A 121,176-nucleotide genomic window follows, 5' to 3' on the forward strand; every position below is an offset into this window, starting at 1 on the left:
AAGTCCTTGGGCCTTCTGCTCTGCTTTCCCAGGAGCGTTAGCAGGGAGCTGGATTGGAAGCAGAGCAGCCAGGACTGGAACCAGCGCTCCTGTATGGGACGCTGGCATGGCAAGGGCTGACGTAACCCACTGAGCCACAATGCTGGCTCCAATTTAAAAATTATAAAACTTCTCTGCAAAAATTCTTCTTAAATTAAAAAATGGCATGATGGTTGCTTCTGGAGAGAACAGGGAGGAAGTGATTTTCTTTTCTTTTTTATTTATTTATTTTTTGGCAGGCAGAGTGGACAGTGAGAGAGAGACAGACAGAAAGGTCTTCCTTTGCCGTTGGTTCACCCTCCAATGGCCGCCGCTGCAGCCGGCGCACCGCGCTGATCCGATGGCAGGAGCCAGGAGCCAGGTGCTTTTCCTGGTCTCCCATGGGGTGCAGGGCCCAAGCACCTGGGCCATCCTCCACTGCACTCCCTGGCCATAGCAGAGAGCTGGCCTGGAAGAGGGGCAACCGGGACAGAATCCGGAGCCCCGACCGGGACTAGAACCCGGTGTGCCGGCGCCGCAAGGCGGAGGATTAGCCTATTGAGCCGCAGCGCCGGCTGTGATTTTCATTTCTTATATTTCTTTATTGACAGAATGTTATACCGGGAGTTGTTATTCCTTTTATAATTTGGGGAGGAGAGAATTTTCACTGTAGATGTTTCCTGAAACAGTTATAAAAGTCAGATTGCCCAGCGAAAATGCTCCTCAATGTTCTCCATTTTCACAGGACATCTTCCATTTTCAGTGCCTCTGAGATTTATGGCTTGAGAATAATTTCAGCACAAGGATAAGTTTATGAATCGAAACTGCTATTTCTGCTACTCTGCTAAATAAAAGTAAACGACGTGGTATTAAAACTGGATCTCACCAGTGCACTTCCCCGAGGGCGCCAGGCTTTTCATAAAAGACTAGATGGCTATTGCGATTCCATTAAAGTATCATTTTTGTGTTTTTAAGATCAAATATATCACTCTGTAGCCACGGGCAAGTCATAGACTCTAAATAATACTCTCTTCCCAGTGTGTCCTCTCCTGGGAAATACTGGGAGAGAATACCCCGTCTGCAAGTGAGACTGCATTTTCCAAACCGGCTCTGCCATGGCAGACCGTATTGAGGAGCAACTCCTGACCTTGCACTCCTGACCTGGGGTCTCTCCTGACCTTGAACTTTCCCTGGCTGTGGGTCATAATCGCTCCCTTTGTTGATTTCCTCTGACCAGTTTCTGCTTCTTATCACCCCATCAGATGTCAGGATTTTTTTAGTTAATTCACCTTTGCTTTTCCACCACTCTGGGGGCCAACTGTGGGTCAGCTACCAGGCTCAGGCACAGTCAGTATCTGGAATGGAATCATTAGGGCCAGGCATGATCAATACATCTCAATGGGAAATACCAGTTCTTCAGGGCCCGATGTTAATCCTTCCTGAGCAGCGGCCATGTGTCAGACCCTGGCCTGGGCATGCCAGAGAGAGATGAAAAGAGACAAGGGGCGTGGACATGTGGCTCAAGGGGCTGAGCCGCCACCAATGGCATGGGCTTCCCACAGGAGTGCTGGTTCGAGTCCCGGCTGCTCCGTTTCCCACTGAGCTTCCTACTAACACATCCTGGGAGACAGCGGATGATGGCTCAAGTGCCACCCATGTGGGAGATCCGGATGGAGAGCTTGGCCCAGCCCTGGCTGTTGGGGGCATTTGGGACGTGAACCAGCAGAAAGAAATCTTTCTATCTGTGTGTCTTTCAGGTTGATGAAGAATAAATAGACAAATAAACAGACATTTTTTTAAAAAGAGGGGGAGACATGGCTTTCCTTCCCTGGGGAACCCACAACCCCAGGAGGGAGACACCAGACCCAGAGAGCCTGCAGGAGCATGAGGGCAGCTGGGTAATTTATCCCCCAAACGGGACATCTGGGGAGTCAGAAGGAACGCCATTAGAATGACGCCTAGACGAGACAAGCTAATTCAGACTATCCCTGGCTGGAGCGGAAGTTTGTGCAATGCATTAAGGAAACAAACAGGTAGCAGCTGGCTTCCCCAAGATGAAAGTTGCTGTCCTCCATTTCAGATCCCTAGGACTTTAAAAAGTGTGTGTGACTAAGTCCTTTAGCTTGCGAAGGGCCTTTATTCAACCAACCGTTGCATGAAAGTCACTTTTCAAAGCAAGGCTGCCCAGTGTGATTTCTGGAAGTTGGATGGGTGCTTGCGTACCTGGAGAAGGTTAAAGATAATTTATTCCCAGAGTAAGGATGGCATCGATATATTCACTTAATATCAAACGTTAATAAACCAGCTCTAATAGAGTAATTATTTGAAATCTTCCATGCAAATCTTTCTTTTTTCTTTTTTCTTTTTTTTTTCTTTTTTTTTTTTTTTTTGACAGGCAGAGTGGACAGTGAGAGAGAGAGACAGAGAGAAAGGTCTTCCTTTGCCGTTGGTTCACCCTCCAATGGCCGCCGCGGCCAGCGCGCTGCGGCCGGCGCACCACGCTGATCCGATGGCAGGAGCCAGGAGCCAGGTGCTTTTCCTGGTCTCCCATGGGGTGCAGGGCCCAAGCACCTGGGCCATCCTCCACTGCACTCCTTGGCCACAGCAGAGGGCTGGCCTGGAAGAGGGGCAACCGGGACAGAATCCGGCGCCCCGACCGGGACTAGAACCCGGTGTGCCGGCGCCGCTAGGCGGAGGATTAGCCTAGTGAGCCGCGGCGCCGGCCAAATCTTTCTTTTTTCATCTACTGCTTTTCCTAAGATTTCAATCCCAGCCACAGCAGATAATTAGATATGCTTGTCTGGCTTAAGGAGTAAATTGATTTTGCACATAATTCCCCAAAGATCTATACGACGGGCAATTCCATTTCATGCCCCCCCCCCCCCCCCGAATGGCATTAAATAGCACAAGATGTATCTGAAACCACGGGCCGCTAGGGTTTAAAGGAGAAACTTCTAGAAACTCACTTGCTTCACTATCTCCAGCCCCCAACGGCAAACATTTTCTAGACAGACTTGGCAAGAAAGCTGTTGCGTGCGCCTCTCTCGGCGGTGCCTGTCGACACCAAGCCAGCGGCGTGGGCTCAGGCGGGCACCCCGTTCTGTGCACAGAGGCAGCGGGAGGGAGCCCGGGCTGCTTCTCATCCCAGCAAGCCAGTGCACAGGGAGCATGCGCACATCCTTGCATGTGCGACGCGGATGTCCGAGCGGCAGGAGCTTTGAGAGAAGCGCCTGAACACACGTGACGTGATATCTTCATCAACAGGGGCCAGCCCGGATGCCAGATTCAGGCTCTACAGGAAAGGAGGGCTGGGTCAGGCGCTAACTCTGAGCATCCACCCGGGTCTCTAAGCCCCTCCCCACCAGAAGAGCCCGAGTCCCGTCCACAGCCTGGAAGGAATGTGCCACTGGGAGCAGCTGATGCAATTTTCTTTTGCAATGAGCTTCCGGTGCCAATGGATGTGCCCACAGGGCAGTGGGAGGCTGCAAAGGACGAAATGCTATAATCCCTATTTGGATATCCAGGGCTCCACCCTGGCCTGTGACTCCATCCCACATGGGCACCGGTTTGAATCCTGGCTGCTTCTCTTCCGATCCAGCTCTCTGCTATGGCCTGGGAAAGCAGTAGAAGATGGCCCAAGTCCTTGGGCCCCTGCACACGCATGGGAGACCTGGAAGGAGCTCCAGGTTCCTGGCTTCAGATCAGCACGGCTCTGGCCGTTGCAGCCAATTGGGGAGTGAACCAACGGATGGAAGACCTCTCTCTCTCTCTCTCTCTCTGCCTCTCCTTCTCTCTGTGTGTAACTCTGACTTTCAAATAAATCTTAAAAAAAAAAAGGCATAAAACTTCAGGGTAATACCATAAGACCCCAGGGGTCACCTACATCACCTCACTTCCTAACAAATAATGATTATTTCCACCCCCAAAATAATGATTACTACTATTAATATGCATTAAGAAGGTAGACTCAGGTTTGCTGAGGTCAGAGGTGTCATTTTTAGGGCCCTCTTTAAGAAAAGGAACACACAATTATGATGACGAAATGAAATGAAGCGGCCACTGTGACGGCATCCTGAGGGCCCTCAGTGTTGGTTTTTTTTGTTTGTTTGTTTGTTTTTTGTTTTTTTGTTTTTTTTTTGACAGGCAGAGTGGACAGTGAGAGAGAGAGAGAGACAGAGAGAAAGGTCTTCCTTTGCCGTTGGTTCACCCTCCAATGGCCGCCGCGGCCGGTGTGCTGTGGCCGGCACACCGCACTGATCCGAAGCCAGGAGCCAGGTGCTTCTCCTGGTCTCCCATGGGGTGCAGGGCCCAAGCACTTGGGCCATCCTCCACTGCACTCCCTGGCCACAGCAGAGAGCTGGACTGGAGGAGGGGCAACCGGGACAGAATCCGGCGCCCTGATCGGGACTAGAACCCGGTGTGCCGGCGCCTAGTGAGCCACGGTGTCGGCCCCTCAGTGGGTTTTGCAAGGGCCTGTGCAACTGAGTGGCTTGTAGCTTAAGTGCCATTAGCTTTAAGGAAAGTCCACTCTTAGAAAAAAAAAAAAACCTTTATTTTTATATATCTGAAAAGCAGAGAGCAACATAGAGAGAGTGAGAGAGAGATTTCACATCTGCTGGTTCACTCCCCAAGGGCTGGGCCAGGCTGAAGCCCGGAGCCAGGATCTCCACGTGGGCTTCCACTGCCTTCCCAGGCGCATCAGCAGGGAGCTGGATCCGGAGAGGAGCAGCCGGCACTCATGAAATATGAGGCAAGGAAACGCTGAGTTGAAATCACACTGGAACCCTGTTGGAGGGACTGAGCCTTTAGCCTAGTGGTTAAGACACCAGCTGGGGCGCGCATGTCCCAGACTGGAGGACCTGGGTTCTATGCCCAGCTCTGGGTCCTCTCTCCAGCTACCTGCTGATGCAGACCCTGGGAGGCAGTGGTGATGGCTCGGTGGCTGAGTTCTTGCCATCCACGTGGGAGACCTGGACTGGGTGCCCGGCTCCTAGTCTGGCCCCTTGCCCAGCCAGGGGCTGCTACAGGCACTTGCAAAAGGAACCAGTAGGCCGGCGCCGTGGCTCACTAGGCTAATCCTCCACCTGCGGCGCCAGCACCCCAGATTCTAGTCCTGGTCAGGGCGCCGGTTCTGTCCCGATTGCTCCTCTTCCAGTCCAGCTCTCTGCTGTGGCTGGGGAAGGCAGTGGAGGATGGCCCAAGTGCTTGGGCCCTGCACCCCCTGGGAGACCAGGAGGAAACACCTGGCTCCTGGCTTCGGATCGGCACAGCGCCGGCCCTTTCTCTCTGTCTCTCTCTCTCTCTCTCTCTAACTCTGCCTGTCAAAAAAAAAAAAAAAAAAAAAGAACCAGCGAATGGCAGCTCAGTTCCCTGCTTCTCCCTCCCTCTCTCTCTCCCCCTCCCTCTCAAATAAATACATTTGTAGAAAGAGAAAACCTACTTGTGAAAGGGCAAGCAGTAATGGATGCATTTCCACTAGGAAGACGTGGTTTCTGGGGTTCACAGGGAGTTGACCACTATCTCACCTCCCTGCTCTGCCCCAGGCCTGCCCTAGTGAGAGACACTTCCTCGCAGTGAGGCCACTGGACACAACTGTAATCTAAAAAGAGATAAAAATAGTGTCTGTCCCACTCCCTCCACCGCCACATCTAAAAAATAAGTCTTGCTCTGATGATAACAAGGACCTTGGATCCAAAGATGTATTGATAAGGAGAATGACAGGGCCATCCCCCCAGGAGACGGGATCAGTGGTCCATTTCCTTATGTCATCCGGGAAGTGTTTATTAAGTCAGGATAATGACCCTGGGCTGTCTTCGCTCTACCCTCTCCCATTCTGCTCTGGGTACCAGGCCTCCCTGGACAGACTGCCAGGGGCTGCCCGCATCAGCCAGGGGGTGCAGGCTGGGGGGTTGGTTCTCCCAGCCTCTGCCTTGCAAGGCTGGCTGCCTCTGCTTCCGTGACTTGTCCCTGTCACCAGCACCTCCACACAGCCTCTCTGTGCAAGGACAGCTCCCTCCCGGGAATAACTCTGGGCCACTGCACACACACACACACACACACACACACACCCCGTGTGGTTTCTCCCCATTCTCACAACCTCCCACATGCAAGGGGACTTCAAAAAGTTTATAGAAGGGGCTGGCGCTGTGGTGTAGCAGGTAAAACCGCCACCTGAGATGCCAGCATCCGATATGGGCGCCGGTTCGAGTCCCGGCAGCTCCGCTTCCCATCCAGCTCTCTGCTGTGGCCTGGGAAAGCAGTAGAAGATGGCCCAAGTCCTTGGGTCCCTGCACCTGTGTAGGAGACCCAGAAGAAGCTCCTGGCTCCTGACTTCAGATCAGCCCAGCTCCGGCCATTGCAGCCATTTGGGGAGTGAACCGGCAGATGGAAGACCTCTCTGTCTCTCCCTCTCTCTGTAACTCTATCTTTCAAATAAATAAAAATAAATCTTTTTTTTTAAGAAAGATTCCACGCAAAAGCCAGCAGCATCAGGTGTCAGAAGGCCCTGCAGGCCCGCAGGGCTTGAGCACAGATAAGGGCGAGAGTCCAGGAGTCCTGGGCTTTTACTATGTGCAGGCACCAGTCTCTAACTTGCTCAATGCTCACAAAAACCCAGGTAGGCACTGGGGGCTATTCTCAGCCCCATTTTTCAGATGCTCTAGTTGAAAAAGCTAAGAGTAGCTGTTTTGGGTACCTGTCGCTTTGTAGAAAATCGCCCCCAAACTTGTAAAACTAACCAGGATTTGATTGCACATAGGGACACTAAGGACCAGGAGTTCGGCCAGTGCGGGCCTGTCTTTGCTCTGTAAGGTTGGAGAATCATCGGGAAAGACTCACTAGCCGGGGGCTAGAATAACCCGAAGGCCTTCTCAGGTCACATGGTTGGCCCTGGCCCTCGGGCGAGATGGCCTGATCAGCAGACTCAGCCAGCACAGCCACACAGCCCGGAGGCCTCGGGATAGTCAGATTCCAACTCAGCAGCTCAGGGCTTCCAGCGTGAGTGGTCTAGGGTTAAGCTCCCACTTAGGAGACTCCTATCCCGCATTGGAGCGCTGTTCCACTTCCAATCCAGCCTTCTGCTGGTGCGCCTGGGAAGGCAACAGATGATGGCCAAGTGCTTGCCATCCTGTGAAAGTCCCAGATGGAAGTCCCAACTCCTGCTTCATCTGGCCCAGCCCAGGATGTCGTGGCTACTAGGGGCATGAACCAGGGGGTGGAAGATCTCTCTCTTTGTCTCTCTCTCTCTCTCTCTCTCTGTCAAATAAGAAACTAAAACAAGAAAGAAGATCAAGTGAACAGCCAGTGGGCAAGGCTAAAGCTGCCTCTCTTTTTATGAGCTTGCATCAGAAGGAACACGGTGTCACATCCCCCACGGTCAACATTCAAGGGCGTGCGAGAGAACACAGATCTCACATCCTGGTGGGAGGGTCAAGGACCTTGCAGACGGAACATGAAGGGGACCCCAGCTGATGTCTGAGCTTAGCCACTGCTTCACTGGGAGTGACCTGCAAAATTCAATCCCACACCTGGGCTTCGTGTAGTCCTGTAGACTTCACGAATCAGTGCCTCATTGGCGATGATTAAGCAGGTGTTTCTATCTCTGTCCCACAACTTAAGAACCCAAGGTAGCTCGGAGACTTAAGGAACTTCCCCAAAGTGAACTCTGAGCTCCTGACCCAAGCTTTCCAGCCGTCTCCAGGAAAGGCTTTGCCCGGTAGCCTGGGCTGTGGTGTGCAGGCGCCGGGCCCGTCACCTTTCACTTCTCCCAGGGGCAGGCATTTGGTGTAGCAGTGAAAGTTGGGATGCCCTGGGCCCCATCAGAGTGCCTGTGTGAGTGCAGGCTCCTTCCGGTCTGAGCTGCCTTCTAACGAATGTTCGAGAAACAGTGGCGAGGACTGAAGTCGCTGGGTCCCTGCCACCCGTACAGGAGACCCACATTGAGCTTCAGACTCCTCACCCAGGCCCCGCCCTCGCTGTTGTAGACAACTGGGGAGTGAACCAGCAGGTGGGAGCATGCTCTGTCTCTCTGCTTTTTAAATAAATGAATGAATAAAAATTTGCATTGGAGCTTGATTCCTTTGGGCTTGAAGGCGTTTGGTCCCGTGCACACTAGGTGGTAGATCCTCTGTGGAAATCGCACACAGTGAGCGGGAACCGTTGTTACTGGGGCAGCGCTGTAGCACAGCGGGCTAAGTTCCGGCCTACAGTGCGGGTATCCCATATGGACATCAGATCCCAGCTGCTCCACCTCCGATCCAGCTCCTTCTAATGTGCCTGGGAAAGCAGCAGAAGACGGTCCAAGTCCCCAAGTCCCTGCACCCACGTGGGAGACCCGGAAGAAGCTCCTGGCTCCTGGTTTCAGCCTGGCCTAGCCCTGGCTATTGTGGCCATTTGGGGAGTGAACCAGCGAATGGAAGACCTCTCTCTCTCTCTCTCTCTCTGTCTCTTTCTCTCTGTCTCTCCACTCTCTGTAACTATGCCTTTCAAATAAATAAATAAATCTTTAAAAAAAAAAAAAAAAACTGTTGTTACCTGTTCCTGCTCAAAGGGTGTGGCTTAGGCAGAGCCCTGCCTGGAGGCAGGAGGGGCTTACAGGGCACAGGGAGAAGGTCAAGGGCACAGAAACAGCATCAGTGAAAGGCAGACGGAGCCAAGGCTATGCACACACCTCGCTGCATGCAAGGCTCTCGCGGTGTTACCTCCCATCCCAGGGCTCGTCTAGAGCTTGACGTTGGCACTCCTTCCAGAAGAGGTGGGGACCGGTACCCCTTTTCCTCACTCTGACCTGATCTATGGCTGACAACCAGAAGAAGGTAAAGAAAGCAACCCCTTGTGCCCTCCCAGGCCAGGTCAGAAAGATCACCTGGCTCTACCTGGTTCTCCTGGGATGCTCGCAGGTGCATGGAGGAAGCCCAACTTCCCGAAGATGGCCAGGAAGGCTCTCTACTCGACAGTCCCAGCAGGGCCCCCTCCCTGCCTTCTCCACCAAGACGCAGGCGTGAGTGATACTGTGTGGGATCCTCCAGACCCACCCATCCACCTGCTGAGCAGCCTCAACGGACAGGATCACACTGACCCAGCGAACCTGAGCTATCGTAAAATGCGGGGTGTTTCACACACCGCACTGCATGTTGGGTAGTTTAGTAAACAGCATTAATGATGTGACACACAGCTTGACATCCGGTACCATATGGTAACCATTATTATTTCCGGATTAGGAAGCCGGGGGAGGGGTAGTTCAACAACTCGCCTGGCCCTGCCCTGCCGCCAATAGCTGGGACCATAACCCAGTGCTCCAAGGCTGGCGGTCTCCGCCCCCGGCTGATCCTAGAGAGTGAGGGGAGCCTGGCCCCAGCCTGCACGATGCCAAGGAGAAGCACTGTGTCCCTTAGGCTTTGTGGGGGCCAGGCTGTTCCCGCGTCGCTAATTATGAAAGCAAGAGCTCTCCCTCGGGTCCAAGGCCCAGAATCCAGCACCTGCCACTGTGGCTTTGGCCTCCAAAGACTTGAGGAAAACCATTTGTTTGCACGTTTGTCCCTTGTGCCTCTCGGTTTCACAAAAGACGGGAGAGAGTCAGAGGTTCAAGGCGGCTTCCGTCCCCCAAGACTGACAATTCCATCCTTTCTGATGTGTGTGCCCTATGGCTTGGACACACTATCCACTCTGTCTTCCGCAGGCCACCCAGCCCCGCAGCAAATCCTACTGACTGCGTGTTGAAATAGATCCAGCATCTAACCCCTGCCACCTTCTCCCAGGCGATGACGGAGCCACCACACCACTCTCCTGCAGGATTGCAGTCGCCTCCCCACCAGGCTCCCACTTCCTGCCCCCCTTGACCAGAGACCCCTAACGAGACCGTGTCTGGGTGAGCGTTCAGCTGAGGCGCTCATGGACTCACCTGGGTCCCATGCCCTGCTCTGCTCTGGCTCCAACTTCCTGTCAGTGCAAACCCGGAGAGGCCGTGCTGATGGCTCAAGTAGTTGAGTCCCCGGCCACCTACAAGGGAGGCCTGAATTCCCAGCTTCTAGCTTCAGCGTTTGGGTAGCAAAACAGCGCACGGGTCCTTCCCTGTCTCTCTCCCTCCCTCTCCCCGCCCCCACCCCATCCTGCCTCTCAAACAGATAAAGACAGGCCCATGTCTGAATGTGTGTCTCCTCCGCTCACCCCCGTCTGTCCTTGCCTGCACTGGCTTGCTCCCCTCCCGCCACCGGCACCATGGCTTCCTCCCCCCCAACCCGGGAGGCCTCTCCTTGGGGCCTCTGCTCTCCCGTTCCCTACGCCCCGGGAGACTCTGTCCCAGAGCTCCCCAGGGCGAGCTTCACGGCTCCTCCTCGCAGGCTTTGTGGAGCTGATGCCACTCCCCAGGGGCTTCCTCCAGGCCATCCCAGGTGCACCCCCCCCCCCCCCCGTGCCAGGGGGTCTTCAAGAAATTCATGAAAATGTGGATCAAGGAAGCCTGCATGGATTTCAATTGCTCTGCGCTAAATAATAAGATAAAGTAGAAGATAAACTTCTTTTTTACTCCCATGTCCCCCAAATTTTTGAAGACCTCTGGCGCTCCCTACACAGCTCTGTGTCTCTGCAGCGGACTTATTCCCGCCTCTGACTGATTCTGGCCTCCCTCCCTGGGAGGGACGGGACGCTGGCTGTGTTTACCCACTCTGCAGCTAGCACGCACTTTACTGTGAAATGGACACTCGGCGCAGTTACTTCCCGAATGGTCCTGGACAGATTCAGTCTCGGAGTCTCTCGAACGTCAGGAGAACTTCTGCTCTGATGAACGCGGTTCGGGTATGACCTTGCAGACAATCTCGGTGGGGCGGAGAGGCGAGGAGGGGGTCCCAGGTCGCCAGGCTCCGAGCAAGGTAAGGCCTTTTGCTTTGGGCGGCCAGAGTGGAAAACCAGGACCTCCAACCTCCGACAGCTGGAGCTGGACGCCCATCTCAAGCTACACGCTTGTAACACTGTAGCCATTATTCAAGTCCCACCAACGCACCAACACGCCTGCCCTCCGCCCTGCATTGAGAGCCAGCTGCTTGCCAAGCGCTGTCCTAGTGAAACAGAATATCCTGAAGACCCTCCGTGCAGAGGAAAGAGCACCGGGTAAGTGCTGACTCTAACAAGGTCATTTCAGAACCAGGGTGCGAGCCATCGCCGCGGCTCACTGGGCTAATCCTCTGTCTGCGGCGCCGGCACACCGGGTTCTAGTCCCTGTCAGGGCACCGGATTCTGTCCTGGTTGCTCCTCTTCCAGGCCAGCTCTCTGCTGTGGCCCGGGAGTGCAGTGGAGGATGGCCCAAGTGCTTGGGCCCTGCACCCCATGGGAGACCAGGATAAGTGCCTGGCTCCTGGCTTCAGATCGGCGCGGTGCGCCAGCTGTAACAGCCATCTGGGGGGTGAACCAATGGAAGGAAGACCTTTCTCTCTCTCACTCCACCTGTTAAGGTGTAGTGTGACGGGTGTTGTGGTGCAGCAGGTTAAGCCACCACTAGTGACACCAGCACACCATAACAGAGGGTTCCTTTGAGTCCATCTGGTCTACCTCCAGCTAATGTGCCTGGGAAAGCAGTGGATGGTGGCCCATGGACATGGGACTCTGCTACACAGGTGGGAGATCTCATGGAATTCCTGGCTCCTGGTCCAGCTCTGGACATTGAGGAATGGACCAATGGATGAAAGATCTGTGTCTCTCCCTTTCTCTATATCACTCTGCCTTTCAAATAATTTTATAAAATTACAGTGTTGTGCCTCGCCCAATGGTGACCTAAGGATTGCTATGAGTATCTCTTAGGTGGGTCTAGAAAGAACTCAGAGAGCACAGGTTTGCATGGCGCCATTTGTTTTAAAGGATTCATTTTATTTATTTGAAAGGCAAGGTGTTAGAGAGAGAGAATCTTCCATCTGCTGGTTCATTCCCCACGTGACAGGATGGCCAAGGTTGGGCAGGCTGAAGCCAGGAGCCAGGAGCTTCCTGCAGGTCTCCCACATGGGTGCAGGGGTCCAAGCACTTGGGCCATCCTCTGCTGCTTTCCCGGGCACATTAGCAGGGAGCTGGATCAGAAGTAGTGCAGCCAGGAGTCGAACTGGAGCCCACATGAGATGGTGGCACTATAGGCCCCAGCTTAACCCACTGTGCCCCAGCACCACCCCCGTTACAACAGTTTACACTCACTGTATGTGATTTCCATAGAGGATCCTACCACCTAGCATGCCCAGGACCAAAAGCCTTCAAACCCAAAGGAATCAAACTCCAATGTAAATTTTTATTCATTCATATGAATAATCCATATGCAATGCTATGTGGCAGGCGGCAGTTTAACCCACTAACCAACAATGCCTGCCCCTTGAATTGGGTCTTGAAGCATGCATAGGAGTTCATCGGGCAGAGACAGGCAGGCAGAGTGATCCCGACAAATACCACCACATCTGCAAAGAGAAAGCCACCCCTGGTCTAAAAATTCAAAGTGAACAAACTGGTCTTAGTTCAGACTTTCCCTGGAAGCAGATCCGAGAGAAAGATTTGAACCAGAGTAGTTTATTTTGGACTCTGAAGGGAACACGGGGAGAGAACTGGGAAGTGGCAACAGGAAGAGAAAGTGGCAATAAAGCGAGCATTGTGAGGTTAGCCAGCGCGTGGGCACCCGGCGCTCAGTGTGCACACTCCCACCCCACGGTGGGGGCGGGGGGAAGCTGCTGAGAGCTGTGTCCTGGCTGGGACAGGCGTCCCTTCCCCCGCTTCCCACCAACCAGGATGGCAAAGGGAGGCGGCTTTCCTGAGCCAATCCAGGCCCACTGCGGAGCTGCGGGGCGGGGTACAGCCTCAGAGCCAGCCCTCCCTGCGCCAACTCAACCTTCAGCTTGGAGGAAGAGCTGAGGTCTGTGGCTGCCGGATCGGGGGAGGTGACCAAGGTCTCCGTCCATCCGCTCAGTCTTCTATCTCCGACTCTGCCCTCGTTCCCCAGTCACTGAGCTGGAGACACCTGCCTCCCTCGGATTGAAGTCCTCTCCTTTTGAGTTTCGTCATCTGCCTCAGCCCGTTGTAGGAAATGTGATTCTGCTCGGCGAGAAGAAGCAGGAGGGCGCGGGGCAGACTGCAGGTGACATGGAGCAGCCCAGGACGAGGGTGCGGGGATGGGTCCCAGGAGAGGCTGATTAAAGCAAAGGGCCCCTCCCCCGGGAGGTCTCCCTTGCCATCAAAGGAGGATTGTTCCCAGCCCTGTGGTCCTAGCACGTGAACGTGAACATGGGCAGATCGATTGGGCTTCAGTTTCCGCAGCTCATAGCAGGGCAGGGCAGAAACTGACGAGTAGCCCGGAGGCGAAGACCTTAAGAGAATAGGAAATCTTTTTCCCCCAGGCAGAGACAGCAAATCAGTAGCAAAGCAACACACGAAGGAGAGGACCCGGACACCTTCAAAAGGCGGCGTGGGAGAGGAAGGGAAGCCCAGGTGACACCCAGAGAAAGGGCAGGCACTGGGGCTATTTACCGTCCTTAAGCCTACATCAAACACCCAACAGGATAATCGCTTGCTTGGAATTTGCTGTCCTAATAGCGGAGTGTGGGGGAAGGGAGGACCCTGTGGCCCCGGCTGTCTCCGATTTGGCTGTCCACTACAGTCACCCAGGCAGCTCTTTAGCAGCCCAGGACCGGAAATATACTTTGGACCCATTACATCGGGACCCCTGGATAGGAGACCCGGCCTCCGCATTTGCAAATCTCCCCAGCTGACCCCACAGTGCACCCAAGTTCAAGAACAGGGTCTTCAAGGAGACTTTGCTGCTCCACTTCTGCAGCGCACAAAGCACCCAGGGATCTGCTGAAGATGCAGCTCGGACTGGTGCTGCTGGCCTGGCGCGATGCGCAGGTGGTGCTGAGGCCTTGGTCTGTGGCCCGGCTCTTCGCGGAGCAGGCCTGCCGGTGTGTCTCCAACACCACAGGGAACGGGGCCATTGGGCAGCCAGAGAGTGGAGGGGCAGCTGTTCGGGACACTCGGCTCCCTGCTCCCAACCTTGCCCAAAGGGCTGCCTCCGCAGCTGAGCCACACTGCCAGCGTCTGACCACGGCTGACCAATCCTCACCAGGACCACTCTGCAAAATGCTGAAGAAGCAGGCACTCTGGGGTGGGGCTTGGACTGGGATGTCCCCCAGGTGAGGCCGTTCTGTGGGAGTGGCCTCGCCCTGAATCCCCAGGGTTCCAGCACTGGCCACGGTTGATTTGCCGGGGGTGGGGCATGGGCGTACGCTATCCGCCTGGACGCTTTTCCTGGAGGATGGGGTGTGAGATGCAGAATCCAGCTTTGGCTGCCCCTGTTACTGCAGGAAACAGTAGAGACTGTTATTCCTGGTCTCCTGCAGAAAACGGGCAGGGCGGCACCACAGTGCCTGGGGCCCAAGAGGTCTCCAGGTAGTGCTGGTGTAGGCAGACAGTGAGGTACCCGGCGGGCACAGGTGGGGCACAGACCTCCCTGGAGCCCCAAGGACTTCGCATATCTGAACAACCACCGGGTTGGAAAGGAGCCTCATTGTCAGCCATGTTGTCCCTGCCTTGTGAAATCACCGTAACAGATCCAAACGGGCTTTGTTAGAAGAGACGTGGAAACCCCACCTCATTCCCAGAACTCGCCTCCCTAGCTCATGAATATTCCACCCCTCATTATAAGGTAAAAGAAAACCTCCTCTGACCCTCCAGGCAGACCCCCCCCACACGCACACATCTGCACACTGCCCTGTCTCGTGAGTGTTCTTTCTCTCTTTTTAAAAGATTTTATTTATTTGAGAGAGTTACAGAGAGGGAGAGGGAGAGACAGAGAGAAAAGTCTTCCATCCGCTGGTTCCCTCCCCAAATGGTCACAATAGCCAGGGCTGTGCTGATCCGAAGCCAGGAGCCACGTGCTTCTTCCTGGTCTCCCATGTGGGTGCAGGGGCCCAAGGACTTGGGCCATCCTCCACTGCCTTCCCAGGCAGAGAGCTGGATCAGAAGAGGAGCAGCCGGGACTCGAACCGGCGCCCGCATGGGACACTGGCGCTTCAGGCCAGGGCTTTAACCTGCTGCGCCACAGCGTTGGCCCCCACCTTTGTGTCTCGAAGAGGGCCAGCTTCCCAGCTAGGGGCTTCACACGACTGCCCTGCAACCTGGAAGGTCCCACGTGCCCAGCCAGCAGCCAGCGCGCCCTCCACCTTCGACCCTCCTCTTTTAAAATCCATGCAAACCGAGAAGGTATTTTGCAAGTTTCAAGAAGAAGGGCTTCTGGGGTCTCAGTCGGTGCTATTTGTAGAGGAACCATCGCCTTGAGCTTCTGCAGCTGTGCCTTCTAAATCCGGCCATCTGTTGATGTTAGGGGTAAAATTGCTTGTCTGGCCCGTTTTCTCAACTATCAAATGGAACTCAGCGTACGATCAAACGATCAAACGGCTTTGGAGAGGAACTAATAAAAGGTTATGAATCACCACGCGGATGCCGCAGCAGTGCTGCTGTGGGTGAGTCACCTCCTGGAGGCATTGCTGCAGGGGAGTGAACGGAGGTGTTTGGAGAAGAACGCCTTTGGAAATCCCGGGCTGGCCACCTGTGTCATCCTAGGCAAAGGGCTGAGCCACACTGGCCGCGGACGCTGGCGGCGCTGCTCTGCAGAACTCTCGTGGGGGACAGAATGAAGACACTGGACGAACAGCAGGTGCTCCGAGACTTGCTTCCCTTCCCACTGTCACCGCTCTCTTCCCATAAGGTAGATTTGTCAGGACAGAGTCTACTACAGCATTGCCGTGCCAAAGACTATACCTGTCCTCTCCAAATACAACGGCTGACGTCAGAGAAAGGTTGCTCTGTTTCTCATGTAACAATCTGAGCACGAGGCATCCAGGCTGACAGTTCTGCAGCGCTGGGCACCCGGGCTCTGCACGCGACTTCCCTCTGCAGTTTGAGATGGTGACCACCAGCTGGCAGGAAGGGGCAGTGGAGAGGAAGCCCCTCCCCCTTCGAGCTCTACTACATCCATGGGCTAAACGAGAGCTAGAATGCAAACCTGGGAGCCAGGCTTTTGTGGACGAAATCCAAGCTCTATCACCTACTACCCATGTGGCCTTGGGCCTTAGTTTCCTAATCCTTGATGATGCTATTGTGACAATTCAATAGGTTAATAGAGCTAAGCGTTTAAGAGAGTTACCTGGGACTGGCATTGTGGGGTAACAGGTTAGGTAGCTACCTGCAATGCCAGGACCCCATGTGGGCGTCAGTTCAAGTCCTGGCTGCTCCACTTCCAATCCAGCTCTCTGCTAATGCACCTGGGAGAGCAGCAGAAGATGGCCCAAGTCCTTGGGCCCCTGCACCTGCGTGGGAGACCTGGAGTAAGCTCCTGGCTTCGGATTAGCTCAGCTCTGTCCATTGTGGTCATTTGGGGAGTGAACCAGTGGGTGGAAGACCTCTCTCTCTCTCTACCTCTCTTTCAAATAAATAAAATAAATCTTAAAAACAAATACAGAAGAGAAGTGATTGTGATCTCTTATATGGGCCTGGAAACACCTACACAGGGACAGCTTTCTGGTGCTAATGTGCACCCTGGGGGGCATCAGATGATGGCTCGAGTGCTTGGGTCCCTGTCACCTGTGTCAGACACCTCGATGGAGTTCCTGGTTCCTGGCTTTGGCCTGGCCCAGCCCTGGCTCTTTGAAGCATTTGAGGAGTGGACCAGTGAATGGAAGACCTCCCTGTGTATATTTCTCTGTGTCTTTCAAATAAGGTTAGACATAAACCAGATGCCGGCACGTGGACCGTGTATTTGAGTAAATCAAACTTGAAGCAATTCATTGTAATGAAAAATGCTACTGGGGTGAATGGGAGCAGTGCCTAGAGGTGGAGACAATGTAACAGTGAGTGGGGAGGGAGCTCTGTCTGGGTTGTCAGGGATGGCCGGCTGGGAGGCCCACAATCCTCTGGTTTTGGGCAAAGTGCCATTTTTTTCCTGCCCCATCCTCTTCCCAGATCTTCCCAAATGCTTAGCATCTTCCAGGCGCCCCGGACGGACGCAGGTAGGGTGTCCCCCGTGAATTCTACTTTCTCATGGGAAAGGCGCCCAGGATGCCTCCAGGGGTCTCCCTGCTCTGCCCCGACCCCCACACTGTGAGTGTGCCAGGAGATCTAACTGGCTTTTCCGGTTACAGATTCAGCGGGTGAAAGGGAGGGAGGGGCTTGAATGCAGCCTGCCATCCAATGGGAAGCCCGATGCCCCAGCCAGGCCCAGAGCCCCTCCCCCAACTCCCAAAGCAAGCACCTGCTGGGGCTTCCCTCCCAGCCAAGTGGATTTGCACAAGGGAATTAAAACCAAGGGAGAAGCAGGTGAGGGCATTTCTTGACCAACTTCAGAATACTCAGGCCATGCTTTACCTGCCAGCAACTCTACAAGGATGCGTCGTAAATACATCTTGTACTACAAATGCGATGTTTCTAAGCCCAAGGCCCAGCCATCGCAGCTCCCTGTCTCTCTGCAACTAGGAAATTGTCCAGAAACAAACACTTAACTGTCTGTTGGCCCCTCGGGTGCCAAAGAACCCTCCAGTTAATTCTTTCTGAAGCCAAAGGCCGGGGCGAGTCAATAACCACCCCCTAAATTGCCTGCTTAGCGGGGTTCCTTTCGCAAGCCTTCTGGGGAGCACACAGGAACAGTAATTACTCCCCCCTTCCGAGTGCCCTTCTGATGGCCTGTGGAGGTCCTGGCGCTTCCTTGGGAGGAGCTGGCTTTGGAAGGGCAGGTCCTTGCTCATCCAGCACCTGCGGCAGAGGCTTGTGCATGTGGGCGCCTAATTAACCCCAAAGAATGAAAGGAGTGGGCACCTCTGTCTCAAGTCCTCTTAAAAGAGCACAGAGCTCTTCCAGTCTCCTAACAAAGCCTGTAGGTCTGGGCCCAGGGCACCTCCGCACACAGCATTTCCCACCGTTCTGTGGGGCTTGGAGGCGGCTCTTCCCGACTCAGCTGAGCTCACGGGAACCTCGCCCTGGATGGTCACTTGTGGGCTTTGTGTGCCCGTGAAGGTCGTTGCCCTATCTCTGTTGCAATGTGACACCGGAGCCTTGCTCCCAAGGTGTGCCTCAGGGCTCTGGCCCTTCCGGCAACAAATCTCAGCTAGGTTTTTCTCTGTAGCCTGGCGCCATGGCCCCACCCCACCTCCAGGTACCTCACTGAGCCTTGTTTTTATAATAATAATAATAATAATAAAAACATATGCATATGTATAATCCATCTGATTCTCTATTGACTTGCCAAATTGCTGGATAAAGTAAAAAGTCTGTAGACCAACAGGACAGTGTTTTAGCCCTGGAAGGTGATACACGGGGACTCTGGGTGCCTGGGTCCCTCACCCCTGGGTGCAGCTAACCTCCCATCAAAAATATTGAGGGAAAAACTGCCTCTGTACCAAACCTGTGCAAACTTTCTTTCCTTGTCATTGTTCCTTAAAAAGAAATCCATATAACTACTTACATTGCAGTTGCATTGTATTTGTTATTACCTAGAAGTAATGTAAAGAACACCGGCAAGGTGGACATTGTGGCACAGTGGGTTAAGCTTCCGCTTGGGACATCCATATCCCCTTTCAAAGCACCTGGTTTGAGCCCCAGTTGCTCCACTTCTCATGGGCTTGGAAGGCAGCGGAGGATGGTTCAAGTATTTGAATTCCTGTCACCTCTGTGGGAGACCCGGATGGAGTCCCAGCTCCTGACTTCAGCCTGGCCCAGCCCCAGCCGTTGTGGCCATTTGCGGAGTGAACTAGTAGGGGGGGATCTTTCTCTTTCTGACATGTATGAATGTTTTAAAAAGTTTTAAAAATTGAATCCAGGGGCTGGCACTGTAGCGCAGAGGGTTAACGCCCTGGCCTGAAGTGCCGGCATCCCATATGGGGGACGGTTCGAGACCCAGCTGCTCCACTTTCGATCCAGCTCTCTGCTATGGCCTGGGAAAGAAGTGGAGGATGGCCCAAGTGCTTGGGCCCCTGCACCCACGTGGGAGACCCGGAAGAAGCTCCTGGCTCCTGGCTTCGGATCAGCGCAGCTCCAGCCTTTGCAGCCATCTGGGGGGAAACAGCAGATGGAAGACCTCTCTCTCTCTTTCTCTCTCTTTTTCTCTCTCTTTCTCTCTGCTTCTCCTCTCTCTGTGTAACTCTTTCAAGTAAAATTAACAAAAAAAAAATTGAATCCAGGGGCTCTGGCGCTGTGGTGTAGAGGGTAAAGCTGCCACCTGCAGTGCTGGCATCCTATACGGGCGCCGGTTTAAGCCCCGGCTGCTCCACTTCTGATCCAGCTCTCTGCTGTGGCCTGGAAAAGCAGTGGAAGATGGCGCAAGTCCTTGGGCCCCTGCACCCGTGTGGGAGACCCAGAAGAAGCTCCTGGCTTCGGCCGTTGAGGCCAGTTGGGGAGTGAACCAGCGGATGGAAGACCTCTCTCTGCCTCTCCTCTCTCTGTGTAACTCCGACTTTCAAATAAATCCAGAAGAAAGTGCACAGGTTATCTGTAGATGCTACACCATCATATTATGCTGCAAAGCCGAGGTCACATCATGCCCCTCGCCAGGTCCCTCCAGCCACTCTGAGTGTGGGACATTCCCTCGGCGTCTGCCTTCACAAAACTGACAACAGAAAGCCTCTTGAGGCCGGCGCCACGGCTCACTAGGCTAATCCTCTGCCTAGCGGCGCCGGTACACGGGGTTCTAGTCCCGGTCGGGGCGCCAGATTCTGTTCCGGTTGCCCTTCTTCCAGTCCAGCTCTCTGCTATAGCCCGGGAGTGCAGTGGAGGATGGCCCAAGTGCTTGGGCCCTGCACCCCATGGGAGACCAGGAGAAGCACCTGGCTCCTGCCTTCGGATTAGCCCGGTGCGCTGGCCGCAGTGCACCGGCCGCGGCGGCCATTGGAGGGTGAACCAACGGCAAAGGAAGACCTTTCTCTCTGTCTATCTCTCTTACTGTCCACTCTGCCTGTAAAAAAAAAAAAAAAAAAAAAAAAAAAAGCCTCTCGCTGTTGGTCCGTCTGCGCTCCTCCCGAGTCAGCCTGGGCTGTGCGGATCGGTCAGAATCGTAAGGAAGCGACGTGGGATCTTCCCCCGATGCGGCACCTGACACCTGGTGATGCCTACCTCGCTGCCTGGTGAAGCTGACCCCCATTCAAAGGGAAAATAGTGCTTTCTGGGCGCAGACTTTGAGAGGGTGTAAAACATTCTTTTTCTCATCATGCTTTTGTCTGCTAATTTTTTCTTAAAGATTTATTGAGTTATTTGAAAGGCAGAGTTACAGAGAGGCAGAGACAGGGAGAGGTCTTCCATCTGCTGGTTCACTCCCCAGTTGGCCAGAATGGCCAGAGATGTGCTGATCCGAAGCCAGGAGCCAGGAGCTTCTTCTGGGTCTCCCATGCGGTGCAGGGGCCCAAGGACTTGGGCCATCTTCCACTGCTTTCCCAGGCCGTAACAGAGAGCTGCATCAGAAGTGGAACAGCAGGGACTCGAACCAGTGCCCATATGGGATGCCGGCACTGCAGGTGGTGGCTTTACCCACTATGCCACAGCACATAGACCAGCCCTCCTTGTCCTTGGCTTTGACCAACAGAATGTCCCACAAACTCCCTTCCTGGAAAGTTCCCTCTGGTAGCTGGTTGCCATGCAGAGCTTCGGAAAGGCCACGCTTCAGGGAGACAGTGAGCGAAGCTGGATGAACACTGAAGCGCCTGCCTGTGAGTGAAGTCTCTGTGGACTCTCTAGCCCTGCCCAGTGGCCTGCCGGAAGCTGCTGAGGGAATGACTTCAAGCAATGCAGCACAGAGCAGAAGAGCCTGCCAGCCAAGCCCTGCCCCATTCCCTACCCGCAGATCCCTGAGCAAGTTACCGATTGATTCATTTGAGAGGCACAGTTACAGAGAGAATCAGAGACAGAGAGAACTCTTCCATCCACTGGTTCACTTACCAAATGCCCACTACAGCTGGCGCTGGGCCAATCTGAAGCCAGGAGCCAGGAGCTTCTTCTGGGTCTCCCATGTGGGTGCAGGGTCCCAAGCACTTGGGCCATCTTCCACTGCTTTCCCAGGCCATAGCAGAGAGCTGGATCGGAAGTGGAGCAGCCGGGACTCAAACCAGTGCCTATACGGGATGCGGGCACCATGGGCAGAGGCTTAACCTACTAGGCCACAGCACAGGCCCCGAGATGGTTATTTTAAGTCACTAAAGTTTGGGAACATTTATTTCATAGCAATAGATAACCCAGGACTGGCGCTGTGGCTCACTTGGTTAATCCTCTGCCTGCGGCACCAGCATCCCATATGGGCGCCAGGTTCTAGTCCCGGCTGCTCCTCTTCCAGTCCAGCTCTCTGCTGTGGCCAGGGAGTGCAGTGGAGGATGGCCCAAGTGCTTGGGCCCTGCACCCGCATGGGAGACCAGGAAGAAGCACCTGGCTCCTGGCTTTGGATCGGTGCAGCGCTAGCTGTGGTGGCCATTTGGGGGGGGGGGTGAACCAATGGAAGGAAGACCTTTCTCTCTGTCTCTCTGTCTAACTCTGTCTGTCAAAAAAAAAAAAAAAAAAAAAAACAAGATAACCCAAACATACATGTCTGTTATATCTTTATTACAGGAAATTAAGTGTATTTGATTACAGTGCCACTCTATCACTAGGGTGTTAAATAATATACAGCATATGCATAATTTACCTTTCTAAATTATAAAAAAAAAAAAAAACAACCTCTGAGTCCTGAAATCCCTTGGGCCCCAGGGTTTTGAGGATTGTCCTTTGTATTACAGAAATAGAGTTGTGTAGACTTCCTTCCTGTCTTAGGAATTCATTAATGTCACGCGCGGCGCCTTGGGTGCCCCCGCCATTGCCCATGTCTCTCACCTGCCCAGTCTAACCCGCGGCTCTCACACTAGGGCTGGCCTCAGTGTCTTTGGGGGGCTCCTGAGCCCGCCCTCATTTTCTGACGCAGTGGCCGTGGGGCGTTCTGGAGAACTTTGACAAGTTCCCAGTGGATGGGGAGGCCACTGGTCCTCGGGACACATTCTGACAACCACTGTGCTAGGGAGAGTGGCATCTCGCTGAGTTCTGATGCGTTTACCCACCGACCAGCCCAAGCTGCCAAGCACATGGCCGGGCGCAGGACTTCCCCAAATCTTCACCTTGCCCACGCCTTTGAAGTCTCGGCGTCCTGGGCCCCAGACTGGGAGAAGCCAATGTCTTGTTTCATTCTCGTCACTGCTTCGTAGTTTTTGCATTCTTCTCTGCACATTTGTGGAAGATGAAATGTCCCTTCTCACCTTTTTTTTTTTTTTCCCAACCTGGCTTGGAATAGCTCAGGGGGAACGGGACGCCTACTCTGCAGACCCAAAGCTACCCTGTGTTTGGGCCCAAGGGGCTCACCTCTTCCCGGACGTGGGTGCCGGAGACAATGTTCCTTTAGCGAAACAGGAGGGACTCGACCGAGGATGGGCCGGAAGCCCCGTGCCAGAGCCTGCACAGTACAGACCTATGACCAAGGCCCGGGAAAGCAGGGCCACACGCGGTGACCCCACGGCCGCCCCGTGCAAGCGCGCAGGTCCCGGTGCGGGTCTCCCAAGGGGCCTCCCTCACCAGGGCGCGTGGCTGCTCGCCTGCCCCAGGGTGTGTCACAAGCGCCACTCGACCCAGTGTTCCAGGGGCAACGGGGGGCGATACGTCCCGACCAGCGACCCCGCACCTCTGCCCCCTGCCACCCACTCCGGGCTCCTCCGTCTCGCGCCACGGAGCCGCGGGGAGCGCCTGGACGCGTCTCGCCCTCCGAGCGCAGAGATTAAGTGGGTTCCTCGAATTGTTCCCAACAGGAGGGGCAGGAAATAGCGCCGGGACTCGGTGGCGGCCGCGGGGGCCCCGCCCAAGTCACCACCCCGGCCCCGGCCCCGGCCAGGTGGAAGCACACAGGTCAGCGGCCGCAGCGGCCCCAGGGGGCGGAGCCTTTCGGACGCGCGGGCCGGCGGCTGCGACCCCCCACCTCCACCCCCCCCCCCAGCTTTCCCCTCCGCGCCCCCAGCCCCTCGGAGACCTCGGGCGCGACCCCCGGGCGCCCTTTCCGCCGCGGGTCTCCAGCAACAGGTGAGGCGGCCGCCAGCCCGCGGCGCCTCCGCGGGGCGGTCCCTGCGCCGCCCGCCTCGCGCCCGCCCCTCTCCACGCCCCCTCCCCTCCTCCCGGCCTCCGCCGCCCGCCGCGCCCGGCGGCCTCCCCTCGCTCGCTCGCTCGCTCGCTCGCTCTCCGCCTTTTCCCTCGGGCCCCCGCGCAGCCCCCGAGCCACGCGCCCAGCAGCGGGGGTGGCGCCGCGCGCTCGCGGGACACGCGCGGCGCCTGGACGGGCCCGGGCGGGCGACCCCCGGCGCGCTCCCCTCCCCCTCGCCGGTGTCCCCCCCCACCCCCCACCCGGGGGCGCAGGGCCGCGTGCGCAGCCCCGGCCGCGCCGGGGGTCGCCGGGGCGCGAAGATGGAGGAGCCGCCGCGCGGGCGCTCGCACACGGTCACCACCACCGCCAGCTCTTTCGCCGAGAACTTCTCCACCAGCAGCAGCAGCTTCGCCTACGACCGGGAGTTCCTCCGCACCGCGCCGGGGCTCCTCATCGTGGCGGAGATCGTGAGTGTCCGGCGGGCCGGGGCGGGAGGCTCGCGCGCAGGTGGGCCCCCGTGCGCGCACCCGCCCGCCGTGCTGCTCGGGACGGAGTGTGCGTGGTCCCATAGGTGGGCTTGAGGTGCAGCCCGCCTGGGCTCTTTTGCTGGGAGAGACGGTCGTGACCCCCGGGACGTGGGTGGGCAGTGGCCGATGCTGGTTGCGGGATGCTTAGTGGGCACTGGGTGACGGGGACACCTGGTGCCTCCCTCACCTGATCTCCACGCGGATGGGCTCCGCTCTGAAAGCGAAGCGTTCTGAGCATGGGGGGTGGGGGAAGGAGACAGCTTCCTGCTTTTCCTCATTATCTCCCCGGTGGGAACATTGAGGAGAACCAGGACAAATTGCTGAGCGCGTCAACTCCAAATCTGCCTGGTGCTGTGCACATCCCGAGTGGGTGCAGAGCGTGCGAGAAAGGAGGCAGAGGGGTGCCTCCCCCTCTCCCCTGGAGGTGTCCCCAGAAGCCCCCCCTCCCTTGCTGGGATAGAAAGGTCTGGAGCCCTGTCGGCAGCTGGTAGGGGTCACCCTCTGTAGACTCTGCACCCGGCCTGGCCAGCCCGTTCCTTGCCCTCCTGCGCTTGTGCAATGCCTACAGGAGCCATCCCCTGTGGATGGTGGCGCTAGGGTCCAAGCCCCACCTTGCTCTCCCAGGCCCTGCTCTTAACGCTCCGGGGGCGTCCCTTCTGCTCTGTGTCCCAGAGTCTGCTTTCGGCAGGCGTGCGGCTGAAGGTCAGCTTGTGCGGGAGCTGTCGCGGTGCGGAAGTGACCGAAGGCTGCCCTCCCGGCCCTTTGAGAATCTTTCAGGCAAACGTGTCCAGCAGGCCGCTCGCTTGCCCCTGCAGCCCCAGAGCGCGGTCCACACCCGCTCCATCCGTGCACCCAGAGTGGGACCCCAGGGGTCCCCTCGGCTGGGCTGAACCCGGCAGGGGGCCCAATCAGAAGCTGCAGGCCTTGGAGCCACCTTCCAGCGCCTGGATTTCAGGAGTTCCACAAATATTTGCTGTGTGCATAGGGGAGTTGGCAGGCTGTGTTTGGGCAGGGCAAACAACCTGACATGACACGGCGGGCTTTCTACCCTGGGCTACGTGTGGAGCAGGCATCAAGTACAATGCCTCTTGCTTTCTGATTTATCTTCAGAATGCACCGTGTTCCAGACTTTCTCGGAAGACGTGCAGGGAAGACATATTGGCAGCCCATGCTGCCATCCCTAGAAAGAAGCGCATGTGGGCGTGTGTCCTTTGAGATTTTAGGAACTTTCTGGAAGCGCAGACGGGCACATAAGCAAAGCTGCCCTCATGACGGCTTGGGCCGAGTCTTTGTCCGCATTCATTCGGCACAGGTTGGAGTCCGGCCGTGCTGCTGCAGATGTCCGCCTCCCTCCCTCGCTGTCGCCACACCTCGGGGGCTCCCCAGTTGTACGCATGCGCCGTTGCCTTCCTGCCTGACGGTGGGGCTTGTTGGCTCTCCTGGGTCGCCTTCCCCCACCTTTTACGTCAAGGGGTCTTCAAAGCCTCCTGGACAATGCATGTTGTGAGCGAACCCTGTGTCCAGGCGTTCTTTCCACCAGAATAACTTTGTATTTCAATTCCATTTTCCCATGAGCTCTTGGAAGTGCCCGCGTATGCCTTACTCATCTCCCACCATGGCCATCAGGTGGTTTGGGTTAGAACAACAGCTCACCTATGGCACCCAAGACACTGTGCACCCCTGGGCCACCCGGCAGCCTGGGGGAGCTTCCCCTTGTTCTTCCTGATGTCATTCTCTCCTTCTGAGTCATAGTTCTCCAGGTAGTAAATGCTGGTTCAGCCCTGGATGTCCAACCCTCCTCCCAGTTAGCTGAGCAACCCCTCCCCTGTCGCTCCCCCTCTTCGTGGAGGAACGACACAGGACCCTGCGCTGTTCTTTCGTCTGCTCGGCCCTCCCCGGGTTTGCTGCTGGTTCTTCCCGGGTTGGCTACTGTCCCTTCCACCTCCGTGGAAGGGCAGTTCCCCCTGGCCACATTCCCCACTTCCACAGGGGAGCGGCACACCGCCGGCCGGCTCTCTCGGGGGCTGCACAGGTGTTCCTTCAGCTAGATGTTCCCCTTAGATGTTCCTGGTGCATGCCGTCTCTCTCCTCCTTTATAGTCCTCCTCCGCCAATCCCAACTCGGCTGCCCACACGCCGAGTACGCTGCTCTCCTCCAATCAGGAGCAAGTCCTACAGTTTATTGGTTGAACTGGAGGCAGCTGTGCGGAAGCTGTTTCTCCTCTCCCAGCGCCATATTGTGGGAGAGCAGATGCATAGAATAAGTCTTAATTCCAGTAACTTAGTCTAGTCCGAGTTGCTCCCCACAGATCCCCCTTTCTTTTTATTTTTTGGCGTTGATATGCGCCTGTCTTCGGTGCCCCGCGGCACACACTCTGCTCTGCTTGCTAGAGTTGCCACAGGTTCTTACAAGTCCTATCAATCAGGCAAACCGAATCCGGGTCCTCTCTTTGCCATGTTGTGAGGAGGTTTTTAGGCGCTGATGCGTGCCTGTGTTCGGTGCCCCGCAGCGCATGCTCTGCTCTGCCTGCAGGTGCTTACAAGCCCTATTAGGCAAACCGAATCCAAGCCTTCTCATTGCCATATTGTGGGGAGGCTTATTGGTGTTGATTCATGCCTATCTTCGGTGACCTGCAGCTCATACTCTGGTCGAGCTGCCTGCTGGTGCTTATCGCCTTAATCAGGCAGACCGAATCCAAGCCTTCTCATTGCGGTATTGTGGGGAGGCCTTATTGATGTTAATTCATGCCTGTCTTCGGTGACCTGCGGCGCATAAGCTGCTAGCCGCCCGCAGGTGCTCACCACCTCCCTAATCAGGCAGACCGAATCCAAGCTCTCTCATTGCCATGTTGAGGGGAGGCCTCACCTCTCTCCATTTCTCTATCTCCAGGCATTCCTATCTCTCCTATTTTACTTCTATCTGCCAGCATTCCTATTTCTCTCATTTTACTTCTAAACCTCTGTTTCTCTTATCCCTGCGGCTTCCCGGTGCCCGCCCCGAGGCTGCTTCTCGGCGGCTTTCCGGCTCCGAGCCGCTTCAGCCAGCTTCTCTCATCTGCGCGGCTTCCCGGCTTCGTGCCTGCACCACGGCCTCGCACTAGCCCAGCGTTCCCTATCTACTTGTGCCCCGCACGCTCTCTCTGCGCGCGGCAGCCTCCACGAGTCACACAGCGTAGCTTACGTCTCCGCCACTAGCATTCAATCCAAGTTCCCCAGACTAACCTGGCGAATTCCAACCTGGCGGCCCACGTCTCTGCCTCTGGTTCCAGATCTTCGCCTCTTGCTCCCCGGGGTGACTTGAAGAATTCCAAGGTGGCTTACGTCTCTGCCTCGGCCTGCACTCGCGGCTTCATCCTCCCTAACATTTTTCTCTACCCGGTATGTTTCCCTAAGTTTTCTTCCAACAATATTCCTCCCTCATTTCTCCTGGCCTCTCCCCACAGTCCGTATCCAAGTCTAAGTTTCTTATAGGTTTCACTTTCACTTTCAACCTGCAGTCCGTATCTGAGTCTAAGTTTCTTCTTGCTTTCACTTTAAATCCTAACTTCTTTCTCACAGTCCATATCCGAGCCTCTGCCTAGGCTTTCAATAGCTTCTTCCGGCACCTAGGCTCTTTGCTAGTCTCTCTCTCCGGTATTTTCCTGCTTCTTCCCTCCTAGGTTTCCTATCCGTCCTAGGTTTCCTATCCGAGTCACGGCACCATTATGTCGCTCCCCGTCTTCATGGGGGAACGACACTAAGCCCTGCCTAGGCTTCATATCCGAGTCACGGCACCATTATGTCGCTCCCCCTCTTCGTGGAGGAACGACACAGGACCCTGCGCTGTTCTTTCGTCTGCTCGGCCCTCCCCGGGTTTGCTGCTGGTTCTTCCCGGGTTGGCTACTATCCCTTCCACCTCCGTGGAAGGGCAGTTCCCCCTGGCCACATTCCCCACTTCCACAGGGGAGCGGCACACCGCCGGCCGGCTCTCTCGGGGGCTGCACAGGTGTTCCTTCAGCTAGATGTTCCCCTTAGATGTTCCTGGTGCATGCCGTCTCTCTCCTCCTTTATAGTCCTCCTCCGCCAATCCCAACTCGGCTGCCCACACGCCGAGTACGCTGCTCTCCTCCAATCAGGAGCAAGTCCTACAGTTTATTGGTTGAACTGGAGGCAGCTGTGCGGAAGCTGTTTCTCCTCTCCCAGCGCCATATTGTGGGAGAGCAGATGCATAGAATAAGTCTTAATTCCAGTAACTTAGTCTAGTCCGAGTTGCTCCCCACACTCCCCCACCTGCCTGGTGGCCTGTGCCCGCTTGGGTCTCTCTGAAGGCTGTCATGTCCAGAGCTCTCCTCTGCCACCTGGAGTGACACACAGGTTTCTAGTGGGCTCATGGAAATTGAGACTTGGATTTTTTTTTTAAAGATTTATTTGTTTATTTGAAAGGAAGAGTTACAGAGAGGCAGAGAGAGAGAGGTCTTCCATCTGCTGGTTCACTCCCAAAATGGCCACAACAGCCAGGGCTGGGCTGATCCGAAGCCAGGAGCCAGGAGCTTCTTCCGGATCTCCCGCGTGGGTGCAGGGGCCTTTGAGTCATCTGCTGCTGCTTTCCCAGGCACAGTAGCAGGGAGCTGGATCAGAAGTGGAGCAGCCAGGACTCGAACCAGCACCCACGTAGGAGGCAGGCGCTGCAGGCAGAGGCTTTACCCTCTCCGCCGCCGCGGCGGCGGCCCCCAGACTTGCACGTAATGAATAGACTGATGGTTGGTTGGAAATTCTTGTTCTTCGGAATGTTGGAAGTATCCATCTGCCGTCCTTTAGCGATCCTCAGTTTTATTCGAGTCTTCGCTCCCCCCACCTCTCCCTGGAAGCCCACAGAACCTGCTTTCTCCCCAGAGACTGGAAATACCACAGGGACCAGTGTGTGTTCCTCCCTAGCACCGGCGCCTGGTGTGTTCTCTCCAGGAGGGAAACACGTTCACCTCGAGGAGAGGGACTTTCTTTTTGCTTTGTCTCTCTCCATTTTCTCAGTTCTAAAACTTTGTATTTTCCCCTACGCATGTATATGCCTGTGATTCTTTTTTTCATGCTGATTTGCGGCCTGCTTCTTGTATTCTGTGCCATGGGCGCTTCTCGGGGTGTGTGTCTCCTGAGTGGTTACAGTTTCTGCCGACAGTAAGGACATCCCTTGCTGGCCTTCCTCAGTCCTGCTCCTGCAGTAGAGTGTACAGTACGTGCTGTTTCTCGTATAATCAGTGCTGTCACGGCCTCCTTTGTCTTTCCACATTTGCGCAGCGGTTTTTCTCGAGGGAAAGCTTCTTAGAGTGGAATTGTTGGGCCCATGGGTGTGCACATTTTAAGATTTTGTGACGTGTTATCAGGTCGTTTTCCCCAAACTTTTTTTTTTTTAAGATAACCTTTATTTTTCTTTTTAAAGATTTATTTATTTGAAAGTCAAAGTTACACAGAGAAAGAAGGAGAGGCAGAGAGAGAGGTCCTCCATCCGCTGATTCACTCCCCAATTGGCTGGAACGGCCAGAGCTGTGCCAATCTGAAGCCAGGAGCCAGGAGCTTCCTTCTGGTCTCCCACATGTGTACAGGGGCCCAAGCACTTGGGCCATCTTCTACTGCTTTCCCAGGCCACAGCAGAGAGCTGGATCAGAAGTGGAGCAGGGCTGGCGCCGTGGCTCAATAGGCTAATCCTCCACCTGTGGTGCCGGCACCCTGGGTTCTAGTCCCAGTCGGGGTGCTGGATTCTGTCCCGGTTGCCCCTCTTCCAGTCCAGCTCTCTGCTGTGGCCAGGGAGTGCAGTGGAGGATGGCCCAAGTGCTTGGGCCCTGCACCCGCATGAGAGACCAGGATAAGCACCTGGCTCCTGCCATCGGATCAGCGCGGTGCGCCGGCCGCAGCTGCCATTGGAGGGTGAACCAACGGCAAAAAGGAAGACCTTTCTCTCTGTCTCTCTCTCTCTCTCACTATCCACTCTGCCTGTCAAATAGATAAATAAAAAAAAAAGAAGTGGAGCAGCCGGGACTCGGACAGGCGCCCATATGGGATGCCAGCACTGCAGGCGGTGGCTTTACCCGCTACACTATGGCACCGGTTCTAAGTTCTACTGGTTTAAATTGTCATCAGTAGTAGCACAAATCTATTAGGTTAAACACATAAGGATACTTTTGAAAGTTCACGGAACAGTGGAATAGAAAGATAAGTGTGTTTTGGTGCAAAACAATTTGCTGTCTATGCATAGTTTTTTCATAATATTCATTTTCCACAAACTTTTAAGAAAACTATTTACTTGAAAGGCAAAGAAACATAGAGAGAGAGACTGATACAGATCTTCCAGCTGCTGTTTATTTCCTAAATGCCCACATCAGCCTGGGTGGGGCCAGCTTGAAATCACAGGTGGGGAGATCCACGTAGGTGTCAGGAATTCAATTACCTGAGCCACCCCTGCTGGGTGTACATTAGCCAGAGCTGGGGCTTGAACCCGGGGACTCTGGTACAGGGTGTGGGTGTCCCAGGCAGTGGTTCACCTGCTGTCCCACATGCCCCCCTGTCCCCCCAGACTTTCAAGACTGCCTGTTTGTATGGATTTCATTTTTTTTGTGCTAAAATGAAATTATGTTTTAATTTAATTTTCCATAAAGTTTTCTTTCACAATTTAAATTTGTTTATTTATTTGAGAGGCAGAGGAGAATGATGGCGCTCACATCTGCTGGTTCACTCTCCAAATACGCCCAGCAAGCGGGGTGAAGCCGGGAGCCGGGAACTCCATCCGGGTCTCGCGTGTGGGTGAGCTGTCACCCCTGCCCCCCAGGTGTGTGCTTTAGCAGGAAGCTGGGAAAGGGAGTGGGGCCAGGATGTGCCCAGGCACCCAGGCACCCAGGCACCCAGGCACCCAGGCACCCAGGCACTCCAGACACCCAGGCACCCAGGCACCCAGGCACCCAGGCACCCAGGCACCCAGGCACTCCAGGCACTCAGGCACCCAGGCACCCAGGCACCCAGGCACCCAGGCACTCCAGGCACCCAGGCACCCAGGCACCCAGGCACTTAGGCACCCAGGCACCCAGGCACTCAGACACCCAGGCACCCAGGCCCTCAGGCACCCAGGCACCCAGGCACCCAGGCACCCAGGCACCCAGGCCCTCAGGCACTCCAGGCATCCAGGCACCCAGGCACCCAGGCACCCAGGCACTCAGGCACTCAGGCACCCAGGCACCCAGGCACTCCAGGCATCCAGGCACTCAGGCACTCAGGCACCCAGGCACCGAGGCACCCAGGCACCCAGGCACTCCAGCGGCTGTCTTACCTGCTGCACCACAAACTTTTGGAAGCACTTTGTACTTTTTTTAAATTGGATAAATTCTTAAAATTAAAAATGAGATACCGTGAAATTTTTTTAAAGATTTATTTATTTATTTGAAAGTCAGAGTACACAGAGAGAAGGAGAGACAGAGAGAGAGAGGGAGAGAGAGAGAGAGAGAGAGGTCTTCCATCTGCTGGTTCACTCCCCAACGGGCTGCAATGACTGGAGCTACACTGATCCGAAGCCAGGAGCCAGGAGCTTCTTCCGGGTCTCCCATGCAGGTGCAGGGACCCAAGGACTTGGGCCATCCTCCATTGCTTTCCCAGGCCATAGCAGGGAGCTGGATTGGAAGTGGAACAGCTGGGACTTGAACTGGCATCCAATCCATATGGGATGCCAGCACCACAGGCAGTGGTCTTACTCGCTACGCCACAGCACCGGCCCCGAGATAACCTGTTTTGATTCTAAGATACTCTTTGTTCATGTTTTAATCTCTAAATCAGGATGTAGTTTATAATAGATGACTTCTTGGATGTCAGGAAATATACTTTTTTTAAAAAAAGATATATTTATTTGAAAGAGTTACAAAGAAAGAGAGAGAGAGAGAGAGAGAATTTTCCATTTGCTGGTTCATTCCCCAAATGGCCGCAGTGGCCAGGGGTGGTTCAGGCCGAAGCAGGAACCTGAAACTCCATCCAGGTCTCTCTTGCAGGTGCAGGGGCCCTGCTCTTTGGGACCATCCTCTGCTGCTTTCCTGGGCCATTAGCGGGGAGCTGGATTGAAGTGAGAGCAAATGGGATTAAACTGGCACCCATATGGGATGCCGGCCTCGTGTCGTAGCCTGGAATATGACACTTGCGTGGAGTGGGGACTCCCAGTAGATTTATTCCAAGTTCTTGTCTCTGCCTAAGAGATGACTTCAAAGCAGGGATGGAGATAAGGTGGGAGAATGGCGGGAGGGGTATTTCAAGAGGTTAAGGGACAGGTGGATGCGGGTGACCTCGTGGGGAGGCCTCACTGGGCAGGGCGTGGTGTCTTACTTGTGTGTCCAAGTGGGTAGAGTTTGGGTGGGGTCAGTGCGTTTGATGATCTCTGGGAAGTTGTCATGGAGTCTCCATGTGGAGCTCATTCCACACCTACTCGTGTGGTGCCTCGTGCATAACGGAGGCGGCTCAGGTGCATCGTGGGAAGTCGGTGTGCAGAATTGGCGTGGAAGGGGGTGGGGTTTTAGCGGTAGAGGGCTGCGGCAGGGCCTGCTGGATGCCTGTTACCCTTTGTTCAGCAACTCCCTGCCTCGCCCATATCAGTTCCACTCGTTCTTTATATGGTGTGTGTATGGGGGGGGGTTCGTGTGTGTATTTTGAACTATTGCTATCCCATTCCTGAGATTAAGATACACCTGCCGGGGCCGGCGCTGTGGCTCACTTGGTTAATCCTCTGCCTGTGGCACCAGCATCCCATATGGGCACCAGGTTCTAGTCCCAGTTGCTCCTCTTCCAGTCCAGCTCTCTGCTGTGGCCCGGGAGGGCAGTGGAGGATGGCCCAAGTACTTGGGCACCTGCACCCGCCTGGGAGACCAGGAGGAGGCACCTGGCTCCTGGCTTCAGATTGGCATAGTTCTGGCCGTGGCAGCCATTTGGGGGGGTGAACCAATGGAAGGAAGACCTTTCTCTCTCCCTCACTGTCTAACTCTGTCAAAAAAAAAAAAAAAAAAAAAAAAAAAAAAAAAAAAGATACGCCTGCCACCAGAAAAGTGCTACTTCTGCCTTATAAAAGCAAAACACTGAGGCCAGCGCTGTGATGCAGTGGGTTAACACCCTGGCCTGAAGCACCAGCATCCCATATGGGCGCGGGTTCGAGACCCAGCTGTTCCACTTCTGATCCAGCTCTCTGCTGTGGCCTGGGAAAGCAGTGGAAGATGGCTCAAGTCCCTGAGCCTCTGCACCCATTTGGGAGACCCAGAGGAAGCTCCTGGTTCCTGGCTTCGGATCGGCGCAGCTCCAGCCGTTGCGGCCATCTGGGGAGTGAACCAGTGGATAGAAAATCTCTGTCTCTACCTCTCTCTGTAACTGTCTTTCAAATAAATAAAAACCTTCTTTTTTATTTTTTAATTTTTTATTATTTTTTGACAGGCAGAGTGGACAGTGAGAGAGAGACAGAGAGAAAGGTCTTCCTTTGCCGTTGGTTCGCCCTTCAATGGCCGCCGCGGCCAGCGCACTGCAGCCAGCACACCGCGCTGATCCGATGGCAGGAGCCAGGTGCTTCTCCTGGTCTCCCATGGGGTGCAGGGCCCAAGCATTTGGGCCATCTCCACTGCACTCCCGGGCCACAGCAGAGAGCTGGCCTGGAAGAGGGGCAACCGGGACAGAATCTGGCACCCCAACCGGGACTAGAACCCGGTGTGCCGGCGCCGCAAGGCGGAGGATTAGCCTAGTGAGCCGCGGCGCCGGCCAATAAAAATCTTGTTAAAAAAAAAAAAAAAAGAATAGACTACTGTCAAATGTTACAACATGGGTGAAAATTAAAAAAAGAAAAACTAATTAAAAGCAAAACACTGAGAGAATGACCAAGAACCTGACTTCCTGCTTGAAATTGGGCATTGGAAAAGAAAACACAGTTTTTCCCCAAATTGTTTATTTACCTGGCTTCCTCACAGGGACGAGTGGTAGTGGCTGTCCCTACTCAAATACTCAAGGGGTGCCAATGTAACGCCATTTCTTTGCCTTTAAGGTTTTCTAATGAGCCAGAAGCAATCCAGTACTTGCCCTGTGACTTGCAGGATGCTGTGATGCTGTGGGCTTGGGACTGTCACAGTACTGGAAGAATCAAGTCATTTGTGAGCGGCTGAGTTAATTGCGCCCTTTCTGCTGACTTCAGCATGATTTAGAGCACCATGCCATAATGTGAAGCTTTTATTTACTCACTGTCCCGGGCAAACAACGTTGAGCCCTGCACGCCGGGTTTCCTGAGAGCTGGAATCCAAACTGCTCTCTTGTTGATCCCTTCGAATAACAGTGAGCGTGGCTTCCATCACCCAGTCTCTGTGGGAGAATTAGGAGGAAACGGACTCGCGCGGTGGTTCCTGCAGGTGTGTGAGTTCCTCACGCCCCCGTGGGAGCAGATGGGCAGGGCGTGTGCCGTGTTGGGGTTTCTGTAAGTGCCCTCGAGGCCAGGAATGCTAAAAGTCCTGAAATGCAGGGCTGGGCGCTGCCACGGAGCATTGCCTCATGGCTGGTGGGTAGCAGCGTGGACTGTTGGCAGGAGTTCCTAAGCGATTGCGGACAAACGCTCCTCCTCCCTCCTGTGACTGTCTGTGCCGTCTTCCCTTTGCCACATGTCCCACCACCACCACTGAGGTGTGCACTGTGGCAAGGCCCCGCCCCCGCCTCTGGCCTGCCCTGACACCTGTGGGAGGCTCCCAGGCGAGGGGAGGGGACAGCTCCCTGCCGGGGCTCAGCAGGCTGGCTGGGTCTCTCCCATGGCTGTTTCCCCAGCTCTCACTGTCCCTTCTGCCCTGGACTGTCGCTTGTGGTTCTCCTGTCCCCTGCTTTATAAATGACCCCTTTGTTAAGCTCTACTCGGATTACCCAATCTGAATGTGCCTGGCTTCCTGCTGAGACCTGATACATTGCCTTTCCTCATCAATGATTAATTTCTTGTGACATTCTTTTTTTTTTTAATTATTTCATTATTTAATGTATTTGAAAGAGAGGCAGAGGCAGAGACAGGTAGGCAGAGAGTTCTCGTTTGGTGGTCACTCCCCTGTTGCCTGCAACAGCCTGGGGCTGGGCTAGGCCATGGTCAGGAGTCGGAAGCTCATCCAGGTCTCCCCATGGGTGGCAGAGAGCCAGTGCTTCAGGCATTGTCCGCTGCCTCCCAGGGTGTGCGTTAGCGGGAAGCCGGAATCGCCAGTAAGTCCAGTAGAACTCAAACTCGGGCGCTGCACTATGGGATGTGGGCATCTTTTCCTTCCTTCCTTTCAAAGGGGGGGGGGGAGGAGAGGAGGGGGAGGGGAAGGGAGCTCTTCCTTCTGCTGGTTTACTGACCAGATGGCCACAATAGCCAGGCCTGGGCCAGGCCAAAGCCAGGAGCCAGGAGCTTCTTTCCAGGTCTTCCATGTGGGGTCTAAGCACTTGGGCCATCTGCTGCTGCTTTTCCCAGGCCATAGCAGAGAGCTGGATTGGAAGTGGAGCAGCCGGGACATGAACCAGGACCCATATGGAATGCCTATGTTGTAGGTTGTGGCTTTACCTGCTGTGCCACAGCTCTGGTCTCTCAAGCTGTATCTTTAACTGCTAGACAGGACCAGCACTGAGGTGTAGTGGGCATTCCATATGGGTGCTGGTTCATGTCCTGGCTGCTCCACTTCCAATCCAGCTCCCTGCTAATACACCTGGGAAAGCAGCAGAAGACAGCCCAAGGAGTTGGGTCCCACCCGTGTGGGAGACCCAGAAGAAGCTTCTGGCTCCTGGCTTTGGATTGGCCCAGCTCCGGCTATTATGGCCATTCGGGGAGTGAATGAGTGGATGGAAGACCTCTCTATGTCTGTCTCTATCTATCTCTATCTCTATCTCTCTCTAACTCTGCCTCTCAAATAAATAAACATTTAAAAAAATCTACTAGAGAAAATGTCCAGTCTGTGTTTTTTTATTTATTTATTTGGAGGAGAGAGGGAGAGAGTGAGACAGCTAGCTAGCTAAGTTACATCTGCTAATTCACTCTCCAAATGCCCACAGTGCCCAGGGCTGGGCGGAGCTGAAGTCAGGAGCCAGGAACTCTGCAGGTCTCCCCTGTGGATGGCGGGAACACATCTGCTTGAGCCATCACTGCTGCTTCCCCGGGTCAGCCCTGGCAGGAAGCTGGAGGCGGGTACTGAACCCAGGTACTTGAAAGACAGAGTTGTAGAGAGAGGTAGAGACAGAGAGAGAGGTCTTCCATCCGCTGGTTCACAATTGGCTGCAATGTCCGGAGCTGCGCCGATCCGAAGCCAGGAGCCAGGAGCCTCCTCCTGGTTTCCCATGTGGGTGCAGGAGCCCAAGGACTTGGACCACCCTCCACTGCCTTCCCAGGCCATAGCAGAGAGCTGGATCGGAAGTGGAGCAGCTGGGTCTCGAACCATCGCCCATATGGGATGCCGGCGCTTCAGGCCAGGGCATTAACCTGCTGCACCACAGCCCTGGCCGAATGATTTATATTTTCTTCTAAGAGCTTCATAGTTTGAGATCTTTCACTTATGTGTGTGGCGTTCCTTTTGAGTTCATTCTGTATATGGGGTGAGGTAGGGATAGCTAATCACCCCGCACCATTTCTGTTCTTTCTTTCTTTCTTTCTTTCTTTTTTTTTTTTTTAATTTATTTATTCGAAAGGCAGAATTAGAGAGATAGAGAAGGAGAGACGGAGAGAGACTTTCCATCCACCAGTTTACTCCCCAAATGGCTGCAATGGCCAGGGATGGGTCAGGCCAAAGCCAGGGACCAGGAGCTTCTTCCAGCCTCCTACATGGATGCAGGGGCCCAAGGACTTGGGCTGTCCTCTGCTGCTTTCCCAGGTGCATTAGCAGAGAGCTGGATCAGAAGTGGAGCAGCAGGATCTCGAACAGGTGCCTACATGGGATACAGGTGCTGCAAGTGTTGGCTTAAACCACTGTGCCACAGTGCTGGCCCCACGGTACCATTTTTTTTTTTAAGATTTATTATTTATTTATTTGAAAAACAGAGTTACAGAGAGAGGTAGAGACAGAGAGAGAGGTCCTCCATCTGCTGGTTCACTCCCCAGATGGCTGCAATGGCTGGAGCTGCCCCGATCTGAAGCCAGGAGCCAGGAGCCTCTTCTGGGTCTCCCACACAGATGCAGGGGCCCAAGGACTTGGGCCATCTTCTGCTGCTCTCGCAGGTGCATTAATAGGGAGCTGGATTGGAAGTGGAGCAGCCAGGACTCGAACTGGTGCCCCTATGGGATGCCAGTGCTGCAGATGGCAGCTTAACCTGCTGTGCCATAGCGCCGGCCCCAAGTCACTTCTATAGAGAATGAAAAGAAACGGTGAGTCTCTGTTCACCTGTCCTCCTTCACTGCCTGCTCTGCTGTGCACTGCCCTGATGCCACCTCCCTCGCCTTTCTGCAGATCTTTCTCTGTGCACGTACGGGTGTCTACACGGTCTTGGTATTTCTGTCCTTCTCCCTTTGTCTCCTAGCTGAAGTGAGGGTCACATGACAGAGTGAACCAGTTTAAAATGAACAGTTGAGAGGACATTTAAAATGTTGTCCAATTGCCACTCCTAACTAGGACCAAATGTTTCATCTCCCCAAAAGGGAAATATCCTCTTTTTTTAAATTTATATTTTAAAAGTGAACATACTCACTTAAAGGCTTAGAGAGAGAGAGAGAGAGAGAGAGAAGCAGAGAGATAGCTCCCATCTGCTGATTTATTCCCTAAATGTTCACAGTGACCAGGGCTGGGCGGTGCAGAAGTTGGAACTAGGCACTCAGTCTGCGTGGGTGGCAGGGACCCAGGTACCTGAGCCATCACCCGCTGCCTCCCAGGTGCACTTCAGCAGGAAGCTGGAGTCAGGAGTGGAGCTGGGACTCAGATCCAGGTCCTCCACTGTGGGATATGGGTGTTCCAAGTGGCGTCTGAACTGCTGTGCCAGGCACCCAGCCTTCCTTTTATTTTGTAACTTTTCTTTGTCATCTTGTTCTGAGTACATCTTCTATAGCCATCATGCAGGGGGCATTTTATTTCTATACACAGAATGAGAATTTGTTTCAATATAGGAATTTAACACATTCATATTGATTGTGATAACTTACTTAGAATTCTTGGTTTCTCTTACTGACAGAAAGTTATAAATTGTATTCCCATTTTGTTTCAAGTTACTTTAAAATCTTTGCCAGAATGTTTGAACACTTGCTACCTAGTCCTAGCCATGTGCCTTCCCGGCTTTATCACTCATGGCTGTGGCTCCCATAGCCTTAGTTGCCAGGTAAAGGACAGTGAGGGATAACCACCCCACGCCAGCCGCCTTCTGCTATTATATTACCCACGGGAACGTAGCGACAAGCCGTAGGTGGGATGCCGTCAGAGGTGAAATGGATGATGGCGGGCAAGCGGGGTTGATGGGGTTGGGAGTGGAAGAAGGTTGTTCAGCCCCTGCTTAGAGTTTGCGGAGTCGTGTCGGGGTCTCTCCCAGGCCCTGGGCAAGCAGAGCGTCCTCAGGGAGACCTGGAGCCCCCTTCGCAGATGTCTGTGGCCAGACTGCAACATTTGCATCTCCTGCTGTAAACTCTAACTTGCATACAGTGTACTCAGAGGTCTGGTTTTCCCTGGCCTGCCAGCTCACCGCCCTGTGAACCGGGTTCACCTTCCCTTTTGTAAATAACTGAATGATCTTTTTTCTCTCCAGGAGCTTTTGGAAATTTCTCCCCATCTCTGGGGTCATATTTGCAAACTTTACCCATGTGTGTCTCTCTGCTTTCCTCACCACTTTTTTGTAATGGATACTCAACTCTGGTTTCAGTCAGGGTGATTTTTATATCCTGCATTTTTTTTCTTTGTTTTCCCCTTTAAAGGAATTTTTATTCAATCCAGGGGTTCTAGGAGAGATTAGACTGTCTTCAGTATCTCGTAATTTTTCTTTCATTTCCAAAAATTCTTTGCATAGAGTTTTAGAGAAATTGCACTTTCGGCCCCAATTCAGATTTTTAGTGGGGTTCGGTCTGCTTTTCGGCCCATCTGTGGGGGTTTTATTTTCTCACCTCACTGTGAGCTTTACAGTGTAAATGACTAATGCATATCCCGTTTATCCAGTCTTCAGAAATGTTGGGTATTTACTGCATGCAAGAATGTGTGTCAGGCCCATACAGTATCTCAGTAAAGAGTAGCACCTCTCTGTTTACACCTCGATCGGTGATAGGATGTGAGGATAGGATGTGAGGCAGGAGCGGCATGAAGAGGAAACTGCTCAGGAAGACCCTGAGTTTTAAAAGTGGAGCTGAGATTGAGAGGCATTGCTTTCTTGTGTGCTTTTGGTCCTGCATGTATGCTACAGAGTTAACTAAAATTTACCATGTAAAATGCTATTCGTTTCTCCTTCTTGTTTTTCTTCTCCTCCTCTTATCCCTCCTTCTCTCCCTCCTCCCCCCCTTCTTTCCTTCTTCCTCTACCCCCTTCCCCCTCCTCCCCCTCCCTTCCCCTCCTCCCCCTCCCCCTCCCTTTTGTTAAGATTTGTGACCAGGGCTGTTTCCAGTACTTGTCCTTAGATAAACATTGTACCATGTAAAGGGTTTTCAGAGTCATTATCCGACTGATAATTAACCAGCCCAAGCTGTGGGGAGTCCCTGCTCTCTTTCATTCCCATTTCTAGGTGAGCCTTGAGCCAGGAAACAGTCCCTGTCCTATATGGGAATGGGTCAAGCCTGCCCTGTGAATTGCAAGGTGAAACCAGCCCCATGGATTGCTTGCCCTGCTCAGGTCTCTGGCCATGAGATTCACTGTGACCAGTCCAGTAGCATCTCCCTTCCCTGGGAAAGTGGGGTATCCATTATCTTGGACAGGGTTCAGTTGCAGATGACAGAATCCAGTCTGGCTAGCGGAAGCAACGTGGGATTTGTTACACATCATTTGATGAACTCTGAAATCTTGGGTAGAGTTAGGAACAGACTGTGGGCTGGGCTCTGAGGAACACCTTCTAGAATGGTAATACAGACCTGGCCTGCCATGAGCTGGAAGGAAAGGAAGCAGGAGTTCCCCTTATGACTGCGGTTTGTGACACATGGCACCAGATGGCACCGGATGACACAGCCCCCTGCCTTGCCTCTCAATATTTTAAAGCTAGGAGTGGGACACTGGGGTTTCTTTTAACAGCCACAGAAAAACCAGATGCCTTCTTGGCTGTGTCTGCCATGGGAACACAGAAACACCCAGAGCCTGTCTTTTGCTTCCGGTGTCTTGGATAGGTGTGTCTGCCGCAACTCCGTCGTCATAGTAGCACCTGAGCTTCACTGTGTCTCTCCTGTCTCTGGTGAGCAGTGAGGCACAAGCAAGGGGACAGAGTGGAGTTGAGTAGATCCACCTGAATCTAGTATTGACTGTGTCTCCTTTCCCTGGAGTCAGCCTGGGTCACTGTGATGCAGGTGGAAGATCTCCTGGGAGTGGGTGTGCGTCTGAAGCGCTCTGAGGATTTGGCCTGTGTCAAAGACAAGCATTCTAGCTGTGTGACCTTGCACAACTGACCTAGTATTTCCTGAACTACTGCCTGTGATAATGAGAAAGGTGATGGCAGCTTCACTAATGGAGTGAGCAGAAGTGCCTGTGAGCCCAGTCCCAGAGTAGCTGTTGGTTATTTCTTGGGTAGAGTAGTTTGTTCCTTCAGTTCTCCCCTCGGTAGGTGTAGACTTGGTTGACTGGTCCTGCTTGGACAAGGCTGCATTTGGGTTGAGTTGCACACTGCCAGCAATGAGCGTGAACATAGAATTTAGCCTCATTGCTAGGAACTGGGGTTAGGATTAGGATCGTACCTTGAACAAAGCTTGAAGACCACATTAAGAAACGCAAAGACTTGCTTATTTGAATTTTTTACATGATGAGTGCATTTAGACTTAGTGAGAGATTCGTAGAATTAATGGATGATGCCAGCTTTGTACTTACAGGGCAAAGATTTTATCAGTTAACGTTCCTGCAGGCTTTATTCAAGGAATCGCTAACAAGCTAGGAGGTGTCAGATTTCCAGAGATCTGTGTTGAAAAACAGGCAAAGCTCACTCCTTGTTCTTTTCCTTCGTTCTTCCAGAATCTAATTATAAGAGGTGTCACTTTCTGGGGGAAATAGAATTCAGACCTCTTTATTGTTTATTTACAATCTGCCTTGTTTACTGAAAGGGCTTGAGGCGGGACAGAAGTCTTTACATTGCGGCTTTGAAGGCTGCAACAAGAAATCTACATCAATCAAGGTTTGAAGAACATCCAAGATCAGTGGAGGGAAGAAAGCCGTGATCTGACGCAGGCTGGAGCGAAACGCTGTAGAACCAGAACAGCGGTCGAGAGATAAAACTGTGAGCACGTGTGGGCTGGCTGGTCGCCTTCGGCTTTGGGTTTACTTGAGTGAGGATAAAAAACCTGTGTGCTTTGAGACTCTGGCCTTCCAGGCCCAAATGGAGATGTGCTAGCTGTATTTAATATTCCACTAGCGCCTACACCGGCACTTGTGCGTAAGGTTCCTTTAACTCTGACGTGACTCCTGAGTGAGTTTCCTGTTCATTCAGTTTCCAACTGTGTGCTCACATACGCACCGCCTGAGGACACTCATGTTGGGTTTTTCCTCCCCCTCTATATGATTTGCTGAGAGGGGAAGCCCGAGCTCAGTTCACTAGGTCACTGGTTAGTGCCGGGCTGGCTTAGCTGCCGCAGTGGGGCCAGGGGTCAGAGGGGAGTGCACCTGCTTCCCGTCTCCCAAGGTCTTTGAAAGTTGGAAAGGTGGAGCCACAATGGTTCCTTTGCCGACTTGCATGATCGAGGGGTGGAGCTCTGTCTTCTGTAGGCTTTGCTCATGCTCCCCAAGCTGGCTTAACTGAGTGTGTGTGTGTATGTGTGTGTGTGTGTGAAATGTACAGCACTAAAACCCATATATGAGTTAAAGAATAATGGAGCAAGTAACCATATCCCAGCTGCCCTAGTCCACTTGTGCCAGCTGTAACAGAACACCTGAGACCGGGAATTGTCCGAGACTGAAAGGGGCTGTGGGGTGAAGGTCATGGCTGCTGGTAGGGGCGCTGTCTGCTGAGGCACAGCTCCCCGGTTCCCAGATGGCGCCCTGGACGGTGCGTCCTCACCAGGCAGAAGGGCACGAAAGGGCAGACTTGCTCGGCCAAACCCTCGCACAGCAACATCAATCCATCGTGAGGACGTGAACGCTGTGGAGTTGGGCTTCAAGCTGCCAGTAGGGGGTTTGCGGGGACACACTGAGAACATCACATCGACCCCGGAGCTCGGGGACCAGCACATCCTCAACTTCTGGGGCCTCACGTGGGCCTGCCCTTCGCCCCAGAGGTGGCCACCGTCCTCGATTTGGTTCCGTATACGTTCTGTGTTGAGTGGAGCTCAGCACGTTCTGGGTGCCATTTAGCTGTGGCTCACTTTGAAGTGTGCAGAGTCCGGGGTCACACGTAGTTCTTTCTGTCGCTCTCCTCTTTCGCCCGCTGTTGAGTATTTTCCATGTTGGTCCATGTTCACTCTGGAAGCCCTATCATGTTCCGTTCTCTCAAGTGCCGTAATCCGCATCTTCTGCGTTGGTGTCTCCTGGACTGCCACCTGGTGCACTGACTGACTGCTTTCCTTCTTGTATTTCTCATTCCCTCTCTTCTGCTTATTTGGAAGTTAATCTGTTAGTAGATTTCCTAGTTTTCTTCACATGCATCCTTAGTCTGTTACACAGGCTAATTTTTTTTAAAGATTTATTTTATTTACTTGAAAGGCAGAGTTCCAGAGAGAAGGAGAGAGAAGGAGAGAGAGCTCCCATCTTCTGGTTCGCTCCCCAGGTGGCTGCAGTAGCCGGGATGGGACAGGCCAAGGCCAGGAGCCAGGAGCTTCTTCCAGGTCTCCCACGTGGGTGCAGGGGCCCAAGGACTTGGAGTATCTTCCCCAGCTCTCCCAGGCCATAGCAGAGAGCTGGATCGGAAGTGGAGCAGCCAGGACATGAACCTGTGCCCATACGGGATGCCGGCACTGCAGGCGACAACTTAACCTTCTACGCCGCAATACCAGCCCCAGACAGGTTAATATTAATCAGCATTTTTAACCTGTTCCTAATCAGAAAGATCTCAGAACACCAACTCGAGATGGTATCCATGACGATTTACGTTTTCTGGGTATTTCGTTCTGTCCACTTTTCTGCCTACAAGGGAGGCAGTGCGCGTGTTTCGTGCAGCTGTGCCCGCAACCCAGACAGCTGCCTGGTGCCTTTCTCATGGTTCCTCCTTAAATCTCAGGCCCCCGTCTGTTTGTTTTTCTGAAACTCTTTTGCTTCCTCATTCTTGAGAGATAATTGTACAGGTGCTAGGATTCTGTGTTGACACTTACTTTAGTCTCAGCACATCGAGGGCATCAGCCTTCTGTCTGTTGGTTTCCATGGTTGCTGTCAAAGTTGGCAAAGTGCAGATTGCCACTGCCTTCAGTTACTGCTTCTGCTTTCAGAATTGGCTTTGCCTTTGTATACAAAACCTCTTTGATAGGTCTAGCTGAGGATTTCTGTTTATGTATCTTTGGGTCCGGTTGGGATTCTTTGATCTAATTGTTGGTCTTTTTTTTTTAAGTTTTTTTTTTTTTTTTTTTTTTTTTTTTTTTTTTTTTTTTGACAGGCAGAGTGGACAGTGAGAGAGAGAGACAGAGAGAAAGGTCTTCCTTTGCCGTTGGTTCACCCTCCAATGGCCGCCGCGGCCGGCATGCTGCGGCCGGCGCACCACGCTGATCTGATGGCAGGAGCCAGGAGCCAGGTGCTTTCCTGGTCTCCCACGGGGTGCAGGGCCCAAGCACCTGGGCCATCCACTGCACTCCCTGGCCACAGCAGAGAGCTGGCCTGGAAGAGGGGCAACCGGGACAGAATCCGGCGCCCCGACCGGGACTAGAACCCGGTGTGCCGGCGCCGCAAGGCGGAGGATTAGCCTAGTGAGCCGCGGCGCGGGCCTTTTTTTAAGTTTTATTTTATTATTTGAAAGACAGAGTTAACAGAGAGAGGTAGAGATAGAGAGAGAGATCTTCCATCCGCTGGGTCACTCCCCAGATGACCACAACGGTCGGAGCTGTGCCGATCCAAAGCCAGGAACCAGGAGCTTCTTCTGGGTCTCCCATGTGGGGGCAGGAGCCTGAGGACTTGAGCCATCTTCCACTGCTTTCCCAGGCCATAGCAGAGAGCTGGATTGGAAGAGGAGCAGCCGGGACTAGAACCGGCGCTTCAGGCCAGGGCTTTAACCCACTATGCCACAGCTCTGGGCCCGTCTCTTCCTGAAACATTGGAAATTTTGTCTTTCCCAATTTATTTCATCATTGTCTGAAGCACTAATTAGATATGAGTTAGATTCTCAGACTGTGTTTCCCTTATCTTTTAAACTGCTAATTTCCCACTCTGGGTTCTTGGGCTGCATTTCAGTTATTATTCTTGCTATATCTTCCATTGAATTATTGATTTGTATTTCTTTGGAAGATAAACAGAGGGGAGAGAGAGAGAGAGATCTCCTCTATACTGGTTCATTCCACAAATACCTCAACAGCTCATACTGGGCCAGACCAAAGCCAGGGACCAGGAACTCAGGCTGGGTCTCCCACACAGGTGCCGGGGACACAGATACTTGGACCATCATCTGCTGCCTCTCAGACACACTAGCAAGCAAGTGGATCGGAAGCACAGGTGGATTCGATCCCGGGCACTCAGGGATGTGGGCGCCCAAGCCGCAGCCTAACCTGCTACACCACAACACCTCCCTATCTTCTATTTTTGTATTTTTTTTTTTTAGCCGTTTAATCCAGCCATTGAATCTTCAGTTACATATGTAGAAATTCCCTAACAGTTTGCAGATCTACTACTTTTTTTTTTTTTTTTAAGATTTATTTTTTATTTATTTGAAAGAGTTACAAAGATGGGGGTGGGGAGAGAGTGAGTGTGAGCGAACTGTCTTCCGTCTGCTGGTTCACTCCCCAAATGGCTGCAACCGCCAGGGCTGGACAAGGCTGACGCCAAGAGCCAGGAGTTTATCCAGGTCTCCCACGTGGCTGCGGGGACCCCAGCACTCGGGCCGTCTTCCACTGCTTCCCATGATCAGAAGTGGAGCAGCTGGGACTTAGGTCACTGCAGGTGGCACTTATCCTGCACCACAACACCAGCCCCTCTGCTGTGTTCTTAGTCTGTGTAGACTCAGACCCAAACCAAACGAGAGACTGAGTGTGGCTATAAATTGAAAGCTAGATTTTTCCCTCCTTTTACTCATTGCCAAGATTGACCTAGCTGCACTATCCTGCTGTTCTTGTGGGCTGGTGAGTTGTTATCTATCTAGCCTCAGGTTCAAGGATGGCCTTTTAAGGTCGTAGCTCTTGGGGGTGGGGGGGGCTGAGAGAGATTCTCACCTTGATGGGCCCTTAACTTTGGCTTCCACCATCCAACCCCGTGACCGAAGCTTGTTAAAGGATTTAAACAGCAGTTTCTCCAGAGATGGTATTCAGATGGTCAGTAGACACATAAAAAGACGCTCAATATAGTTAAAACCACAGTGAGATACCACTTCGTATCCGTGAGGATGGCTGTAATTAAAAAGGCAAGAACAAGTGTTGGCAAGGGTGCAGAGAATTTGTGACCCTCAGGTGTTGCTGTTGAGACTGTAAAACGTGCAGCCGCTTTGCACAACGATTTGTCAGTTCCCTGAAAGGAAAAGCAGAGTTATTGTGTGACCCAGCAATTCTGTCCTAGGCATCTACCCAAGAGAATTTAGCAAAACGTGTCCCCACAGAGAAAACCACATGCGGTGTTCATCGCGGCATTGTTGTAACAGCCAACGGCTGGAAAACAGTTCACATGTCCCTGGACTGATGGATAAATAAAACGTGGTATAGCCATACAGTGGGGTATTGGTTGGCAGTAAAATGAAGTAAGTATTGCTATGTGCTGTGTGGAGAACTCTTGAAACGTTGTGCTGGGTGAAGGAAGTCAGACACAGGTGGTGTGGGGTGTAGGATTCCATTTTTACGCAGTGCGCAGCATAGGCAACTGCACAGAAGCAGAAAGCGGTGGTGCTTGTGAGGAAGGGGTGGGGCTGCTGTGGGTGTGGGCTTCTTCCCATGAGGACGGGACTGCCCTTCAAGTAGGGAGTGGCGATGGCTGCACGGTTCCGTGGATGTGCTGTCAGCTGTGGCAGGTGTTTGGCAGAGCAGGCGAGCTGCTCTCCATTCCAGCGTCCTGCTCCCTGCACCCTGCAAGGCAGCAGGCGATTACCCCAGTAGCTGAGTCCCTGTTACCCATATGGGAGACCCAGATTTGGCGTGACCCAGCCCTGGCCATTGTAGGCATTTGGGAAGTGAACCTGTGTACATGAGATTCTCTCTCTCTCTTTCTCTCTCTCTTTCTCTCTCTCTTTTTCTCTCTCTCTATTGGTGTCTCTCTGCCTTTCAAATAAAATTAATTAATTAAAATTAAAAGGTCATTCTTATGGTCTGAAGAATACAGGTATCTCAAGAAGATGGAAACTCAAGGATCCCAAGTTTACAAACTCTCGGTGCGGAAACTGACTTTGACATTTAGGAACTCTTCAAGATTCTTGTTTTATTTCATTTTTGGCCTCTAAGGATTCTTTCATCCCAATTCAGCAACTCAGTGTTTTAAAATGGGGTGGGCGTTGTGGTGCAGCAGGTTAAACCGCTGCTTGGGACATCTGCATTTCATGCTGGAGTACCTGGGTTCAAGTCCCACCTCTGCTCTGGTTCAGCCTGCTGCTGCTGCAAAGCCTGAGAGGTAGCAGAGTTGACTCAAGCATTTGGGCTCCTGACACCTATCTGGGAGACCAGGATGAAGTTCCAGGCTCTTGGCTTAGGCTTGGTCTGGACCTGGTTCTTGTGAGTTTTGGGGGAGTGAACCAGCAGGTGGTAGATGTCTCTCTCTTTCTCTGTCCTACTGCCTTTCAAATAAATAAACCTTTTAAAAAGGCTTAGCTTTTATCTGCACTTTTTTTCATTTGGATGGATACCTGGTCTGTCATACCACCAGGAATTGAAGATGGACCCTCTTTAATTCAGAACAAAAGTTCAGGGCCGGTGTTGTGGCACAGTGGGTTAAGCTGCCACTGAGGACACCAGCATCCCATGTTGGAGTGCAAGTTCAAGTCCCAGTTGCTCTGCTTCTGATCCAGCTTCCTGCTAATGCACCTGGGAAGGCAACAGACGACAGCCCAAGTACCTGGGCTCCCACCACCTGTGTGGGAGACCTGGATGGAGTTCCTGCTCCCAGCTTCGGTCTGGCCCATCCCTGGTTGTGACCAATGGGTGGAAGATCTGTCTCCCCCTCCTCTCCCACTGTCCTCCCTGTCTTGTTTGCCTTTCAAGTAGGTAAGTAAGCAAATAAATCTTTTTAACTCAGAAGAGGTGTTGGGTCCTTCTGAGCACAGTTCATCAGCAGGGCAGGAGGTCAGTGTGTCTCACGATGCGTGAATCTAACCTGAGCTGCTTTTCCAAAACCTGCATCTGACATTCTCATGAGCAGAAATGACGCAGACTTTGGAGCAAACAGACCTGACTTTGAGTTAAGTAGAATGTTTAACGTCTGAACGCTATCTGTAAAACACATCTTGTGATTATTGGAAGGGTTAAACCTGGATTCCCATGGCTGTGTAGGGCAGTGCCTGGCTCATATGAGAAGTCATCACCCTTGTTTCGAGGGGGGTGGTGTTCGCTAAGTGGTGTGGGGCTGTGCCTCAAGGGTGCTGGTGCACCTGCTCAGAATCTCAGGGTGTCTGTGTGTGGAACCAAAGACCTTCCAGATGCTTCCGTTCAGTCCCAGAGAGCCACTGTTCCCGTGGCCTTTGCTACCTTCTCACTCACTCCCGTCCCCTTTGCTGTTTGCCGTGTCCGGTGTCCACAGGAAGCCCACTCGCCCCAGGTGAGAGCTTGGCTTTAGGTGTGGATGGGCGCAGAGGCTCTTGGAGAGTGTACACCTGCCTCACACGCTGCCCACCTCTCTCGTTCTGTCTCCTCTCTGCCCTCCTCACCTCCACATCTCTCCCCTCTATTATATAAGGAAACTCCGGCTGCCGCCTCCAACTTTGCACGTGGGGATGTCAGAAGATTCATAGAAAATGGAATTACATGCGTATTTTGGTGCAAAACTTTTTTTTAAAAAAATCCATGTGTATGAGGGGGTCTTCAAAAAGTTTGTGAGAAATGCCTATTATGAAAAAGCTATGCATGTGTTTCAAAACACAGTTACCTTTCAGGGCTGGCGCTATGCCACAGTGGGTGAAACCACCGCCTACAATGCCGACATCCCACATGGGAACTGGTTTGAGTCCCGGCTGCTCCACTTCCAATCCAGCTCCCTGCTAATGGCCTGGGAAAAGCAGCGGAAGATGGCCCAAGTGTTTGGGCCATGCCATCCATGGGGAACCCCATGCCATCCATGGGGAAGCTCCTGGCTCCTGGCTGCAGCCTGGGCCAGTGCTGGTCATTGCAACCATCAGTGGGGGGTGGGTGTGAACCAGTAGATGGAAGATCTTTCCCTGTCTCTGCCTCCCTCTCTGAAGCTGAGTTTTCAATGAATACTTAATTTTTTTTAAAAAGATTTTATTTATTTGGGAGCTAGGTTTATAGATGGAGAGAGGGAAAGGCAGAGAGAGAGAGAGGTCTTCCATCTGTTGGTTCACTCCCCAGATGGCTGCAATGGCCGGAGCTGGGCCTATCTGAAGCCAGGAGCCAGGAGCTTCATCTGGGTCTCCCACGCAGGTACAGGGGCCCAAACACTTGGGCCATCTTCTGCTGCTTTCCCGGGCCACAGCAGAGAGCTGGATTGGAAGAGCAGCAGCTGGAACACAAACCGGTGCCCATACGGGAAGCTGGCACCATATAAATAAATCTTCTAAAAATTTCAAAAAAATACATGTGTCTTTCAGGTACACTTTCTGTGAACTTTTCGAAATCCCCACATAGATCTGAACCCGTCGAGGACGCGAGGGCGGATGTTCCCCGCAAGCCGGGAGCTGGCCCTAGCGGGCAGGTGGTTACTAACAGGAGCGCCCTCTTCTGAGACACGGTCATGCTTATTCTGTTCATCGTGCTCCTGTGCAGCAGTAGAGCCTGGTAGCTCCCTTGTCTTTATTTTATTTTATTTTATTTTAATTTTTTTTTTTTTTTTGACAGGCAGAGTGGACAGTGAGAGAAAGAGACAGAGAGAAAGGTCTTCCTTTTGCCATTGGTTCACCCTCCAATGGCTGCCGCGGCCGGTGCACCACGCTGATCCCATGGCAGGCGCCAGGTGCTTCTCCTGGTCTCCCATGGGGTGCAGGGCCCAAGCACTTGGGCCATCCTCCACTGCACTCCCTGGCCACAGCAGAGAGCTGGCCTGGAAGAGGGGCAACCGGGACAGAATCCGGCGCTCCGACCGGGACTAGAACCTAGCATGCCGGCGCTGCAAGGCGGAGGATTAGCCTAGTGAGCCGCGGCGCCGGCCAACTCCCTTGTCTTTATGTCGGCTTGCGAGCATAGCACATGGTTTGGACCTGTTTTCTGGGCCGTATCGCGATGGGGCGCTGCCCGGCTGGCAGTTAGAGTGATGTCTGTGGCTAGTCATGACCTCTGCACAGGTGTTCTACCCAAACCCTGGGGAACGGTGGGCTCGGCCGAGGTTGGGCCACCGGGTTTTGTGCTTTTTGGAAGTGGGTACGCTGGGACCTTGCACCGGCTGATGCCTCTCGTCAGGGCGCCCACAAGAGAAGCGTTAGGGGTTGTGCCTTCCCGCCCCCTCCCGCCTCCCAGGGAGCTGTCTGTCTGGGTGGACTTGTTTGGTGAGGCTGGCAGGCCACCTGAAGCTGCTCCTGCCTTTCACCCGCCAGGCTTTGCATAAATGACCGGCATTTCCATGATACTGTGACCCGGGCTCTGTCTCGGAAATTCTATAATCCTGAAAAGAATGGGGGTGGGGAGGACCAGAAAGCAGCAGTGTTTGTGCCGGTGCAGGGCACCCAGGGAGGCCCTGCCTGGGCAGGGACCCAGGGACTTGAGCCATCACCTTCTGCCTCCCGGAGTGTGCATTGGCGGAAGCTGAAATCAGTGGAGCGGGGATTTGAACCTGTGCACTCCGGGATGGGCTGTGGGTGTCCCAAGCAGTATCTCGACCACCACAGGACTAACAGGCTGTGTGGCTGTTGCTGCTGTTGCCTGTGAGGCTTTGGGAAATGGGACTGCCCTAGGGATTGTGTTTGAAGGTGATGAGACTTGGCGGGAATTATCTTGTGTTGCCAAGACTTGTAGGATTTCTGTGTTCTTTGTCCTAATGAGAAGCCTTTAGGGGCCGGCGTGCATTGTGGTGTAGCGGGTACCTGCAGTGCCGGCATCCCATGTGGGTGCCAGTTCGAGTCCCGGCTACTCCACCTCCAATCCAGCTCCCTGCTAATGGGCCTGGGGAGGCAGCGGAGGATGGCCCAAGTGCTTGGACCCCTGCACCCATGTGGGAGACCTGGAAGAAGCTCCTGGCTCCCGGCGTCAGCCTGGCCCAGCCCCGGGTTTTGTAGCCATTTGGGGAGTGAACCAGTGGATGGAAGACTCTTGGTCTCCTCTCGCTCCCTCTAGCTGTAACTCTTTCAAATAAGTTAAAGTCTGTGTTTCAGAGCAGAAGTGGTGCTGTCCACCCAGAGCAGTCGTGTGGACCTCTGAGGGTTGAAAATCAGAATTTGCTCCAATAGATCAAAATCAGACATAAGAAAAATCTCAGCTTCCGTGTTCTCCTGGGAACCTGGGCACATGGACGGCACAGGGCAGACAGCCCGCGTGGCAGTAACCCTGTGGAGCCAGGAAGTGCCTGTCTGTGCGTCGGCGTGCTGGTGGTGGTACGTTTGCCTGTCGTAGCAACGGCAGAAGAGGGGCTTGCTCACCACCGAGACTTGTTCTTCTTTCCTCTGACAGTCGGAGTGCGGGCTGCCCAGGGCAGGTGCGATGACCGAGGCCCCGGCGACTCCAGCCGGCTTGCTCTCTGTTCTCCACACCGGGCCTGGGTGCTGCTTTGTCTCCCTTTAAGACGCACCTGTCATCTCCTGTCACGTCCTGTGGGTCGGAACCTACTCTCATGGCCACATCGGCTGCAGATGAAGCTGGGGAATGGGGCCTGCTTTTGGGTTGCCGTGAGAAGAGCTAAAATCCACGTTTTTTTGTTTTGTTTTGTTTTAATTTACATTTTAATGGAACAAGGAGAGAGGCATAGACATCTTCTGTCTTCTGGTTCACTCTCCAAATGACTAATAGCCAGGCCTGGGCCAGGCTGAAGCCAAGAGCCTGGAACTCCATTTGAATCTCCCACAGGAGGGGCAGGGACCCAGGGACTTGAGCCATCGCCTTCTGCCTCCCGGAGTGTGCATTGGCGGAAGCTGAAATCAGTGGAGCGGGGATTTGAACCTGTGCACTCTGGTATGGGATGTGATGTGGGTGTCCCAAGTAGTATCTCGACCACCGCAGGAGACGCCGGCCCCCAAAACCACTCCTCCCTGAAGGCAAAGGTGAGAGTAGTAGGTAGTACAGACAACCGTGTTTGGTGCTGCCGTGGGCCGTGTGCGTGCCAAGGGGAACTTCCAAAAGTCGGTGGAAAGTGGAATAAAATGAGAATGTGCATTTTGCATGAACTTTGTGAAGACCCCCCCCCCCTTTTTTAAGTTTTTTTATTTGAAAGAATTACACAGAGAGAAAGGAGAGGCAGAGAGAGAGAGAGGTCTTCCTTCTGTTGGTTCACTCCCCAGTTGGCCGCAATGGACGGAGCTGCGCCGGTTCGAAGCCAGGAGCCAGGAGCTTCTTCCGGGTCTCCCACACGGGTGCAGGGGCCCAAGCACTTGTGCCATCTTCTACTGCCCTCCCAGGCTATAACAGAGAACTGGATCGGAAGTGGAGCAGCTGGGACTTGAGCTGGTGCCCATATGGGATGCCGGTGCTTCAGGCCAGGGTGTTAACCCGCTGCGCCACAGCGCCAGCCCCGTGAAGACCCCTTGCTACGCTGTGTGGGAAGACTTCTGTGCCGTCTTCCCTTGGCCGAGGCCGAGGCCTCGTCTCTCACGGCCGATTCCAGATCTCCTTCACCTGGCTATGTCACCTGCCTGGGCCCTGCAGATCTGAGGTCGCCCTGCTCTGCTGGTGTCTTTCCGTGCACCTCTGTGCTTCCACGGTGGCTGCTGCTTTTAGAACCACTCCCCCGGCCTTCAGAGGGGGCCTGCCCCTCCACGGGGTGATCCGGCCCCTCCGTGGGGTGATCCGGTCCCTGCTTCCCGTGACAGATTGGGTTCTTCCCCCCTTGACCCTTCCTGATCCACGACCTGCGAATTCTGCATCATGCCTCTTCATTTGCTTCCGTTATAGACTGAGTGTCTGACACAGCTGGCGGGGTAACAGACTAATGATCGGTGTCGTTGACCCAGGGCCTATTCAGAGACACTCTGCAAAACGTTCATAGCCCTCATTTTCGACCGCCCCACGCTGAAGCAGAGGATTAGTCATGAAATAGTGCGTTCGTCACGGCCCTCGCAGTTGAAGGTTCTGGGAACTTGGCCAGACTGACTTCAGCAATGACAGGAAGGAGGCCGATACACCCGACAGGTGGAGGAATCAGTGTAGACCTGGCTACGACGGGAACAGGCGACTGACGTGATGCAGGACTCGGTCTCTGCCTGCTTCTTGTGTGAGCTTGGTTTTCCGACGGCTCCCTCTGCACGACGACCCAGATGCCACCCACAGCCTGTGTTATCCTTACAGTTACCGCTCTCGCTGTCAGGACAGAAGAACATGAGTCTGTGTCTTCACAGTGCAGACCAAGCACTGATGAGGCCCCCGGTTGACGTGGCTTGGGTCACGTGGGCATCCCTGCTCCAGTCCGGGTGGCCACACCTGGGTCATCCATGTGCTTCTGGTATCTGGGTGGAATCGAACCTACACTGAAAGAAACGTCGGTCTCCAAGGAGAGAAAAAACAGATAGAAACATGCGCTTGCTGCACGTGGGGCCTCCCTCGTCCCATGTCACAGATGAGGCTGCTGAGGCTGAAGGAGAGGGTGGTGACCCAAGGTGACGACCGGGGAGCGGCAGAAGTGGGATCCGGCAGTTTTTGGACCCGCGTCTCTGCATGGGGACCACCCTGCGGTTCCCTGCATTTGGAGATCCATCCGTGGCAAGATTGTGTGTAGAAAGACAAGTTTACCTGTGAGTTGTGTTGCCCTTGAAATACCTCCGGTGGCTACACCTGCACACGCTTCTCTCAATCAGCAAAGGAACTCTTTTTTTGTTGTTTTGTTTTGTTTTGACAGGCAGAGTGGATAGTGAGAGAGAGAGAGAGAGAGAGAGGTCTTCCTTTTTGCTGTTGGTTCACCCGCCAGTGGCCGCGCGGCCGGCACGCTGCGGCCGGCGCATCGCACTGATCCAAAGCCAGGAGCCAGGTGCTTCTCCTGGTCTCCCATGGGGTGCAGGGCCCAAGCACTTGGGCCATCCTCCACTGCACTCCCTGGCCACAGCAGAGAGCTGGCCTGGAAGAGGGGCAACCGGGACAGAATCCGGCGCCCCGACCGGGACTAGAACCCGGGGTGCCGGCCCTGCAAGGCGGAAGATTAGCCTAGTGAGCCGCGGCGCCGGCTAAAGGAACTCTTGTCTCCCACTTGTGAAGCAGCGAGGCCAGGCAGCTGGGCTCTTCTGTTCCCTGGGAGCGTTTGGGTGGATGTAGCGCCTGTGTTCTCGGCGGGGTCTGTGTCCTCCAGCCCTCATCTGTCTGCCCACGTGCTTATGCGTGCGTGGGTAGGCGATCGGTTTATCTGCGGGGGCGCCATTTCCCAGGAGGATGTGTTGGATGACACCACCTGGAAAGCGGGAACCAGGGTCCACTGCCAGCCTCGCCCGCCTCCAGTCGTTGGCTGTGCTTTCTGAAAAAGCTGCCTGCCTGCTCCCTCCCCTCTCATCCACCCTTGAGCCCACGCCACGCAGCCTCGCCACTGCCCCACCCATCCAGCTCCTGCCAGGGTCACCGGTGTGGTCTGTTTTGGCAAACCCAAGGGTGAGCTTTCAGTCTTCATCTTACTGAACCTCCTTCTTTATTTATTTATTTTTTAAATTTATTTACTTACTTGAAACTCAGAGTTACACAGAGAAGGAGAGATAGAAAGGGAGAGAGAGGTCTTCCATCTGCTGGTTCACTCCCCAGTTGGCTGCAATGGCCGGAGCTGAGCCGACCTGAAGCCAGGAGCTTCTTCCAGGTCTCCCACGCAGATGCAGGGGCCCAAGGACCTGGGCCATCTTCTACTGCTTTCCCAGGCCATAGCAGAGAGCGGGATCAGAAGTGGAACAGCCGGGACTCTAACCGGAGCCCGTATGGGATGCTGGTGCTGCAGGCTGGGGCTTTAACCCACTGTGCCACAGCGCCAGCCCTAAGCCTCCTCCTTTAAATGCCGGTTGTCCGGAACGTGGTTTCTCGTATTTCACTGGGTATATACCTCGGCTCCTTTCCTGGCACTTCTGCTTCTGCTCAACGCTGAACCTAGGCGTGGCTGGACTCAAGCCGTAGACCACGTCTCCTGGCTTATTCTTACAATTGCCTCCTTTAAAAAAAAAAAAATATATATTTATTTATTTGAAAGTCAGAGTTACACATAGAGAAGCAGAGAGAGAGAGAGAAAAGTCTTCCATCCACTGGTTCACTCCCTGTTGGCCACAAAGGCCGGAGCTGGGCCAATCCGAAGTCAGGAGCCAGGAGCTTCTTCCAGATCTCCCACATGGGTGCAGGGGCCCAAGGACTTGGGCCATTTTCCACTGCTATCCCAGGCCATAGCTGAGAGCTGGAATGGAAGTTGAGCAGCTGGGACTCAAACCAGTGCCCATACGGGAGGCCGGCACTGCAGGCTGCGGCCTTACCTGCCACACCACAGCACCAGCCCCTACAGTTGCCTCTTCTGCTGCCCCCCACACCCCTCCAACCCCATTTCCTTCTCCACCCAGCAGCCAGAGAGGGCCGGGTAGGATGCGTTTTATCATGCACTTCCCATTCCGCTCAGCGTAAGCGCCAGAGTGCGCTCCATCCACCAGAGCCCTAGGGCCTCGTGTCCTCCTGTCCTGCTTCACCCGGGGGAGGTGATAATGGAGCACAAGCTTGCAAAGCTCTGCCTTAGCCCGTCTGGCCGCTCAGTGCTTGCTGCGGCCACCGCTGCCGTGCGTGATCTTCCTTCCCCTGCTCCTGCCTTGAGGCGGTCTCTTCTCTCTACTACAGGCCACCCGGTTTCTCTTTGCAGACCGCGCTCTCCTGGTCGCCGTGAGGAGCCACGGCAGCCACAGGGGCCCCTGAGCGGCGCGCCACGGGCGAGTTGGCTTCCTCCCCGCTCCACGAGTGGAGCCTGCAGGGCCCCCGGGGCGCCTGGCATTTCAGGCTGGGCAGCTGGCAGCGTGGGACTGCCCACGTGGCAGGATGTCTGCTCTTGGTGGCTCCAGGATTTATCTTCTTCTTTTTTTTTTTTTTAAATTTGAGAGGCAACGAGAGAGAGACAGATAAACACACACAGAGATCTTCCATCCGCTGGTTTGTTCCCCAGAGGCCCACAACAGCTGGGACTTGGCCAGTCAGAAGCCGGGAGCCAGGAACTCAGCCCAGGTCTCCCGTGTGGGTAGCTGGGACCCGGGTGCTTGAGCCATCACCTGCTGCCTCCCGGGGTGCGCATTAGCAGGAAGCTGGAATTGGAAGCAGAGCCGGACTCAAACCCTGGCACTCATAGATGGGATGTGGATGTCCTAGGCAGCAGCTTAATCACTGCACCAATCGGCCACGCCCAACATTTATGTCGACATCAGATATTTTAGCTTGCATCATCTGTGTGCATGCGTGTGCGTGCACACACACACACACACACACGAGGTGGCACACAGTCGGGGGTGAAGAATGGTGAAGAAATGCGGTGATTCTCGCAGACACTCACTGGTTCTGGCCAGGAGGCACTGCTGCAGGTATGGGGAGAGCCCTTTGGCGTGGTTTCTGATGCCTCATTTGTGAATGTTTGTAGCCCACGCTGTCCAAAGTGGGCTTGAAGTAGCTTTATGAGTCTACATAGACCCACACGCTAACACACCCGTGGAGGTGAAAGGGAGAACTCTGGCTGAAGGCACAGGAGGAAACAGGCAGAACAGTGAGCCCTGAGGGGTCCGTGGAGGCCTGGCTGGGGGAATCACCTGCAGCCCAGTGCTCTGTGCGTCCCGGCTCCCAGGGGAGGGAAACCTGGCTGAAATGCAGACACATGATTCACGTGGCCTCTCCTCGTCAAGGGGAAGTTGAAGTCCGGAGGCTGGAGGCTGGAGGGCAGTGGAAGGGAGAGTTGGAGAGGCCCCCGCTAAGGTGATGGAGGGTGCGTACCTTCTGGCCATCGGACCAGATCCAAGAAACACAGGCCGCTTGGGAAGGCCAGAGAACAGTCCTTATGCAGTATTGCTTCCAGGGCAGCTTTCCGTGTGTGCTGGAGATGGCTCTCCATGAGGTTATGAAATAGTCAAAAAATGCGGGGACATTGCGGAGAATGATAGACATCACCGCTCAAAAGAAGTGTGTGCAAGGGGCCAGCGCCGTGGTGTAGTAGGTTAATCCTCCACCTGCGGCGCCGGCATCCCATATGGGCACCAGTTCTACTCCCGGCTGCTCCTCTTCCAGTCCAGCTCTCTGCTGTGGCCTGGAAAAGCAGTGGAAGATGACGCAAGTGCTTGGGCCCCTGCACCCATGTGGAAGACCTGGAAGAAGCTCCTGGCTCCTGGCTTCAGATCGGTGCAGCTCCGGCTGTTGCGGCCATTTGGGGAGTGAACCAACGGATGGGAGACCTTTCTCTCTGTCTCTCCCTCTCACTGTCTGTAACTCTACCTCTCAAATAGATAAATAAAATCTTTAAAAAAAATACATGCAAAAAATGAGTTGGGCTACTTAAGTATATTATACCCATTTCCATTACCTAGTTTTTCTTCTTTTCTTTTCTTTCTTTCTTTTTTTTTTTTTTGATGTTTATTTTCATCTACTTGAGAGGCAGAGCGAGAGAGAGCGAGAGAGAGAGAGAGACAGATAAACACACAGAGAGATCTTCCATCCACTGGTTTGTTCCCCAAATGCCCACAGTAGCCAGGACTGAGCCGGGCCAAAGCTGGGAGCCTGGAATTCCATCTGGGGCTCCAACAAGGGTGGAAGGACCCAAGCACTTGGGCCATCATCTGCTGGATTGGAAGTGGGTAGCCAGGACTAGAACCGATGCTCGTTTGGGATGTGGGTGTCACGAGTAGGGCTTAACCCACTGCACCACAATGCCCACCCTGATTTTCTGGTTTTGATAAAGTTTTATGGTTATGTAAGATGCCACTGTTGGAAGCAGATGGATTGTGGTTATGTAAGATCTCTCTGCAGGATTTCTGCAGCTTCTATAAGAGTCTATAACTTAGAAATACAAAGTGTTCTAAGAAGGAGGGCATTGGCAACAAGCTGGATTCAATGCCAGGCCACCCCGCTGAGTGGGGATTTATTTTTTCCTTGCACTCACCACCGCTGGTAACTTTGTAGTCTCGCCTTGCCTAAGACAGGGTGCATCCTGAGACATGTGCTGGAGGCACTGGCATGGTTCTGTGGGCATCAGGGTGTACTCGGGCTCACGCAGCCCTCGTGGCGTGGCCACTACACACCGAGGCTGTGCACTCTCCACACCGCAGGAGCCGCTGGCCCCGGGAGCCAGGCGGAGCAGCACGTTGTGAGATTAGCGCAAGCACGAGGGACAATGATGCCGTCAGAGTCACCACGACACGTGGCGCTGCTGCTGGTGTAACAGGGCGTTTTATTTACAGTGAATGCTCTTAGGCACAGCAGTACCCGTCCAACAGGGAGACGTGTGGGGCAGTCAGTACAGGACAGAGTTGCTTGTCTTTGTCACCACATCTCACGTGCTGCACGTGGCTGTGCGTGCTGCGTGTTAGACCCCCAGCAGCTCAGCAGGTGCGTTGACCTCGGAATCACCACTGCCACGGTGGTCTTGTGGGGCTGGCCTCGCCACGCGGGCTGCTGTCGTCTGCGAGGTTGTCATTGGTGGAAATACCGTTGTGCGGTCCATGACCGTGTCTGTTTTTCCTTTCCCCGTGGGAATAGAAACTCCTGAAAAGCAGAAGCCAGGGGCCAGCAGGTTAATCCTCTGCCTGTGGCACCGGCATCCCACATGGGCGCCTGTTCTAGTCCCGGCTGCTCCTCTTCCAGTCCAGCTCTCTGCTATGACCTGGGAAAGCAGTGGAAGGTGGCCCAAGTGCTTGGGCCCTGCACCCGCGTGGGAGACCCTGAAGAAGCTCCTGGCTCCTGGCTTCGGATCGGCGCAGCTCCATCCGTTGGAGCCATTTGGGGAGTGAACCAATGGAAGGAAGACTTCTCTCTCTGTCTCTATCTCTCTCTGTAACTCTACCTCTCAAATAAATAAATAAAATCTTAAAAAAAAAAAAAAAAAAGCAGAGCCAGCCTGTTTTGCTCACTGCTCGTTCTCTGCTTCGAGCAGAAACCTGGGCTGGTGTCTTGTCCTTGAGTGTTTGGATGCAGCAGCCCCGGTGGGCACAGGGGGCTTTACCCGCTCTGAGCAGTCCTGTGGTCGTTGCAGCGAGGACACAGCCCCTCCTCGGGACACCTGGCGGCGGCACCGCTCCGGGTGCAGGGCTCCACCTGGGTGCCGGCCAGTTCTCCCACCCAGGGCCTGATGGTGGGTTCCAGGCTCTGCAGGCTGGGAGGTCTCTGTGGCAACCCCCTGCCCACCGCAGGAGCAGCCCCGGGCCCAGTGTGACCAGGGCGGCGCACTGAAACAGGAAATTGTTTGAAACTGAGATTTTAAATCTCTAAAGTTAAAAATTTAATCTTGGCCGGCGCCACGGCTCACTAGGCTAATCCTCCGCCTGCAGCGCCTGCACATCGGGTTCTAGTCCCAGACGGGGCGCCAGATTCTGTCCCGGTTGCCCCTCTTCCAGGCCAGCTCTCTGCTGTGGCCCAGGAGTGCAGTGGAGGATGGCCCAAGTGCTTGTGCCCTGCACCCCATGGGAGACCAGGAGAAGCACCTGGCTCCTGCCATCGGATCAGCGTGATGCACTGGCTGCAGCACACCGACCATTGGAGGGTGAACCAACGGCAAAAAGGCAGACCTTTCTCTCTGTCTCTCTCTCTCTCTCACTGTCCATTCAGCCTGTTAAAAAAAAAAAATTTAATCTTGAACATTGAAATTCAGATTTCATGTCGGGGCTGGTGCTGTGGTGTAGTGGGTTAAGCTTCCACCTGTGGCATGAGCATCCCATATGGCCATCGGTTCAAATCCCAGCTGCTCCACTTCTAATCCAGTTCCCTTCTAATAGCCTGGGAAAGCAGTGGAAGATGGCCCAAGTCCTTGGGCTCCTGCACCCATGCAGGAAGTCCTGGAAGATGTTCCTGGCTACTGGCTTCAGATCGGCTCAGCTCCACTCGTTGCGGCCATCTGGGGAGTGAACTAGCAGATGGAAGCTCGCTCGCTCTTTCTCTCTCTCTCTCTTCCTGTTTTCTCTTTTAATTAAAATGAAAGCATTTAAAGAGTAGAATTGGAGTAGGTGTTTGGCTTAGTCATTAAGACACTGGTAGGACACCCGTGTGCCTGGGTTCGAGTCCTGACGCCTGGGTTCGAGTCCTGACTCGCTCCTAATGCCAAATGTGCACCCTGAGAGGCAGGGGGTGGGGATCCACGTGCTTAAATGCCTGCCACCCGCAGGGGAGACCTGGCTTGGATTACCAGCTGTTCCTAGCTCCTGGTCGGACCAGCACAGCCCTGGGTGTTGTGGGGGTTTGGGGAGTAACCAGCAGGTGGAAGATCGCTCTGTCTCTTAAACAAACAAAACGAGGAGTCATGTTTGTGGCTGCTGCCATGCCTTTGTTTGCAGCCAGCTGATACCTATTAAAGGCCCTTATCTACTTAACACGCTGTGCTGACCCAATGCATTGAGAGCTGCTTGGAAGGATAAGCGGTCAGGGACCTAGCACTTAACTACCCTTTGCGCTGGGCTCCTTCCCTGAGGTTTGCGTCTAGGGAGGTAAGATTGTCTGCATTCTTTCAGACACGCACGCACATTACCGCCCAGCTTGCTCAACTTGAAGGGGTCTTTCCCCCCACTTTTCTTTATGTTTGTCAGCGTGAGCACAGCACCGAGTCAGAAATTAAGGCTTTTTTCAAAGTTTCACTTCAAACCTCCTGATGTTTTGTTCTGAAACAAGTTAGGGCCCGCCCGATACGATATCACCCTTACCATAATATCTTGAAACACATCAGCTGTTAATCCTATTAAGCATTTACAGGGTGAACTGTTTTCATAGCGTTCAAATACATTTAGTATAGATTGGGTGAACTCTACTAAAAGAGCTTCATAGTTTGTATTTTTTTTTATAGTTTTTTTTTTTTTTTTTTTTTTTTTTTTATTTAGAGAGAGAGAAAGGTCTTCCTTCTGTTGGTTCACCCCCCAAATGGCCACTATGGCCAGCACACTGTGCCGATCTGAAGCCAGGAGCCAGGTGCTTCTGGTCTCCCATGCGGGTGCACGGCCCAAGCACTTGGGCCATCCTCCACTGCCCTCCTGGGCCACAGCAGAGAGCTGGCCTGGAAGAGGGGCAACCGGGACAGAACCCGGTGTGCCGGCACCGCAAGCGGAGGATCAGCCTAGTGAGCCGCGGCGCCGGCCAATAGTTTGTCTTTATGTGTGATAGAAATTGCAAGGAGCTGTCAGTTCATAGTAAAGTTATAACATTAAAGGTAAGAAAGCTTTAGTATTGTGTGTGTACATATATTGTATTATTATAGTTATATAGTAAATAACACATGTTATATAATATGTAATGCACACTATATCCTTACATATTATAAAATATAATATATAAAATATACTATATTATTATATATTACATAATGCTAAAGTTTCCCTAACTCTAGTATATATATGTAATATATATATATATGAGCTGAGGTTGACTAAATTGAAAGCTATTTTGGAAAATTATCCTTTCGAATTAAAATGCACATTTATTTATTTATTTATTTGAAAGGCAGAGATCGAGAGAGATTTCCTCCATCCACTGACTCATTCTCCAAATGATGTCAGTGGCTGGAGCTGAGCCAACCCAGAGCCAGGAGCTTCTTCAGGGTCTCCCACACGGGTGCAGGGGCCCAAGCACCTGAGCAGATTTTCAGTGTTTTCCCAGGTGCATTAGCAGGGAGCTGGATCAGAAGTGGAGCAGCCGGGACTTGAACTGGTGCCCGTATGGGACGCTGGCACCACAGCAGTTGTCTCAACCTACAGTGCCAGCCCCTGTTTTGTAAAGAATTGCTTGTTTCTTTATTTGAAAGGCAGAGTAACAGAGAAGCTGAGGGGAGAGACAGAGGTGGAGACAGGTGTTTTATCTGGTAGTTCACTCTCCAAATGGCTGTAATTGTGGCTGGGCCAGGCTGAAGCCGGGAGCCAGGAACCCCATCTGGGTCTCCCACGTGGGTGGCAGGGGCCCAAATACTTGAGCCGTCACCTGCTGCTTCCAGGGTGAGCTTAGCAGGAAGCTGGATTGGAAGCTGGGGCAGGACTCAAACCCAGGCACTTAGACACAGGGTGTGGGGTGTAAGCAGCACCTAAACAGCTTCACTGTGTGCCCTGCCTTGTGTTAATATTAACAAGGAGACAAGGGAGCCAGTGTGACTGAGTGGGCTCATAGAAAATGCACGATCAGCCGCCAAAGCCTCAGCAAGCATTGTACTTAGTGACAAACTAGAAGCTGTGATGGGGAGTTAGGGTTAGAATATAAGGATGCTCTAACCGGTGTAGTAAGATCAGAAAAAGCAGCAGGGGCAGGTGCTGTGGGTCAGGTCAAAGCCACCACCGCCTGTAGTGCCGGCATCCCGTATGGGCACTGGTTCTAGTCCCAGCTGCTCTTCTTCTGATCCAGCTCTCTGCTATGGCCTGTGAAAGCAGTAGAGGATGGCCCAAGTCCTTGGGCCCCTGCACCCATGTGGGAGACCTGGAAGAAGCTCCTGGCTCCTGGCTTCGTATCGGCTCAGCTCCTGCCATTGCAGCCATTTGGAGAGTGAACCAGCGGATGGAAGACCTCTCCCTGTCTGTCTCTACCTCTGTATGTAACTCTGTCTTTCAAATAAATAAAAATAAGGCTTAAAAAAAGGCAATAAACATAAGGATTGGGAAGAAGCCAAATTATCTTTAATCATAGTGAAAAATGTCTACAAAGAAAATGCAAGATAATCCATAAATGATTAGAATTAACTTATATAATTATATAGATAATTACAATTTTTATCTACAAGTGATTGGATTATACAAATATATAATTAACTATGAATGATTAAAATCAGCAGGCTTGCTCAATATAAGACCATAATCAAATATAAGCAAGCAATTTAAAATATAATGTTAAAGTATTTTCTTTTTTTTAAGATTTATTTTATTTATTTGAAAGACGGAGTTACATAGAGAAGTAGAGCCAGAGAGAGAGACAGGGAGGTCTTCCATCCGCTGGTTCACTCCCCAGATGGCTGCAACCGCCGGAGCTGCACCGATCCAAAGCCAGGAGCCAGGAGCTTCTTCCAGGTCTCCCACGTGGGTGCAGGGGCCCAAGGACTTGGGCCATCTTCTGCTGCTTTCCCAGACCACAGCAGAGAGCTGGATCGGAAGTGGAGCAGCCGGGACTTGAACTGGCACCCATATGGGATGCCGGCGCTGCAGGCCAGGGCTTTGACCCACTGCACCACAGCGCCAGCCCCATAAAGCATTTTCTAAAATTTTATTGAGAAGTAGAGCGAGAGGTGGAGTCCTCCCTGTCCCCCTCTTGTTATCCCCCAGATGCCCCCAGTGGCTGGCGCTGGGCTGCATGTAAAGCCAGGAGCCGGAAACTGAATGCAGGTCTCCCAGGTGGGTGGCGGGACGCCAACTACTTGACCTGTCCTCCGCTGCCTCCAGGTCTGCAGAGGCAGAGCTGAAGCTGGGAGCTGGGGCTGGGAACTGAACCGACTACTCAGATCTGGGACGTGTGCATCTCAGCTAGCGTCCTCGTCATGAGGCCGAACACCCACTTCTGTGAGTACTGTCTTCAGACTTACCGTAGATGACCTTGACGAAGCAAAACTAAGAGACTTCACTGAAAGCTATAGACCTAAATAAGGCTGGCGCTGCGGCTCACTAGGCTAATCCTCTGCCTGCATCGCTGGCACCCCGGTTCTAGTCCCGGTTGGGGCGCCAGGTTCTGTCCCGGTTGCCCCTCTTCCAGGCCAGCTCTCTGCTGTGGCCAGGGAGTGCAGTGGAGGATGGCCCAAGTGCTTGGGCCCTGCCCCCGCATGGGAGACCAGGAGAAGCAGCTGGGTCCTGCCTTCGGATCAGCACGGTGCGCCGGCCGCAGCAGCCATTGGGGGATGCAACCAACGGAAAAGGAAGACCTCTCTCTCTCTCTCTCACTGTCCACTCTCCCTGTTAAAAAAAAAAAAAAAAAAAAAAAAAAGGAACTAAATAAATAGAGAGCTGTACCATGTTCATGAATGGGAATCAATACAGTTAACATGTCGGTTCTCTCAAATTTTTTTTTTTTTTTTTTAAGATTTATTTTATTTACTTGAAAGGCAAAGTAATAGAGAGAGAGATCTTTCCTCCTCTGGTTCACTCCCCAAATGACCACAGCCAGGCCTGGTTCAGGCCAAAGCCAGGAGCCAGGAGTTTCATCCAGGTCTCCCCACATGGGTACAGGGCCCAAGCACTTTGGCCGTCTTTCACTGTTTTCCCAGGCATGTTAGCAGGGAGCAGGACTGGAAGTGGAGTGGCCAGGACTCGAACTGATGCCCATATGGGATGCTGGTGTTGTAAGTGAAACCTTAACCTGTTATGCCACAACATCAGACCCTTTTCTCTCCCGACATAACACACGCAATGTAAAGTCTGAATCACAATCATTTTTGTGTGGGTGTATGTAGACATTATATAATAGAAATATTTATAAATATACTTAAATAATTCTTAGGTATAGATAATATAATATTTATAATAATAATATAAATATTTATATAATATAAATAATAAAGTGAATATTATAAAATAGTATGTATACGTATCAGATAATCTAGGGCCAAGTTTGAAGAACTTTGGTGCCAGAATGGGGTTTAGACCTGACCCAGCCTGCTAATGTTTCTGAGGCTGGGGTCAGCATCTGCGTTTTTCTGGATTTTTAAGCAGCTTTTGTGTACTTTAGTAGTGAAGGCAAATTCTGCAACTGCAGATCTGCCCGAGGGCCGCCGGGCGACTTGGGCACAGACGCCTGTGTTTGTGTTTGCCGTCACCTTGGTGCTGAGCTGTGGTTTGTCACGGACTAACGACAAGGGAACAAAGCAGACTGATTATATAAGGATCTGGGTAAACCAAGGGTAGGCCAGGTGATGTCACAGTCCAGCAGGCACAGCCCGGGGCGGTGGGGGGGCGGGTGCAGTGGTTGGAGAACTGCACGGGCTGTGTCGTTGTCGCGTGGGAAGTGTTACACGGCGTGGATGTGGGAAACCCAAAAGGACCTGCCCCAGGCTGCTCTCAGTCCCATATCACAGTTGGGAAACAAACAGTGGTCTAGTTTCACAAAAATGGGAAATGTTATTGATCTGAATTCCGTTTGGTTTGGGAGGTTTTACCCATGGGGAAGTAAAAACTCTACATTCCATTTTTTGTCTATATTGACATTACATGGCTTGGCCATCACCAAGGGCTGCTTTAAGAATTATTTGCTCCTGGGTTGGCGTCGTGGTACAGCAGGTAAAACCGCTGCCTGCGACGTTGGCATTGCTTATGGGCACTGCTTCGTGTCCCAGCTGTTCTACTTCCGATCCAGCTCCCTGCTGTCTCGGGAAAGCAGTGGAAGATGGCACAAGTGCGTGGGGCCCTGCCACCCACGTGGGAGACCTGGATGAAGCTCCCAGCTCCTGGCTTCAACCTGGCACAGCCCCAGCCATTGCGGCCATTTGGGGAGTGAACCAGTGGGTGGGAAGCTGTCTCTCTCTAACTCTTTCAAATAAGTAAATAAATCTTAAAAAGAAAAAAAAAATTATTTTCGCCGTGCGCTGTTCAAGAAAGAGAAGTAACTGCAGTTGGCCATCGGAGTGTGAATTGGAGTCGCTATGATGTGGATTTTATGTTTACAGTTTTGCCACTGGCAGTTCACAGGTTAGACAGGAAATGAGAAGCAAGAATGTGTTTGGGTGTAGAAGAGAATGCACTGAAGACCAGCTGTTGCCAAGTCATTAGGCGCTTAATTTCGTCAAAACACCCCCATGAGTTCATCTCTGCATTTCACGAATGAGGACACTGAAGCTTCAGAGAAATGAACTCACGCAGAGCCACAGAGCTGGAGAGTGAGCAGGCAGGGCTTCAGCTCAGACTGCAGTCCCACAGGGATGAGTGGAGGCCACACTGGGACGGTCACAGCTGGGTCCGGAGCAAGGAGTGAAGCTGGAACCATCTCCTGGATTATCCTTCCCCCACGAGAACACCCGAGATCCCCAGCCCCTGCCCGGTGACTGACCTCAGTGCCTTGGGTACAGTAAGGCTGGGGCCCCAGACCTGCCTCCTACACCCTGGTTCCTAGGGCTTCCTGTTAGAGGGCGAGGCCTCTCCCTGTGCAGCTCACAGAGTGGGGGTTGGAGCCTCCGTTCTTGTTTGCTATTGCTTGGCAATTGAACAAGATGTAAACATTTTCTTAGAACTAAAAAAAAACATGGGGCTGGCATCCCATTTGGGCATCAGTTCATGTCCTGGCTGCTCCTCTTCCAATCCGGCTCTCTGCTATGCCCTGGGAAAGCAGTGGAAGATGGCCCTGGTGCTTGGGCCCCTGCACCCATGTGGGAGACCTGGAAGAAGCTCCTGGCTCCTGGCTTTGGATTGGCGCGGCTCCGGCCGTTGCAGCCATCCGGGGAGTGAACCAGTGGATGGAAGACCTCTCTTTCTCTCTGTCTTTGCCCCTCTCTGTAACTCTACCTCTCAAATAAACAAATATTTTTTAAAAAGAAAAAACCAGTTAGGTGAGATTCTCTGTACGTAAACTCCTCCAGCAGATCTATGGATCTCACTTCCTTCTCTCTAGATGTGCCCTGTGGTATGAGTCCTAACAGCCTGCCCTGGAGAAAGTGTGTGATGTGTCTGTGCAGTTACTAGAGAACTGCAGCTGTGCGTGGAAGTCTTGCCGTCTCCCACCCCCACTCACCGCCGGCGGCCTAGCCTCTGACACGTGTGGCTTCCCCGCCGTGTGTCTTTAGGTCGGGGTTTCTAACCCTCAGCGCTACTGACAGTTGGGGCCTTCTGTGCACAAATGCTGCTAGGGCCACCTCACCCCAACCTGAGCCGTGACCATCAGCGACGTCTCCAGGCCTGGCCAGATGCCCAGGAGTGGGGCCGGGGCAGAATCACCCCCCGGTTGAGAACTGCTTGATGCAGAGAGAAGCAACGTGCAAACATGTCCTTTCTCTTTCAAGATCTGTTTCTATCTATCTATCTATCTATCTATCTATCTATCTATCTATCTACCTACCTACCTACCTACCTACCTACCTACTTACCTACCTACCATCTATCTAAACAGAGACAGAGAGAGATCTTCGGTCTGCTGCTTCACTCTGCAGATGGTTGCAACAGCCAGGTCTGAGCCAGGAACTCCGTGCAGGTCTCCCACATGGGTGACAGGGACCCAAGCACTTGGGCTGTCATCAGGTTCGTCGGCAGAAACTGCATCAGAAGCTGAACAGCTGGGACAGGAACCGGCACTTGGATATGGGGTGCTGATGTCACAGTTCTAGCTTAATCTGCACACCACCATGTCAGCCCTGAACTCGTCATTCTGCCTTCCTGTCCTCTGACACCCAGCAGTCTCTTCACAGAGCTCCTCTTCCTGACTGTATTTCTATCCATCCGTCCATCCATCCATCCATCCATCCATCCCTACAGATATTATATAACATGGCCAGATTTATGTTTTAAATATGTAATAAATATCCTAATTTATTTTACTTATATGAAATATCCCAGAAAATCATGGAATATGTATTATGATGGGGCCAGCATTGTGGCATAGCAGGTAAAGCTGTTGCCTGTGGTCCCCGCATCCCATGTAGGCACTGGTTTGTGTTCTGGCTGCTCCACTTCTGATCCAGCTCCCTGCTAATGGTCTGGGAAAAGCAGTGGAGGATGGCTCAAGTCTTTGGGCCCCAGTCACCCATGTGGCTTTGGCCTGACCCTCACTGGCTATGGCAGCCATATGAGGAGTGAACCAGCAGATGGAAGATCTCTCTCTCCCTCTCTAAAACTCACTTTCAAAATAAGTAAATCTTAAAAAACAAAGAAGAAGAAGGAAGGAAATGTATTATGAAAATCGTATGCCTGCATTTCAAATTTCTACCAAACGTGGCATATCTTTTAGTTCCCCAACTCCACGAACTTTTCGAAGTGCCCTTGTATAGAAGGTATAGCCTGACCTGTGTATTACGGCAGGTGTGTATGTAGGTGAGTGTGATGTATCCACACACACTTTTATTTTTTTTATTTGACAGAGTTATAGACTGTGTGAGAGAGAAACAGAGAGAAAGGTCTTCCTTCTGTTGGTTCACTCCCCAAATGGTCGTGCCGATCTGAAGCCAGGAGCCAGGTGCTTCCTCCTGGTCTCCCATGCGGGTTCAGGGCCCAAGCACTTGGACCATCCTCCACTGCCCTCCCGGGCCACAGCAGAGAGCTGGACTGGAAGAGGGGCAACTGGGACTAGAACCCAGCGCCCATATGGGATGCCGGCGCCGCAGGAGGAGGATTAACCTAGTGAGCCACGGCGCCAGCCCCCACACACACTTTTTCAGCGTGTACACGTGTAGACATCCTGGAACTCCCTGGTCAGTGCGTGGAGAATGTCCCCACTGTGGCCGCTGCGTATCAGTCCTTGGTGTGGAGGCGCCAGCGTTGATGGGAGCAGACCAGTGCTTGGCACTGCCCCCAGTGTGTCGCTGTCGACCGCTCACGGGGCCTCCCTCCCCGCGCACGTGTGCCCTGGGTTTGCAGGGTCACAGGTAAACACATGAGCCACCAGATGCCCCCTGTGCCCGTCGGCCTGCGTCAGCAGTGATCTGGGAGGCTGCTCCCTGCGGCTGCCCGGGCACAATTCCCAGCCCTGCCACTCCTGCCAGTCCCGTAGGTCAGCCATGCCTTTTGTCTCCCGTAGGCCGGCGTAACTGCCGTAGAGGAGCCTGCGCATCTTGGAGGAGGGCTGAGTGACCACAGGGCCAGTGTCCAGGGCAGGTCTGCTCCGGGGCGCCGGGGCTCTGAGCCTGCACCAGGGACTTCTAAGCTCTGCTCCACCCACTGTGGCTCCCCGGTGCCATCTTCCCTTCCTGCCCAGGCTCTGCACACACACCCCTGCCTGGCTTCCTCCTCCACCATGCCTTTTGGCTTGTGACAGCCGCTCGGCTCTCTGGCCAGTCACGTACTTGTTTTGTTGTCCAGAGGCGAGTGCGACAGGTCTGGTTTTGAATTCCAGGTCTGCCACTCGCCGTCTTTGGACAAATTTCTCACCTGTAAAATGGTCACAATACGTGCTTCCTAAGATGAGGGAAAGGAGTAAACAGGAACCCACACAAAGCGTGCAGAAGCTTTGTGAGTAAGCGTGTGAGTAAGCGTCCACCCTGGAGGGCTGATCGGAGGTTGTTCCATTTGCTCTCTGTGCTGCGTCCATATGCCCTTGCACGCAGTAAGTAAACGGATTGAATCTGTTTCTTTAAAAAACCCAAACTGGAGGCCGGCACTGTGGCGCAGCAGGTAGAGCTGCAGCCTGCAGGGCCAGCATCCGTATGGGTGCCAGTTCGAGTCCCGGCTGCTCCACTTCCAATCCAGCTCCCTGCTAATGGCCTGGGAAAGCAGTAGAAGATGGACCAAATGTTTGGACCCCTGCACCCAGGTGGGAGACCCAGGTGTAGCTCCTGGCTTCGGCCTGGCTCAGCCCTGGCTGTTGTGGCCATCTGGAAAGTGACCCAGTGGACGGAAGATCTCTTTCTCTCTCCCTCTCTGTAACTCTTGCTTTTCAAATAAATAAATAAATCTAAAAAAAAAATCAAAAATGAGGATTTAGCCTTGAATCTGAGCACCTGTTCCAGGCATTGATCTCAGGGCTTAGGGTTTAGCAGTGGGAAGAGACATCAGCCCTGTCTGGACAGAGCTGGCACCCCCTGGGGGCCACAGAATGAGAGGGGTAAAGGATGCTGCCCATGCAGATGCGTGCGTGTCCCGTGGCTCTGAAGTCCCGTGGTGCTGTCTTCGTGTTAATCATTGTTTGTTCCGGGGCCTGCTCTCCTCTCCAGCTCTGTCCTCCACAGGGCCGCCCCCTGCCCACCCCCCAGCCCCTGTACCCTGCCCTCCGGCTCCACCGGACCTGCAGCTTCAGCTCTGCTCATTTGCCTGGAGTAGCTGCTGTGCCCACCTCCGCTGGCCAGTGCCTTAAGGAAGCCACCCCGTTCCCTGCGCTGAGTCCCGGTCGCTGCCCTTGCTCGGTGCTGTGGTCAGTTTGTTCTCCGCACACTTCCACCAGGCGTGCCTGACTCTCCCTGATGGTGAGGCCCCCGGGAGGAGGCACCTCTCTCTGGTGCAGGGTGTCTGCCGTGGGTGTCTGACACGGTGAGTGCTAGGTGGACAGGCGACACGATGTCCTGCCTCGGCTGTCCTCGCGGGGGCAGGCCAGCTGGAACCTGCTTCAGGTTGCCCTTGGCCACCCCCTTGGACAGACCGCATACCTGCTGCTGGCCCATCACTGGCCTGCTGACCCTTGAAAGATCACTTAACACTCCGGGGCATTTATTTTTAATTTTTATGTATTTATTTGTGGGGAAGGGACAGATGGAACTGCCGTCTTCTGGTTCGCTCTCCAGATGCGTGCAATGGCTGGGGCTGGGCCAGGCCAAAGCTGAGAACCTGAAACTCAATCCAGGTCTCCCACGTGGGTGGCGGGGATGCTACTACGTAAGCCATCACTGCTGCCTCCCAGGGTCTGCATTAGCAGGAAGCTGGGGTCAGGAGCAGAGTGAGAACCCAGGCAGTCCAACGCAGGATGCGAGTCTTAGCCACTGGGCCCCGTGCTCACGCCACGGGTTGCTTACCACTGGAGACTCGGTTGACACTGTGCTCCGTGGCAGTGCGCCCCTGGGGACTGTGTGGTGAGCCTTGTTGCAGTAGCTGGTCCTGCCCGATCCAGGTTCCATGGATGGGGCCTCCTGTCTTTCTCCCTCGACTGCTTCAGAAGTGCAGTGCCTCATTGAACCACAAAGGGAAGGGAGGACTACAGAGGAGGTTGTGTGTGGTGATGGTGAGGGTGGTGGTGGTGATGATGGTGATGATGGTGATGATGGTGGTGGTGATGGTGATGGTGATGATGGGAAGGGAAGACTACAGAAGAGGTTGTGTGTGGTGAGGGTGGTGATGGTGATGGTGATGACGGTGATGACACGGTGATGGTGATGGTGATGGTGGTGATGGTGATGACGGTGATGACGGTGATGACGGTGATGGTGATGATGGTGATGATGGTGATGGTGATGATGGTGATGACGGTGGTGACGGTGATGATGGCGGTGGTGGTGATGGTGATGACGGTGATGGTGATGACGGTGATGACGGTGATGATGGTGATGGTGGTGATGCTGGTGGTGATGGTGGTGATGGTGATGATAGTGGTGACGGTGATGATGGTGATGATGGTGATGATGGTGGTGGTGGTGATGGTGGTGGTGGTGATGGTGATGATGGTGATGGTGGTGATGGTGATGATGGTGATGGTGGTGATGGTGATGGTGGTGATGGTGGTGGTGGTGATGGTGGTGGTGGTGATGGTGGTGATGGTGATGGTGGTGATGGTGATGATGGTGATGTGGTGATGGTGATGATGGTGGTGAGGTGGTGATGGTGGTGATGGTGGTGGTGATGGTGGTGATGGTGATGGTGGTGATGGTGATGATGGTGGTGGTGATGGTGATGGTGATGATGGTGGTGGTGATGATGGTGATGACGGTGATGACGGTGATGACGGTGATGGTGGTGATGATGGTGATGGTGGTGATGATGGTGATGGTGATGATGGGAAGGGAAGACTACAGAAGAGGTTGTGTGTGGTGATGGTGGTGATGGTGATGATGGTGGTGGTGGTGATGGTGGTGATGGTGATGGTGGTGATGGTGATGGTGGTGATGGTGGTGGTGATGGTGGTGATGGTGATGGTGGTGATGGTGATGGTGGTGGTGATGGTGATGATGGTGGTGGTGATGATGGTGATGACGGTGATGACGGTGATGGTGGTGATGATGGTGATGGTGGTGATGATGGTGATGGTGATGATGATGATGGGAAGGGAAGACTACAGAAGAGGTTGTGTGTGGTGATGGTGGTGATGGTGATGATGGTGGTGGTGGTGATGGTGGTGGTGATGGTGATGGTGGTGATGATGGTGATGGTGATGATGGGAAGGGAAGACTACAGAAGAGGTTGTGTGTGGTGACGGTGATGATGGTGATGGTGGTGATGGTGGTGATGGTGGTGGTGATGGTGGTGCTGATGCTTGACCTACCCGGTAGAGGGCAGCAGAGCCATCCACCGAAATGTCCACATTTTTGTTGTTTAAATAAGCCAGGGTGACGATACCTTTTCAGCCCGCTCCCGACACGCGTGTTCTCGAAAGATGGCTGCTTTTCCGCAGGGTTGGTGATCCGGCCACTGCACAGAGCTGATGACTTAGGTGGACGGCCCTCCAGATCTGAGCAGGCTCAGCGTCTCCTCACCTTGACTGTACAGTCCAGACCAGGCTGTTCTCTCCAGTGACCCCGCGTGTGTGCCTGCCCCCGCCTTGTGGGGCTGGGGCTGGGGGTCGCCCACCCAGACCGTGTGGTAGGGGTGTCAGCCCTGTCTCCTGGCCACTGCTGCACCTGTTTCAAGTCCCGGCAGTGTCACCACAGTGTCTTGTGCAGAAACGTTGATGGCACAAGCTAACAATTTCTTCTATTGTTCACCAGCTTTAGCTGGAGGAGCATGTAATTACCAGCTTGTGGTAGTTAAGGAAAAATAAACTTCTTAAACTTAGAGGGCTTTGGCAGTTTAAAATAAAGGCTTGTGTGGGGAAAGTCAGGTCTGTGTGTGGGAAGCATTTGCGGAAAGAGTTGGATACTAATTTAAGTTCTCGGAGGGTTGGTTTGGAGGGAGCCCTGGATCTGAGTAACATTTTACAACTGGGAGGTGGGCGCAGGGGGGCTGGTTTCTGCTCTCTGCTCTCTGGGACGTCTCAAGGTCATTGGCATTGTTCATGGCTCGTAGAATTCCAATTCCACTCTGCATCTCCTAACTTAATTTTTTCTTAACTCAATCTGAAAGGCAGAGTTAGAGAGAGGAAGATCTTTCTTCTGGTTCACTCCCCAAAATGTCTGCAATGGCAGGGGCTAGACCAGGCTGAAAGCAGGAGCCAGGAATTTCTTCCAGGTCTCCTACGTGGGTGCAGGGGCCCAAGGATTTGGGCACACTGGCAGGGAGATCAGAAGCGGGGCACTGGGCCTGGTGCTGTGGCATAGTAGGCTAAGCCTCCACCTACGGCACCTGCATCCCATATGGGCACCAGTTCATGTCCCAGCTGCTCCTCTTCCAATCCAGCTCTCTGCTATGGCCTGGGAAAGCAGTGGAGGATGGCCCAAGTGCTTGGGCCTCTGTACCTGCGTGGGAGACCCGGATGAAGCTCCTGGCTCCAGGCTTCAGATTGGTTCAGCACCAGCCATTGCAGCTATTTGGGGAGTGAAACAGCAGGTGAAAGACCTTTCTCTCTGTCTCTCCCTCTCTCTGACTGTAACCATCCCTCTCAAATAAATAAAATGGAAAAATAAAAGGAGTGTCCAGGACTTGAACCAGCACCCTGATATGGGATGCCAGTGTCGCAAGCAGTGACTTAACCCCACGCACCACACCGCCTGTCCTCGACTGAAATGTTTTTATACATATTTGGAAATCTAAGATGCAGAGATGCGTTAAACACAGGTGACTTTGTTTGCTTTGAAACCTTTCAGAAAGTAGACTCTTGGGGTCTTTGCAGGGCGACCCTGGCCAGCTGCCTTCCTTGTATCCCTCTTCTGCTTGTCAGCTTAGAACAACCTTGACCTCGTTTCCCTACGCTGTCCTAGCATCCAGCCCCTCGTCAGGTTGTCGCTTTAAATCCCCCGTGGGATCACACCTGCAGGATCCTGCTGCATTTTCCCGCGCTCCCTCCGTGGGCCTGGAGCTGGAGCCCTCTTGTCCCAGTGTGAAGAGAGAGAATGTCAAAGGCACTGTTTGGCAGTGGGAGTGCCTCTTCGTTTTGGAGAGTGGAGAAGAAAGCACTGATCTGAATCAGTGAAGGTGCTGGCTTAGGTTGCCCTGTGTTTTGTAAACCTGTTGGAGTGCTGTGGGTCAACCGTGGGAGTGCAGGGCTTCAGCCTCTCTCCTTGCCAGAGAGCAGCTGCTGCTATTTTTTTTTTTTTTTAAAGATTTATTTATTTGAGAGACAGAGTTACAGAGGGAGAGAGACAAAGGTCTTCCATCTGCTGGTTCACTCCCCAAATGGCTGCGAAGGTTGGAGCTGGACCTATCTGAAGCCAGGAGCCAGGAGCTTCTTCCGGGTCTCCCATGCGGGTGCAGGGGCTCAAGCTCTTGGGCCATCCTCCACTGCTTTCCTACGCCATAGCAGAGAGCTGGACTGGAAGTGGAGCACCTGGGACTTGAACTGGTGCCCATATGGGATGTCGGCGCTGCAGGCAGAGGCTTACCCACTATGCCACAGCTCAGGGCCTGGAGATCAGCTTCTGTTTTATAAGGTTATTGATTGGGGGGGGTGGCATGATAAAGAGTCATTTTCCGGAACAATTGGGGGCGGACGTTCGGCACAGCAGTTGAGACGTCCCATGTTGGAGTGCCTGATTCCAGTCCAGCTCTGCCTCTGCTCCAGCTTCCTGCTACTGCAGACCTCGGGAGACAGCAGGTGCCAGCTGAAGGGACTTGGTCCAAGCTGCCCATGTGGCAGACGCAGGTGGAGCTCCTGGCTCCTGACTGGCCTAGCCCAGCCCTGGCTGTGCAGGCATTTGGGGAGTGAGCCAGCCTATGTATGGAAGAGTCTCTCTCTGTCTCTCTTTCTTTCTCTCTACCTTTCAAATGGAGTGAACAGACATTAATAAAACTTTTAGGAAAAGAAAAATAATTCACCCAAAACTTGGATAAAGGCAAAACAAGAAGAAGGTTCCTTGGTGCCCTTTCGGTACCCACTAGAACATTTTCTCACGGATCCACTGGGGGGATCTGATATTCCTAAAGAAGAGGCCAGCAGATTTCTCTGGAGTGTCAGAGAGTAAATATGTTGGGATTTTTTTATTTGTTTGTTTTCAGATTTACATATTTAATTGAAAGAGCTACAGAGAGAGAAGGAGAGACATAGTAAGACATCTTCCTTCCGTTGGTTCACTCTCCCAGACGGCTGCAACGGCTGGAGCTGGGCCAGGCTGAGGCAAGGAGCTTCTTCCGGGTCTCCCACGTGGGTGCAGGGGCCCAAGGACTTGGGCCATCCTCCACCGCTTTCCCAGGTGCATTAGCAGGGAGCTGGATCAGAAGTGGAGCAGCTGGGACTCGAACCAGCGCCCATATGGGATGCCGGTGTTGTAGGCTTAACCCGCTGTGCCACAATGCTGGCTACCAATGTTTTAGGCTTTATGTATGTGGATTTTGTATCATTTGCTTGTTTCGTGGTAGGAAATCCTTCTTTCATTTTTTTCCCAGCCATTTAAAAACACAAAAGTCCACTTGTGGACCCTGTGGAGATGCAGATGACTCTCAGGGAGGGAGGACCCCGCTGGGGCGGCGCGGGGCACTGAGCAGTTCTGCACTAACCTCCAGTCTGAACCCAGCACTCATTTCCTCTGGCCTGGGTTCTGTGCCCTCCCGTGAGCCAGCTGTGTCCTGTCAACCTCCGTCCGTTTGTTTTTAAAACTAAGAACAGGACACTTCAATAAGTCATTCAGTCAGAGGTGAAAGGGTCATGCCTCATTGTTGTACCCGGGGCAGTGGGTGCAGGCAGTGGTCAGGTGCAGGGTGGCGCTGTCTGCCCTCCGTCGCTGCTCAGTCACGGTGCAGGTGCCTCTCGCAGGCCCCTGCTGTTCCCTGTGCCGAGGATCGCTTTGTTCCGAGAGCAGAAGTCCGAGAGCAAAGATTTCCTTGGCTAAAGGAGGATGAGATGAAGGAAGCCTGGGGCTGGTGCTGTGGCAGAGCGAGTAAAGCCTCCACCTGCAGGGCCAGCATCCCACATGGCCGCCGGTTCAAGTCCCGGCTGCTCCACTTCCAGTGCAGCTCCCTGCTAATGCGCCTGGGAGAGCAGCAGACATGGCCCAACTGCTTAGGCCCCAGCACCCACGTGGGTGACCTGGAAGAAGATCCTGGCTCCTGGCTTCGGATCAGCCCCGGTTCTAGCCATTGAAGCCATTTGGGGAGAGAACCAGTGGATGGAAGACCTCTCTCTCTCTCTCTCTCTCTCTCTCTGCCTGTCTAACTTTGCCTTTCAAATCAATGTCAATCAATCTTTGAAAGAAAAGAGAGGCCCTTTTGAATGTACAAGCTCACTCGTGGGTGTTTGAGATTGCCTGTGCCCTCCCAGCCCAGAAAAGAGGCCACAGCACATGGCATAGGCTTCGGTCCTTAACCTCTCCGGGGCTGGCGGGGGCCGTGTCAGGGATCTGTGGACAGATTCCCACGTTCTGCCCATAACCTCGGGGTCTTTTGAGACCCCGACATGAAGAGAGTGACGTGGAAGCCCAGGACACTTGGATGCTAACCTTGGCCTGGTCCCAGGGTGACATGCCCAGCGGCTTCATTTCATTAAGGCGTTTTCTTCCGGTACCTCCGACTGTTCCAACAATTGCAGGCCCCCGTGGGCCGCTCGCCCTGTTTTCAGCCCAGTGTGTCCGATCTCCGTCCCAGACGTCTTGGGCCCTGGATGAATTTAGGGTGTCAGTAGGTTAGGTTTGTACGGTTCTGAGTGGCTGCCGGGCGCGTTCCCGGGCAGCGCGCGCCTCTGCGGGTAAGCTCTCAGGGTATTCTCTCGAGAGCCATTGTGCTAACACGCTGTAAAGACTGCTTTAATGCTCTGCTTGGAATTCACTGAGTGTGTGCATAAATCTTCAAGCCCGTTACATCGCGAGAAGTTTCTAGGGTTTTCGCGGGCTCTGATGCGTCACAGCTTGTAATGTCTGCTCTTTGTTAAAGTGACGACACAATCAAAATATGTTGGATGAGAGGCAGGTGAGTTTGTTTTTTTTTTTTCTTATTTTTATCTTTGGCTTCCCTACACTGAAAGTAACTCAGGTCACTTAATTATTTTTCAAAATAATTTTTTAAAATATTATTTATTCGAGAGGCAGAGACACAAGGAGTCCCACTCCCATCCGCTGGTTCACCTCTCAGATGCCTGCAGTGGCTGGGCTGGGCTGGGCTGGGGCCATGGCCTGGGGCGAGGAACTCAATCCAGGTCTCTCACTCAGGTATCAGGGCCCTAATCAGGTGAGCCATCCCTCCGGCCTCCCAGCCTCTGCCTTAGCCAGAGGTGGAGTTAGGGGTTGGAGCTGGGAATTGAACCCAGGCCCTCAGGGTGGGAAGTGCCCATTCCCAGTTACTTATCTCCAGTAGGAGATAGAAAGTAATATTTGGTGCTTAAACCTATTTTGCCTGAGTGATGCTTTTCCGCAACATTCGGGCTTGGTTACATATTCATAGCAACAGGTATAAGCCTAGCTCTCCCCTCCAATTTTAGTTTGAAAAGTTCAGATCTATAGGAAATCTGAAAACTGTATTTAAAAAGCAACACAGACCCCCTCTCTAACTTTGCTAGTTAATATTCTGCCAGATTTGCTTCGTCTCCCTGTGTATCTGTGTGTTGCTTTAACTTCCTTTTTGTTTCCATTCAAACACTGGGAAGTGGCAGACATGACATTTGTTCCCTGTTTCAGTATGTGTCTCCCAAGAACAGAGACTGTCTTAAGTAGTTGCAGTATCTTCATCACAGAACTTAGGGGCGGGTGTTTGGCAGATACCTACATCCTGCAGCCTGAGCCCTGGCTCCGCCCCTCGCGCCAGCTTCCTGCACTGCACCCTGGGGGGCCTCAGACTCAAGGACTTGGGCCCCTGCCCACCTAGGTGGGAAACTGGCTTCAGTCGGGCCGGCCCAGCCTGGGTGTTGCAGGCATTTGAGGAGTGAACAGGCAGGTGGTCGGTGTCTGTATTGATCTGTTTCTCTGCCTTGAGAGAGAGAGAGAGAGAGAGAGAGAGAGAGAGAATGTGCCGTATCTTTAAAAAACAAAGGACATAGGCTCCGATGCAGTAAAACATAATGCCGCCTCTACTCTCATTTCCTAAATTGTCCTGATTATGTCCTCTTCCTCAGCGGAGGATCGGTCTGCTTCTCTGGTTGCTGTGTCTCTTCGGAGATCTGGGGTCTGGAAGAGCCCCCCCCCCCCCCCGCCTTTTATTTCTTGTGGTGTTGGACAAGAATCCGGGCGAGTGGGCTTCCAGAAACTCCACGGCCTGGCTCCTCTGCCTCCTCATGATGAAATTTAGGGTGAAGCTGTGTGTGCCTGGCTGGGATCACCTTAGGGGCCCCTAGCGCCGGCTGGCCCTGCAGTTGGCTTTGCTGAACTTGGACGTGGGGATACAGAGACACCTGCCAGACCTCGTGAACTGGACCCTTTCCCTGGTGGACGTTCATGGGGGTGGGGGCAGGGGCATCCTGTCCTGAGGCTGTGTGAGTGAATTTTTCCCCAGCAGCCTGCCCCCCACTGATGGTGGCGCAAACCCGTGTTCTTCCCGGCTTCGTTCTCTTCATTGCCGGAGGCGGCACCGGGAAGGGAAGCCGGCGGAGGAGGTAGAGCCGGCTCCCTGGCTCCTTGTTTATATAGTTACAAGGAGGGAGTGACGGGAGGCCTTGGTATTTTCTAGATTGTTATAGTCCATCCCTGGGAACACCAGCAGCTCGGTTGTCTGCCAGGCAAATATTTGTCCCGAGGCAGTAGCGTACAATGGTCATTGAAGGCCTGGGCGAGCTTATTAAAATGCCTGGCGTTTGCCCCGGTGACACACACAAGGTGAACGGGCCGGAATGTTGGAGCTGGGTGGCGTGTGGGTTTCTCGCCTTGGAGTTAACGGTGCGGGATGGGACTGGCCGGAGGGACGGCCAGCGGTGGAACCTTGTGGATTGAAGGGCTGGGGAGGACAGTTTTGTCTTTCCCCAGCGGGTGGTGAGCCCAGCATTCGTTGGGGAGCAGGGGAGGAGAGCCACCTCTCCAAGGAGGAAACCTGCTGCCAGGGAGAATGCTCGTGAGTGGCTTTAGGTACAGGACGAAGTAATGCAGTCGCCTCAACCGTTGAAGCCATACCTTCCCATAGCCCCGTCCTTTAGGGCACTGGGTCTCAGCCAGGGTGCACTTCTGTCCCACAGGGAACGTGTGGTGATTCAGGAGGTATTTTTTTTAATTGTCACAGCTGGGAAGGTGCTGTTGGCCTCTCCAGATTGCTGCTAAAATACCCAACGTGGGGCCGGTGCTGTGATGTAGCCAGTAAAGCCATCGTCCGTGGTGCCGGCATCCCATAATGGGCACCAGTTCGAGTCCCGGCTGCTCCACTTCCCATCTAGCTCTCTGCTATGGCCTGGGAAAGCAGTAGAGGATGGCCCAGATGCTTGGGCCCCTGCACCCATATAGGAGGCCAGGAGGAAGCTCCTGGCTTCTGGTTTCAGATCAGCCCAGTTGCAGCCATTTGGGGGAGTGAACCAGCGGATAGAAGACCTCTCTCTCTGCCTCTGCTTCTGCGTCTCCCTAACTCTGCCTTTGAAATAAATAATTTTTTTTTTAAATCCAATGGATAGGGCCGCCCATCTGCTCCCCACCCAGACAAGAGAGAGATTACCTACGGAATTTCACAGTGCTTTTTAGGGTTGCAAGCACTTTGCTTTACGGGATAGTAAAGTTCTCCAGTTGATGAGTATTTGCATTGTGGAAGGCACAAGGCATCGTAAGAAAACTAAGTTGCAAACTCTGCCTTCAGAACTCACCATTTCATTGGGAAAACAGACCCGTAGATGTTCACAAATACGGTACGTGCATGTCCATGGTCTTCTGTCTGGGAGAGGCTGCAGACAGAAGCTTCGCCGGGCCGGGCTCACAGGCCCAGCACGCGCCGCCGAGCCAGGAGGCGTGGAGCCCCGTTCCAGCTCCCCCTGCGTCGTCACTGGCAGCGTATTCAGGGAGCAAACGTAAATCTCTGGTTAGGTGTGGGTTTTTAAAAGTAAAATGTATATTATTGACTTTGTAGGCATCTTGCACAATTCTCTTGTGTAAATTATTTCTAGCTCTTACTCCAATTGGTCCACTGCTGTTAAAGTCAGTTTATATCACCATAGTGCCATCCATCCTGTGGCTCCTTGGGGGTGTGCACTGTGCATTTATTTATTTTTTTTTAAAAAAGATCTTATTTGAACTAATGGAGTTTATGGATTCAAAAGGCTTCCATAGCCTAGGCAGCCCATGTCAAGAGCCTCGGGTGATCACTGACGTCACACATAAGAGTGTTAATTGTTAAATCAACACCAGGAGGCACTGTGCACGAACTTCCCATGCGGGACCACTGTCCTCAAGGAGTTGTAGTACAGCTATGTCTAAGTGCTTCCAAAAGATGCATCATTCTTGGGTGCCTCGTTAAAGTTAATTAAGCTTCTGAAAAAAAAGAAAAGTGAAATTAACTTCAAGATGACTTTTCAACAGCCCTTGTCCTGACTGTTGAGGGATAGTTTTTGTTTTGCTTTTTGTCTTTTTTACCGTGCAAATTGTTGGACTCTTTACTTAGTATAGAGTTGGTCTTCTGTGTATAAAGTTAGTAAAAAAATGGATCTTAGTGGAGAATGGGACTGGGAATGGGAGAGGGAGGAGGAGGTGGGATGAGAGTGTGGGTGGGAGGGTGGGTATGGTGGGAAGAATCACTGCATTCCTAAAGTTGTACTTATTAAATGCATGAAGTCTGTATTCCTTAAATAAAAGATTCCTTTGGGGGAAAATAAATTTTTTAAAAAAATCTTATTTGAAAGGCAGAGTTACAGAGAGAAAGGGAGGGACAGAGAGGGGGTTAGAGAGAGAGAGAGAAACCTTACAACTGTGGGTTCATTTCCCAAATGGCCACAGTGTCCAGAGCTGGGCCAGGCCGAAGCCAGGAGCCTGGAACTTCATCTGGGTCTCCCACATGGGTGGCAGGGACCCAAGCACTCAGCCATCTCCGGCTGTTTTCCCAGGCAGGTTAGCAGGGAGCGGGATTGGAAGTGGAGTAGCCGGGACTTGAACTGGCGCTTATATGGCCCTCAGAGACTTCTGGGGCTGTGGCAGGACCAACTGCTAGGCGTTTAAGCAGGGGAGGGCTTCAGCAGACTGGAGCAGAACCGGTCGCCTCTCCTGCCGCTGTGCCCACAGTGTCCAGAACACAGAGCACCTACTAGTCCCAGTTTTCCTCCACGCTGGCCCAGCAAGAGCCTCCGCTGCCACCAAGCCTCTGGTCCCCCGGGGTCCAGAGTGGACGTTCAGATCCTGTGCTGGTTTCCTGCAGACGCTTGGTGATTTCCCAAGCCACCGCAGAGAATGGGGGCTTTGTGCTGGGGAGGTGCCCCACACCGTGGACATCCCGAGTTTGTGATGGGAGTGTGTGTTTGCGCCCTGCCCCCGGGCATCCCGAAGACCGTGGTCAGTCACACTTGACCTTCGTCATCAGCCCTGCTTTCTCATTTAAGAGATTCCCATGGTCTTTATTTTCCCAGCTCAGTCCTGACAAGAGAAAAGAGGAAGCAACCCGAGGACATCTCAAAATGAGACTGAGTGACAGCGCAGTAGGAAGTCCATCCACTCCGAATTTTTATTGTGCTCGGAGAAGTCGCATGTGGGGGAGTTGTGGATGGACCCGAAATTTGTGTGAAGTCGTTTTCAACAAATCAGGTTTCTCAAGGCTAACCAATGGCTTTGAGAGCCGCACTGCTCTTCCGTGGGGGTGGCGGTGGGAGTGTGCTATGTGGGAAGACGTCCCCATTCACGTTGGGCTGAGGCCGTGGGAGAGCAGAGGGATTTTGCTGGCACTGCCGGGCTGCAGCTGGAATATACCGTCCAGCTGTGTTCCTGCTCCAAGAAGAAACGCAGCTGGGCTGCAGGTGGGCTGTCGAAAGCTCCCGTGCTGGGGCCGCTGTTGTGGTGCAGCGGGTGGAGCCATGGCTGGAGACTGCAGCGTCCCGTATCGGAGTGCTGGCTGCTCTGCTTCCGGCTTCCTTCCAGTGCACCTGGGAGGCAGCAGCAGGTGTCCCAGGTACTGCCACCCATGTGGGATACCAGCATGCAAGTCCTGGCTCCCGGCTTCAGCCTGGCCCAGGCCTGGCTATTGTGGCCATTTGGGGAGTGAACCAGCGGATAGATCTGTCTCTCTGTCTCTCCCTCTCTCTGTCTCCCTCTTTTACTCTGCCTTTCAAATAAATAAAAATCCTAAAACAAAAAACAAAAAGCAACAACAACTTCCCACCCAGTAAATGACATCCTAATAGGGGTCTTGCCGTTGCCAATGAGGAGTGCCACGGGAAGAGCCAAGTTCATCTGTGTGTGCAGGGTGCCCCTAGCAACCTGGGCACTTCTCTGCTGCCAGCTGTGGGCACAGGCGCCGGCAGGTGGTGGCAGGTGCACCTCTCAATCTCTAAGGAACCTGTTTAGGAGATAGTCTGACTTTGTGTCTGGGGATTGGTTTGCATTTTTCTTTTAAACACGTGTGAAGGATTATACAAAATTCGGGAAGAAATACACCAATCTGGAAATACAGACAGTTGGGGGAAAGAGTTTTTAAATACCAATGCTATTATAACAATCATTGTAGCTTTTCAGTCTGGATATTTATAATGTATCTGCTTAATGGTTGAGCTTTATAAAACTTTGGAGAAACGAGTGAATGAACGGACAATACGTTCCTGATACAAAGGGGTGCTGCTGTGGTGTGGGTTACCCTTGTCCACAACAACACAGATGGGTTTCGGGCACGCTGTTGAATCAGAGAAGCCACACACCAGGGAGCGTAGGCTGTACCAGGGTCGGCAAACGGGCCTTAGACGCAGCAGCTGGCCCCTGCACGTTCCTCTGTGGCCTGGGAGCTAAGAATGCCGTCTGCATTTCTGAGTGGCTGGGGGGTTTGAAATCTCTCGCTCTGTAGAGATGCTGTGAATTTAAGGTTTGAGGGCCACCCGGTGTTGGAGTTTTCCTGGCACACGGCCGTTCGCCTGTGCCCTCTGCTGCCAGGGCAGAGGGGAACAGTGACAGCGGTGCTGGGCCCTGCACGGGAATGGCGTGGTCGCCTCTGGACCGTGCCAGTCCATTCACGGGAACTGCTGGGGGTGCAGGGAACAGCTGAGCGGGGGAGGGCTGGGTTGTAAAGGGCACGAGGGAACGGGGCTGGGCGAGGGCACGTTTTCTGTTTTGACTGTGTGGGTTACGTGGATGCCCACATTGGTCAAAACCCTTAAAGCTGCATTTTACATGAGGGCTACTTATGTTTGTAACTCATCCTTCCATCAAGTTGTGGGGCGGCGGGATGGAGCCCAGATAATTCCCCCATGCTGACTCAGTGTGGCAGATTCCGAATGCACCCCGCGTCATCCCGATCTATAAACGTCTTCTGTGATTGTGATGTTGAAGGTGAAAATAATGGTTTGAATGATTTAATTTTATTTGAAAGGCAGAGAAAGAGAACCATCTACTGTGTCGCTTACCCCAATGCCTGCAACGGCCAGAGCTGGGCCAGGCCAAAGCAGGGGCCTGGAATTCAGACCGGGTCTCCCACATGGGTGGCAGAGACCCAGGTACCCAAGTTGTCACCTGCTGCCTCCCAGGGTGTGCATTAGCAGGAAGCTGGACTCCAGGCAGAGGAGCCGGGGCTCATACCAGGCACTGTCACGTAAGATGTGTCAGACATGTGCCCCTGAAGGTATTTTCTCAAGGGGTCTTTGCAGATTTGTGGAAAATGTGAATTAGGAAAAACGTATGCATGGATTTAAAAGAAAATGCGCCAAAATAAACTTATCTTTGAATTCCCTTTTCCACGAACTATTTGGAGTACACTCGTATGTTCCTTCCTGGGCCAGTTCTGCTTGAAGGAAGTCTGTCACCTCGGTCAGGGTGACGCTGTCAAAGTCGGCTCCCCAAATGCCGCTGTGCAGCTGTCCCGCACGACACTTGAGGGCTACAGCCCGGTTTTTCTTTTGGTGAAGAGCAGTCAGGAGCAGCACCAACCCTGGCTGTTGAGCCCCTCGGAGCAGGTGCACCCCTGCGCAGTCACCTTGCGCCCAGCCTGCCCGCTCACCTCCTGGGTCTAGGTCTCAGCTGCGTATCCCCGGTCCTGCGGTTGAACCCCACTGCCTGCCGTCAGCATCAGAGAGAACCCCACCTTCTAGAGAGCGGCTTCTCCATCCCCACCCAGCCAGGGTCCCCTTCTTTCCAGTATCCCGGTCCTCACCTGTCCTCACTGGCTCACTGGGGACCGTGGTGTAGCATTGTTAAGCCTAAGTGACTGCACTCCCGCGGCAGGAACTCGGTGGTCCCTGTCACCACTGCCCTTGTTACTTTGCACCGCGGGCTGGTCCTGCCTCACGCTGCCTGTGTCTTTAAAACCAGCCTGGGCCGGTGCCGCGGCTCACTAGGCTAATCCTCTGTCTTGCGGCGCCGGCACACCAGGTTCTAGTCCCGGTCGGGGTGCCGGATTCTGTCCCGGTTGCCCCTCTTCCAGGCCAGCTCTCTGCTGTGGCCAGGGAGTGCAGTGGAGGATGGCCCAGGTGCTTGTGCCCTGCACCCCATGGGAGACCAGGAGAAGTACCTGGCTCCTGCCTTTGGATCAGCGCGGTGTGGCGGCCATTGAAGGGTGAACCAATGGCAAAGGAAGACCTTTCTCTCTGTCTCTCTCTCTCACTGTCCACTCTGCCTGTCAAAAAAAAAAAAAACAAAAAACCTGCAGATTTACTAAAGCACTGTCTTTCTTGGGTTTTCCAAGTTGTTTTTTTTTTTTTTTAATATTTATTGATTTATTTGAAAGGCAAAGGGAGAGACAGAGAGATCGTCTACCTGCTGATTCACTCTCCAAATGTCTGCAAGAGCCACGGCTGGGCCAGGCTTCAGCCAGGAGCTGAGTGCCCCAAGAGGGCTCCCTCGACAGGTGAGATTTTAAAGTGCAAGGGGCTGGTGGCTGAGTGGTTTGCAGGAAGGTGAATTTTATTATTGCCTTGGTAGCTCTCTGGACAAGCACAGCACAGTGCCGAGCGATGCTGGCCTTTCCCCTAACGAATTTGACCGTGAATCTTGCTTTCCGTGGAATGTTTCTGAAAACGTGGTTTGAAGCCCGTGATCCTGGAAGCAGTGGCTTATGATGTCAGATGCTAATTCCTCAATGAACTGGGACTCTGGAGTTGACGACTTGTACTTTACTCCTTTTAAAAGAGCCAAATGTTTCTCACTTTTTTTTTTTTTCTGAACTAGATCTATTTTGAGAAACTCTTACCATTCGTAATATAACTAGACAGCTCTGGGAAGTTACAGGACGTTACTGAAATCCAGCATTTAGCTCAGTGCCTCCGTGCACCGCTGCGCTCGCCACGGCCCTTCCACCGGGCAAGCCGATGACTGCGGCCGGCCGTCGTCTTGTGAAAGGACGCCTGTGCCGTCTCAGAGGCTTCCGGGTGCCCAGGCTTTGCACGGAGCCTGAGCCTGGACGGACGGCAGTGTTCCCAGGGTGGCTTAGAAGGGTTGAAGGAGGCCTGCCTTGGTGAGGGGTCTGTGCTGATTGTGCGAGACGGCTGGAGTGTGGCGTGCAACCTTGACCCCGCAGGGAAGCTGGGTGCAGAGGTGCCTTCCCGCTTGTTTTTAGATGGTTGGAGCATGGTGTCCAACCTTGACCCCGCGCCCGCGTCGGCTGAGTGCGCAGGGAAGCTGGGTGCAGATGCGCCTTCCCGCTTGTTTTTAGATGTTTTCCCCGCAGGACAGCAGCGATTCCAGGTGAGGTTCAAGAATTGTTGGACAGGAGTGATGTTGGGGTGAGGGGGACGCAGGCGTACAGACTTGCGTTGAAAGCTGCATTTTTTCAGTAAAGCTTTTAGAACTTGGTTACGCATCAGGAGAACTCCTATTGGCTAAATTTCCATTTTCTTTCCCCCAAGTCATGGACTGTATGAATGTTAGGATTTTTTTTTTAACATGTAAAACGTTCTCTGTTTATAAATATTTCAGGGCCCCGTGCTCAGATCAAATCCTTAACTGTGAGTCCAGATTTAAAAGTCCGTCTGCCAGTCTGATAAAGCATTTTCCCATGATAAGAAGATGCCTTTGTATATAATTATTCCTGAAAATGTAGGGCAAGCCAGTGTTTGAGAATTGAACACTAGACTTACACATTTTTGAAAAAGATTTTTTAAAAATATTTATTAATTTATTGGAAAGTGAGAGTTACACAGAGAGAGAAGGAGAGGCAGAGAGAGAGAGAGAGAGGAGAGAGAGAGAGAGAGAGAGAGAGAGAGAGAGAGAGAGAGAGAGGTCTTCCATCCACTGGTTCACTCCCCAAATGGCTGCAATGGCCAGACCTGGGCAGATCCAAAGCCAGGAGCCAGGAGCTTCTTCCAGGAGGGGCAGGGGCCCAAGCACTTGTGCCATCTTCCTCTGCTTTCCCAGGCACATTAGCAAGGAACTGAATCAAAAGTGGAGCAGCCAGGACTCAAACTGGCGCTCCTACGGAATGGCAGCTTTGCAAGCTGCGGCTTACCCTGCCGCTCCACAGTGCCGGCTCCTAGACTTACATGTCACTTTAGAGGACCTGAATGTTGGGAAATGGATTGGGATTGGAATCTCTTAAGTATGTAACCCTCCGGGGTTTATGCACCCACAGACAGGCAGCAGAGGGGGAGAGCAGAGGGCAGCTGGCGCCAGCCGGTCACTCACCGGCGCTGAGACCTGTCCGAGCGTCTCCTGTGCCTTCCCCCGGGTGACAGCAGTGGCCCCAAGGCCGTACAAGGATTGAGCTTGTTGGTACATGGGAAGGGCTCAGGGCACTGGCTGCTCCCACGAGACCGCTTGGTAAATGTTAGTTTATTTCTTTATGCAGGTGCTTAACGAAGATTAAACAGTGAGTGTGGACAGTTGGGATTGCTCTCCGAAAGTAAATTCTGCGCGTTGGCCTTGCTCCATCTTGCTGGGGATGGAAGATAAACGTATGTGTTGCAGCCAAGTGAATGCTGAGAAGGGGAAAGGAGAGGGCTGTGTTCGGGTTTTATTTTTCGTTCGTGCCGTCTGTGGGCAAGTGAATCGGCCTCACTTTTATGAAGGACAGTTGAACAATAGCCTTCATAATGGAAAACACAGTTTTTTTTTTAAGATTTATTTATTTATTTGAAAGTCAGAGTTACACAGAGAGAGGAGAGGCAGAGAGAGAGAGAGAGAGAGAGAGGGAGGGAGGGAGGGAGGGAGAGAGAGGTCTTCCATCCGCTGGTTCACTCCCCAATTGGCCGCAACGGCTGGAGCTGTGCCGATCTGAAGCCAGGAGCCAGGAGCTTCTTCCAGGTCTCCCACGCTGGTGCAGGGGCCCAAGGACTTGGGCCATCGTCTACTGCTTTCCCAGGCCACAGCAGAGAGCTGGATCGGAAGTGGAGCAGCTGGGTCTTGAACCGGTGCTCATATGGGATGCCGGCGCTGCAGGCGGAGGATTAACCTACTGTGCCACTGCACCAGCCCCGCCATTCACTCTTGAAAGACCTCCTGTATGTGTGGATTTTTAAAAAATTTGTAGTAAAATCAGATGCCTCCTTTGATTTCCTTGTCCGTGAACTTTTTGAAGGACCTGGTGACACCATGGGACGTGCGCCAGGTGGTGCTGTGTGACAGTGTTTGTAGCTCAGCAGACTGAAAACAAAAGCCCCCCCCCTACACACACACACGCACAGGGAGCTGGGGGAGGCGCTGCCTGCCCCGGACGGACGGTGCAGCAGCTTCAGAAGCAGTGAGGAGGCTCCTAGACAAGACTTCGTTAGTTCCTGCGTGAAGTCAGGAAGGCAAGGAGTGGGCAAGTGGGGGCTCAGGCTGGATTTTGGAAAGATACAAGGAACTGGAACTGTGTCTCGGATGGTTCTTGCGTTTCCTACGTATGAGGTTGGTTTGTCTTTGGTGAAGGGTGGTGATTTTCACCCTGGGGACATGCGGTTAGCCATACTGTACCCCTAACTGCAGCAGCTCCGCTTTCTCGTGCTCCGCTCAGTGTAATAGACCAGCGAGGGCAAAGCCACAGAAGGCTGTCGCTCCCCGTCTTCGCGGAGGAACGACACAGGACCCTGCGCTGTTCTTTCGTCTGCTCGGCCCTCCCCGGGTTTGCTGCTGGTTCTTCCCGGGTTGGCTACCGTCCCTTCCACCTCCGTGGAAGGGCGGTTCCCCCTGCCACTTTCCCCACTTCCGCGGGGGAGCGGCACACCGCCGGCCGGCTCTCTCGGGGGCTGCACAGGTGTTCCTTCAGGTAGATGTTCCTGGTGCATGTTGTCTCTCTCCTCCTTTATAGTCCTCTTCCACCAATCCCAACTCGGCTGCCCACACGCCGAGTACGCTGCTCTCCTCCAATCAGGAGCAGGATCAGCTCCTGCAGCTCAGTCAATCAAATTGGCGAGAGGCAGCTGTGTAGAAGCTGTTTCCTCCTCTCCCAGCGCCATATTGTGGGAGAGCAGATGCATAGAATAAGTCTTAATTCGAGTAACTTAGTCTAGTCTGAGTTGCTCCCCACAGAAGGCTGACCCCGTGGCGAGCCGGTGTGGCTGGGAAGGCGTGCAGAGGTCAGGAGCCGTTGGGGGGCGTGCTGGTTTGGCATTTAGGGGTCGCTCGGTAGCATGCAAGCGCGGACCCTGCGTGTTTCCTCATGCAGGCATGCTGTCTTAGGAAGCTTTGGGGAGAAAGTGCGCCAGCAGAAACTTCTTTGAAGCCCAGTGATTTTTTTTTCTCTATCTAAAAATTTAAATTGAACCCGAAGTGGGCCACCCAGCCCCTTGGCAAGCTTGCCTTGTGTGCTGAAATAGGATTTCATTTAGGAGCAATGGAACATATGCCCAGGGTGGTGGTATGGCACAGTGGGTTAAGCTGCTGCTTGTGTTGCTGACACCCGTATCAGTGCCAGTTCAAGTCCTGGCTGCTCTGCTCCGTTCCAGCTCCCTGCCAATGTGCCCAGGAAAGCGGGGAAGGTGGCCCAGGTTCTTGTGGGGAACCGGATGACATCCAGGCTCCTGGCTTCAGCTCTGCCCAGCCCTGGCCACTGTGGCCTTTTGAGAAGTGAACCAACAGATGGAAGATCTTGATAGCCCTCCCTCCCTCCACCCTCTCACCCTGCCTTACCAATAAATAAGTGTTAAAAAAAAAAAAAAGTGCCCTCTGGCCTCAGAGTCAGCCCTTAAGGCACGCGGATCCGGCTGAAAAGCCCATGAGAGTATTTCGGGCATGGGAAGCCAAGACACTCTGGCAAAAAAAAAAAAAAAAAAAAAAAAATGACCTAAATGAAAGATCTCTGTGAGTGAGATCCCAGTGGAAAGAACAGGTCATCAAAGAAGGAGGTACCTTCCTCTGAAGGGAGGAGAGAACTTCCACTTTGATCATGGCCTTGTCTAAATATGATCAGAGTCGGTGAACTCAGGGGGCTTCCATAGCCTTGGCAGCTCATGACAAGAGCCTAGGGTGATTCCTGATGCCATAAACAAGAGTGTCAATTGGTAAAGTCAACAACAGGAGTCACTGTGCACTTACTCCTCATGTAGGATCTCTGTCCTTAATGTGCTCTACATTGAGATTTAATGCTATAACTAGTACTCAAACAGTATTTTACACTTTGTGTTTCTATGTGGGTGCAGACTGTTGAAATCTTTAATATATACTAAACTGATCTTCTGTATATAAAGAGAATTGAAAATGAATCTTGATGTCAATGGAAGAGGAGAGGGAGCGGGAGAGGGGAGGGTTGCGGGTGGGAGGGAAGTTATGGGGGGGAAGCCATTGTACTCCATAAGCTGTACTTTGGAAATTTATATTCATTAAATAAAAGTTTTTTAAAAAAGTGCCCATCCAGAAACTCTGTACGCATGCGCATAGCAGCATTATTCATGCTAGCCAAGCGTAGAACCGCCTCAGGGTTAAGATGCTGCGTCCTGTATTGGAGTGCTTGGGTTCAATACCCGCCCCTGGCTTCTGACCCCAGCTTCCTGCTAGTGCAGACCGTGGGAGGCAGCAGTGATGGCTCGGTGACCGGGTCACCGCCGTCCCCAGGAGAGACCTAGGCTGAGGTCCTGGCTCCTGGCTTCAGCCTGACCCAGGCCTGGCTGTTGCGGCATTTGGGGGGTGAACCAGAGGATGGGAACCCTGTCCATCTCTTTCTCTTACTCTGTCTGCCTCTCCAACGGAAGAACTGTAATACACGGCATGACGTGCAGGGACTCTCACAGTACCATGCTGAATTAAAGAAGCCAGCCACGCAAGGTGACACATCGCGTGATTCCGTTTATATGGAATGTCCAGAATAAGACTGATGCTGACCATGGTTGTGACAGGAGCGGGGGCTCGACCTCTGTGTGGCAAGGGTTCCTTTAGGGTGGTGGGAAACTTCTGAAATTGGGCGATGGTAGCACAACTCTGTGAGTCTGCTAAAAGCCATTTGTTTTTGTAAACTTTAAATGACCCAATCTCCAGTATGCAAAATAGATCTCACTAAAGCTGCTATTAAAAAAATAGGAATTGATTTACGTAAGATGCTTCAGGGTATGCCCAGGTGTCTTCGCTGTTCTTTGTGCTCTTGCTGGACTGGGGGAGTGTACTCCGCTGGGGTGAAGGGGGGGGGCAGGGAGCCCTGGCTGCCTTTATCTTTCAAATCCTAGGTAAACAGAGCCCTGAACACTCACCTGGGAAACAGTAGGGACCTTGTTTGAGCTGCCAGCCATTCCTTCTCCACCCACTCCACAAACCCACTGCACAGCAGGCGCCTTTGTACTCTGGCCACGGTCAGTGACGTTCCTTCCCCAGAGGGTTCCTGTGTGGGAAATTGTCCTGGTCTTCAGCAACCAGTGCTGGTGTCCACTCACGACAGGCTCGGTGTTTACACAGCTCCGCCAGCAGACGGAGTTTAAAAATAACCCCAAGCCGGTGGTGTCTGTTCCTACTGGTGACGCGGCTGCTTTCCCAGGAAACGGGGCACTGGTTAAACAGCCGTGGGGCCCCCGCCAGGCCCAGGTCACAGGCAGGTTGCCCATGTGCAGGCTGCCGAGTGCAGAGTATCATGGTGTCGAGAGGGCTGGGAACGCACTGTACGGCCCATAGAGAGCGTGAGTGAGTACAAGAGTGGATGCACACTCCTTCTGTTAGCCTGGCTGGTGGGGAGATAGGAGACGCCCAGCCGGCTTCTGCCGTGAGATCTTCGGTTGCGGGGGGTGGTCTGCCTGCTCCAAAGGGCAGCTGTGGCTGAGATCTGCTGGGGAGGGTGTGGAGACACAGCCTCTGCCCACTCACGTTAGCTTCCACCCGCTTTCAGACCTCTGCACAGGGCAGTCCGCGCCCCTGTCTGCCTGAGTCCTGAGCCTTAGAAGACCTTTGCTAACTTCCGTGGGTGACTTCCCTTCCCGTGGGAGTCCCGGAGGAGGCCTTTATTTGTGGGCTCGGGGTCTGAGCCTACGGTGTGTTTCAGAGGAAGACCGCAGGTCACGGAGCAGCCCGGCCAGGGGGGCAAAAACTCGAGGGAAGGTGCAGTCCGGTCCAGGCTGTGCCGCTCTGTGCGGTCCGCAGGTTGCCTGCTCCTGCTTTTTCCCTCCCTAGCATCCTCAGGAAGGTGATTGGTCATCTTCCAAACATTTTTTAAAGGCTTTATTTATTTAAGAGGCAGAGTTACAGAGAGAAAGAAAGGGAGAGAGGTCTTCCAACTGCTGGTTCACTCCCCACATGGCCACAATGGCCAGAGCTGGGCAGATCTGAAGCCAGGAGCCAGGAGCTTCTTCTGGGTCTCCCATGTGGATGCAGGGATCCAAGGACTTGGGCCATCTTCTACTGCTTTCCCAGGCCGTTAGCAGGGAGCTGGATTGGAAGAGGAGCAGCCGGCACTAGAATTGGCGCCCATATGGGATGCTGGCACTGCAGGCAGAGGCTTTGCCTGGTACCCCACAGCACTGGTCCCCCAGATGGTTTTTAGTGGCGTGTTTGTCACTTAGAGGGAGGACCTCTTGGTGTCCGAGAGACAAGACTAATTTACATTTTGCTTCTAAAGGGAGAAGCTGCGGGACACCAAATTAAACGCATCTGCCCGTGCGGTTACATCCTGGTGGTTTGACCCCCTGGCTGGGCCACTCAGTGCTGCTCTGGCTACGGACACCTGTCAAGTTCTTTGCCTACAGTGTTTGTCGCCACTGTCAGTCCCTCTCCCGATGGCCGTGGTGGGCAGGGCTGGTTACTGAATGATGACGCCCTCCTGTTCCGTCCATTTTTTTGCTCTGGGACGCTCCTTCCAAAAGAGAATGGCTTGTGACATATATATTATCAATTCTTGTTGTTAGAATTCACGCTGGGAGCAGGTTCAACTGGCTCAAGTCTCAGCTCTCCACTTCTGATCCAGCTCCCTGCTAATGCGCCTGGGAAAACAGCAGAGAATGGCTCAAGTCCTTGGGCCCCTGAACCCACGTGGGAGACCTGGATGGAGTTCCAGGCTCCTGGCTTCAGCTTGGCCCAGCCCCAGCCATTGCTGCCATCTGGAAAGTGAACCAGCAGGTGGAAGCTCTCTCGCTCTCGCTCTCTCTCTCTCTCTGCTTTTCAAGTCAATAAATCTTTTTTAAAAATTAAAAAAAAAAAAGGATTTGAGCAGGTTGAGCGGGAGTGTCTTGTGTGCTGGAGGCCGCGCCTCTGTGATGGGGTAAGGGGAACGACCTCCCGCTCCCCACGTAGGGAATTGTGACCACTGACCTCGCTGCCGGAGAACGGCACTTGGTGACGCAGGGGAGGCAGATTCCCTCGGCCCTCTGGGTTCCCTCGGGCTGGCTCTGAGAGATGACGCAGACAGATGGACAGGTGCAGGTGCACACAGTTCTACACATACACGAGCGCCCCCGTAGGAAGACAAGAGTCCACAAGATGTGGCGAAACCCACGTGCCCACGCACGAGCTTGAACAAAAAGAGGCGATTACAGAAAAGGAACTAAAGCTATGGGGAGAGCAAGGGAAGGAACAGGTTCTCTGAACAAGGTCTGCGGTTGCAGAGTCCACCTGGAGTCTCTTGGCCTCAGTCCCCCGCCTGGGCGATATGGCTTTTCCTTCCTAGCCCTGGGCATGGGCTGGGGGTTGGGTAGGTCTTCCATGAAGGGCTTAGCTCCTGTGCTCAGGAGGAGGGAGGGGGCCGGAGGGCACCTCTCGCACCTGCAGCCCATGCAGCTCCCTGAGTGCTCTGAGCTCAGCGCCTCTGCCGGGGTGGCGTCATCCGGCTTGGCAGCACCTGTACCCGTTTCATTGAGGGCACTGGTTCCCGAGAACCCCACGGGGCCATTCCAAGCCTGTTCAAATTGTGCTCTAGACTGAGGGAGGCTTTGGTGTAACCCAGTTGCAGGAAAAGAAAAAATAAGTCCCTGTGGAGCAGATGCGTCGTTGCTGGCAGCCGAGAACGCCTCGCAGTGCTGAGCCGCGACCGCCAGCTCCTGGGGGCGGGCAGGGGAGGACGTGTCTTGTTTGGAAGACTTGGTGGAAGGGAGATGTCGCATCTCATTTAACAAGTCTTCTGTACCGTACAGCTGGGCTCATCCAGTTTTTCAACCAAAATATCCCGGAGCTGGCAGAGGGAGCCCTCATCCCCTGCATCTGAGGGTGGGGCGTGCAGCTGCCCAAGTGAAAAATATCTGCAGAGGTTTCTTTTTTTTTTCATTCCTGCGAACTGTTCCTCCTCCCACTGCATTTCTGGTTTTGGATTGCAAGGAAAAGGTGCTTCCTGATTTCTCTCGCCACACCTCACTTCCTCCCCATCTCACCTCCAATTCCTCAGCGCTTCTCTTGCTACAGCACAATGCCAGGTCCCAGGGAGCCGCCCACGGCACAGTCTCCCTTCTCAGCACGCCGGGGCCAGAGGCCAGCTGCTGCCTGTGCAAAGCCAGGCTTTGAGTCCTTGGAGTGGAAGGCTGTCACTCTCCCCGGAGCTGGGGGAGCCCGTGGCGTTAACCCGGATTGCTGGGAGGGGTTAACAGGACGTGGGAAACAGCTTGGGACCTTCTCTCGGGAATGCAGGTCTGCTCCCAAGATGGGGAGGTGCGGGCCACCATGTCCCCATCCGCTGGCCTCCTGGCGGCCTGGCCTGGTGCTCCCCATGCAGCCTCTGTCAGGGAGATTCGGGAGATATGCTAGCATCAGATTCCACAGATACCTCTGTGTCCATTCCTGCCTGTCAGGGAGTGAAGTCTCAACTCCTTAGCCCCCCATTCCACGCTCTCCACAACGTGGCCCCTGCCACCGTCTCCCGCCGCGTGTCGCACGGCCGTGCCATGTGCTGCCAGCCCTGTGGGCTCTGACTCCCATCCCCAGAGCAAGTCTGCACCAGACGCCAGCCGCTCATCCCTGCTGCAGGACAGCCACTCTGGTCCTCGCCTCCCTGCAGCTCAGCACGCCACGGTGGCCCCCCGTCCTCCACGCGTGCCCAAGGCTGTGCTGCAAGGTTGCCTTTTCTGTTTCGTTTATCTCGCCGGCCCCTGAGCCTTCTCCAAGGGAAAGGGCCATGTCCTGTGTCTTGTGTGCGTGGATGTCGTGCAAGGTCTCTTAGGCTGTCCTGGTGTCCAGGAACCTGGTGACCCCCATCCCACTGATGGAGGCTGAACAGGTGGCGTCTTGGACAGCTCCACTCTGTACAGATGCGACCCAGGAGAAAGTCGCGTGTAAGATTGGCTGCATCCTCTTGGGAACAGCACTTCCCTGCGGCTTCTGAAATAAATGTTGGTGTTCAGCAGCTTGATAACATCTTTTAGGAGGAGAAAAAAAAAAAAGCTCTTAAAATGTCAGGGGCACACCTAGATTTAAAGCCATAATTGTTAATGCATATTTCAAAGCTGTTAGAAAAATATCGATGGTCATTACAGTGAAAAATAAACATACTCTTGCAACGCAGTACTGCGTTATCTGCCAAGGAGAATTTTGCTTTGAAGGGATTTCCCTACTTTTGGTTTCTCTCCTCCCAGACTCCCAAGTGAAATTGCTGGAATCTTCTCTGTGCGTTTTTCTTCGTTCAGAACACCAGAGTCGGCACAGAAGGGGGCTTTTGGAGAGCCATGGGGGATTCGTTGCCATCTCCTGAATCACAGTCCGTCCTGTGGGCTCTCCTGGGAGTTGTGTAGGTGGGCGTCCACTGTTTGTGTGGCAAGTCACAGAGATCCAGGTGTGGACTGTGTTCAGGGAGGGCGCTCCCGGCCGTCTTCCGTAACAGGGCGGATTCTGTTCTGCTGTGGTCCTGGGTGAGCCTGTAGTCTGTGAGTACTGTAACCCGTGAGTGTGCACACGTGTGAGTGAATACTGTAACCCGTGAGTGTACACATGTGTCCGTGCGTACTGTAACCCAGGAGTGTGCACACATGTGCGAGAATACTGTAACCTATGAGTGTGCACACGTGTGAGTACTGTAACCTGTGAGTGTACACACGTGTCCATGAGTACTGTAACCTGTGAGTGTACACATGTGTCCATGCGTACTGTAATCCGTGAGTGTACACACATGTCTATGAGTACTGTAACCCATGAGTGTGCACACGTGTCCATGAGTACTGTAACCCATGAGTGTGCACACGTGTCCGTGAGTACTGTAACCCGTGAGTGTGCACACGTGTGCGTGAGTACTATAACCCATGAGTGTGCACACATGTGAGTACTGTAACCCGTGAGTGTGCACATGTGTGAGTACTGTAACCTGTGTGTGTACACATGTGTCCATGAGTACTGTAACCCGTGAGTGTGCACACATGTGAGAGTACTGTAACCTGTGAGTGTGTACATGTGTGAGTACTGTAAACCGTGAGTGTGCACACGTGTCTGTGAGTACTGTAACCCGTGAGTGTGCACACGTGTCTGTATGCTATGAAGGCAGCGTTCCTTGCAATCACTGAAGCAATGCTTGATTGGTGTTTTGAAAAGATCAACAAAATGGATGAACCTGTAGCTAGACGAAGGGAAAAAGTGAAAAATCAACAGAAATCAGAAGTAGAAAGGAGATCGAATGGGTGATAGTGCGGAGGTAAAAAGGACCGTAAGGGACTGCCCTGAGCAGGTGTGAACCACACAGTGGAGTAACTTAGGAGAAATGGAAACACCTCTGGAAGCATAACCCACCGAGGATACATCATGAAAAACTAAAAAAATCCAGCCATCTGGCAGCTGGTAAGATCGAATCAGCAGTCTGAAACCTCCCAGTGAAAGGGGATTCAGGACCTGGTGGCTTCGCGGAAAATCCTACCAAGTGTTTACAGGTGAATTACTGCCAGTCCTCGTCCGAGAGGAGGCAAGGTGTTGAAGCAAGGTCGCCGAGGCGTGAACTCACGCGGCTGGGCGGCCCCTCTGAGGCTGTCCCAGCGTTGCCCGTGGCCTCTGCCCCGCTGTGAGCATGGAGCCCCGTCTGCGCCCTCTGGATGCCTGGCGAGACCACCCTCATCACTGATGCCACACTGCTGGGGGAGGCGGGGCTCACTTCCCCACCCGCTCTGACACCTTTCCTCCAGGCCCTCCAGAGATCTCCTTCCCTGCTGCCTTTCGTCCACGTTCGGTCCCTGTCCCCCTGGGCTCCCATCAGCGTGCGGGGGATGGATCGTGGGGCCTGCATGTTGTAATGAGGAAGGGCTTGGAATGCGTGGACGGGAGCAGCCCAGGCCAGGCGTTGGCACACTTCCTATCTGTGAAGGGCCCACAGGAACTCTTTTTTTTTTTTTTTTAAGATTTTTATTTATTTATTTATTTGAGCGGTAGAGTTATAGACAGTAAGAGGCAGAGACAGAGAGAAAGGTCTTCCTTCCGTTGGTTCACTCCCCAAATGGCCGCTACAGCCGGCGCTGTGCCGATCAGGAGCCAGGAGCTTCCTCCCACGCGGGTGCAGGGCCCAAGCACTTGGGCCATCCTCCACTGCCTTCCCGGGCCACAGCAGAGAGCTGGATGGGAAGAGGAGCAGCCGGGACTAGAACCGGTGCCCATGTGGGATGCTGGCGCTGCAGGCGGAGGGTTAACCTACTGTGCCACAGCGCCGGCCCCCCAACAGGAACTCTTTCAATGGGCTGCGGGGTCCCTGCCGCAGCCACTGCCCTGTGTCCCTATAACACAGCCGCAGCCACAGACTGGCAGTGAGCGAGCGTGGCTTGTTCTGATGAAGCCACGTTTATGGGCACGGAAGCTTGAAGTCGTCTCGTTTTTATACATCGTGAAATATTCCTCTTTTGATCCACCCCCAATGCCAGCTATTTATGAAGTCATAGCTCACGGGCTGGGCTGTGGCTGGCTGACCCCTCCTCCAGCTCCGCGCTGCGTAATATGTAGAGCGGCAGCGGCTTCAGCGGGGAGCTGGTCGGTACTGCACGCTCCCAGGCCCCGCCCCAGGCCGGCCGATCCGAAGCTGAGCCCCGGGTACTGGATGTGCACAATGGTGTCCGGATGTAGTGCCTGCCTCTCATGTTTCTCCCTTCTCGTTAGCGCTGGTTGAGGGCCCAGCCGTGTGCTAGAAGTGTGTCGAATCCTTGCTTCCGATGCAGGGTCGCGAGCCGCCTTCACTTCTGCACAGAGAGCGGGAGAAAGGAGACGTTAGAAGACGAGAGGTAACCAGGAGTCCCAGGGGCTCCTGAGCTCTGCCCCCAGCCCCCCGCCCTGGGTTCACGGCCGGCATCTCAAGTGCCTGCTGCCCGTCTCTGCTCAGCTGGGGAGGCTGCAGGCCTGACCAAGGGCAAGAACTCCACCCTGCAGGGGAGAGCCGGGCTTGGTCTCCAAGGACACCCATGGGCGCTGCCCAGCGGTGCCAGGCTATGCCGCCACACCTGTTGCCAGGGTCTCCGGGTGGGGCACTTTGGGGCTGTGGGCCGGTGCCCAGGGCTGGGAGGCTCTCCTGCCTTGTAGACCATGGCCTGGGACGTGGCCTCTCACTGCTCCAAGCCGTGAGTCCCTAGTCCCTCCCTGTCTCGGATGGCGACTGTCAGGTTTACCCCACATGGCTGCTGTATGGCCACATGAGCTGGGTGTGACAGCACTGGAAATCCCGGCATGGGGCACAAGGCCTGTCGCAGTTGTGGGATCCAGTGTCCCGTCCCACGCAGACGTGGAGGGATCTGTGCTGCGGACTTACCTCCTCTCAGTGTGTCTCTGTCTCTTCTGCTCCCGAAAGGGATCCTTCTTCCTCCCCTTGCCTTTTGTACCCCCCCCCCCCCGCTTCCCCAAACAGGAGGAAGCCAGCATTGGAAAAGGACAAGCTGGGGTGGCGCCTGCCTCCCCACTGCAGTGCTGGGTCGAGTCCCGGCTCCACCTCTAGATGCCCGCTTCCTGCAGATGTGGACCCTAGGAGGCAGTGGTGATGGGCCCCTGCACCCATGGGGGAGACCTGAGTTCCTGGCTTCACCCTGCTCAGCCCCGGCCATTGTGGGTATTTGGGGAGGGAACCCGCAGATCGGAAACTGTGTGTGTGCGTCTCAAATTTTTTTAAAAAAGGAAACATGTTGCAAAAGCGAGTGGAGCTAGGAGCCGGCTGGCCTTTGACTCCAGGGGACTCCCTGCAGGCGCAGGTGGCCCTGGGGTGTCACTCGATCTCATGAAGTTCGCCCTGTTTTCTTGAAGCTGTTTGGCTAGGGCTGGCTGCTACTTCACTGCTGGGGACCCAGGACAGTGAGCCGCGCGTTTTGCACTGATGCTGGGGCGTCGTGAGCTCTCTGTGAGGTGCAGGAACTTCGATCCAGGCCAAGGGCAGCCCAGGTCCCTCCGCGGCAGAAGGGAGGGAGGATGGTCACCAGTGGGGCCTCGCGGGGGGCTGTGGGACGTGTGGCCAGGCGCAGGGCTGGGTGGGGCCCCAGAGCCTGCACGTCTAAGTCTAACGAGCGCTGAACCTGCTGGGCCAGGACCACACACCTGGAGAAGCAGGGCTGAGGGTGGCAGCGCGCCGGCGGCCAGCCCGACCCAGCCTGCACCTGTGTGTGTACCCGGCAGGTTTCGGCAGAGTCCTGCCTCCCGTGCATTTACATACCAGACCTGGCTGCTTTCATGTGACGGAGGCAAAGCTCAGCAGCTCTGGTGCAGACCGACTGCCCTCAAAGCTGGGAATCTTGGCCGTCTGCCCCTTTGCCGCTCGCGCCAGCCCCCGCGGCACCAGGAGCCACCCCAGCCCCACCACCTCCGGGATCCTTCAGGCCGGGACACCGGCTCTGCTAAGCACGAATGCTTGTTTCCTGGAGTTCAAACCCTGAGACCACTCTTTACTCGTATCTCTGCCTCTCTGCACCATCAGACCCTGCAGCAGCCTAGAGGGTGCTGGACCCATCTTACGGAGGTGCACACTGAGGCTTGGAGGGACAGTAGCTTAGCTGTGGTCGCATGGCATGGTGGTGACAAAGCCAGTGGGCTTAAATAATTCTTTTAATTAGAGAGAGGCCAGCGCCGTGGCTCACTAGGCTAGTCCTCCACCTAGCGGCGCTGGCACACCGGGTTCTAGTCCCGGTTGGGGCGCCGGATTCTGTCCCGGTTGCCCCTCTTCCAGGCCAGCCCTCTGCTGTGGCCAGGGAGTGCAGTGGAGGATGGCCCAAGTGCTTGGGCCCTGCACCCATGGGAGACCAGGATAAGTACCTGGCTCCTGCCATCGGATCAGCGCGGTGCGCTGGCTGCAGCACGCCAGCCGCAGCAGCCATTGGAGGGTGAACCAACGGAAAAGGAAGACCTTTCTCTCTCTCTCTCTCTCTCACTGTCCACTCTGCCTGTAAAAAAAAAAAAAAAAAAAAAAAAAAAAAAAAAAAAAAAATTATAGAGAGAGATCTTTTCTACTAGTTCATTCCTCAGATGCCCATAATGAGCAGGACTGGACTGGACTAGGAACCAGGAGTCCCGTCCAGGTCTCCCACTTGGGTGACAGGACCCCAGTGACTCGAGCCATCACCCCTGCCTCCCTGGGTCTGCATAGCAGGAAGCTGGCCGCAGGGGCCAGAGCCAGGCATCGGATCCAGGGTCTCTGGAGCGGGACACTGGTGTCTTCACCGGCGGTTTAATTGCCAGGCTACATGTCCACATCTGGTAGACATTTTGAAGCCCAGCCCACTCTGCAGATTTCCGTCGCGATGCCTGCCGGGACTGGCGGGGTCCCGCGGTGTCACCCCAGTGCTGGAGCTCCAGGCTGCAGCAGGCTTAAGTCGCAAGGACTGGCTTCACGCCTTGTTCTGCAGGTAGCACCCAAGGCACGGCGAGGGCACCTGAGAAAGGGTCAGGGAGGGATGGGGACCACACCCACGCTCCTGGCATGGTTGCGAGTGGGCAGAAGACCACCTGGCTGGAAGTCCCCCGGTGACTCAGAGCCGCCCCTCCTAGGTACTGGCTGATTCCCTGCCCATGTAACCCTGCCCTCCCCATCTGTCAGACCAGGAAGCTGGGGAGAGCGGCGAGGCCCGAAGCCCCTCGGCTGCACTGGCCGGTACCCCCAGACCTCCCCCCCCATACACACACTTCCGCCTGTGGCGTATTCAACACACTTCCGTAAAAGCTCTGTGCGGGCGCCGGGAGGAGCTGTGGACTTGGCACCCAGTTCTTCCTCCCAGGTCTTGGTGTTAACTCCTCCTCATCCCAGCCAGCCAAGGGTGTTTCTTGTCAGATCTGTCTCCAAGCAACGTCTGGGACCGGCGGTCCACGCCTCTATGCAAAGCATCTCACTTGGAGGCGCTCATCCAGGCAGATGGTAAACTTCTCTCTCTCCGCTGAACCAGTCTGGCCGCAGTGCCTCCCCGCTGCTTCCTGAGCAGTGCTCGGATACCCCCTAGTGGGTGAGTGTGGGTGGTCGCGAGCCTGCCCAGGGGAAGACTTCCAGCCCGGAGCAGGTGGAGTGACTGCTGGAGGGTGTCCCCCCCCAGCAGGTGGAGGTGACTGCTGGAGGGCCCCCCTGGGTAGACTGAGGATCTACCCCTGAGGGTCAGGGAGCAGGTGCTGTCATCCTCTCTGACCGGTTGACAGAATCCAGCTGACAGAGGTGGACACGCACACGCACGCCTCTGTGCATGTCTGCGTGTGTGTCCTGCGGCGCAGAGCATGCGTGATCCTGAGTGGGAATCCAGATGGTAAATAGTTTAGGCTTTGCAGCCAAGAGGCCATGTGCTTTGCTGGTTTTGTTTTTTGTGTTTTCTTCTTCTTCTTCTTTTTTTTTTTTTTTTTTGATTTCTTAATATTTGAAAGGGAGCTTTTCCATCTGCGTTTTCAGCGCCGTGCAGGTGGGAGGGGGCAGCCTGCTGGCCCCCTCAGCAGTACCGCTCCCTGGCACAGGCAAAAAGACGGAGCAGGGACCAGCATCTTAATCCCCAGCCCCGGCCTGTCCGGCGCCACCAGGGCACCTGCCTCCTCATTTGTGAGTCACGATGGTAGATGGCAAGTTACTTCGGCATGTGAGTTTTGGAAAATATATATTATCCTTGTACTGTAGATGAGACGCAGATGTGGACATCAGGTAGCATTGTAGTTAACGAGCTAGGACTGAGTGTGCGACACGTCGTGCCTCAGTTTCCCCCTCTGTAAAATGGTCGCGACAGGAGTTACGTCAGGGGCAAGCGGCGTGGGTGCAGTCGTCAGCAGTAGATGTGTTATTCCCGGGGCTGGAGCAGGAGGCGAGGGCTCCATGAATCCCGGCCAAGCAAGTGCGAGTGACTCGCTGGGTCACACCGCAGGGAGGAATTCCAAGCCCGAGGGGCGGCTGTTGGGCGGACGCAGAGGCTCAGACACTCGGGGCCGCCTGTGTCCTGTCCGGAGTGCCTGGGTTCAAGTCCCAGCTCTGTTTCCGACTCCAGCTTCCTGCTACGCAGTAGATGATGGTTCAAGTCCCTGGGTCCCTGTGGGAGACCCAGACCGAGTTCCAGGCTCCTGGCACTGGCTTCACCCATCCCCGGCTGTTGCAGGCTTTAGGGAAGTAAACTGGCACGTAGAAGAGCCCTCCATCCCCCTGCCTTTCAGATAAAGTAAAAATAAATAATTTGTGTAAATCAGGAAAAAAAATAAAATCTTTTAAAAAAAAATGCAAAGTCTGAATCTTTCTGAGCAGCGAGGTGGCCTTGGCAAATCCCGGTAGGAACGGAGAACACGGTCACTGTGGCCTTCAGGTGTCGGCACTGGGCAGGCAGGGCAGAGCTTAGGGGCCGGCGTCACTTGGACTGCCATCACTTGGGCAGCAGTGCTCATGGGACAGGGCCCAGGCTTAGTCCGTACATCCAGGGACCCAGCTCCATGCACGCGTAGAAAGCTGGAGTTACAGAGACAAGTGTTCTGGCTGAGAGCAAGAAGGAAGGCAGGGTTTTTGTTTTTGTTTTTGTTTTTATTTGACAGATAGAGTTATCGACAGTGAGAGAGAGACAGAGAGAAAGGTCTTCCTTCCGTTGGTTCAACCCCCAAACGGCCGGTGCGCTGCGCAGATCCGAAGGCAGGAGCCAGGTGCTTCCTCCTGGTCTCCCATGGGGTGCAGGGCCCAAGCACTTGGGCCATCCTCCACTGCCTTCCCAGGCCACAGCAGAGAGCTGTACTGGAAAAGGAGCAGCTGGGACAGAATCCAGCGCCCATATGGGATGCCGGCGCCACAGGCAGAGGATTAACCAAGTGAGCCACGGTGCTAGCCCGGGAGGCGGTTGCAAGAGCCCCAGGAGTGCTGGGTGCTGCCTGGTGGTTAGTGACCCTCCTCGCTGGCACAGCGTCTGGTGTGGCTCAGGCACTGTTGCGTGTGTGTTGCTTAGTTCACTGTCCTCCCAACTGAACCCCCATTTTACAGATGGGAAAACTGAAACTGAGGTTGGTTGGCTTGCCCAAGAGCGGGGGATAGAATTCAGGTAGGCCAACGGCAACGTACGTACGTCTGCCATCACCCCCGGGAGGAAGGAGGACAGAAATGAAGGGGAGTGAAGGAAGGCAGGCCAGAGTGTCAATGCAAGTAGCGGCTGGGAGACAGCAGGGGGCGCTGGTTCCGCTGTACCCGCCTAGGAGCTCTGTGCCAGGCCGGAGCTTCTGAACATCTCCTGCCCTCCTCTTCACCTGGCGCTAACATTCTCTTATTATTATTATTAGATTGGTTATTTACTTAAAAGGCAGAGCGAGACAGAGACAGAGAGGGGTCTTCCATCCGCTGGTTCACTCCCCAGGGCTGGGTCAGCTGAAGCCGGGAGCCCCGAAGTCCATCGAGTCTCCCACGTGGGTGCAGGGCCCAAGGACTTGGCTCATCTCCCACTGCCTTCCCAGGCGCATTAGCAAGGAGCTGGATCACAAGTGGAGCATCCGGGACTCGAACCAGCGCCCCTGTGGGATGCCAGTGTCGCTGGCGGCCCTCCAATGCATCTGGACTTCCAGAAAAGGTGCCACCCGTGGTGAGTGGTGTCCACTGTCAGGCCACGGGGCCGCCGGGAGACTCGCGTCACCAGCAGGCGTGTCTGGTCTGCCTTCCTCCACTGGAATCTTGCCTGTTTAAATCCACCTTCCTCCAACCCCTTGGCTGGGGTCCTGATGCTTTACTGTCTCTGATCAGCCTCGTCTCTCTTCATAGGATTTTTCAGTTTATAATTAAATATCGATTGGCATAGCTCCTCTGGGGCTCAGACCGCCCCGCCCCCATCGCTATCGGTGCGAGAGCTTTGTGAATGGGTCGGTGTTGCCGCGTGTGCGCAGCGTGAAACACGCGTGGGGGGGCACTCAGCCGTGCTGCTCCGGCTGATCCCCTCCTAGCAGGGCACCTCAGCATAAACAAACCACGAGAGTGATTGCCAGTCCCGCCTCACTGCGAGGAATTAACACGGTGCGTGATTTACGGTCTCGTGAAGTGTCGCAGAGGTGTGCTGAGCTCACGCCTGGGACGTGGCCAGCTGGGAGTGCCTGCTGGCGCGCTGCTCCTGGGGTAGTCAGGGTAACGGTCAGAAGTCACCCGTCATCCTCAGGGCTGACGCTGGATGTGAGAGCGGTGCTCCGGGGCGCCCTTGCGGCAGGGTGGGTTAAGCTTCAGTCTGCAATGCTGGCATCCCGTGTGAACGCCAGTGCAAGTCCCAGCTGCTCCACTTCCCATCCAGCTCCTTGCCAGTGCATCTGAGAAGGCAGCAGAAGGTGACCCAGGTGCTTGGGGCCCTGCCACCCGTGTGGGAGACCTAGATGAGGCCCAGTCCAGCTGTTGCAGCCATTTGGAGAGTGAACCCAGCAGATGAAAGATTCTCTCTCCCTCCCCCCTCCCTCCCTCCCTCTCTCTCTCTCCTCTCTCTCCCTCTCTCTCTGTAGCTCTGCCTTTACAATAATAATAATAATAATAATAATAATGCGCTCCTGCCGGTCATGGCTAAAGTCAGAAATGAGTCGGCCAGCTCGTGTGCTGTGGCCAGCACTGTGGTGTTTCCTGCCCCAGCAGCAATGCCCGGACCATGCCTGTCTCACGATGCTGCTCAGTGGGTACTGGACTAAACAGGACCCGTGACTGCTGCTGGCGGATAACCTCTGAGCACCAGGACAGCTGTCACACAGCTCGGCCTTGGCTCCACACGAGAGTCCTCAGGCGCAAGCGTGTCTTTCAGTACGACTTACAAACCTAAGATGTGTTTCCTCTGTCCCTAGAGTACAGATGAGGTGGGGGATGGGTGTCCTTGGGAAGGCCAGAGGAAAGCTGCTGGAACCAGCTCACTGGCTGCCGCAGAGGTCAGACGTAATGAGATTCCAATTCTCGAAAATTTCCTCACTGCAAAACACAGACGTTGGAAGCAGGTTCAGGCAATCTCATCCCATGACCCCAGGCAGCGGTGAAACACTTGGCGTTTGTGATGGCCCTCGGCCGGCCGAGGACTCAGCTGTGTTAGGAATCCCCTATCTGATTTCAGAAGTGCAGCTGGCGCCGTGGCTCACTAGGCTAATCCTCCACCTGCGGCACCGGCACCCCGGGTTCTAGCCCCGGTCGGGGCACCGGATTCTGTCCTGGGCGCTCCTCTTCCTGTCCAGCTCTCTGCTGTGGCCCGGGAGTCAGTGGAGAATGGCCCAAGTGCTTGGGCCCTGCACCTGCATGGGAGACCAGGAGAAGCACCTGGCTCCTGGCTTCGGATCAGCACGGTGCACCGCCACAGCGGTCATTGGGGGGGTGAACCAACGGCAAAGGAAGACCTTTCTCTCTGTCTCTCTCTCTCTTTCACTGTCCACTCTGCCTGTAAAAAAAAAAAAAAAAAACACAAAAACAAAAACCACCAGTAACGATGTAAAAACATGAGATATCAAAATGAACCATTAAGTAAGGATGGTCATGGTCTCTGATGTCCTGGAGATTCTAGCCAATGCAATCATGCAAGAAAAAGAAGCAAGTGGGACAGATATCCGAAGCCATCCAAACTGCTGCCGTTGCAGACACGTTAGCCAGAAAACTCAAGGGAATCAAGTGATAGGAGTTGGGTGGCCAGATACCCATAGGCGCAGAACAAAAGCAGCTCTGACCCCCACACGTCCCCAGGTCTCCCCAGACAGCCGTTTGCCACACCGCTCACTTTACCCACATCCAGGGTTGCACATATGTGAGGCGCCATCTTCAATTCTGCATGTTAGTAGTAACTTCCTGTTGCCTTCCGCCTCAGCTCGGGCCGGCTTCCATAATACAGTGTTGTAGATTGGTGGCTGGCATTTCAGGACTGGGTTTCTTCTAGTTCTGGAGACAAAGTGCAAGGTGAAGGTGTACGCCCCCGTCCTGCTGTGTCTTCACATGGTCTTTGCTCCGTGCACAGGGGCTGGGGGAGGGAGAGCAAGCCCAGGGTCCCTCCTTACCAGGCCGCAATCCCATCCGGTCACCTCCCCATGGCCCGGCCTCCTGAGGCCATCAGGGTGAGGGTTGGAGCCTCAGTGTATGGGGGAGAAGGGGAGAAGCGCACAACCAGTCCATAGCACTGTCTCCCATGCGTCCCTTCTCACTGTTGGAATGCGTTTGCGTCCATATTCGGTGTGTGTTATCCTTATGCAAATGTTGGCTCACTCTGAGTTTTGCGGTGAACAATGATTTATTTCCTTGGTTTTTACTGAGATTAATCATACACTGTAATTTTTTCTTTTGTCGAGTTTCCTTTGCGCCTAATCTGTCTCCCACGTCCCCAGGAGCCTCTCAACACAGCTGCCTTTGGATCCCCTTTGCCCTGCTGCTGGGTTGGTTCATCCTGATGAGTTCAGGTTAGGGAAAGTGCTGATGGCGTCGACTGTGGCGCTCCTGAGTCACCCCGCCCCCCTCTGGCCTGGTGACTTCCTGTGCTGTAAAGGGGTGGGGGTGGGTGGGGGAGTTGGGGCTTTGCTGCTGGCTTCTCCTAGGTGGAGGACAGAGACACGGCAGTCAGGGCAGGGCCGCCGCTCTCCCCCCAGCACAGCCCCCAGCGTGCATAAGCCGCGGTTGAGGTTTCTGGTTTAGAGTGAACTTTGAGACCAACGACGGAAGCTCGGGCTCCTAGGAGCTAACAGCAGGGCGGGAGGGAGGGGCCTCTGTTTTACCAGCAAAGCCATCGCCCACCACCACCCCCTGCCCTCTGTCCCAGAGCTGCCCGAGTCTTTGCAGACTTTGGTTCTTGACTTTCTCACTAGGCAACTTAGAATTCGGCTGCCTCGAGAGCGGTTCAGTTATGCCTTGTCCTCGTGTGTTCTGAGCTTTCGGAAATGTGTCCCTTTTATTCCTTTCCTGCTTACCCTGTCCAGGGCTCCAACAGGGAACAGAGTCCGATCCCTGTGCCCAGTCTGACATTTTCTCCAGAAGCCTGGAGTACGGGAAATACGTGCAGAAGCTGCGGTCATTGGCCTTGGCCCAGCAGTGGACTCAGATGAGTGGCATAGAAGGTTCCAGAAGCTGACCCGACGTGTGGGAAGTCACTGATAAGTGACAGTACTTCAGGCTGCTAGAAAAATACAATTAGCCTTTCTTTGCCCCATATCTAGAACTCAATTCTAGTCGCATTAAAGGCATAAAAATACGGTAGTAGTCCAAAAAGTTCCTGGTAAAGTGGAATTAAAAAATAAATGAGTTTATTTTGAAGTCCATGCTTAGTTTTTTTCATAGTACATGTTTTCCATGAACTTTTTACTCTTGCATATACAAAACTCGGAGAATATTTTTAGGTAATCTTGTGTTAAGAGGGCCCTCCCTAAGCAGATGGAAACAGAAGGGTTAAAGAGCGGCCAGCTAACTATCACGTAGGACTTAAATTCGCCTATGACAGAGGACTTCATAAAGTTAGAGGCAGACTGGGATGAGGGGCTGGTGTTTTGCCCAGCAGTTAAGGGGCCAGGTGAGGGCTGCCTGCACCCCAGGTCAGCTCCTGGGTTCAGCCCCCAGCTCCTGACCCCAGCTTCCTGCGAGCGTGGACCCTGGGAGGCAGGGGTGCTGGCTCTCATCGCTGGGTTCCTGCCGCCCACATGGGAGGCCTCGGTTGAGTTCCTGGCTTTGCCCTTTCTCTAATTCTGACTTTCAAATAAATTGTTTTAAATGCCTGTTAGGGAAAAAATAAGCAGCAGTTTTGTAGCCTAAGCAGATAAAGATATAGGGCTTGCTTTAAACACAAACAGGAAGCAGGAGTGAAATGACATGTTCGTGGCGTGTGTGTGGCGTGGTTTCCGTGAGCACTGGTTGCAGTGGGAGAGAAGAGGGCCGCCTGCAGGCAGGTTGCAGGTACTAGGAAACAACTTGGGCCAACACTCGTTTTTCTGACAGGGCCGTTTCTTTTAGTGAGTTGCTGGCAAGGCCTGAGTCAAGTGTTTGTGCGCCTTGAGAGGCAGCGCAGGTCCCAGTGGTGCGTGGTATACCAGATGACCACATCTGGAGATGAGCCCATTCCCAGCAACTAGCAGGTGCAACTGGCCTTCCGTGCAGACTTTTTTGGAAGATTCTCAACCCTGTGATCCCGTGCCGAGTCCCCATAACCACAGCTCCCTTTGCTCGCTGTTGTGTCTCCCGTGTGCAGCCTCGACCGAGGGCCCTGCGAGCCCTTCCATCAAACCCAGTGTATGGATTAGCTGCAGATGGGGGCAGTCGGGCCCCAGGGCTCCGTCAGCGTGAGGCCCTGTGCCTTCTGCACTTACATCCCATTTGGTGCGTCTTCACTTGCAATACATCTTGCTGCTGCAGACAGCTGTTGGCACAAAAACACATCTCCATTAAGCGCCTCTTCCCTGGGATTCATACCCGGTCTCAAGTAGACGAAAGAGCTGCCAGCTCACTTGGCTAATCCTCCGCCTTGCGGCGCCGGCACACCGGGTTCTAGTCCCGGTCGGGGCACCGGATTCTGTCCCGGTTGCCCCTCTTCCAGGCCAGCTCTCTGCTGTGGCCAGGGAGTGCAGTGGAGGATGGCCCAAGTGCTTGGGCCCTGCACCCCATGGGAGACCAGGAGAAGCACCTGGCTCCTGCCTTCGGATCAGTGCGGTGTGCCGGCCGCAGCACGCCAGCCGTGGCAGCCATTAGAGGGTGAACCAACAGCAAAAAGGAAGACCTTTCTGTCTCTCTCTCTCACTGTCCACTCTGCCTGTCAAAAAAAAAAAAAAAAAGGGGGGGGGGGACGTGGCTGTGTTTAGCGTCTGTTCCCTGCTCTCAGTGGCACCAACATCATAAGGGCACCAGTTCTTGTCCTGGCTGCTCCTCTTCTGATCCAGCTCCCTGCTAATGTGCCTGGGAAAGCAGAAGATGGTCCAAGTTCCTGGCCCCTGCCACCCACAGGGGGGACCAGGAAGAAGCTCCTGGCTCCTGGCTGCGGCCTGGCCCAGTCTCGGCTGTTGCGGCCATTTGGGGAGTGACCCTGTGCATGGAAAACTCGCTGTGTGTGTGTGTGTGTGTGTGTGTCTCCCTCTCCCTGTTGCTCTACTTTTCAAATATATAAATAAATCTTTACAGAAAACAATGTGCACCAGTGTCTTAGCTCACTACATGTTCTTCGAGACTCGGGGAGGCCCCCGTGCACCTGCACACCTTTGCCCGTGCTGCACACTACCCACAGCGCTGTTTCCCAGCTGCCTCGCCCCCTCCCAGGCTTCAGGGTGTGCTTCAGGGTGGCCGTGTCCACCTGCCTGTGCCTGCCAACAGGTGCTGGCCTCCGTGGTAGAACTTTACCGCCCTCGGAGCAGTTTTTCACAGCTGTGATTAGCCAGAGACGTCAGGGAACTGTGCGATTCACATCCATCTTGTCCTCGGGTTATAACAGCGGCAAGCCTGGCCTATTGTAGGTGCCAGCTGTTAAACCCAGGAGCGGACTCTGTCCTAGGAGCTCCGTGATGGGCACTGCTATAGCGTCTTGTTCCCTGTACCGCAGAGAAAGCTAAAGCAAAGTGTAATACTGGGGGCTGAGCTACACAGCGAGGCAGGGACTTGCAGCCAGGGCCCACCCTGGAGCCCGACGCTGTCTCCTAGGAATACGGTTCAGGTGCTTTTTCGTGCTGTGGGGATGAACTCTTCCTGATTCCTAGGATATAAGCCCACACTTTGTTCTGGCTTTCCTGTGTTCAGACTCAAGACCCCTGCAGGTGCACCTCTGGACGGCGGGTGATGTTGGTGTGGCCTTGGTTGGACGACTGTGCCGGGTGCAAATGCACCACTTGTGATAAGACCCCCTCTTTCTCTGGGCCGAGCCCTTGCTTGGCCTCCCTCCTGGCGCCTCTCTCAGGCCGCACGGGGTTGGCTGTCAGCAAGGAGGACAGCCGTGTAGGTGGTCGGCTGCAAGGCCTGACCCAGCCCGGCCAGCCCAGGGTCCACCTGCACGTGCGGTCTTGTTTCCTGGACAGGTGTCAGCCCGTGAGCAAACGCCAGCCACAGGTGTTGCTTTGCCCGGCCTGCGTTTTAAGACTCTTAAGTAGTGCTCATATTTGAAAAGCAAGACGAGCAAGTACCAACCCGAGTTCGTGTGTTCTCCTGGGAGGGGTGGGGGGTGCAGGGGGGAGATCTGGTGCAACCAGCCTGCCGCAGTCAGCAGGAGCTGACCAGAGAGTACCCCTCCCAGGTTTTCCCTTGGCCGTGGCACCTGCCATGCCGGCTGTGTTCGCTTAACTTGGCTCTGTGGCATTATGTTATTCAGTCATGAGTGTGTGTGTGTGTGTGTGCAGGCAGGTTGCAGTGGACGCCCTATGACTCCTTTGTCTCTTCTTTCCCCTGCCTCCCCCATCTCACAGGTCCTGGGCCTGCTGGTGTGGACACTGATTGCTGGCACGGAGTACTTCCGGGTCCCTGCGTTCGGCTGGGTCATGTTTGTAGCTGTGTTTTACTGGGTCCTCACCGTCTTCTTCCTCATCCTCTACATAACAATGACCTACACCAGGATCCCCCAGGTGCCCTGGACCACAGTGGTAAGGAACCGTGGGTCTTTTTTTTTTTTTCTAAAGTTTTTCTAAGGTTCTCTTTTATTTATTTGAAAGGCAGAGTTACAGAGAAGCAGAGGCAGAGAGAGAGAGGTCTTCCATCTGCTGGTTCACTCCCCAAATGGCTGCAATAGCTGGAGCTTGCTGATCCGAAGCCAGGAGCTTCTTCCAGATCTCCCACGTGGGTTCAGGGGCCCAAGGACTTGGGTCATCTTCTACTGCTTTCCCAGGCCATAGCAGAGAGTTGGATCGGAAGTGCAGCAGCCGGGACTTGAACCAGTGCCCATGTGGGATGTCGGCACTGCAGGCGGAGGCTTTACCTGCTACACCATAACATTGGCCCATGGGTGTTGTTCTTGTCCGATGCTCACTAGCAGGGATGGCACTCAGTCCTGTCTCCTGGCCACGCCACGGGGAACCCAACACAGCACACCATCTCAGCACGTCTCGGGGGCTTGCAAGTGCTTTACCCCTGAGTGTGAAGCTGGGCGTGCTTGAAGACCCAGGCATTGTTGCAGACAAAGTAGCAAACCAGTGCTCAGGGACTGAGTCCAGCGACGCCGAGTGCTCCTGTGGAAACACAGGTGTGTCAGGGACCAGCCTCTGCAGGTCCTCCTTGCTTCCAACTCCTCCCTGGGTGGGTGTGGGCCCTGGTGGTTAAGACACCTGTGTCCCGTATCAGAGTACCTTTGTTCCAGCCCCAGCCCCAGCCCCCAATTCCGGCTTCCTGCTAATGCAGACCCGAGGAGGGAGCAGTGATGGCCCTGCCACTCACATGGGAGATCTGGATGCACGCCCAGCTTCGGGCCTGCCAGGCCCTGGCCATCGGTGGGCACTGGAGGAGTGAGCCAGCAGACTGGAGCTCTGTGTCTCTGTCTCTGCCTCTCAGATAAACAAACAGACCTCTCCTTAACCCCTGGCACGTCACAACCCTTGTATGCCGGGGTGCGCCATGTGCAGAGTTAGAGTGAAACTGCCATTAAAAACGAAGAGGCAAGCGTGCTCCAGGGTGAGCGGATTCCTGTCCTGCCTGCCAGGCACAGGGTAAACAAAGGCCAGCACGCAGTCGGGGGAGGTACGGACGAGACCATGCCACAAGCTCTGGGTGAAAGCCGCCAGCTCGGCTCGGGACGGTGGCGGCTCTTCAGAGAGAGGCAGCATTTAGCTTTATCCTGAGTGGATTCGCAGGCCCCTGTGTGTGAAGTATTGGCGAGCTCGTTGGAGAATTAGAAGCGGCTGTATCAGTTTAAACAAAAAGTCCAGGTGATGCCGCGCGCCTGTGTAACAGGACCCTGAAGGGACGCTCTGTGTTGTTTTCAATCCGCACATCAGAAGAGTACCCAGTTCCAAATAACTGACTCAGGGCCCGCGCTTGGAACACGGCCCGTGGTGGGTTGCGGCCTGCAGCAAAGTGGGCAGGTTTTCAAACGATGCTAGCAGCTCTCAAAATGCACCTGTTGTTGGCCTGCTCTTTGCTGAGTTGCCCTCGGAGCTAAGTTAAGCTGCACAAGAAAACAAAACAGATTGGCTGGCTCCTGACTGTTCCCTAAACCCAAAAGTAAGCATTCTGCATTATGGGTTTGCAAGAATGGAACCCCAAGCCAGGGGCCCGTGACCACCAGGGCAGGGGTGAGAGCCGGGAGGGCGCCTTCCGCAGGTCTCCAGGTGTGCTGATGCCACTGTGGGTAGCACCCAGCCTCTCCACCTGCTGGTCGTGGGCAGCCTGGGGAGTGAAGGGGGTGGCAGGAGTTGGCCCAGTGTCAGCCTTTGCCAGACCATTCTCCTCCATCATACGGACGCTCAGTGATGGAGACTGGAGAGCCACGCCCCTGCTGGCCTCTGATGGGAAAGACAGGCAGGTGCAAGGCTGGTTAGGCTGTGAAGCAGAGTGGCATTTAGCAAATGCCACCTAGAGGGACAGGGGCCATTCCAGGGGAGCAATAGGAAGAACACATCCTCCCCCACCGCTGGCTTACGGTTCTGGAGGCTGGGGAAGCCAGACCTCGGCCCCGAGGACCCAACGTCAGACGCCCTGCAAACACAGGGACAGGAGCTGTGCACCGTTCTTCAATTCCCGCTTCCTTTGCTGGTGACAGAATTCTCAGTCGGGTCCATGGCCGGCCGGCTGCATTTGCGCTGCCCAGCCGCTCTGCCTTGCCCAGCGAATGGACGTAAGAGGAGGGGACGTGTGGTGCGGCTGTAGGGAGGGTGCACCCTGCAGACCCCCGAGGCCCGTGTCCCTGCCACCCCGAGGCTGCCAGCCCGGCCGTGGCTGCCCACGCCTGGCACTCGAGCCGGGAGTCAGCCATGCGACTATTTACGGATGGCTCTCTCCCTCTCTCAGTCTTCAGACGTGACGCTCCTCTGTGCAGGCGGGGAAGTTGGAAGCAGGCTTTCTCCAGTGCCTTTTTTGAAGGGCAGTCCCCTGTGCAGGAACAAGCCCATTCCAAGCTCCGCCCACATTGCATGGGACGGGACGTTTTGTGTGAAGTCGGGCAGTGGTGGGCGGGCGGCTGCCTGGGACCTCCGGGGGCGGCCATGCAGGGCAGACTGCACCACTGAAGCCCTGCCTCGCGTACTGCCCGCGCTGGGGGGCTGCTGTCTGCTCGCAGCCCCCCAGAAGTCGCGGGGAGCCTCTGTCGCCTGTGGAGGGAGCAGGCGTGATTGGCAGGCGGTTGGGTCTTGGCAACTGCAGAGCCCAGTGAGCCAGGGCGGAGGGTCGGCACACGCTGGCCCGCTGCGGGAGGCGTCTTAGCTGCAGGTGCTTCGTCTACCGAGGAGGGCTGGGATTCCAGAAGAGAAGAGCAGCGGGACCCCCTGTGAGACCCCCAGGGCCCACTGCTCCCCAGCAGCGCCGCCTCCTGCTTCCAGGAAGCCCGGTGCTGTTCCAGAAGCTTCCTGTGTCCTCCGTCCCCCTCTGCGGCCTGCAGGGCTCCTTGTTAACCCCCGAACCAGCTCTGCTGCTGGCTTCCTTGCTCTCCCTGCCCGATTTCCTTACAGCTTCCCAACCTGACATGCGTACTTCCGGGGACTGTTAACTAACTCCACTGGGGGGGGGGGGGGCAAAAGGTTAGCTCTGTGATGGACTGGCCAGACTCCCAGCAGGGTGGGGAGTGGGGTAGGGGGTGGAGGGGTGCCTCTGCTTCACCTCTCCACAGCCCCCTTCCCCGCCGCTCTCCCAGGGAAATGGATGGGACCACCCTTGGGGAGTTCCCTAGCCATCCCCTGCTCCCCAGGGTCTGCACTGCCAGGAAGCTGCACCCAGAGTGAGCCGTGTCCCCCAGGCACGCCGAGGGGCCCGCAGGGTGGGTTAAGCCACCACTTGCCATGCCAGCACCCCATATTGGAGTGCCAGCCGTGTTCTAGCTACTCTGCCGCTTATCCAGTTCCCTGCTAGTGCCCCGGGAGCCAGGATGGAGTTCCTGCGTGGGGTGCTGGCAGCCCAGGCAGCTCAGCCGGCGACGCCACAACGCCGGCTCCCCTCCTGGCATCTCGGTACGACCAGAAACCAAATGGCTGCTCGGCTTTAACGTGTCCCTCTCCCCTGAGGCTAGGAAGACGTGGGGCGGGCTGAGTCCCCAAGGGGCTGTAAGGAAACCTGAGGTCTCCTGACTTGCTGCCAGGACGGACAGCTGACTGAGTTGGCCGTCCCTGCCTCAGGCCGGGGCTGGCGTCGGGAAGCTCCGGCTCATGCCGGTACCCCCACCGCTGAGTCTGCAGCCCAGGAGGGAGAGACCCCTGGCGGGGGGGGGGGGGCGGCAGGCAGTCTGCAGCCGTGCGGGGCGCGGGCATGAAGCCCTCCCTCTTGGACCTGGGGACAGCTGCCGGCCCCCACGCTGCCAGGTGCCCGCTCCGGCCCTCCCCAGGGTCGGGTGCAGCTCTGGCCTCCGTGCCCGGGCGCCGCCCTCCCTGACCTCCCCGCCCCGCCCCCCCCCCCCCCCCAGGGCCTGTGCTTTAACAGCAGCGCCTTCATCCTGTACCTCTCGGCCGCCGTGGTGGACGCGTCGTCCGTCTCCCCGGAGAGAGACAGTCACAACTTCAACAGCTGGGCGGCCTCGTCGGTGAGTGGGCGGGCCCTCTCCTCCCCTCCCTCCCCGGGCCTGCGTGGGATCTGGAGCGGAAGTGACTCAGGGGTGATTGGCTTCTCGGTTTGCAAGAGGGCGGGGTGTGCTGGGCGGGGCTGGGGGCAAGCGGGACCTCAGGGCAAGGGGGGGGGGGTAAGGTGGTGCCATGGGCCAAAATGACAGTGATAAAGCGGGCTGATGGGCAGGGGAGCCCACTATGCGCTCCCCTCCTGGTTACAGAAATCAGCGGTGCAGCATAGAGACCTCGGGTGCACGCAGGCGACAGTAAAAGTAGCAGCCTTGCCAAGGCCGGGCGCAGGGGCTCAGGCCCTGTCCCCCCCCAGGCGCCACGTGGCGCGCTGCTTGCCCCGGACCCCTTCCCAGAGCTGACCCTGTAGCCCTGTGAATCCTGTGAATCCATTGCCTGCCCTGGATTAGAAACGATGCGGTTTTCTCTGGTGCACGGCCACCCTCTTCACCCCTCCGTGAACTCACGGAGGTTATTGGAGCCAAAGTACAAGGCTTTCCAGATGCAGCCCCAAAACGTAAAAACAGCAGGGCCAGGAATGGCGGGGGAGGGGGCGACTGAGCCAGTGACGCAGTTTGAGATGGGAGAGCGGGATCGGGGGAAGGCTGTGCGCGCCTGGTTCAGCGGAGGTGAGAGGCGCACGTGCGCGGGTGAGAATGGGCTCTAACCCCGGCTCCCGGGACGCTTTGTTTCCCACAGTTCTTTGCCTTCCTGGTGACCATCTGCTACGCTGGGAACACATACTTCAGTTTTATAGCGTGGAGATCCAGGACTGTGCAGTGATGGGGCGTTTTCATAACAAAAAGGAAAAGAAAGAATCGAACTGTAAAAGCAGCTGTAGGTGTGATGTACTGTATTCCTGGAGAGTTGTATTTAACTAATGTTTTATATACTTCGCCCGCAGCCGTTTGTACAGTGACACTGGATCCTTATTTGCAAAACGCCGGAGCCCCTGATGAACTCCTTAAGTGTCTTTTCTAAAGTCATGAAAACAGTATTTTCTTAGGCAATGTACAAATAGAGAAATTGCTAATATTAAGAATGTGACAAGTTTGTAAACCTAACTCTTAATATGCCAGATTCTTTTGTGATTAAATGTTGCAAAATCCCAGCCACTTGTTGTGTCTGATTCGGGAAAGGAGACCCACTTGGGAAGCCGGAGGCGGGGCACTGTGGGCGTCTCCATCTTCCCGCAGCTGTGCAGGTGCCGTGCTGTCAGGAGGCGGGTGGGTGTGCACAGCCCCAGGGCAGGGGGCGGGAGCCGCTCAGCTCTCCAAGGCGGGGGTCCTCAGCGTCCATGCTTCTCTCGGGCCAGCAGCTGGGCCCAGGAAGCCTCTGTTGAGACCCACCCATGGAAATCACGGGTGGTCCTGGGTGCAGAGACAGATGCGGTCGTGGGTTTTCTAATCCACATTAGAATAGGGGTGGGTGTTAGGTGTGTGGTTATGATGCCCTCAGAATGCTCATATCCCAGATCAGTGTGCCTGGGTTTGACTTCCGGCTCTGCTCTCAGTTCCAGTTTCCTGTCACTGCATACCCCGGGAGGCAGCAGGTGTCCCTGTGACTCTCATAGGAGAACCAGATGACTCCTGAGTTTGGCCTGGCCCAATTCTGGCTGTTACATGCATTTGGAGGGTGAACTAGTAGATGGAAGATCTTTCTCTGTCTCTCCCTCTTTGTCACTCTGTCTCGCAAATAAATCAGTGTGCCAGCACTCTGGCGTAGTGGGTAAAGCCACCACCTGCAGTGCCAGCATCCCCTATGAGCACTGGTTCAAGTCCTAGCTGCTCCACTTCCAATCCAGCTCTCTGCTATGGCCTGGGAAAGCAGTGGAAGATGGCCCAAGTGCTTGGGCCCCTGCACCCGCGTGGGAAACCTGGAAGAAGCTCCTGGCTCCTGGCTTCGGATCGGCACAGCTCTGGCCATTGTGGCCATCTGGGGAGAGAACCAGTGGATGGAAGACCAACCTCTCTATCTGCTTTCCTTCTCTCTGTGTGTAACTCTGACTTTCAAATAAATAAATAAATCTTAAAAAAGAAAAAAACCCTGCCAGCTGTGCCCACATCTGCCTGCACCCGCAGCCCTGAGCATCCTCTCCGGTGGCTGCACGGGTTTTAGTTTGATGTATTTGCCTACTCATGGCACATCAGTGCAACGCTTTAGGTGACTGATCTATCCCCACTGCAATTCCAACTTCTGCCCCCCCCAAATAAATATTTAGCCAACATCTGAAAAATACAAGAAATCCAGAGATGAGAATGTTCAGTATCAGTGATTTCTTTTTATGTTTTTAAATTGCTCCCTTCACAGGAGAATCCCTTTAGGGTATCAGCACACAGAAGATTTTAAATACATAAAGGATCTTTATGAAGACATTTAGAATTGCTTACTGCAGATGCAGCCCTGGGTGGAAAACAGTTAGGCCCAGGTTTCTGTCCCATGGACAATTCCCATTTTCATTGAAAATATGCATTGTCATAGAAGTGGGTTCTATTGACTTTTCTAAAAAGATTTGATTTATTGTTTGAGAGGCAGAGTTACAGAAAGAAGGAGAAATGGAGAAAGTTTTTTTTGTTAAGTTTTTTTTATTTATTTGAGAGGTAGAGTTACGGGGGGGGGGGGGGGTCTTCCATCTGTTGGTTCAATCCCCAAATGGCCACGACAGCAGCAGCTGAGCCAATCTGAAGCCAGAAGCTTCTTCCAGGTCTCCCATGTGGGTGCAGGGGCCCAAGCACTTGGGCCATCTTCCACTGCTTTCCCAGGCCACAGCAGAGAGCTGGATCGGAAGAGGAGCCGCCAGGACTTGAACTGGTGCCCATGTGGGATGCTGGTGCTACAGGTGGAGGCTTAGTCTACTACGCCACAGCGCCAGCCCCAGTTCTGCGTTTTGAAATACTCACACACTAACACTGCAGGCTGAATCCTCTCTCATTGTCTAATGATAACATCGGTGCTTACTTTTTAAATAAAAGTATGAGAGAGGCAGAGAGATAAAGGAACAGGGAGATACACAGACATACAGACAGGTTTCCCATACACTGCTTCACTCCCCCAGATGCCCGCAATGGCCAGGACGGAGCAGAGCTGACACCAGGAGCAGGAGCAGGAACCCAATCCAGGTCTCCCATGTGGGTACCAGGGACCCACCTACCTCAGTATCACCACACCTCCTAGGGGATGCATTCACAGGCACATGGAACGGGGAGCAGAGCCAGGACCTGAACCCAGGCATTCGGAACCTGGGAGCCGGGGTCGTGACCCCCGAGCTAAACGGCCGCCCCTCCTCTTTTAATAGAACTCCCAGGAACAAAGCTCCTCTCCTTGGGTGGGGACAGAGGGAAGCCGCAGCCAGAGGTCGATGGCAAATATTTTTGTGACCACCAGGGGGAGCCTGGCGTGGGCTAATGATAACCAGCAGGAAGAGCCAGGTGGAGGAATCCTCATAGAGCCGGGTACCAGTTCAGCCCAGTTTGCTGCCAGTGGCTCGCAGAATCCTGCCCACTTCGCTTCGGCTGATTTCTGCTTCTTAGGGCGGTGTGCGTCCTGGCCAGCACACGGGACGTCCCAGCAGGTGGCATTCGGCACGGACAGGCATCAAGTCCCGGCTCTGCCTGCCTGTGACAGTGGAGTCACATGGGGCCCTAGTTGACTGGCAGTGATGATGGGATAAGTCGGCGCCGACACCAGATAGCAGAAAAAGAAGAGCTGACTTTGCTGCTGTGAATAAGATGGCCTGTAAGTGCCAAAGAGCAGACAGTGCAACGGTGAGGCCCGGGACAGGCAATCCCACGTCCCACGCCAGCGTGCCTGCCTTCAATACCGTCTCTGGCCCCAGATTCCACGGTCCTGCTCATGCAGACCCTGGGAGGCAGTGTTGATGCTCAGGTGGCCGCGTCCCTGCCGCCCCCGTGGGAGACCTGGATCCCATCCCTGGTCCCCAGCTCTGGCCCCTGACCCAGCTCTGGCTGTCGTGGGCGTCTGGGGAGTGAACTGGCATACAGGAGCTCCCTTCCTCTGTATGTCTGTGTTCATATCCCGGCTGCTGCACTTCTGATCCGGCTCCCTGCTAACGCGGCTGGGAAAGCAGTGCAGACTCGGGCCCCTGCACCCACACGGAAGACCTGGATGGAGCTCCCAGTTCCTGGTGTCAGCCTGGCACAGCCCCGGACATTGTGGCCATTTGGGGAGAGAACCAGTGGATGGTTCTCTCCCTCCCTCCCTTCCTCCCTCATTCTCCATCTATCACTCTGCCTTTCAAATAAGTCTTTTCAAAAATTAATTAAATATTAAGAAAAAGAATGAAGACTAAGCCTAATCTGGTATTTAAGACAAACAACTTAGAGATCAAAGGTGGTGCAATTTTTTTTTTCAAAGTAAAACCACAAAAAGCTGTTATTTCACATCCTCTAGAATGACTATGTTTTTTTTTTTAAAAAAAAAAGCCTGACACTAGCAAATGTTGGAGCGCATCCGGAATTCTCACACACTGCTGGGAGGGGTACAACTATATCTAAAGCTAAATATGTACCTCAAGTGGGATCCGGCTCCATTCCTGGATATTTACCTGTGAGAAATATGCCGGTGTAGAGACTGGTGCAAGAACACGCAGAGTAGCTGTATGCATAACTACCCCAAATGGAAGCACCCAGGTGTCTGTCGAGTGAGGAACACATAGCAAAATGTGCTGTCTCCTTGCAAAGGAATACTCCTGAGACATGAAGAGGAACCCGCTACTGACAGACTGGACGAGTGCGTGAATCACCAACAGTCTCACCGAACCGAAGACGCCAGGCAAACCCCAGTGTTGCTTCCGTGCGTAAGGGATTCTGCCGAGGGCTCAACAGACCTGCAGTGCAGGAGGACCAGCGGCTGCCGAAGGGCCCGGGGAGAGGCTCCGAGGCGCCAGGTGCTCTCCGTCTTGTCTGCGGTGGGCAGTGCAGCGGTGTAGACCGCGGGAGGTAAGCAGACAATGGCTTGTGGGGGAGACCTGGCTCCAGTCCCAGCCCTTGTGCTTGGGATACTTGGGGAGTGAAGCAGTAGATGGGAGTTCTGGTTTCTCTCTCTCTCTCTCTCTCTCTCTCTCTCTCTCTCTCTCTCTCTGCTCCCCTACCCTGCATTAAACATAGAGGCGGGAGATCTAACGTGGTCTGACACACGAAGGCCCTGTCCCATCCGCTGTGCTGCTGGATCGTCCACACTGTGGATTTCCCTGCGCCTCCGTGGTCTCGGGCAGAGTCGGAGATGGGTTCATCTCCATGTTGTCCGGAGCGCAGCTCGGGGCCAGGAAAGCGCTCTGTGTTCTGTCGCCAGGCAGCTGCTGGAACCCCTTGCGGGGTTAGCAAAGGTGGGGAACACGAGGTGACCTGAGGCACGGCAAGCCTGGAGTGGCCTGTAATGGGGGGAGCCTGCCGGGGCCACGTGGAAGGTTCTCGTGCGGCTTCTGTGTGTTCCAGGGAGCCGGCCGGGCTGGCAGGGACATGAAGACCCGCACCTGGGGCTGTGTTTATGGTCTCAGAAAGAGAGAAGCGCTTCGGTGAGAGCTACCGGGCAGGGAGCAAGAGCAAGCAAGGCTAACTGATGGTTTTCCAGAACCTGTCAATGGCCATAGGGCCTGGGAGCTTGCACCTACTTACTCTGCAGTCCCAGGTGGTTGCCGGGTGAAACCGCCAGGATCAGACCCTGGCCTCCAGCTCACAGCCCTGCACCTGGAGCACCGGGAGCGCCTGGGGCACCTGCACACCTGCCGGCAGCGCCCTGAGTCACACAGGTGGGTGTCCACAGCTCCGTGGATGTGGCAAGGACGCTTGAGGTTGTAGGGAGTGGTCAGTGAGCTGCCTGAGGCTACAGCAGGTAGCCGAGCGCCTGGAGTGGCTTGGGCCACACTGAGATAGTCTCACTGCCTTTCCTCCAGCCTCGTGTGCTGGGGACATCTGGACGGCGAGAAACGGTCCAGGGCACGGGGCCAGGAAGTTCGATGGTTCCAGAAATCTCTCTGTCAGTATAAACGTGAAGACCCCTAGACACGGGTGTCCCCTCGGGCAGGCATGTCACACAACAGTGAGGACGCCACTTGGGGTGCCCACGCCCCACATCAGGGTACCCGGCTGGGGCTGATGCGCATCGTGGGAGGTAGCGGTGACGGCTCGAGTCCTCGGGCCCCTGCCGCCCACGTGGGAGAGCCAGATGGAGCGTCCCAGCTCCCGGCTTTGCTGGCCTGTCCTAGCTATTGCTGGCGTCTGGGGAGTGAACTGGCAGGTGGGAGACATTCTCTCTCTCTCTCTCTCTCTCTCTCTCTCTCTGCCTTTTAAATAAAACAAGTGTGTGTGCGTTTTTAAGTTGGAGCCTTGGACTTGTATGTGGCCTCTTCAGAATCGAAGACTTATATGCAAAGGTGTGAGCACTGATCTCCTCCCTATCAGGAAAAATCCTGGAGCCAGCCTAACACAGCGGGAGCGTGCTTAAGTACCTGGTTAGAAACTAACGCACTCCCCTGAGCCCCCCACCCGCAAGTCACTCAGCCTCAGAGTCGGTTAGCACCGTCATGGATGGCTTCACTGTGCGTTTTTAACAGACACATTTCTCAAGCTGCGCTGAACTCTGGTTGCTAGACTGGATATCACACTGAAGACCCGTTGTTAAAGTGCTGTCTTTCTAAAAATAGATGATGGAGAAAAATAAGTTATATGCACACACACACACACACACACACAAATGCATGGCACCAGAACGGGTTCATGAGGAATTCTATTGGGCAGGGCTACGGCACGAGGGGCAGTCTACACAGGGCAGAGCTGGCCAGGCCGTGGGGAGCAGCAGCAGCGGAGGGGTATGGCTTCTGCCTTCTTTGTTTTTCTGAATGTCCCCCAGTGAGCATACGGGACTTTACAATTTTTATTTATTTATTTATTTTCATTTTATTTCACAGGCAGGCAGAGATCTTCCATCTACTGCTTCACTTCCCAAGTGGCCACAACAGCTGGGGCTGGGCTGATCTGAAGCCAGGAGCCAGGAGCTTCTTCTGCGTCTCCGACGTGGTGCTGGGGCCAGCTGTGCCGAATTATCTCATGTAAGCTGGGGCGGAGCATGGGGACAGATGGCCCAGGTTAGGAAGCCACCTTAGCAACTCTGTCCCCGAGGTGTGCACAGAGCTCTCTCAGGTATCGGAGGGAATACTGGACAGTACATGTAAGCCGGACGAGGGTGATGAGCCAAGAGGTCAGGTCTAAACCAAGGGCAGCCCTCGGCTGGCTTTTGGTTTTGCTGGGTCCTGCCTCCGATGCTTCTGCACTTCTGTCTTTCAATGCCCCCGTGTGCCCGGCCGGGCCACCCTTCACCCCAGCCTATTTGAGATTCCGTCAATGTGCATGAATGCCTGAGTGAGTGCAGTGCCCCGTGGGCCTCTCTCAGCCCTGGGAGCTGAGCAGTGTCAGCCCCACGTGCAGATGTGAGGACTGATACTCGGGGTGCCTCTGCGGCACCCGGATCCCAGGCCAGGTGTATACCTCTACCCAGCGCTCTTTCCCTTCTACTCCGGTCTTGACCCTCAGATAGATAGTCACCATTATTCCTGGGCTGCAGGGCGATTTGAGCACGAATCCACCGCTGAACTGGAAGGCAGTAGGGATGCACTATACATGCCGGGTGTCGTGGCTGGTGTTGAGGATGTAGGATGAAGGCCAAGAACAGCCAGTGTACTCCTGAGGACGAGAGCGCCAGGCCCTGCACCGTGGGCTTTCCAC

The 121,176-nt window shown here is 54.2% G+C and overlaps 1 protein-coding gene and 4 long non-coding RNA genes across 14 annotated transcripts; 2 read left to right on the forward strand and 3 right to left on the reverse strand.

Moving 5' to 3' along the window:
- Positions 1–1,516: 1,516 nt before the first annotated feature.
- Positions 1,517–10,073, reverse strand: LOC149127209 (uncharacterized). Of its 4 annotated transcripts, none has more exons than XR_016232926.1 (3): positions 9,917–10,073; positions 2,985–3,310; positions 1,517–2,241 (listed from the first exon to the last, which is right to left on the reverse strand). It is a non-coding gene; the product is annotated as an uncharacterized LOC149127209 (long non-coding RNA). The 4 variants fall into 4 exon arrangements; XR_016232928.1 differs by lacking the exon at positions 9,917–10,073 and adding an exon at positions 8,892–9,568; XR_016232925.1 differs by lacking the exon at positions 9,917–10,073 and adding an exon at positions 8,551–8,574.
- A 12,959-nt stretch (positions 10,074–23,032) lies between these two features.
- Positions 23,033–114,548, forward strand: CMTM8 (CKLF like MARVEL transmembrane domain containing 8). 7 transcript variants are annotated; one of them, XM_089331244.1, is made up of 5 exons: positions 59,663–59,747; positions 83,877–83,996; positions 109,160–109,333; positions 113,290–113,406; positions 114,137–114,548. In XM_089331244.1, exons 2-5 carry the CDS (start codon positions 83,925–83,927, stop codon positions 114,218–114,220), a joined length of 447 nt encoding a protein of 148 aa, XP_089187370.1. In that variant the 5' UTR covers positions 59,663–59,747; positions 83,877–83,924; the 3' UTR covers positions 114,221–114,548. The 7 variants fall into 7 exon arrangements, with proteins under 7 accessions (XP_002716293.1, XP_089187373.1, XP_089187370.1 ...); XM_089331245.1 differs by lacking the exons at positions 59,663–59,747; positions 83,877–83,996 and adding exons at positions 87,457–87,639; positions 96,515–96,636; XM_002716247.6 differs by lacking the exons at positions 59,663–59,747; positions 83,877–83,996 and adding an exon at positions 23,033–23,622.
- On the reverse strand, positions 86,189–89,950 carry LOC149127210 (uncharacterized). The gene is made up of 2 exons (XR_016232930.1): positions 89,743–89,950; positions 86,189–86,515 (listed from the first exon to the last, which is right to left on the reverse strand). It is a non-coding gene; the product is annotated as an uncharacterized LOC149127210 (long non-coding RNA).
- On the forward strand, positions 89,993–91,673 carry LOC149127211 (uncharacterized). The gene is made up of 2 exons (XR_016232932.1): positions 89,993–90,166; positions 91,381–91,673. It is a non-coding gene; the product is annotated as an uncharacterized LOC149127211 (long non-coding RNA).
- On the reverse strand, positions 106,012–113,424 carry LOC127482851 (uncharacterized). Its single transcript, XR_011388238.2, has 2 exons — positions 113,326–113,424; positions 106,012–107,136 (listed from the first exon to the last, which is right to left on the reverse strand). It is a non-coding gene; the product is annotated as an uncharacterized LOC127482851 (long non-coding RNA).
- Positions 114,549–121,176: the final 6,628 nt, after the last annotated feature.

The sequence above is a fragment of the Oryctolagus cuniculus genome, chromosome 4 (assembly GCF_051225735.1).
Source record: "Oryctolagus cuniculus isolate XC-2025 breed Fujian yellow rabbit chromosome 4, ASM5122573v1, whole genome shotgun sequence".
Taxonomy (NCBI): Eukaryota; Metazoa; Chordata; class Mammalia; order Lagomorpha; family Leporidae; genus Oryctolagus; species Oryctolagus cuniculus.

What these genes read in the sequence shown, in the direction of transcription:
- CMTM8 (XM_002716247.6), top strand. Translation starts at nt 23,476, where the DNA reads ATGGAGGAGCCGCCGCGCGGGCGCTCGCACACGGTCACCACCACCGCC. An exon ending in TCCTCATCGTGGCGGAGATC is followed by an intron (nt 23,623 to 109,159) that starts GTGAGTGTCCGG and finishes CCCATCTCACAG; the next exon opens with GTCCTGGGCCTGCTGGTGTG. An exon ending in ACAGCTGGGCGGCCTCGTCG is followed by an intron (nt 113,407 to 114,136) that starts GTGAGTGGGCGG and finishes TGTTTCCCACAG; the next exon opens with TTCTTTGCCTTCCTGGTGAC.